This window comes from Mesoplodon densirostris, chromosome 4 (genome assembly GCF_025265405.1).
Source record: "Mesoplodon densirostris isolate mMesDen1 chromosome 4, mMesDen1 primary haplotype, whole genome shotgun sequence".
Taxonomy (NCBI): Eukaryota; Metazoa; Chordata; class Mammalia; order Artiodactyla; family Ziphiidae; genus Mesoplodon; species Mesoplodon densirostris.
The window spans coordinates 83,948,906-84,093,084 of record NC_082664.1 but is presented as its reverse complement, the minus strand read 5'-3'; the positions used below and the strand labels follow the sequence as shown (position 1 = coordinate 84,093,084).

Genomic DNA, 144,179 nt, shown 5'->3' with positions numbered 1-144,179 from the left:
TCACAAACTGCTGACTCCCCAGCATTGCTTTTCCCACTGCCCCTGATCCCCTCTGCAGACAAAAGCAGACCAGAAACATAACCACCATGGCAAGGAGCCTGTTGTCACTAAATAAGTGGCAGAACGAGCCTCAAGAATCATCTGGTTTCCAGGCCTGATCCAAAGCCCACCTTCATCTGAATCACCAGGAGAACTTATTAGAAATGCAGATGCGTCTTCTCCATCCTAAAGATTGTGAACCAGTGGTGATTTGAGTATGCTTCAGAGTTTGTAATTCATTATATTTCAGTTGAAATAGCAAAAAGAGGGGAGGATGGTGCTTATCCTCTGTGGGCCTTAAACACCAGTCAGGGCAGAATTCAAACTGGGCTCCAGATATCTCGACATGCAGGCTCTCCCCACTGCTCCACTGCCTCTCAGGCACAGTTAAGGTGGATAAATAAAATGGGCTTGATCAAAGTGTTTTTCTCTTCACCATAGGCTTACCATTTTCAAACCATCTGTTCCTTCTCATGAAACTATCTTGGCAATTAAGGCACTAGAGCATGGTGAGTAGAGCTGGATTCTGGACCAGGATTTAAATTCTGACTTTGCCACTTCCTAGCTTTGAAACCCTGGGTAAGTTACTTCATGTCTCAGTGGCTCAGTTTTCTCATCTATAATAGTGGTATCTAGTATTACTGTTGTGAGAGGTATCCTAATTAACACAAGCTGTGACAGTTTAACTAACACAGGTTATATGAATTCAAATTACAATATAAAAAGAACACGTCAATGAATTCAGTAAAGTTGCAGGATACAAAATTAACACAGAGAAATCTGTTGCATTTCTATACACTAACAACAAAAGATCAGAAAGAGAAATTAAAGAAATAATCCCATTTACCATCATATCAAAAAGAATAAAATAACTAGGAATAAACCTACCTAAGGAGACAAAAGACCTGTACTCCGAAAACTATAAGATGCTGATGAAAGAAATCGAAGGTGACACAGAGATGAAAAGATATACCATGTTCTTGGATTGGAAGAATGAATATTGTCAAAATGACTATACTACCCAAGGCAATCTAGAAATTCAGTGCAATCCCCATCAAATTACCAATGTCATTTCTCACAGAACTAGAACAAAAAATCTTGAAATTTGTATGGAGACACAAAATACCCCAAATAGCCAAAGCAATCTTGAGGAAAAAAAACGGAGCTGGAGGAATCAGACTCCCTGACTTCAGACTATACTACAAAGCTACAGTCATCAAAACAGTATGGTACTGGCACAAAGACAGACTTATACACCAATGCAACAGGAAAGAAAGCCCAGAAATGAACCCACATACCTATGGTCAACTAATCTATGACAAAGGAGGCAAGACTATACAATGGAGGAAAGACAGTCTCTTCAGTAAATGGTGCGGGGAAAACTGGACAGCTACATGTAAAAAAATGAAATGTGACCATTCTTTAACACCGTACACAAAAATAAACTCAAAATGGATTAAAGACCTAAATGTAAGACCAGATACTTTAAAACTCTTAGAGGAAAACATAGGCACAACACTCTTTGACATACATCGCAGCAAGATCTTTTCTGAGCCATCTCCTAGAGTAATGGAAATAAAAACAAAAATAAACAAATGGGACCTAATTAAACTCAAAACCTTCTGCACAGAAAAGGAAACCATAAACAAAATGAAAAGACAACCCACAGAATGGAAGAAAATATTTGCAAGCAATGTGACTGACAAGGGATTAGTCTCCAAAATTTACAAACAGTTCATGGGGCTCAATATAAAAAACACAAACAACCCAATCAAAAAATGGGCAGAAGACCTAAACAGACATTTCTGCAAAGAAGAAATACAGATGGCCAAAAAGCACATGAAAAGATGCTCAGCATCACTAATTATCAGAGAAATGCAAATCAAAACTACAATGAGATATTACCTCACACCAGTCAGAATGGCCATCGTTGAAAAATCTATAAGCAACAAATGCTGGAGAGGGTGTGGAGAAAAGGGAACCCTTTTGCACTGTTGGAGGGAATGTAAATCGGTACAGCCACTATGGAGAACAGTATGGAGAGGTTCCTTAAGGAAAAAAATATAGAGCTACCATATGATCCAGCACTTCCACTCCTGAGCATATACCCAGAAAAAAACATGGTTCAGAAGGATACATGCACCCCAATGTTCATTGCAGTGCTGTTTACAATAGCCAAGACATGGAAGCAATCTAAATGTTCATCGACAGATGAATGGATAAAGAAGATGTGGTACAAATATACAATGGAATATTACTCAGCCATTAAAAAGAATGAAATAATGCCATTTGCAGCAACATGGATGGACCTAGAAATTATCATACTAACTGAAGTAAGCCAGACAGAAAAAGACAGATATCATATGATATTGCTTATATGCAGAATCTAAAAAGAAGTGGTACAAATGAACTCATTTACAAAACAGAAACAGACCCACAGACTTAGAGAACAAATTTATGGTTATCAGGGGGAAGGGTCGGGGGGAGAGATAGACTGGGAGTTTGGCATTGACATGTACATGCTGCAGTGTTTAAAATATATAACCAACAAGGACCTACTGTATAGCACAGGGAATGCTGCTCAATATTCTATAATAACCTATATGGGAAAAGAATAGATACATATATATGTATAACTGAATCACTTTGCTGAAACTAACACAACATTGTTAATCAACTATGCTCCAATATAAAATAAATAAATATACATATATATATATATATATATATATATATATATATATATGACTCCCTCCCCAGCACAAGCAGAGAAAAGGCCACATGAGGACCCAGGGAAAAGGTGGCCATCTGCAAGCCAGGAAGAGAGCCTTGTCAGAAACTGGATCTGCTGCCACCTTGAGCTTAGACTCCTGGCCTCCAGTGCTGTGAGAAAATAAATTTCTGTTGTTTAAAAAAAAAATCAATATATGTATAGAGTTTAAAATAGAGCTTGATGTGTGTTAAGTGCTCAGTAAGTATTAACTGTCACCCTTATTACTCTTGGCTTCTCTCCTATGATTATTTCTTCAAGTAGGAGGAGGGTTTAACAATTAATTTAGCTATCACTGGTATAATACTGAGGCAACTTCCCAGCTACAACCTTAGCCCACTGGCCCATAACTCCCTCATTTGGCCCTATCAGTCAAGGTCACTGTCCTTGAAGTTCTGCCCAGGTGCGTGTTCAGTGGGGACTGAGCTTGGTTAGACCTTGGCATGAGGCAGGGACACAAAGGGGAACCCAGTCATTGCCTCTGAGACTATGCAGTATGTCACTGGTAGTTACTTTCCCTTGGTGAGCTTCCCATAGAATTAAAGGTGTATTTTGGTGTTCTATGCCCTGACAAAGATCAGAGGCATCTATTAAGACATGACACAGGCTCCTCAGATAAGAAAAATGTGAGACATCCCCTTCCCACCCCGACTGGCTCTTGTTCTCATATAACCCACCCCAAGCTTTCCTACCAGACCCCCAGTTAGAGGACTCTTAGAGTAGAGATAAACGTCAAGATCAATTCAGCACAATTTGCAGAAGAAAAGGAGAACTAGACATCCTAAGCATTTATAGCATGAATCTTGTCTTTTTAAAAGAAGATGACGTTAAGAAGTGGTAACTACCAAACCAAAGTCTGTCATTTAAATAAAGAGCAAGCATTACTTAGGACAGAGCTGAGTGTGTTGAAGTATGCCCTGGAAATGAGAATCACTTTAGATAATGACTCTTCTTGCTTTTAAGAGAATTCATGAGACTTGCTGTGCGCACTGCATTAGAAAGTCATTAAAACTGCTGAAGCATGTCACATTCAGCACTCCTGGCCACAGAAGTCTTAGAACACCCGCAGGTAAGGGAGGTAGGAGCATCAGGAGTCTCTGAGATGCTACCTACTTATTAAACGACAATTATTTTTTCTGTGATGTTCTGGGCACTGGAGGCTACAGGGGACATAGGACACTGCTCTGCAGGACCACTTGATGTCTGTCTGACTCTGAGTAAATAATGCAAATCCTTTTGAACTTCAGTTTCCTTGTCTGAGACATAGGGAGCAAAATACTTAAGTGTATTAGTTAGGATGCTTTTTCGGGGGTGTAAGTTACAGGAAAAGCATGACTCAAGCGCTTTAACAATAATGGTCAGTCCCACCTCACATATCAGCAAGTGCACAGGTATACCAGGAGTTGGGGCCTGCCTCTGCTTTACTTGGCTCTGGCCTCCTCCATCTATGTTGGCTTCCTTTACATAGAAGTGCCAGGCAAACATCCAGACACCACAAGCTCCAGAGCAGGGAGAAGGGATATCTCTTCCTAAATGCCTCTTTTTCATCAATGAGGGAGCCTTCCCAAACTCCCACCCCCACCATCCAGGCTTCCCTTGTACCTCACTGGCTTGAATGGTTCACATGACCACCTGTGACCCAATCACTGGTGACAGAGGTCACGATTGGTTTAAAGTATTCAGCACTTACCCCTAGGCTGAGGGCACAATCAGCTTCCCCAAAGACAGGATGATAGGAGGACAAAAACCTAAATAATAGCAGGACTTTGTGGATGAGGAAGAAGCAGTAGGTAGCTGATGCAGCAACCAATGATGTTTACTACACCACCCCATGAAATTCTTGTGATGAACAGATGAGATGGTGAATGAAAATGGCTCACGCAGTGCTTGGCACGTGGGAATAATAATAGCTGACATTTTTGAGGACTTATAATGTGCCAGGCACTTTATATGAATTCTCTGATTTAATTAGTGCCCTGTGAGGTAGGTGCCATTATTATGCCCATTTTATGGATGAGAAGACTGGAGCACAGGTCAGTTAAGTAACTTGATCAAGGCAGAGTCTGCATTTAAACTTAGGCACTCTGACTTAAAGTCCTGTTCTCATGCATTTATTCTCTAAGATTTACTGCACTGAAATGGTAGTCAAATTCATTACCCCATCTCTGCCTTAATCTCAAGAAATGTGTAAATTTTGAGTTCAATGAGATTCGCACACATGAAAAATCAGAGAGCAATACAATATAGCAGCTAGTGACAATCTCTGTGGTTTAAGAGAGGAAAGATGTAACCAATGAACATAGGGAAGACAGTAGGGGGTAATGCTGCCAGGAAGGCAACAGGGGATGGGCCTCCATGGAGGTGTGAGTTTGAGAGGCAATGGAGAGCATTCCAGACTGCTGTAGCAGCTTGGAGTTTTCAGGAATAAAAGGCCACTCTTACATGACTTGGGCAAAGAGCAGTGGCTTTGGAATCCACTCTTTGGAGATGGAGAAGCAGAGCAGGGCTCCAGCCACAGTATCTGCTGTAGACTTGGGCTGGACCAAAGGTGGTGCTAGAGTTCAAACTTAAGGTAGTTGGGCACCTATCCTGGCCTCCACAGCCCCTCATCTCCCCAAGGATTAATCCCTGTGCCTGAATTTTGGGTACCCAAGCCTTCTGAGTGACTAGAGATCTACACCCAAACCTCACGTTCTTATGAAGAGTACCCTAAGTTTTCCAGGCAGAGAGGACATTAGAATGTTGATGGAATTCCATCCTCTAGATGGAATTTCCCAGAGGAATCTGACTCGAGGGAGAGGATTTCTCTCTATATCTTACACCACTTCCTGCAGCACCAACCTTCATGCCAAGAAACGCCCCCTCAAGGACATGTTCTGGGCAGGGTTTCAGGCCATGTTCTCCTAAGTCGATGTTTTTGAATCAAATCACTGTGTCTACATCCTATTTAGAGTCTTACCTATTGTCAGTTTCTGGTTTATCACCTTTTACCTTATTTAGTCTTAAAATTACTTCCCAAATTCCTCTGCAATCTGATATTTAGGCAACAGGTACCTTTCTAGGTTAATAAAATAGATCCAAGCTGGGAAAGGTTAGTCTTTGGAGTGAGAGATTGAGCTCAATTCGCAGCATGGTCACTCACCGCTGGGTGCCTCTGGACCCCAGGTCTTTGTGAAGCAAAGACCACACATGCACAACAGTACATTGCCCCATCTCGACGGTGAGCAAAGTATAAGGAAGGCATCTAGATCATTGTCTGGCATATAACTGGTGTTTTAAATGTTAGTTTCTTCCTCCCTTCTGTCCTTTTCCCTTTATAGGGGGTAGGGAGGAATGTTCAAATGTAGTAAAAGCAAAAGAACCTATGTGTAGTTTTTAGGATGCCTGATTATGCCACTAAGTTGCTGTGTGCCCTGGGGTGAGACCTTTACCTTCTCTGGTTCCATTTTCTCATCTACAAAAAGAGGAGGTTAGAGTCAATATTCAAGAGTCACCTGTATGTTTAAGATGATATATTTATTATATACTGTGTACATTCCCCAAGTTCAGAGTCACAGGAATTCCCCTGATTCATCTGTCTCATCTAGGCTCCAGACTCATCTCCCCCAAGTAGGTGTGGCCCAGTTTCTTCCCATTCAGCTTAGCCTGCAGGGTCCTTCCTGCTCATACCTGTTGTGAAATGGCTGTTATCTAAGACTAACAAGGACCTACTGACCACTTAGGGAGCAGGCATGGCGGGCCCCAGCAATAGTGATCTCAGACCCCTCTAGACAGCCAGCAGTTCATTGATAGCAAAGCACTTGATGGTGAGATGTCAGTAGGAGGGAATGTGAGGTCACTTCACCCTGTGGTTTGCAAACTGTGTGCCTCAGGGACCTGGAGGTTCCTCAGAGCCCCTGGCAGCTGAGGGCCGGGGAGGCAGCAACAGATGGGCCCCTTCTCACCAGAGTGGGTTCACCTCTGATTCATTCACTTCCCAGTTTTCAGCAGAGGGTTACCATGTAAGTTTTAGGATTACTTGTTCTGGTTCTGTGAAAAATGTCATGGGTAATTTGATAGGGATCACATTAAATCTATAGATTGCTTTAAGTAGTGTGGCCATTTTAATAATATTAATTCCTCCATCCAAGAGCATGGGATATCTTTCCATTTCTTTCTCAGCATTTAAGTCATTCACCCCCTTGGTGAGGTTTATTCTGAAGTATTTTTTCTGTGTGATTATAAAAGGGATTGTTTTTTTACAATCCCTTTCTGATATTTCATTGTTAGTGTAAAGAAATGCAATTGATTTCTGTGTGTTAATCTTGTATCCTGCTACCTTGCTGAATTCATTTATCAGTTCTAGTAGTTTTTGTGTTGAGTCTTTAGGGTTTTATATATATAGTATCATGTCTTCTTCATTTAATGACAACTTTACCTCTTCCCTACCAATTTGAATACCTCTTATTTCTTTTTCTTGTCTGATTGCTGTGGCTAAGACTTCCCATACTGTGTTGAAGAGAAGTGGTGAGAATGGGCATCCTTGTCTTGTTGCAGATTTTAGCAGGACGGCTTTCAGTTTTTCACCATTGAGTATTATATTGGCTGTGGGTTTGTCATAAATAGCTTTTATTATGTTGAGATATGTTCCCTCTATACCCACCTTGGTATGAGTTTTTATCATGAATGGTTGTTGAATTTTATTGAATGCTTTTTCAGCATCTATTGAGATGATCATATAGTTTTTGTCTTTTCTTTTGTTGATGTGGTGTATCACATTGTTTGATTTGTGTATGTTGAATCATGCTTGTGTCCCTGGGATGAATCCAGCTTGGTCATGGTATATGATCTTTTTTATGTGTTGTTGAATTCTCTTTGCTAATATTTTGTTGAGAATTTTTGCATCTATATTCATCAGAGATACTGGCCTGTAATTTTCTTTTTTGGTAGTGTCTTTGTCTGGTTTGGGTATCCTTTCAGACTTCTGACTTACTGAACAGTGAGGTTATATATTTGTGTTGTGTTAAGTCACTAAATTCAGAGTAATTGTTACAGCAGAACTAGGAAACGAATAGAGGAGGGTGGGAATATTGCTGCTGTGCTCGGAGCAGCTGAACGATCCTATTGTATAATGGTTGGGGGGGGTAAGAATTTTTTTGCTTATCTGTGTTTCTTATCTTTACTAAATTGAACACATATAACTTTTGTCATAAAAATGAGAAGTTATTACTTTCAAGAAGAGAACTCTTCTTGAGTTTTAGGACATTTCATCAAAGTCCTAAAAGGGAGCCAGCTAGGAGTCAGGCATCTGCAGCTTTGTAGAAGGGGAAGGGTCAAGAGGAGTCAACGGGAGATACAGCATGTTGTCTGAAATGTCTCTAATACCCATTAATTTACCCAGGGTGATAATGTCCAGGGTCTCTTGAGGGATCGGTAGAGTAGAACTGAGGAACACCAGGCTTCCCCCAAATTGAACTGAGAGAATGAATTGAGAAGTGAGCAGGCACAAGAAGAAGAAGGGAAGAAAATGAGAAAAAATTCTTTAGGCAAAAAAGGAAAAACCAAAATATTAACACGAAGGGGAAATCCTCAGACACTTTACAAATCTGTATGAAGGAGGCAGACAGAGCAAAGCTCAACAGGCTGGCCCACACTGAGCAGACACATGACAGTGGAGGTTTATAGCAGCCTTCCAGCAGGTTCTTTAGCGTTCCTCCCAGGAAGCAGCCCTTCCTGCGGATTTTTCCTAGCCCCCTTTTTTCCCACCAAAATATACCTGACTCATTCTAAAGATAACTGTCATATACACTTAATTTAGTCAATGTCATGGGGGAAAAAAGGAAGGAGGCTCTTTCTAGAATAGCTCTGTCTGGTAGACAATGCAAGCCACATATGTCATTTTTAATCCTTGAGTGGTCACATTAAAAAAAAACAAAAAGAAACAGATGAAACTAATTTTTATAATATATTTTATTTAATTCAATATAGCCAAAATACTATTTCAACATGTAGTCAATAGTAAAATTACACTAATGAGATATTTTATGCTCTTTATTTCATGCTGAGTCTTCAGAATCTGATGTATATTTTGCACTTAAAGCACATCTCAATTTGGAGTAGCCACACTTCAAGTGCTCAATAGCCACATCTGGCTAGTAGCTATGGCACAGGACAGTGTGGTTCTCTATTAAAAGAAATTAAGTGACCCAATGACCAAAATCAGTGGGTGATTCTAATCTGGAATCTAGTTCTATAAAGGACATTCTTAGGGCAATTGAGAACATTTGAATAGGGACTGGACAAATGGAAAAAAAATTGACTGTGGACTAGTTATTAGATACTATTATAGAACTATTATTAGTTATAAGTGAAATACTATGGGTATGTGAGAGAGTGTCTTTATACTTAGGAGATTTAGGCTGAAGTATTCAAGGATAAAGTGTCATGACGTCTGAAGATTATTCTTGAAAAGAATGTTCCTGAAAGAAAGCAAATATGGCAAACTGTTAATCATTACTGAATGTAGGTTGAAGGCAGATGGATGTCCTATGTACCATTTTTTCAACTTCCCTCTATGTTTGAAATTGATAATAAAAACTTGGGTAAAAGACACACACACACACACACACAGACACACAGACACACACACACACACACACACACACACTCACTCACTCACTCACTCCTGCCCTAGACTCCATTCCAAACAGGGAAAATTTATCTGTTGGAGGCTCTTAATCTGCTGAACTAATTCTGTTAAAATATTTTTTATGGTAGAATATTTTATAGAGGAAGCAACATTGTTAGTAGTAAGAACACAAAATTTGAAGACAAAAGATCAAGGTTCCATTTACTAGTTATGTAACTTGAATAGCCCTGTCTTAGAAAGCTTCAATTTCCTTATTACATATAATTATATAAAATATTTTATATATAAATATTATATCACATATTCATAATATATAATATGTGTAATATATATTTATAATTATATGTATTTTATATAATTATTATTACTATATAATAATATTAAGATAGATAGATAATCAGACAGACTATATAGCCTTAAATTGTTACACAAAGGACATCTAGTATGGCCTTTTAAAAGGAACTAGAATGGTAAAGACTCTAGAGGAATCTCAAGCTTAGGAGCCAGCAAGTGAGGAAGCTGTTTTTGTTGAACGAACCCTGATGATATCATTTTGTTATCTGTCCACCTGGAAAGAGAAAGGTTCTCCAAAGCCTCTGTCCCTGGCCACACACTCCTGAGCTGTGAAGAGGAAGCCTTTGCCCTGTGCAGGTGTCAGCACCACTGCTCCAGAGTTGACAAACAGAACCACCAGCAAGGGACAGATGGGCAGGCTCGGTTGAGTGACAGCTGGAAATGACTTTGAAACTATGAAATCCCAAATAATATCTGGAAGTAGAAAAATCCAAATTATGTGAGAAGGAGTCATCCCCATGGACAAAAAACACTTGACATCCACAAAAATATTTGTTTTGGGGCTTCCCTGGTGGCGTAGTGGTTGAGAGTCCGCCTGCTGATGCAGAGGACACAGGTTCGTGCCCCGGTCTGGGAAGATCCCACATGGCGCGGAGCGGCTGGGCCTGTGAGCCATGGCCGCTGAGCCTGCGCGTCCGGAGCCTGTGCTCCGCAACGGGAGAGACCACAGCAGTGAGAGGCCTGCGTACGGAAAAAAAAAAAAATATATATATATATATATATATATATATATATATATATATATTTGTTTTGGAATCATATCCATGTATCCTTGGAGCACCACAGTCAGTGTAAGATGAAGAGAAAGCGGACATGTGCATTCACATCTGTCATTTTAAACTCGGCCTCAGAGGAATTGGACATTTTGTCTAACTAGCACCAAAGGGCTGAGTTAGGAAGACTCTACTAACTAGAATAAAAGCTCCTGGAGGGGCTTTGCATGCCCGTGTTCTCCTTAAACATTGGTTGAATTGGATTGACTATTTTTTACTCACTGCCAGAGTCAGGAATAGAGTACAGGTCTCTTGTTCTAAGACACAAACCTCAGAACTCGTTTATTATCCCCAAACATAGACACTATGCAAATATACAAGTAACCATCTACCTCAGAAATCCTATTCTGGTGGGTTCCATTTCTTAGTCTGGCAAAGATCTTAATATTTATGATGAAGTTATGCTGACCTCTTGCTTCCCCCTTTGTTTTTTTTTTTTTTTTTTTTTGCGGTATGCGGGCCTCTCACTGTTGTGGCCTCCCCCGTTGCGGAGCACAGGCTCCGGACGCACAGGCTCCGGACGCGCAGGCTCAGCGGCCATGGCTCACGGGCCCAGCCGCTCCGCGGCACATGGGATCCTCCCAGACCGGGGCACGAACCCGTATCCCCTGCATCGGCAGGCGGACTCCCAACCACTTGCGCCACCAGGGAGGCCCCCCCCTTTGTTTTTTATGCTGTGAGGTCTCTCTTCCTTGCTTTTACTGAACTTCAGAGTTCTGAGATGATTTCTTTCCCTTTTCCATATAGGTAACTTCTATTGCCCTGCTCACTTTCACAGGTTTACTTCCTTAAACAATCTCAACACTGAAAATTTACCCTCATAGCACACACACCTGCATGGGTGCACACACTCAGACACATGCAAACACATGCACCTAGACAGACTCACATATTTGAAGACCACACTTAAATCCCAGAGTTCTTAGATTGCCCTCAAAAAGTCCTAGTCCAATCAGTTGCTCCAAACCTTAAAACATTATAACAGCTAGTTATACTTCTCAAGTTTGGACCAACTGATGTGAAAAAGGCCAATGTCTTGTTTTGTTTTTGTTTGTTTGTTTGTGTTTTTTACTTAGGCTTAGTAAACACTTTCTTCATAGACATATTTTTAAAATAGTAAAGTTCATCTCATACCTCTGGAATTACTAACCTCTGAAAGTATGGAGTCTGGGTTAATGATGTTTTACTGTATCACTTATCTAATTGAAGAGTGTGGAATTCAGTCAAAGTAAATTGAGGTGAAAATTATCACAGATACTCCAACTGGAGTACCACTGGGAAAACCAAGATTTCAGAAGTAAGTGACTTGTCTAGTGAGTTAAGCAAAGAAATGAAAAATTGAACTAACACTAATGTTTACTTAAAAGCTGAAGAAAACTCTGCAAAACTCAAAGGCTGATGGCCCCTGATCCCTTTCCAGGCCCCACCCCTTTTGAAACTAGTTCAGGGGCATCCTGGCTGGGCCAGCTCCTGAGAAGGAGAAAAGAGGAGAGTAGGGCTTCCCTGGTGGTGCAGTGGTTGACAGCCTGCCTGCCAATGCAGGGGACACGGGTTCGTGGCCCAGTCCGCGAAGATCCCGCACGCTGCGGAGCGGCTGGGCCCGTGAGCCATGGCCGCTGAGCCTGAGCGTCCGGAGCCTGTGCTCCGCAACGGGAGAGGCCACAACAGTGAGAGGCCCACGTACCGCAAAAAAAAAAAAAAAAAAAAAAAGAGGAGGGTAAACCTCTGAGACCATCTGGCCCCTCCAGAAATTTATCATTTTTCTGACTGACATTCTTAGGAAATTTTTTTTTCTCAGCAAAACAAGCTATGAAATTCAGAAGATTTTTAACATTTATATTCATAGTAAAATATATGCATATTTTCAGTTTACATGTACAAGTCCCTGATTAAAAACCAAAAATGACGGGCTTCCCTGGTGGCACAGTGGTTGAGAGTCTGCCTGCCAATGCAGGGGACATGGGTTCGTGCCCCGGTCCGGGAAGATCCCACATGCCGCAGAGCAGCTGGGCCCATAAGCTATGGCCGCTGAGCCTGCGCGTCCAGAGCCTGTGCTCTTCAACGGGAGAGGCCACAACAGTGAGAGGCCTACGTACTGCAAAAAAAAAAAAAACCCCAAAATGACATTTAAGGTCAAGACTAAAACTGCTTTTAGAGATTGAGCTGAGTACTTGCTTCCGTAAACTACAAGACCAGGTGCAGCACAGAGCAAGTGTCGCAGTGGAGGTGATTTCGGGGACAGAGACAATTTTGACATACCAGTTTATTGTGTTTATTACATAGATTTCTCCCCTTTTTAATGAAACAAAAGAACTCAACAGAGGGGGAGCATATAAAAATCAAATTGTATAATATGAATCAATTATGAAGCTAACCAGACTCTTCAGATAATACGTGCTAGAAACCAGGAAACAGAAATGAGATGAAGAAAGACAAAGACAAATGCCTTACCACCTGTGACATAATCTTTTCTAGAAAGACTCGATGCTGTTTTGGTCAAGAGGCCAAGCTAGACTTTGAAGACATGATGCAATTCTCAATTAGTTAATGGTTCACCTTGTGGCCCAAACCAAGTCACTTACCTCTGTGCCACGGCACAGACTCTTGTGAGCAAAGAACAGGGATGGAAAGTCCTCTGTGAACTAAGAGGAACCATCTGTCTACCAAAATCTCAGGAAAAACTCAGGAAGGTTTGCAGTTCCCCACCCCTCAGCCCTGAAAGTCTAGACATTTTACACAGTCCCCAGTTATGAAGTCTCAGTCTGTCATGTTTCCAGGGGACTCTCACAACCCTAACTCTCCCTCAACAAACAAGTCCATCGTTAAGTGTCCATAAATAGGGTTCTTGCAGGTCTCAGAGTTCTGGGTCCTCCTAGTCATGCCCAGAACAGGATTTGCTTTGTTCGACACCACAATTGATAAGACCTTCCTGAGTCCTCTAGATCAGCACTGGCTGAGATCTGAGTTAAACCTCCTTAGGGAACAACTAGACCTCAGCAGCTTTCAAGAAAAGTGGGGAAAAAAAAAAGAAAAAGAAAAAGACATAGGGAAGAAGGAACCTGGCAAACTGGCAACCATTTCCCTGAGTTCTATTATCTGCTGGAATGATGGTGTTTCCTGTTTGATTCATACCTGTAATGACAGCCATGCCCCTCATGAAATACAAGATGAGAATAAATATCGGTAGGACAGGAAAGGGTTAGCTGTTTCTTCCTCTTCCAGATGAAACTTATGCCAAGCAGTGAACACTTCCTATCTGTAAATGGAGACTGACCTACCAATCAAAGTGTGCTTAGATTCCAGACTGCAGTTTCGTGTGCTTTCTCCCTGCAAAAATGAGCAACCTTGGTTCAGTCAGGGATGAAATCAGGAATACCAGGGACTGAAAGGACTTTTGTTTTAGACAATCTTTTTAAAGCCTAATTTCCTTTAGCTCTGGTCCTATTCCTGTCACTCAACAATGACTTACTGTTCAGAAGGAGCTCCATCTGCCAAAAATATTGGGTCTTGAGAGTCTAAATCAAAAGCCATCCCTGACTCTCAGAAGCCTATCCTAGGTTTGGGATATCCACAACCTTAGTAAAGTTATGGTGCAACAAATATTAAGACTGTTGTCAATCTCAGGCAGCCCAACCCCCTGCCTCCAAGTGACGAGGGCAAAAAACACAAGACTGTTGAAAGGAAAAAAATCTTTCCCAGATGATGAAATAGGATGGGACATAGTTAAGTTCTCAGGAACCTGGACCTATCATGCTTCTCTGTAGCAGAAGCTAGAAAGTAGGCAAGCCTTCCTACTTACTGCATATCCATGTATTTCCTTATCTCTAGCCCCCCATTTTATAGGCATCTTGGCCATCTTACCCTTCCTTCATGTATTCCAGTGTCTGTAAGGACAGGTTTTATCATGCACTCTTGGGGCTGGCAGAGATGCCAGACATCACATTAAACAGAAGATAAAATAAAAAGTGGTCCTCAAATGTCCTGGAAGAGAAAAAGGAAAGGTGAGACACTGATGGAAATAGCAAGAAATGGAAGTTGACGTGTCATCTGTGAGTCTCTTAGAGAGGCTGGGAACCAGGAAGAGAAGCAACACCGCTGAGTCAGGAACTTCCCAGCATGTGATTTGCTCTGTGTTGAGAGCAAGGCAAGCGAGGGACCCTTTTTCTTCAGTGCCCAGATCTGTATCAGAAGCTGTAAGCACGTTGGGTGGGACCACAAGGTAGGGGGATACTGAGAACACTGGGTTTCTGGGATGTTCCAGGAAAGGATGGTCCAAATGGGAAATTGAGGGACTAGGCAAAATAATCTAAACACCAGAAGTCAAAATCAGACTTAACTCCTAATTTGACCAGGTTAGACCAAAAGACTGGACTTATAGTGGCACCTCAGAAAAATATTCACACCTGTTGAGGGTAGATTTTTTTTTTTTTTTTTTTTGCTGTACGCGGGCCTCTCACTGCTGTGGCCTCTCCCGTTGCGGAGCACAGGCTCCGGACACACAGGCTCCGCGGCCATGGCTCGCGGGCCCAGCCGCTCCGCGGCATGTGGGATCCTCCGGGATCGGGGCACGAACCCTAGTCCCCTGCATCGGCAGGCGGACTCTCAACCACTGCGCCACCAGGGAAGCCCTGAGGGTAGATTTTAAGGTTGGAGTACAGTCATGAGAATTTTTTTGAAGTATAATGATGAGCTAAAACTCTCTTCACACAAATGAATAAATACGCAAACAAATCAACACTCCTGGGTTGTAGTAAAGAAGCCCTAAGGAATAATGCTTGAATCACTTGATATAATAATTCCCCATTTTTAAAGAGAAGACCAAAGCCCCTAAAAAAGGAGTCATGGAGAAGAAATTACAGTAGGAACTGCATTTTTAGCCCAATCTGCTAAGGAAACATTCACAGGTGTAGGCACACACACACACGAGAGGTATGGTACATGTTATATGAGAAGTGACATAATAAGGTAACAAGGCCCTGACTAACGTATTAATAGCACATTGACAACAGTTATACTTTCACTTTTCAAATAACTGAAAGTGAAACCTTGGGCCTAAAGAAATCTTAAGTCAGTGGCTCTCCCTCCCCCAACCAATGGCCAAGTCTTTTCAGAGGCAATTCTAGTTTGAGCTGGGCTGACTATCAGGGTAACTAGACCAAAATTCTGACCATATGATGCTCTGGCTGTGGTTGATAAGACAGCTAAAACCTCAGTACTTCATTGAGACCATCAACAATATGGTTAGTGCTGGTTACTGATCCTCTTTACCTCACCCAGAATTTTCTAATAGGCTACAGCCAATGAGATCAACAGTTTTGGGTACAAAATCTAATATATTATGAGTGGGAGGTGTAACAAAATGGTGATAAGCTTGGACTCCAGAATCACACTGAATTGAAACCCAGCTTCACATTTCACTAGCTGTGTGTCCTTGCATGAGTCACTTAACCTTTTTGAGCCTTAAACCCCACCATCTATAAAGAGAAGACAACAAGGGTAAATCATCATAAAGTCTTTTTGTAAGGATGACATGAAATAATGTGTACTTATTTCTTGGCACAGTGCTTGACGTATAGGAAGTGCTCAATATGTCAGCTCATAGAATCATTGTGAGGAATCTAGGGTAAACAGAAAATACAGACAAAAAAGTAAAAAGCATTCTGTTTGATCATAGAATCTAGCTTAGCATAGCTTAACATGTAAGTCAGTCCTTTTCTGTTTGTTTGGTTGGTTGTTTTTGCTGCCTACCAACTGCGCCCAATAATCTAGCCTACTTTTTGCAATAGCCCAGGGGCTGCCAGGTCTTTTCTGGCTAGGCCTCTGGGTACTATAGTTTCAAGTTCAAGTCTGACACAGAAGCAGTAGGTACTTACTCACTCCCTGGCACAGAGCTAGTATTCCTTATTCCCTACACGGACAGCCAGTTGGTCAGTAAGCACTGCTTTCTTAGCTTCTCCAAGCCGGGCCCTCTGGCCTTGAATGACCCTCCAGCGCCCCTAGTTTCATCTCGCCTCCCCAGGCAAACCTCCACTTTTCATGCAATTTCTCACCTCACTGCCCTCCAGGTCACCTTTCATATGCCTCCCTACCGGGTGTTCAAAAGGGACAAAGGGAGCCCCTCCTTGAAACTCACCTTTCCCCTTATATTTATACCAACATTTCTCAATAGCCAGAAGCCAGTACTCTCTCAGAGCCAGAAAAGAGCACTTTGTCTTTCTTGAAGGAACCAGGCTCACTCTGAGGGTGGACTCAGGAGGCATGGGGCCAAGAGCCCACAGTACTTAGAGGGGCCCGCAAAGAGGTTCTAATTTCTTTTTAAAACCAAAGAAAAAGATGAAGGTGATAAGAACGTATGTAAAATCATTGAATCCATTCCAGATTCTATTTATCTTTATGCCAACACAGTCATAAAATATACTTTAAAATATATTTTTATGGAGGAAGGAGCTCACAAATACACTGTGGCCCTGCCACTCCTGCTGAGTTGAGAGTGGTCCTATGTGGGGAGAACCTGAGGCAAACTCACCCACCTGGACCCTGCCTCCTACGTGACCCATTTATATTCTCTGTCTGGTACAGGACAAAAAGTCACAGCGACTCAGATTTTTAAGAGGATTTTTTATATAGCACAGGGAACTGTACTCAGTATTTTGTAATAACTTGTAAGGGAAAAGAATCTGAAAAAATATATATATATATACATATAACCGAATCATATATATGTATAACTGAATCACCTTGCTGTATACCTGAAACTAACACAACATTGTAAATCAACTATACTTCAGTTTTTTAAAAAAGAGGATTTGTGTGTGTGTGTGTGTGTGTGTGTGTGTGTGTGTGTGGTATGTGGGCCTCTCACTGTTGCGGCCTCTCCCATTGTGGAGCACAGGCTCCGGACGCACAGGCTCAGCGGCCATGGCTCACAGGCCCAGCCGCGGATCTTCCCGGACCGGGGCACGAACCTGTGTCCCCTGCATCGGCAGGCAGACTCTCAACCACTGCGCCACCAGGGAAGCCCAAAAAAGAGGATTTTTTAAACAACTGCCAACATTGATTATATAGAACTTGTCTGTTTCCATCATATGTCTAACCCAGACTTCTTCACACCTCCACCCAAATACAAACGATGCCAAAGCACTAACACAGCATCAGGATCATACCTGCATGAGCCAAATTAAGAGCCAGCATGAGGTGACCTTCCTCAGGAAACAAAGCCTCATTTCTGGGGCACTTGAAAATCGTACATAAATAGGCACTGATTGGATTTATCACAACATATGGCGATACTTTTCACTGATTGATTTAACTGAAAAATCAATTAAGCTGAACACTTGGTTGACGGTTGGGTCTCCATCCATACTTATGAAGCCATCATGTAGACTACTCCAGCTGTACACTTTGTTCAGAGGCAAGTTTTCTCAGTTTGATGCAAGGTGCAGAAACAAAACAAAACAAGACAAGACGAAAAAGACAGTTTTCTTTTACAGTAAATTCTGGCTATCCTTTGGATGAATGCCAAGAAATTCCTTCAACCAAAATGTGTTGAGTCTGTTACCAGTTAGACAGGGAGGCAGATCAATCTTGATCAATACTTGCAGCAAATTTAAGCCTTCAGCTTTGTTTTTTAATCAGTGAATTTCTAATTTTCATGATGCTGTCTTGGGTGTGACTATTATTTGTGAAAGACAGTCTCTGTACCAAGGGAACACAGCTACCTACAGGGGTAAGTCGCACCCTTTTTAGTCGGGCTCACTTCCCACCTCCAGATCTGGAGGAACAGACAAGACAGACTATTCCATCCCAATGTATACTTTCCTAAGCCTGCTATCTGCCCATGAGAGTTTTACTCTCTATTCCCACCACAAAGAATCAGACTGAAGAAAAAGATACTTAACATCCCATGTGGGGTGGAAAACTGGGCTTTGGCACAGAGGAGTGGGCTGGGGTGTTAGAACTCCACTGTCAAATCAAGAAGTAAAATGCTTGTGAGTTGTGTGTGAAATGGCCTACTTCAGTATTTCTTAAATATGAGTAAAATATGACCCCTTTTAAAGGGGAAAAAAATTTCTTCTAGACCGTTAAGGATGTGTCTGCTGATGATCCCAGTGTGAGAAGCACCTACCCATATTAATTTACCATGATTTTCTCCATCGCTCACATGCAAGTGTCTTTATTAATACTCAGGAGTTTTCATTTTAATACTATGCTTATCACAGTACTTTTTTGAATGCATATTAAACAGTTTTTGTACTCAGAAAACCACATCCTTTGACTGGTCCAGGCCGCTTGAATCTTTCTATTAACTGGGTTTTTTTCGAGCTTTTACCCGTGTCTTTGTAGGTGTTAAATGATTAAGTAGTATTAGTGCTAGGGTGGTGCTCGGTGCACAATCGGAGTTTTTAAAAATAGTGGTTGCATTACTAAACTAGTTTTAGCTTTTAAATTGTTGCTGTTCTGACTGCAGCACAGCCATTTGAAAAGCTCAGCGTGGTAATTAACTCAGCCCTCTTTCCAGCAGCGCTCAGCTCAAGCACCCAGAGGCTATCTTGGGAAGTGGCGTTAATTGAATCACATCTAAAGTGGAGGGAGGGACTCAAGGTGCTCACGGGGGACCCTTCAAAGTGAGAAGCCTCTCAGATTCTGCAAAGGCAATAAGATTAAGTCAGACTTGAGAACCTTGTTTATGTATTGGCAGGGGGTGGGGAGAATCGAAGTTCCTGTGTGTAGTTCAGCAAAGCACTCTGCCCTGCTGCTTCTTTACCCTGCATCTTCCTCATCTCTGAAACACGGGCCTCGCCTCTCCTCTTCCCTCACTTTTCTTTGGCTAGTGAGCTGTTCATCTCATCCTTTACATCTTAACCCCCACCTCACTTCCTCTGAGAAGTCGGTTCCCCATCAACCAAGACTAGGGCAGGTGTCCCTTGGATGTGATTGCATAGCACTTACTAGGTTACCAAAACATTCACCTCGTGTGCCCACAACCTGGCACTCAAAACATTAATGTGTCCGCAGTGGTTGCTACGTGCTAGGCGTAGACCATGTCATATAATCATTAGCAAAGTTGCATGAGGTAGGCCTTGTTTGTACCCATTTTTACAGACATGGAAACTGAGGCTTAGAAAAGTTAACTTGCTCAGGGTCACATTACTAGGAAGCATGAGGGCTGAAATTCAAAATCAGTCTAACTCCAGAGCTCACACTTTGAACTACTGTGCCATTCTGCCTCCCAAATATTTGAAAAACATATTGTTTGATATTTTTTGATAAACTTGAACAAAGCAGATTCACTGACAACTTAACCTTTTCTGGCCCCAGCTTCTGGTTTTTTTAAGCTATTTGGGCCAGAATCCAAAAGCAAGAAGTTCTATGCCAGAATGATTCAAAATAGGATTCACTGATGGACTAAATTCTTGCACACAATACAAAAATAAAAGTTACAAAAGGGGAAACAATGAAAAGCAAGATTCCCCCTACTCAGAGCCACCTAGTTCCCCTTTTCCAGAGATAACTACTGAGATCTATTATCATCATGAGAGGTAGCCCTAGAGCTGTATTTTGTAAACTATGATCCCAACCTACTAATGGATCGATTTTGAGGGTCCTGACCAGCATTTGTTTTTTAATGCCATTAAAAAAAAAAAGATTTGAAAGTATCATGTTTCACACAGCTTGTGTTTCAGTTTGACATGTAACACAAATGTACATCTGAGTCACAGAGTGTAAAATGTGATGTTACACTTCTCACCACGGAGTAATATTCAAAGCTGTTGGAAAGCCACCAACCGGGCAGACCCAGAAGTTGGACATTATGAAGGCCGCTTCCACAGAGAACCTCCCGCCCTTACTTCCCATGAGTCACTCTGGAACTCAGCAGCCAGACCCTGTAAAGCAGAAGTCAGATCCCCTCCCTCCTCTGTTCAAAGTCTTCCAGGGACCCCCATCTCACTGAGAGCAAAAGCCATGAGACAACATATATTTCTGTTTGTTTGTTAATATCCTAAAACAATTCCAAAATCGAATAAAACATATGGGCTCCATGATGTAAAGAAATATGACCTGTGGTGGGGAGAGGGTCCCTGAGAAGGGGCTTCAACAGAAACGAGCAGCATCCTTCAGCTGAAAACAAGAATGGATATCTTAAAATACCATTTATAGGACATTCATCAAATTCCCTTTAGAGAATCCTGGGGGTACCTTAAGGAGGTAGAACGCTCTCCAGAAGAGCTGGCCCATGGACAGAGAGACTCCCAAAGAGGCATGGGCTGCCTCCATAAGAAGATGCCGAGGACAAAGAAACACGCAGGAGTCCAACCATAAGCGCCCAAACTACAGGCCTGGAGCAAAAGTGGCTTCTTCTCACGTGGGCAATTTCTCTAGCTTTGGTCTAAGGTGAACAGCAGCAGGGATGTACAGTGTTCAGTGTGGGATGGCCAGTCACAATAATAAAATAATGAGGCCAATGCTCCCTGTCTCAGAAACAGGAGCAGCACTCAGCAGGAGAGGAAAGGATGATGCCACATCCCCTCCCTCCTTTTCTCTCTCCATCTCTCTTCACTCTCCCGTGGAGCTGTGTGTCCCTAAATGTGGCAGCTTTGTCCTCATTGGTCCATATGGGTGCCTCAACCGGAATACCCCATGGTGTCCCCATGAGAGCGGGGGTAACCCAACTCTGTGGGGGCAGCTCCTGGAAATCAGGGTATAACATCCTAGCATATTTGGACTTGTCTGTTTATTAGACACGCAAGCTCATGTGAACGAGGCTCTTGTCTGTCAGGTTCTCTGTCAGATTCTTAATGCCAAGGACAACATCTGACACTACGTAGGCACCCAGTGAATGTATCTCAAATGGATGAAAAAATGTTAGACCACAGAGTGGAAGCTGTGGTGGCCAGTAGGTACTCCAAGCATAACTAGTCATCAGGCAGATTCTGCAAGATGGGTTTGTACCCCCTGCCCCTGGAAGGCAGCCCTGCGTGTGCCCTCTGGGGCGACTTGCCAGTCTGCTATGCGTTTGGTATAACTGTGCCTTTGTGATCTAGGTGAAAAGAGATGGCAGGTGGAAGGAAATACACAAGCAAGAGCACTGAGGCTTGTGAGGGCACAGGACACAGCAATTACCAGCAGTGACCAAGTCACGACCTAAGAGGTCAGGTGCCTGGGAGGGCATGGCTGGAGGCCAGGCTGGACAGGTAAGGTTAGTTGTGAAGGTGAGCAACGTTAAGAAGTTTGTAGTTTATTCTGTAGGCAACTGGAGAATTCCTTGGCAGTTTGGAAGCAAAGAAATGACATGATCAGGTAATTCTGAAAACAACATGAAAAAAGGATCAGAGAAGAGGAGGTTCTATAACTAGGGAGGCCCTTATGAGGCTATGACATGTTCAGGTTCAGAGATAACTGGGGCCAAGACATGTGGCTGTGGAGATGGAGAGGAAGCCCTGGGGGACAACTGGGGGAGGCGACCAGTTGGAAATATGGTTTGGGATGTTAGATATCAAGGTTAGATATTCAGACATGGGAGTCATTTGGGTCCTGTTGAAGTCACGGAAGAAATTAAAAAACACCTAATTTGAAAAAAAAAAAAAACCCACCGGATTTGAGTAGTGGATCATTTAGAAAATCTGATGAAAACAGGTGTTTTTAGTTTCCGAGGCTTCACAGATACTCAACAAAAAGCCAAGTAAAAGGTCTGGGGATATCAGTTAAGAGCCCCTGGTTGAAAGAAGAAAGAATAACAGAGAAAGGGTCCCAAGGAATGACCTTACCCAAAGGGTGAGCAGAAGACAACCGTAGTCCCCACCCTTTCTCAACTGTTACAGAGACATTGACGACTGCCTATCCAAGAGTTTGGAGAAGCAGAAAAGAGGATAAGCGAACAGGAGAACAGAAGGAGCACTTTGTTCCTGAGGTCAGAGGTGTCTCAGCACCATGGAGACTAACCACGTGGCAGAAGATGAAGAAAGAGATGGAGGTAACTTCGAAAAGACAACTTGCTCAAGTAGGAACAGCCAGAAAGCCTCTTCAAAGCGTTCAGCTGGGCCCAGAAACCCAATCAGGTGCAAGTGGAATGCAGAGCTCTCAGGAAGCCCGAGCAGAAGAAGCTTCCTAGGTAGAAGCAGGCCTCTTTCTTTAGAAAACTCAGCAAGACTCACAAGACTTGTTTCTCGAATGAACTAATAGCTAATCATTTCTATACTTATTACATAATGAACTGCAGGTGTATAGCTGCATACAGCTGCCTGCAACTGGGTTCAGTATTGTGTGTATACACCCAGTAGCCTATCTATCTAAACACATTTACATATATTTATGCATTTATATAAAGGTACGTGTTTATCCATTTGGCATGTATACATATGCATTACAGTGTAATTCTGGAAGAGTGTCATAATTTAATATTTATTAAATATCCAAATGTTCCTTCTACGTGTATGGCTGTGACTGAGGACTTTGTTCTATTACACAATGTTCGTGAGCATTCTCGAGAAATTTCTTACTGCTCTCAGGATCAAAAGAGTTGATCTTCTCTTGAGCAATGTTTTTTTTTGTCTTGAGTGTGACAGAAATTGAATTTTAGACAAGGCTTCCCTTTGGAACATGACTGCTAGAAATCCAGGAGACAAATCTTTGGTCCCACTTGTAGCAAGTGTTTTGGACTCTATGGGATGCATCAAAAAAAATTCATTTCGGGCTCCATTTTATGTACTTTAATTTTCACTTTTCATTTCATACACTTCTTTTTGTGAGTTACACACCTTTGTAAGCTATCTTGAAGTGTTTGTTTGTTTGTTGTGTTTAGGATAAGGTGGCATATACGTATGAGGCTTTAAGGTCCAGAACACTATGGCTGGGAAGGGACTTATTAATGTGACTAGAGTTAGGGCATGTGACACTGATAATGGGTATGTTATTAGGACGATCCCACAGCGATTACAGGGAGTCAGCCAGATCTCAGCCCAGGTCGTGGTTCTCTCTGCTGTGTACTAGTTGTGTGAATGGGAAGCGTATTATTCTCTAACCCTTCATTTTTTTCATCTTTAAAACAGTGACCTCTTGGTATTTGGGGGAGATGGCGTACATGAGGAATGTACAGAAAGCACTTAGCACAAGGCACTCAGCCAACATTAGCTATTGCTGTCATCACTATCTTTTCGGCAAGCAGGGGTAGGCAGCCATTTCTGACCAGATCTGCCGTCAGAAAGCCCTCCCCAGCCCAGACCCCCTCTCTCCCATATCCACAGACGCCAGGCAGCTGTGTCCCGCCTGACCTGCAGCGCACCTGCACAGTCGCTGCCTCCCCCAGGGTGCCGAGCACGTATCTCCGGACCAGTCTTGTTAATTGCTACCAAGAAGACACCCAAAGGCACAGGCTAAGGCGGACCCACAACCGTGTATTCGTTCTTTACCCCACCCCCGACTCTGCGCTCTGATATATACCAGAGAGGCCTGCGAGGGGACGAGGGGTCTTCGGGAAACTGGACTGAAATTCGGGAAGGTGTGGGCGGGGGAGGGGGCGTTGCCCCGAGAGCCACCAGGTGAAGTCGGTTTCCCCCGGCTCCCAACCCCTCTCCTGGCGCTGGTTTGGTGATATCTAGGGCACCTGGAGCCTCCCCGCCCTTCCAGCTCCGCTTCCGACTTCAGCCTCGGCCCGGGAGAAGTAGCCGCCAGGGGTAAAAGGCGAGATTGGAGGGAGGCGCAGGCCTCCGGGGACTACCGAGTAATGGGGGCAGTTTTCGGGGAAGAGCTGAACAGCGCCACACATTTCCTCGGCGATAACATCAGCGCTTGTCAGGTGGTTGGAGCGGGCGTGTGTGTGTGTGTGTGTGCGCGCGCGCAAGGAGGAGAGCGAGGGGGCGCGCTCACACAAAGTTTGTGCCTGCGGGTTCGCCGCGGTCGGGCGTCCTGGGCGAGGAGGCCGGGGCGGAGGGGCCCCACAGGCGGTGGTGGCGATGCGCCGCACCCCGCCGAGCCTGTCCCGCCGCGCTGGGTGAGGCGGCTCCTGGAGCGCGGCCGCGACCATGGGCACCCTGGGCAAAGCGAGAGAAGCTCCGCGGTGAGTAGGGGCGCCCGTTTCCTTTCTTGGGGCGGGGGCCACAGCGCGCGCGGCCCCAGGACCTCGCCGGGATGGGAAGTGTGTGTGTGGCGGGGGTGGCGGCACGGCGCCGCCTCCTCTGGGAAGTTGCGGGCCCGGGGTGCGGGCGGCGGCGGCCGGTCGGGGTCTCGGCCGAATTCGGGGGAGACGGGCGCGAGGGACGGACGAGCCTGGAGCGCCCTGCGCGTCTCGCCCGATGGACTGGGGAGGGAGCCGGGTTGTGCGGACGTGCGGCCAGAGTTGGCCCGGCGAGCCCCGGAATCGCGCTTAGCGACCTGGTCCCCCGGCGCCGGGCCCCTGGAACTCCCACTCGCGGACTTTCCGCGCCCCCTACACCTGCCGCAGCTCCGACAGCGCCACCTGGCGGCCCGTCTGGCCCTGCGGACGTCGGGCCGGACCCAGAAGGCCAATTGCCTTTTCCAGGAGTGCACAGGGGTCAGTGAGCCACATAACCACCTGGGTGGAAACCTGCACTCCCCTCCACCCACCGTGATCCTAGAGACATGTTTTAGGAGGGTCTTGGGGGTGACAGAAGATGAAGGAAAAGTGACCGTGAGTGAAAAAGCTATTGGCAGGAGAAGGAGGCCTGGAGGAGCCGGGCAATTTTGAGTTTGTCCCCCAAAGGGCCAGAACTGGACAACTGCCTGGGCCTGGGCTCAGCATAGGGCCGGGAAAGCTGTGCTCTTCCCACCTCCATCCACGCAGACTCTGTTGCTCCTGGCCGTGCCCAGTCGAGGCAGGAAGCGTTGCCTGGACCTTATGGATCTAAAAGTTCTTGGTCCTTTATGCCCTCCCCCACTCCTTCCTGTACCGTGAAGGTCCGGCACTTTGCCTTGCACGGGACTGAGAGGAGGAGCTTCAGTACATTCAAATGAGTCTGTATTATGGGAATGGGGAGAGGACAGGACTGGAAGAAATCCTCACTAGAAGCCAGTAAAAGCCATCTTCCACTGCAAAGAAAGTTGTGGAAGCTTCCTTTCTTTCTCCTTGTCCATTTCATTCCTTACTCTTCTGGGCTGAACTTCATGAAAAATTCAACCCGAAATTATGACCTCCACTGAGATACCTGAGGCTGGAGTGGATTGCACCTGAACCACTTCAGAGTTTGGACAGTCTCCTTCAGCAACGGGATGGGGCCTTAGCCAGTTTTAGCCTCAGGAAACACTTTCAAGTTGTTTCTCTAGGGCGCTTTTTTTTTTTCTTTTTTTTTTTTTTTTTCTTTAATACTTGAGGGAGCTGGTAAGGAGACATTTGCCTACTTTCCTTTAAAAATACATATGCCTTTGCAGACTTAGAGGCGAATGCATTCTATGTCTAAAATAAAGCATTTTATAAATCCTTATCTATAGCCATTTCACCAGAAGAGAACGCTTTGAAGGTTTGTCATATAGCAGCCAGTCAAGAGACTTCCACAGCAAAATTGCCCAGTTTCCTAGTTTATGGTGTACATAACCCCCATCTTCCTAACCTCTCAGGATGCCATTTCGGTTTTAGCAGTTTCTCTTCTCCCTGGTTTCTCCTGCCCAAGCCCTCTGAGTCTCAGAGGCCTCCCCATGACTACATCTCACCCTCCCTTCCCCGTCCCTTAAATACTCCCTTCAAGTTCATTCTTTCTGCTTGTATTTTACCAGTCCCTCCTAGTTCTGGTAAAAGCATCTACCTCTGAGAATCACCTCCTGCACCAAAGTGGTTTCCCCTACAGGTGACACTAGGAAACATTGCCAGAATTAGAGCCAGGGCAGTTTTTGGAGTCCTGAATGGTTGATGCTACCAACTGAGGGAGAAAATGGAATTTTCCCTGGATTGGCCCGATGAGAGACAGAGGTAGACACCCACATCCCTGCGCCAGCGGGAAGAGCTGTGTGTGGAGACAGGCTCCAGTTGCCGTGGCCTCTTCTCTTGGGGCTAAGGAGAAATAATATGGGAGGCCTAAGAGAAAAAGAGGGTTCTAACAAGAAGGACTTTGTTTTCATCTTTCCCAAGTCTGCCTTGGGTAGAGGTCTTAATGGTGAAGAGGCAGCAGCTGAGGCCAAAAGCTGACTTATCCCAACACTGGACAACCAGTGCCAGGTTTAGAGAGTCATCACTGCTTCTGCGGAGGGAAGGGAGCATGGCATGGACACAGGAGGCTTGGCTTCTACCTGGCTCTGCACTGGTGCCCAGTCACATTGCCCTTCCGAGCCCAGACCTCCATATGAATGGGTGAAGGGCTTGGAGAATGACCATGGAGGGGCCATCCAGCTCTGGGGTCTGAGGACTTTGGGGGACCTGAAAAAGAAGTAGGACCCAAGATTCAGCCTTTATGTTATCAGCTATGCTTTTGGAGGTTTTTACTTTTGTCTTAAGTTGAATTGACCCTTTCAGTTCCTCTAGCTAATTCTGATGTAGTGAAAGGTGCATAGTCCCAGGCACAGTAAATATTTATTAAACCAAACCAGAGAGGTGCCAAGTACAAATCCCAGATCAAGTACATATGAGTTCTACAACCTTGTCTATGTCATTTAGCCTCTTTTAGACTCAGTTTCCGCATCATGAAATGGAGATAACATCTCTCTGGGCTGTAAACTTTAAAGACCATGTAAATCCCCAGCCCAGAGCCTGCCATATCAAAGGTACTCAATTCAGGGTGGCCATTATTTTCTTTCATTTTCAGATGCTGATCTGTCTTGGGGCTGTCACGGGGCCTGGGTAAAAATCAGTAATGGCCAGAAACTTGATCAAGTTCTGTAACACCAACGTGATCTTTCAGAAATCACTGCCTTGGCTTCGCAGATTCCCAAGAGCCAGTTTCTGATTGGATTTCACTGAGCCCATCCTAGGTTGGAACAGCTGGCAGCAGCCAATGCCAGACCAGCATTCTGGAGCTACTTTGAGAGGGAACTCGAAGGTCAGGGCGTACCCTTCACGAGTCTGGCTTTGTACTAAGTGGTCCCACTGTCTTTTTAACAGAGTGGTTTCCCAAAATCCATGTGTGCCCCAGCATTTTATTTTGATCTGAGTACTTTTTCAGCCCCTTCTGGGTGAGGTTACATCTTGTCGAGAAGCTTTCCTCAACACTCCACCTAGAACTGGTTTTCCCCCCTCTGAGAACATCACACTTCTTGCCCTTGGCACTCACAGGACAGTTATTTAAGATTTATAGAGTTATCTTTTCTTGGTCTGGTTCTGATTCTCCAACTAGATTTTTGTATTAAGGAACTTCCAGATCACCTTCATACTACAACAACTAACATATAATGAGTATGTTTTACAGTTTGCCAAGTACCTTTACAGGCTATCTCACTGGTCCTCTCTGGCCTATCACACATGTGTTGCTCATAGGATAAGTACTTATTGATTAATTAATGCCATTGTATGTTTATCAAATATATAGTGGTTAGTTAAAGCTATGGATCTCCGGTATATTTCTTTTCTTCATCTCCTCTTTGGTAATAAACATGAAATAGCCAAAGCCACAGTAAGGAGAGGAGAATATACTCAAAGGAGTTATCAGCAACAACACCTATCACTAGTAAACCTTCAAAGATGATAGATATGTCTCTGTATGTTATGTTTATTTTTGTAATGGAGGGGAAAATAAAATGCTTAATTAACCTACTGATATCATTTTGCAAACAACTTGACTTATATTGTTGAGGTCATGACCAAAGATAAAGCTAAGTGAAAGTGGAGGAAGGTGACCTGTTGGGCTCTAAAGCCATTTCCAGATTCAGACTTGTCCTTTTGTATTCACTTCTGGAATAAAGCTCTCATAGTCAGTAAGGACTTGATAGAATAATGTTTAATGATAAAAATGACTCAGAATGATTGTCAGTAATGAAAAACAGAATCTTAGAACCAACCAAGATTTGTGAAAAAGACAGGGCTAGCTTAAAATCTAAACACCACCGCCATAACCCTCACCCCCTGCACACGGGTCCTCGGTCTTTGCCTTCTCCCCCAAAATCCTTAAAGATGTTTCTGAGGCCACCTGACTTTCTGCAGTAACTCTGGTGTTGCTCAAGACGAATGAATTTAGCTGAAGATGAGACCAAACTTAAACAATTCTTAAGACCCAAGTCAGTGGTCTCAGGGCTAAAATAAAAATTTATTGCTAGGAGCTAAAAACTGCCAAGAATAGTCTTGCGTCTGCCTTTTCCTTTCAGGAACTGGAGAAAGCAGGCCAAAGCAATCCTAACCCCAGGCTGAGGAGCCCTGTTTGCAACCCTGAAGTCTCACCTTGCTATTAGTGTGAGAGATGTCTCTTTAACAGCTAACCAGTCCGTTTGGTGCCTTTACCAAGTGGGAGGGGTATGTCGTATCAGCCCAACTCCTGGGATTAATTCTTTTATCTCTACTCCTTTCCTCTTCAATCTGCCTGCAGAGCGCGGAGCTGTCAGTTGTCAGTGTGGTCGTCCCCTGGCTGCTCAACTCTACCTGCCTTTTCTCTTTCCCCAGGAAACCTTCTCATGGCTGCAGAGCAGCCCCTAAAGCAAGACTAGAGGGGAAGCCCTCCAGCAGCCCCCTGCCCTCGCATCCCAGCCTGGCCCAGATCACCCAGTTCCGAATGATGGTGTCTCTGGGACATTTAGCCAAAGGAGCCAGCCTGGACGATCTCATCGACAGCTGTGTTCAATCTTTCGGTGAGTTGGCGAACTGCCCACATGCATAAAAATCGCTCTCTTACTTTGTTCTTCCTTAAAAAGTGCGTTATAGAATAGCAACCTAGATTGCATTGGGGGTTTAAAAATATCTCTTGAGCCTTTGAAATGTTGGAGACTGTGCAGTGCCTATGGCACATGACTATGTGGGTGTAATAGGTCGTGATGAGAAGTGCGATTTAAAGCAAGAAAAGTTACCGAGGAGAGTTTGCATTTCCAATTTTCTCAGGGTGGAGGTTTTTCTTGTGATGAAAAATATGATAAAATGCAGTGGTACATCTGGTGCTTTTCTGTCCTTGTGTTCTTGGGGCACACAAAGACTGGGTTACATGAGCAAACACTGTTATCAAATAGAAATTCGAAAGCCTTTGGATCATTTGGACAATAAAGTCTTAATAATTCCCCTCACAATCTTGAGGGTGGTTGTGGAGCAATAGGAAAGGACCAGGCAAAGCCAGATGTCTGTGCCTGAAAGGTACTGGCAAATGAGCAGTGTGATTGAGGGTTGAGGATCTATAAAATGAGCAGACAGACACATGGGCAGGGAGTTATCTAGGCGTGCACTCTGTCATCACCCGTACTCACAGTGAGGGATGAGCAACTTAGTGCAGCTGACAAGCAATTATCAACAAAGTTGCCCTATTTTTTTTTTTAATTTTGTAGGCACTGTCTTTCTTTTGATTGTTATACGTGAAGTAGTGATTGAAAAGTACTAAGTGTTTGTTCCCGTTCCAAAAAAGAAATGATGGAAAATTCCTAGAGTTTCAATATCACCGGTCCCCCTCCTTGCCCCTTTAGAAACCCCTCCATCTCCCACCGGGAAGCAGATAAGCATGTGTTTCTCAGCACAGAAGCGCCAGCCAGCCCTGCCCCGGTGCCTCCCAGGGAGTATTGGGGAGGCTTGATCAGATCCCAGGTAGCACAAGTGCAGGACTGTTAGAAGTCAGAGCTAGGGCTTATTCATTGGCTGGACCTGTTTAGTGCTCAGTCAAACCTTATTTGTAGAATTCAGAAAAAAATGACATTTTGGAGATTCTCATTTAGTACAATCAGCAAAACATTGAATAGTTTGGGTGGGGGATATATGTATATGTATAGCTGATTCACTTTGTTATACAACAGAAATTAACACACCATTGTAAAGCAATGATACTCCAATAAAGATGTTAAAAAAAGAAAAGAATAGTTTTGGTGATTCCACCATTTGGTTTAAAGCAGCGGTTCTCAAATGTTCCTGCAAAATCAAAATCACGTGGAGGTTTTTTGTAAAACAGATTGCTGGGTCCCACTCGCAGGCTGGCTGCTCTAGCAGGTCTGGGGTAGGGCCCAAGAATTTACATTTCTATCATTTTCCCAGGTGCTGCTGCTGCAGCTGATCCAAGAACCTCACTTTGAGAATCACTGCTTTATTGTTTATTATCGATTTTTTAACTTGGAAAAGAGGGAGTATTTTTACTAGTTTAGCATTAGATTTTAATTAAATTTCTATTTAGTCTTTGAGCTGGGATGAATTTGGGAGCAGAATGGATGGTTTTCTATTTCAAAATAATCTCTTTGGAAAATATCCATGCAAGGAGATAAGCTAGAAGATGGGGGGATGGGTGGAAGCATGGCTGTAATGAGCCATTCATCATGCACTTTACTTTCACCTCCTTCCTGACTTGATAAGCTGCAAAGTTCCTACTACAGTCGTGATGGTCTTATTTACTGGTCTTTAGCAGGGCACTGTGACTATTTCATGAATAAGCATTTTTATTCTCTTTCCATTTCACTGTTGAGGAAACAAGGTCCAACAGTATCTTTATCACGCCATCTTTCTTCCTCCCCTGCCAGTCATGCAGCTGCCCGCTCAGTTCAAGGCTGTTGCCCTAACCTTCAAATCATCATGACGTCAACCTGAAAAATACATGACCGATCCTGAGGTCCTGCAAAATAAAAAATGACCAAGCCTGACCCACTCCCCTCAGTGAATCCTAGCAGGGCTAAAGATACTGTTTCCTGGATTATGTTGAACTGAAAAGTACCTTAAAATCCCAAAGCTATTTAAAAAAAAAAAACCCATTGAGTCTAATAGTCTTTTATCCATTATCATGAAGTATCAATAGCCCCTAATTAAGCCCCTAATTGCATCTGACACTCAGCTGGGCATTGCATGAGAGAATTACAGTGACCGAACCCCTATTCCATTATTCAAGCTTAGAATACCTGAGGAATGCACCGTTTGGGGAAAGAAAAAAATGTACCAAAGACGGGGCAATGATAAGGTAAGGTGTGCAGGAAGAATAAATTCTTTAAACCATGTAGACTCTGAGTGAGTTTGCGCTAAGGGTGAGGACATAGACTAGAGAGAGCAGCCACGGTCTGTTCACACCCAGGGCGTGGGAATGCTGCCGGAAGGCAGCAAGGAGCCATCACAAGGCAAGTCTTTGCACCTGAGGTCCTGCAGGGTTTCCTGCCACAGAATTTACATGAAAGAGGCAAAAAAGAAAAGACACCCTATGTCTGGAGGGAATGGGAGATGACACTTTTGTCTGTGAATTGGACTCTGGTTATCAGTGGACGTGTCTAGTGGGGCAGGGGTGTGGAGCTAGAGCTGGGGGCCGGGAAGCCAAAGCCGGATTGTGACAGGCAACCATCCACGGCAGGACATTGCTTGTGCTTCTGGAGGTCTCCTCAGAGGTGATCCGAGAATAGTAACGCGAGGCTGATGTTTCTGTTGAAACTTACCTTACTGGTTATTTTCCCTGGTTAGTATAGAAGAGTTTTTGCTTTAAGAGTAAAACAATCTAGCCTAGTTTTTTATTCATGAGTTTAGAAATCTTCTCATTTGAATACCCATGGAAAGAGAGGGAAATAGCACTACCAAAGTGTGGGGAAAGTTTTTTTTTTATCAGGGGGAGTGGGGCAGGGTGTCACCTCTCCCTTGAGACTCAGGTTTCAGCCACTCCTCCCAACAACTTGAAAAAAAAAGGGGGAGGAAATAAAACCTCTTTTGAACACAAAGACTGACTAATTAGTCCATTTACTTTTTAGTACTTTCTCAACCTCACCTTGGTGCAGATGCTTTGAAGAGGTTTGAACTGTCTACAGCTGTGCTGTCCAGTATGGCAGCCACTACCCACCTGTGGCTATTTATGTAGACATTTTAATTAACTAAAATTAAATCAAATGTAAAATTTAGTTCCTAAGCTTCACCAGCCATAGTTCAAGTGCTCAGTAGCCACAAGGGGTGCCTGCTGCTGGACAGAGTAAATAGAAAATATTCCCTTCTCTGCAGAAAGTCCATTGGATAGCACTGGCCTGGGTAGATGGTTAACTGGAAGGGGAGAAGCAGTGTGGGATTTGCATTTTTCTAGCAGCTCCAGCTAATAGTCTGACTACTGTCTAAGGCATCCTGGGCATTTGGCAGTCTTTACTGATGGCTCTCTCTTTAGTATTATTAACCATTAATTACCACCCACACTCTTCTCAGAGGAAGGACTTATTACAAGGCTGTTAGGGATGGATGGGTGGCCAGCACGTACAAATTAAGGCCTCTAGCAAGCCTCCCGATGTCACATACAGGGTTACAGATCTGTGATTAGAAATTCAGAGCCTTGAGTCATAGTGCGTTGCTTTCACCATGAAACAACCCACTCCCACCTTCTGTTTTGATCAGAGGTCATGCTTTACATTGTCACCATATTATTGCTTATTAATCCACTCTTCCACTGAGCGTAATGAGGCAAATCATCACAACCCTGGTACGTTTATGTCAAATGGATGTGAATCACACTATCTGTTTTAGAGGTAGGAAAGACCTATGAGATCATCTGGGCTGCTGTTTTTTTTTTTTTTTTTTTTTTTAAGGGCTTCAAATGCTTGGCTTTTTATTTATTTTTGGCTGTGTTGGGTCTTCATTTCTGTGCGAGGGCTTTCTGTAGTTGTGGCAAGCGGGGGCCACTCTTCATCGCGGTGTGCGGGCCTCTCACTATCACGGCCTCTCTGTTGCGGAGCACAGGCTCCAGACGCGCAGGCTCAGTAGTTGTGGCTCACGGGCCTAGTTGCTCCACGGCATGTGGGATCTTCCCAGACCAGGGCTCGAACCCGTGTCGCCTGCATTAGCAGGCAGATTCTCAACCACTGTGCCACCAGGGAAGCCCCATCTGGGCTTTTTATAATGTTTTTACTTTGTAAGAGGGCTGCCAGCTTTGAGGGCTGAATGGAAGGCTTCAGATGTCCCAATTCTGTCTCCCATCTGAATGCAGGACAACTTCTGACAGCCTCAGAAAGAAAACTGCAAACATGTCCCAGCAAGGGACCCTCAGCAAGCAGCCCTCCTGCTTCCAGGTCGAGTGTGGGAAGAAACTCAACATCTTTGTCTTACCGGACAGTGAGAAAGGAAACACAGCTTAGCTAGTATCTTATTTATGGTGTGTTGTTTATTTCTTTCTTGGAGGGCTATATGTATTGATTTTCTTTTAAACCCAAAACAACTCTGAAATAAGTCAGGTATTAGTGTCTCTATGGACAGAGGAGACAATAAGTGGAGCCTGTGAGAACTGAAACAACTTGCCTCATGCCCCCAGCCCCCCGGCCCAGTCTAAAGAGAAAACACGCTCCCAGAAGCCTCTTGAAAGCTGAGCTGGGCCATGCTTAGGTCCTTCTCCTAGGGCAAGCTCCCTTCACTCAGGGGAGACCTGCATGCCCCACAGGGCAAGTCTGCACTCTTTGCTCACAGTCTGCAGGCCTGGTGTCGCCCAGATTAGAAATGAAACTCCATTCAATGTAGTAAACATTTATTGGACCCCATCTATATACCAGATATCTGCTTGGAATTCTCTCAAACAAATTCTGAATTAATTAAAATTAGTGTGTGCATTGTATCTCCCAAACGAGAGAAACCTCCAGACTAATAGGTATATTTCCCGTACCACTAATAGATGTCTTTCCTGCAGTTGGATGTTAAATGCATTGTATAGACCTCAGCTTATTAAGGGTAAAACACTACATCTTTTTTTTTTTTTTTTTTTTTTTTTTTTTTTTTTTTTTTTGTGGTACGCGGGCCTCTCACTGCTGTGGCCTCTCCCATTGCGGAGCACAGGCTCCGGACGCGCAGGCTCAGCAAGTATGGCTCACGGGCCCAGCCGCTCCGCGGCATGTGGGATCCTCCTGGACCGGGGCACAAACCCGTGTCCCCTGCATCAGCAGGCGGACTCTCAACCACTTTGCCACCAGGGAAGCCCTACATCTATTTTTAAAGTTAGATCCAAAAAAGGCAAACACACACTTGTTGGGACTATTGTTCCCTCCATGGCAGAGGGAAGATTCAGTGTTCCTCACCACTCTGCAACTTAGTCTGTGCACCAAAGCCAAGAGCCCAGACGCAACAAAAGCACAAGACTAGACGCCAAGGGCCATGATGTTGAAGGGCAGTTGGACCCAGGAACCAGCAACTCCAAGGAACAAAGCCAAGTGTAGGGTCAGGAAGGCTGGCCATTGTGAGGACAGGCCCTTTGGGAAGAAGACCACAGCTGTCCCAGCAGCCTCCTCAGTGGACTCTCCCATCTCTGGGAGTCATGGTTGCAAGATTTCATATGTATAGGATGGTCCTTGGGGCACCCACGTCCTGAGGCTCCTGGGCATCAGAGCAGCTCCCGGGCATGACTGTTCTTAGCCCTCTGGAGTGAATTCGTATTCTATGGTTGGGATGCCGTATATTGTACGGAGCCTCCTTGCTGCATCTTTGATAGGCTGGCATGTCTGCCCTCTCCAGGTGTGAGGTACAGTGACTAGGAATTTCCCATCTCCTCCTTTCTTAGGCCTGGCAGGCTGGGCCTTTACCTGAATTGGCCCCATTCATCTTCACAACAACTCTGTGAGGTGGTTATTATTTTGCTCTTTTAATTAACAGGTAATTGAAGCTCAGGAATGTTAGTAACCTGTGGAAAGTGGCCAAACTCATTAGTGGGACAGCCGCTGAGATCTGAACTCTGACACTCCTGTTCTCTCCACTCTACCAGAGGTTCTCTAGCTTCAGCATGAGCAGTCATCATTGTGGGGTGTGTTCAACTTCCAGGTTCCTGAGGGTCAACTCCAGAGCTTTTCATTCAGTCGTGGTTTTGAAGGAGGTGACCCCACAAACTGATTTTGAGAAATACCATCCTACAGCACACTTGCTTCTTGGACATCCCGGAGCATCTTCTCAGGCTTTCTAGGGAAACACGGAAAACTTGAAGAATACAAATCCTCTGAAAAACGATAGAGCAAATAGGTTTTCAACTATATGAACTAGACAGTCACGAGGCAAAGCCAGTGACCTGGCCATCTCTAAAGCAATCAGTCCAGATCTAACTAGAGAGAGGCCTGCCTTTGAGAAGGTTTGCAACTCTGGGCCCACTTCTGTCAGATTTTCCTGTATTTCTATCCCTTTTCAAATGCAGGAACTCTCTTGAAAACTTCCCGCCTGTCAGTCTTTTGGCCGTGGAAATAAACGGAAAGTGGTGGTCTATTATTACTATGATTTGGTTCCTTGCACTCAAAGGCGGCATTCCCAATGTGCATTTCCACCTTTAAGCCACACTCAGACCCGTTTACTGTGGTGCTGGGGGTCTGGCTCCCTAGTGTATGCCAGTTCCCCATGGGTCAGAGACCCAGAAGTAGTGGCTTAGCTGAGGGAACTGGAGAGGTGCTCCCCTGAGCACTTCTTCAAAAGTGCTGCTTTGGGCCTCCCTGGTGGCGCAAGTGGTTGAGAGTCCGCCTGCCGATGCAGGGGATGCGGGTTCGTGCCCCGGTCTGGGAGGATCCAATATGCCGCGGAGCGGCTGGGCCCGTGAGCCATGGCCACTGGGCCTGCGCATCCGGAGCCTGTGCTCCGCAACGGGAGAGGCCCCAGCAGTGAGAGGCCCACATACCGCAAAAAGAAAAAAAAAAAAAAAAAAAAAAGTGCTGCTTTTGCAGCAGACTTTTTAAGGCCCTCTATTGACATGAAGGTTGTTAAGTCCGTGATGGAAACACATTAGGAAATAATGTGAAAGCAAAAATGGTGTGTTCAGTTGTTGGCTGTGGTTGGCAGTGAGACCACCGGGGAAGGTTATCTGAAGTGCAGACCCACCCCTGGCCCACCTCCTGTTGGTAGGACCTGCCTGCCTCTTCCTGGAGCTGTTACAGCTGCTAGACTTGGTGCCTTGGTCTGCAGGTAGTTTGGGCTACCAGTTGGTTGGGGTTGTCCTAGAGTGGTTACGAGGAAGACAGCAGGGAAAGAGCGAGAGAAGAAGCAGGGTCAGCTACGCGCGTCCTACGCAGATGCACAGGGCACCACACTTGACTGGATGCTGTCACAGTCTTGAGAGCGGTTGTTACGTCATCAGGAGTTTAGCAGGCCAATTGCTAAATACAGGCATCAAGAAAAATTAAATTATATAAACTTACAGTTATATTAAAAATAAAAATAAACCCTCAAAACTCATCATTTCCTAGTGTATTACCACATTTTACTGCCATCCATCTTCTTGAGATGGCCACTGTGTCTGTATGGTACAAATGCTAGATAGTGATATGCTATACATGTATAGCACATACGTATCATACATATACATATAGTGGTGTGGAGATAGCTGTGTCCCAGCTCCATGGTCCGTGAAGTCACGCCAGGAGCTTGACGTTCCCTGTGTTGGGAGTATTTACTCCAGGGAAATGGGCAAACACTACCAATCGGGTTCATCTCGACCCCACCCCTGGAGAGGCCATCATTAAGCATTTACCAGCACCTTCCCCCAGCTACGGAGGATGCTTACACGGCAAAGGGCAAAGGCGGGAAGCTGAAAACTGGAAATTTTACTTTGTGTTGCCTGTTTAGGAGAAAGTATTATTTGCCGTTGTTTTGCTACTTTCATCTAAGTATCTTGTAAAACAACTCTCCATGTGTTCTTCAAAGAAAAGGAACCATATATCTTACAGATAAGGAGTCACATATCAGTGAAGTTGAGAAATTTTTTTGATCTGTGGTCACAAGAGGGGAAGGGGGCTGGGGGGGTGGGTGAAAGGGGTGAAGAGGGTCAATTGTATGGTGACAGATGGTAAGTAGACTTTTGGGGGTGATCACTGTGTAGTGTATATACAAATATTGAATTATAGTGTTGTACACCTGAAACTTACATAACAGTAAAAAGAAAAGAAATGTCACAGTGGAAATTTAAGACTCAGAGATTCTCATTTTGGAGTCGAAGTTATTCTGTGTTTTTGTTTTTTAAATTTACCTCCTCTAAAAATTCTCCATGATTAAACTTTCCCTTATTTCTGATCAACTAAACCTCAGTTTTGTGACTTCTGTTCTTCATTAATACATTAATGCTAGCATTATATGCTGTTTCTCTTCGTTTCTGATTCCATCTGTTTAATCGTTTGCCTTCATTTCTCTCTATCTGGTAACAGGCACTATTGATACATAAAACCAAGCTTTTGTTGAGTGTGTTTTCATAAGTTTGTTCGCTAACTATATTTCTAACTTTGTGAGCTTTCCATATCTTAGCCTATTTATCACTTGTTTAATGTTTTTATTATTAGAGGTTTTGAAAGCTTTTTATGGTTAAAAAAAAAAAGCCTGTTAACTCTTTGATTGGCATTTGCTACAGGCATTTTTTTCCTCATTCTCATTTCAGTTTTTATGTTGTTTTGGGGACATTAATGAAATATTACATTTTTGTGTAGTTAAATTTTTCATGTTTTCTTTATCTTTTCCTTTATTAACTCTGAACTTGAAAAAAATCCCTATTCCAAAGATGTTGTGACTATTCCATTGTCATTTTAATTAAAGTTTTATTAAATCCATTGTATGATATAATTCCATATTCCACTATTGTGGATGATCAGTAAAACTTTGTCAACAGTTTTTGCTGCAAAAAAAAGAAGCCTTCAGTCTTGTTTTTGAGGTTGTCATTAGCTTAAACCCAGAGCACTTGGACTGTCACTTTGTAACTCAGAGCCTCAATTTCCCCTCACTGTCATACTCCTGAAATGATTTCTGAGACTGAAAATGTCTGGGAGAAGGCGTAATGGGGTCTCAATCATGATGTTGACTGTGAACTTGTAAGTCCTTTGGGAATTTGTCTGTTTTTTTTGTTTTTTTTTTTTTTGCTGTATGCAGGCCTCTCACTGCTGTGGCCTCTCCTGTTGTGGAGCACAGGCTCCGGACGCACAGGCCCAGTGGCCATGGCTCACGGGCCCAGCCGCTCCGTGGCATGCGGGATCCTCCCGGACTGGGGCACGAACCCGTGTCCCCTGCATCGGCAGGTGGACTCTCAACCACTGCGCCACCAGGGAAGCCCAATTTGTCTGTTTTTAAAGAAAGTACTTTTGACTATTAGAAGAGCCAGTATCCTTAGGGTGAAGACTTAAAAGACCAACCAAATTTAAATTGATTTTTTCCCTAAATTATTAATATAGACTGAATCTATGTTGTACTTACATAGACTTTTTTATTGTGGTAAAATGTACATAACATAAAATTTACCACGTATGTAGACTTTAAAATTTTTTCTAGTAATAGTTACCTTTTGAGTATTTACTATGAACAACACAGTATTTACATTAATATTTTTATTTACATATTCTCATTTAATTCCCACTACTTTATAAGTTCTTGTATTTACAAAGACCTGACTATAACTCAGCTCACATACTTACTTTTTTTCCAGTTTTTTTTTGAGACATAATTGACATACATCACTGTATAAGTTTAAGGTGTACAGCATAATGGTTTGATTGACATATATTATGAAATGATTACCACAATAAGTTCAGCTAACATCCATCTTCTCATATTTGTATTTACAAAAATCTAACTGTAACTCATCTCTCCTGTTTGACTTTTTAAATTTTAATAACTTTTTTTAAACATCTTTATTGGAGTATAATTGCTAAAATTGTAATAACTTTTTAAATTATGTTCACTATAGAAAGCTTAGAAAATACAGACTAGCAAAAAGAAGAAAATTGCATTCATCCATTCTACCACCAAAAGCAAGATAAGCACTATTGACACAGTTGGGTATATCTTCTAGATTCTCTTCTATGCATGTTTATGTACTGCAATCATATTAACTTTATTTATGGTAGATTGACTACAATTACCTCTTTGCTTTTCATCATTCACATTTTAAACAATTATGATCTTAAAATCAGTATTAGTATTTATAAAGAGGTGTGCTAGCATACAAAGTTGCTATTCCATCCTAAAATTGATTTTAAAAATAATTCTGGCATAATCTCTTCACATATGAGGCATAAAAGTGAAGGTTGCTTGGCAACTAAAATGATTCTAATGAGGACTTAAAGACATTACAAGAAAAGAAAGGTAGTTACTCATTTCTTTCCAATGCTAAATGAGAATTATGATAACCATGACTGATTATAGTTGTAATAAATGAAGGAAACAAAAAATGCTCCCATTAACTTAAAAGTCTAGAGGTGAGCTTTTTTTTTTTTTTCTTTTATGTATAGGGAAAGTCAGCAGGGTTTTGCTGAAGGGAAACAGAAACAGTGGAAAAATCTTGTGTCTTTGTTAACTTTCTAAGAGAATCTTAAGAAGTAGCAACCGGGAAAGATACACAGTAGAAGCACAAAGATGCTACAATTTGGTACGTTTGTGATTCTTCTGCAGAGATGGTGGGCAGTGGTGTGAGGGAGGACATGTTGTCTGCTTTAGTTTTTTCCAAAGAGTGGTCAAGGGCCCTGGGGAGACTGCTGAGGTTCTTACCAAAATCTTCAGGCAGAAGATGCTGCCAGGATGGAGCTTGGATTAGAGGGACACCAGCAATTAATTGAAATGAACAAAGGGAGTAGGGACCAGAGGTGCTGTTCTTGAGGGGGAAGGGGAAGCAGAGATTGGCAGTTTTAGAGTGAAGGAGAGAGTGGAATAACCAGAGTAGTAAGGCAGTCAAGGATGAAGTCACTTGGGAATTTCTGGGGTAGGGGAGCAAAGGTAGCTTTGTCTGGCTTCCCTTCACTGATGTCTGTGAACCGCTGTTCCCCCAGGACTTGTTTTTGTCATCTTGTGAAGAGCCCCATTTAAAGGAGGCACCCAGGACATTTAGGAAGCCAAGAAATGTCCCAGTATTATGATGTATGAGTCTATCTTGTTAGAATGTAGTTACAGCCTACAGAGCATCCTTAAGTCTGGTGAGCAGTTAATCCTTTTGGTTAATTTTGCATTCACTTATTTAATGACAGGTGCATAGGGATGTTTTCATGCTCCCTTCCCCACTTCTTCCTCCCGAGCTCACTTGCATCCTGGGTTCCAGATTTACTCCACCCAAACCTCCTTTGGTGGGTTCACCATTTCCCTCCACTCCCAGGTAGTTCAAGACACACAGTGAGTCACTCAGGCTTCTGATGTGTTGCTTTCCAGAAGACAGCTGTAGTTGCCACACTCCCGGCTGCTGGACTTTGTCTTCCGTTATTGCCAAGGATGAGCTGAGTGCGTGGTGACTGGGGTTCACCTGAATGTTTGGCACTGCTTTAAATAAACCCGGAAGGACCTATTCCCCACAGTTACTGTGCCTGTGGTTCCCCCACCATCTCTGCCCTCAGTGGCTTAGAGTCCTGTTACCTGGTCAGCAACCACCAGCATCTGCCCGAGATGGACTTAGCTTCAGTTAACTGAGAAAGTATGCCCTGAAAATTGCAAGAAATATAGAAGAGGATTCTCTGTACTAAAAGAGATATAAGGGACATTTCAACCAGTCATAACATGTGAACCTTTATTCTAAATGTACACACACACATATTCATAATTATTATATAATTATATGTACTTGGAAATTTGTATGCTGAATGGATATTTAATGATATTAAGGAATTACTATCGATTTTATTTGAGGTGTGTTAATGATGCATTGGGTTTTTTTTTTCTTAGGAGTTCTTATTTTTTAAAATACATACTGAAATAGTTACTGATGAAATATCATGTTTGGGATTTGCTTTTAAATAATATGGGAGGGAAAAGTGAGTGGAGTATAGATGAATTGGCCATGTTCTGATCTTTGTTGAAGCCAGATATGTCCATAGAGGTCCCTTACATTGTTTTTGCCTACTATGGTATATGCTTATAATTTTCCATATTGAGATCTTAAAAAGAAAAGTATTCTCAAACCTAAGAAAAATAGATGATTAAGAATTCCAGAAAATTCAAAGGAATCTAGTCTAATTTCTTGGGGTGATGAAATAGAGTGCTATGTCTGTCTTAAAGAGGGAAGAGGAAAGTCAAGAATAAACATAGGGTACTTTGGTTGCACAGCACTGAAATACCTGATTCGTGTCCTGTACTTGACATCCCACATCACATTCAGCCCACTCCCTGCTTCAGCACTGAGATGTTGAATTCCCGGTATCCAGAAAGAACAAAACAAAACAAAAAAAACTGCAGACTTTAATCTTCAACCCTACTATCAGAGGCAGGACTTGGAGTTAAGTGACTGAGAGAATGTAATGCTGTCCTCCCCACCCCACCTCACACACACACACACGCGCGTGCGCACGCGCACACACACACACACACACACAGTTTTGATTAGGGAAATGCCATGGTCGTGGTAGAGCCTGATCCCAAGAAGGCAGTGAGCAGATTACAGAGGAGGCCATGGGAGGCCACACAGCATGGTAGTCTTTGGAATTCACTCCTGACTCTGCCATTTACCAAATGTTGGCCTTAGGCAAGTTATTTTACTGCAGTTTTCTCATCTGCAAAACAGATAATAATGGTGAAAGGTTTTAAAGGTCATTTTAGTTTGGGTGAAAATTAAATGTTTGTTTTAGGTAGGTTTCCTCAGAAGCAGATCCTGAGACAAGGATTTGAATACAAATAGTTTACTTTGGAAAATGGTCCTAGGAAAAAACTGGGAAGGTGGCTTATAAAGGGTGCATTGTCAAGTGGGTTACTACTCTAGAATCAAGGTAGAAGACTTCAGAACTATCCTACCGAAGGCAAAGGAGCTGGGGTATTTATATGGCAAGTACCTCCAGTCATTGGTTAAGGGCTGCTTCTAGGTGTTAATTCTCCAGCATGTCTGGGCTGCTGTGCGCACAGGTGGGGATGGGAAGGACCTCCAAAGGAAGCCCTTAGGCAGGTTGAAGTTGGGTGGGCATACACTATAATGGGAGGGCCTGAGAGTATGTGGGTGGGGTACTGATGGCTCTGCTACAAAGTAAATGCTCAGTAAATGTTGGATGGGCAAATATAGGCTACATATAGATCCAAATAGGTTCAGAGCTTGTTAATAATCGTACTCAAAGTATATACATACAGACATGGGTATGGATGGATGTCATTCTGCAGGTGTAAACACTTATAAGTGGCTCTGGACATTTTCATCAGACTTAAACACAGTCTCTGTTTTTGTTAGACATACTGATGGAAATAAGTACATTAGATGAAAATCAAAGTTCAGGAAGATCAATAAGGAAGAGCAAAGAACTTGGACAGCACTTCAATAGGAATAAATGTCTCACACTGAGATGTAATAATATTGCTTTATATATATTCTGGATGGAGAAAAACTAGGGTAATTGTCACCTTATGAAAAATACCAAAGGATATTAGTAGATTTTAAATTCAATATGAGCCTATAGTTCCATGTGACTTCTCAAAAAGTAACCTGGGATTGCCTTAATAGAAATAGACTTTCCAGGTTAAGGGACTAATACCCTGATTGAATTATAAGGTCTAGTCCTAATGCTAGAACTTTTTGCCCTTAGCGAGTTTCTTAACATTTCTGAGACTCAGTTTCTATCAACATGAAAGTTAATACATATCCTCTATATTCTTGTGAAGTGGAATCTTAGTAGAAAGAAATCATTTATGTAAAATTTTATCAAAATACCATTATAGTAGATAATCAAAAATAGATAAATCAAAAATAGTAGATAATCAGAATGTTAGGGTTAGGATTTAGGGTTTAGGGTTAGGTTATAGACTTGAATGTTAGTGTATCATCCTCCCAGATTAATAATGCAAACTGTCAAAGGGTGCATAATTGCATCTTGGAGATATAAGATGGAGATATCTGGTTGAAATGGCTGTGTCAAAAAAATTACCGGATGTTGTCATAATAGACACAGGCAGGTATGAACCTAGTATGTAGTACTATAATTTTAAATTTTACATGAATATGAGCTATATTAATAGTTTAGTGAATAAGACCCCAAAACATAATTCCCTCGTTTTTCAAAATATTAGGACAATGACAGAAATCCAACATGAACTATCTTACAGAATTTATTGAAGAAATACAGGTATTTCATATAACTGAAGCACAGAAGGAGTACAAGATACCTGTAGGCCTTGGAAACATCTGAAATTAGGGACTAGAACACCATCAGGAGATACCAGCATGTATTTCTGTCTCTGTCTCTTTCTTCTTTCTCTGACTTGCTTCTCTGCTTGTCAGCTAATCATTTTCTTTCACTGAAGATTTGTTTCCTCCCTGGACAGGGAATATGGCACTAACAACTGCAAATCCTGTATCTCTAACCATTAGAGATTTAATATTTTTTTCCTCAAGTTCAGTGAAAACACTGCCAGGGAAGAACTTTGGTTGGTTCAAATTGGAGTAGATGGCTGCTGCTTGAACCAATCAACTATGGCCACAGGGGTGGAGTAATTTAAGAATGGAGCATTTCTCTCTAGACCCACATGACTGAATTTGGGGGCGAAAGTTTTTCCCAAAGGAATGCTGATGTTCTGGGCACATTAAAACAACAATGTCCCAGAGAAGACATACAGATGCCCAAGAGGCACATGAAAAGCTGCTCAACATCATTATTAGAGAAATGCAAATCAAAACCACAATGAGGTATCACCTCACACCAGTTAGAATGGGCATCATCAGAAAATCTACAAACAACAAATGCTGGAGAGGGTGTGGAGAAAAGTGAACCCTCTTGCACTGTTGGTAGGAATGTAAATTGATACAGCCACTATGGAAAACAGTATGGAGGTTCCTTAAAAAGCTAAAAATAGAATTACCATATGACCCAGCAATCCCACTACTGGGCATATACCCAGAGAAAACCATAATTCAAGAAGATACATGCACCCCAATGTTCATTGCAGCACTATTTACAATAGCCAGGTCATGGAAGCAGTGTAAATGCCCATCGACAGACGAATGGATAAAGAAAATGTGGTACATTTATACAATGGAATATTACTCAGCCATAACATGGAATGAAATTGGATCATTTGTAGAGACGTGGATGGACCTAGAGACTGTCATACAGAGTGAAGTAAGTCAGAAAGAGAAAAACAAATATCATATATTAACGCATATATGTGGGATCTAGAAAAATGGTACAGATGAACTGGTTTGCAAGGCAGAAATAGAGACACAGATGTAGAGAACAAACGTATGGACACCAGGGCGGGGAAAGCAGGGGTGGGAGGTGGTGGTGGTGTGATGAAAGAAAAAAAAAAAAACAACGTCTGTCTTACACCAAGATCAGACCGAGCACTAGAGTGCAGGGCATTACTAAATTTAGGTTTAGTCTCTGGGTTTTAAGACAGGAAAAGAAGTCTAGAAAGAGTACAGAGGAGGTAAACAGTTAAGGAATGATATAGAAATAAAATCTATGAGGATATAAGATGGCAGCACCTGAAAAGATGACAAATTAGTGGTTTTTTCTTTCTTCTTAGTCTTAACAGTGTTAAGCATATGTACGTCTTGATAATGTTATGCATAGAAGAGTTAGTATGTATATGTCCTCCCAGAGGACAGATACAGAGTAAATGGACTTCCCATTTATACACATATTAAATATCAAAACACGAACTCCCAGTTCTGGCCATGATAGATTATTGGGTATTGGAATTATTTTTCTGCTGTAAACAACTATAAAACTGGACATAACATGTGAAGCAACTATTTTTTTTAACATGCATTTTTAAACATCTATTTATTTATTTATTTTGGTTGAGCCAGGCTTAGTTGCGGCCTGTGGGATCTTTAGTTGGGGCATGCAGACTTCTTAGTTGCAGCTTGTGGATTTCTTAGTTGCGGCACATGGACTCTTAGTTGTGGCATGTGGACTTCTTAGTTTCAGCATGCATGTGGGATCTCGTCCCCCCACCAGGGATCGAACCTGGACCCCCTGCATTGGGAGTGCAGAGTCTTACCCAGTGGACCACCAGGGAAGTCTGAAGCAACTATTTTTAGGTATTAGAAAACAGGACAGACTTGTGATTATGGATAAAATGAAAAGATATAAGGTAACCTCAAAACTTATCTTGGTTTTCTCCTGGCACTATACAAATTGTTGTAAAGAGGACTAGAACTCAGAGAGCAGCATCTTGCCTGGCAGAGGAAACAGAGTTTGTGTTCAGGGCTTCTGGGATGGCTGGAATTTGTGGAGTAGGGTGTTGGAAAGAAGAGATCTCTTGTCTTTGGCCAAATGCTAAACTGTGTACAAATATGGTAAGACTCCATGCCACCAAATTGTTACTGGGGGTCTGTGAGTCAGAGGAAGTCTTATAGTCTGGGAAATACTGCAGTTTGGAACCAGCCAGAATGGAAAGATATAACACCTGAGGCATTCAGCTGAGACATGAAAAAGACCACACCACAGGAATAGGAGTACTAGAGCCCTAGAATAAGAGCTACTCTTGAGCCACCCTAACAAAGCCTAAATCCAGGCCTTGACAGGATGTTTAAAGCTCCAGTAAATTAAATGTGTCTATAAATTAACATGATCCAAATTCTAAACATTGTATCCACAATGCCCAGCGTGTAATATAAAATTACAAGACATTTTTAAAAGCAGGAAAATGTGACCCATAACCAGAAGGAAAAAAAGTTAAGAGAAATAGACTCAGAGTTGACACAGATGTTGGAATTAGTAACTAGGGAATTTAAAACAGCTATTATAAATATGTTGAAGGACTCAGAGTAAGGTAAACAGAAGAGTAACTCAACAGATAAATGGAAACAATAAAATCAGAAGACTGACAGCACCAGCTGTTGGTGAGAATGTGGAGCATCTCGAACTCTTAAACATTATGAATGGGATTGTAAAATGATATAATCACTTTGGAAAACTGTTTAGCAGTTTCTTATACACCTACCCTATGACCCATCAATTGTACTCCTAGGCACTTATACAAGAGGAAGGAAAACATGCCCATGATATGACTTATACAAGAATGTCCATAGTGGCTTTTGCCATACAAATCCAAAACTGGAAACAACCCAGATATCACTCAACATCAGAAAGAATAAACAATAGTCTATGTATACAATGGAATACCTATTCATCAATAAAAAGGAATGCACTGCTGATGTAGTCAACATTGGTTAATCTCAAAAATGTTTTGCTTCATGAAAGCAGCATTACACACAAAAATACATACTGTATGATTCCAATATATGAAGTTCTAAAATAGGTAAAACTAATTTATGATTTAAAAAAAATAAGAAAAATGGCTTTATGGTGGGCTGAGTTGGAGGAACTGACTGGGAAGATAAGGGAACTTACTGGGTCATAGAAATATGCTAAATCTTGAGAGGGTTTGGGTTATAAGGATGTATGTATTTGTCAGAAGACATCAAACTATATGTTAAAATTTGTGCTTTCCACTGTACCTCAGTAAGATAGAAAAATTTTTTTCAAAAAACAAACACCAAAACTGGCTAGCAGAAAACTGGTAGAAATTTCTTCTGTAGGAACTTTCAGTGAGAGAACATCTTTTCACAATCTATTCCCATGTGGTAGAGCTTGCTAGAAGGTAAAGCCAAGACTTTCAAGGCCTACCAGATAGCAAGTGAAGATGACTAACTTTTGTTTCATCTCTGGTTTAATCCTTTGGGTTCCTCTGTGATTGTGTGTGGTCAAATATGTGAGGGCCAAGATCTGAGGGACAAATGTCTAGTGACTCAGAAACCAGAGCCCCCTTCTGATGATCACTGGGCAGGGGTGGGGAGATAAATAAAACCCTGCCAAGAACATCCTTATTTAATCAGTTGACCTGCTGCTAGTGAAATACTCTTTGTAACACCCCACGAACTACAGAGGTGAAATGGCAGTCTACTTGAAAGTTAATTCATGAGACCATGCCAGTGTAGAAGAGGGGTTCATTGAAATTTACCAAGAACCCACACATTTCATTTTAATCATACTTGTGAGTCTGTTCCAATTGTTTTACCAGAGTTGCTGAGATATTATAAAATGACTAATGTTCAATCCCCTTATGGTTCCTCTCTCTGGCAGAAATATTGTGAGTGGTAAAAGGCCCAAGAGTTGGATGGTGGGAAAGGGAAAATGATATGTTTTCATGTCCTGGATAAAATGCCCCTGGCCAGACAAAGTACAGCAGGGTCATCCCTGGGATTGAGCTTTCGGTGCCCCTTCATTAATGCCTGGAAAGTGATAGACCCCAGTGGACACTTCCCAGGGTTCCAGGGAAGAGGTGAGAGAGAAGACTGCCCAGACACCACAGGCAAAGACCCTTAATCAGCAGAGCCTGTGAAGGCCCCAGGAGAACTGACATCTTTATGTTGGAGAGTGTGAAGGACCCTGGTCTCCAGCTTCAGGGATAAAATATCCCCTCAGAATAGCTTTACTCCCCTCTGTACAATGGGAAACTCCCTGTGGCCCAGATCAGTTACTTTTGATCATGGTCCTCTGGCTCACCCCACATTGATTTCTGATGTGCTTCTGATTGTGCTTCATGAGTCCCCACCCAGGAGTCTGTAACATTGGCACCAACTCACCTATTTGTTAAGTACTTCCCTTGTGTCTATCCCTGAAAATGACTGAAAGACCTCACCACTGATTTCTGAAATTGGAAATGTCTTCATGAGGTCATTTAGTAGCTTATTGACCTACCCCAGGGCAAGGAATAAACTAAGTGGTCTAAAGCAGTCTAATCAAACTTGACTGACCATCATATCATTGGAGAGATTTTTAAAAATACAAATTCTGTGTCCATCCTTGAATATTTTGATGCAATAGGTATGAGATAAAGCCTTGGGATCTATTTGGGGGGAAGTTGTTTGGTTTATTTTTTGTCTTGTCTTTTTTTTTTTTTTTTTTTTCTTTTTGCGGTATGTGGGCCTCTCACTGTTGTGGCCTCTCCCGTTGCGGAGCACAGGCTCCGGACGCGCAGGCCCAGCGGCCATGGCTCACGGGCCCAGCCGCTCCGCGGCATATGGGATCCTCCCAGACCGGGGCACGAACCCGTATCCCCTGCATCGGCAGGCGGACTCTCAACCACTGCGCCACCAGGGAGGCCCTGTCTTGTCTTATTTTTAAGCTAACCAGGAGGTCTTGAAAAGTCAGGTTTAATATATTCATTTACTTCTGGGTAAGCCTGAACATATGCACCCTAGGATAGAAAACCTTTGATTTTTTTCTCCTGAAGCTCTCCATTAAATTAAGACCACCTCACTAGAAAAAGAAAAATAAATCACCCACTAAAGCCCCCACATTTACCAATTGTGAATTTTTTTTCATTATGTAATCTCCTCTCAGAGTGACAATTATTATACAGATATGACCAGAGGAATACTGAAGTCTCCAACACCTTAACACAAGAAGATCTTTCCTATGGTTTCCACAGATAACCAGGTGTGTGGAAAGGTGAGAGGTAAAGGGGGAAAACACACCAAGTGGGGAAAGTATTGAAGTGCTTCCTACTACACAGCCTGTTCTATACCTATTCAGACTGGCTACAGCATCCTCATTTTACCTAAATCACTAGCATGGATCAGGGACACATGTGCCAGCTGGTGCACATGAGAGGCGAAAGATGAAATAATGATATTGATCCACTGTGACCAAACTCTGAGCAAGCAGCTGAAGCCAAAGCCTTGCCAGCGTTCAGCCCCATCCTTGCTGACTTCTTGTACATTTTGGGGTCTGAATTTTTTTGCAAGTGGATGATCCAGCATCCCTGTGACAGATCGGGGAAGCCCTAGAGTCACTGCTCTCTTGTAATCATAGATGGCCATCTGTATGGTTCCTTGGCTTTTAAAGCAGTCGGGAAGAATGTTGACAGGGAAGGAAATTGAGAGTTAAGATACTAATGCTGACCAAGTGTGGGAGGAAAAATAATCAATTCAAGTAACTGAACTTCCTGAATAACAGCAAAACTAGTCATGTTAGGCAAAAACCAACCTTTATTTCATGCTCTGATATGATCTCAGTGTAGCAGTAAGTGTACACACATGCCCACATACACACACACACTCACGCACTCTGTAACCTTCCCTTAGTAGCTATGCAGTTAGGGAAAAGATGCAAGTAGAAATTAAAATAAGGTACTAGGTTCTTTAGAAATGATCCACCTTGAAAAGAGCCTTTAGGGCTCGGGTTGTAAGGTATAACCAGTTTTAAAAGATTGCTAGGTGAGAGGGTGCTGCTTTCCTCTTTCTGTAGACAGACCATCTGCTTTTGCAGAATTTTAAAGTAAAGATCAGAGTAAGGGCAACTCCCTAGTTTGGTATATGTGGTCGCCAACACTGCGACCCTTATCCGCATTTTCATACTTCCTGTCTACAAATGCTTTCTAATTAAACCAAACTGGACTTCGCATCCTTTTCTGAATATACTTTTAACTCTCTGATCTCCAAGAGTAGAAACCATTTCTTCCCTCACCCAGAATGTCTTTACCTCCATCTTAGTCTGTCAATACGTGACCCCTCCTTCAAGACCCACCTCATGCCACCTCTTCATAAAGGTTGAGCCATTTCTTCTAGTCAAATCTAGCCTTCTCCTTTCCCCACACTGCCTTAGTGTTTTGTTTGTACCTTCCTCCAGGCCCTTCTGTGTTCTGTACCATATTATAGCCGGCAGCTTCTGGACAGTTGCTGGCACAGGACCCTGGTTATCTCTGCATTCCCCACACTACTAGGCACAGATCTCTTAGAACAAAGACCCTGGACTTGGTATGAGAACATCCAAGCCTGGAACACCATCCCTGCCACTGGTGGTGGTATTATCCATGGGCCAGTGGTTCATCCAGGGTGATATTCAAAATACTTAGTAACTGGTACGGCACAGGCCCCATCAGTCCACACAGATGCCACTTGGACAGATTGAACCTGTTTTTGTGCCTTTCTCATCTGCAAAGTGACTGTGTCCCTACCCACCTCACAAGGTGGATGTGATGGTCAAATGAGACCAAGCATGTGGAAGTACTGTGTAAGGTGAAAAGTGCTGTGCTCAGGCGTGTCCAGCTGTTTAGTGTTATTTTCAGTGCCATGTGGGGTTGGTGGCCCTGCCCTCGGCATCCCCTCCTACTCTGCTCAGAGCAGGCTCCAGAGCTGACCAAGGACTTGCTGATCAGTTGAGGACACAAGTCGAAGAAATCTTGGCATCAACCTATTAGATCCCACAGAGACTCAGGATATCAGCTTCTTCAGGCATCTCCCTTTACCCGTTCAGTCCTGAAAATGTCAGTTTTTCAGTGGATATATTTTGGCAATTCTTATCTAGATCACAAGCCCAGGAAGGCTTTTTGAGCCGTAGTCTAAGCTTTTCTCACTTGAGGAGAATTGTTCTGTTGCACAATGACGTTAAATTTCAGGACCCTTAAAGATATCTGGAAATCTCTGATGGTCACCGTGTCAAGGGGATGCTCTGTCTAGATCTGTAAATGGAATTAAATGCCAGTGGCATTAACACAGATGGAAAGAAGAGCCTGAACGTTAGGTCCTGCTTTTTGTCCTTATAGTTTCTTGATTCGTCTTTTTACCCTTTCTTCTTAAAAACTGTGATTATTCCTTTACCATCACCTCCTTGCATCCCCTCACATCTCAGGCATAAAAATCCTTTCTACATGCATCTGTCTTCCAAAGACATTTAACTCTTTCAGTAAGTGCACAGCTACTGTTTTGTGTTTATCATTGGCTACTAGTCAGTGTCTGTTCTTACACAGAGCAATCTCCCCTTATCTGAGGCTTTGCTTTCTGAAGTTTGTTACCCGTGGTCAACTGCAGTCTGAAAATATTAAATGGAAAATTCCAGAAGTAAATAATTCATAGGTTTTATTTTCTTATTTTTTATGGGATATTTTTAAATTTCTGTTTTTTTATTTTTTTATTGAAGTAGAGTTGATTTACAATATCATGTTAGTTTCAGGTGTACAGCAAAGTGATTCAGATATATATATATATATATATATGTGTGTGTGTGTGTGTATATATATATATATATATTCTTTTTCAGATTCTTTTCCCTTATAGGTTATTACAAAATATTCAGTACAGTTCCCTGTGCTATACAGTAAATCCTCATTGTTTATCTATTTTATGTATAGTCGTGTGTATCTGTTAATCCCAAATTCCTAATTTATCCCTCCTCCCCTTTCCCCTTTGGTAACCATAAGTTTGTTTTCTCTATCTGTAAGACTATTTCTGTTTTGTAAGTAAGTTCTTTTTTACTATTTTTTAGATTCCACGTATAAGTGATACCGTAGGATATTTGTCTTTGTCTGGCTTACTTCACTTAGTATGATAATCTCCAGGTCCATCCATGTTGCTGCAAATGGCATTATTTCATTCTTTTTATGGCCAAGTAATATTCCATTTTTGTGTGTGTGTGTGTGTATACACACACACACACCACCCCACATCTTCTTTATCCATTCATCTGTCAATGGACATCTAGGTTGCTTCCATGTCTTGGCTATCGTAAATAGTGCTGCTATGGACAATGAGGTGCATGTATCTTTTCGAATTAGAGTTTTCTCTAGATATATGTAGTGGGATTGCAGGATCATATGGTAACTCTATTTTTAGTTTTTTAATTGCACGGCATTCCGAGTATGATGATGAAATCTCACACGGTCCTGCTTCATCCTGCCCAGGACATGACTCATCCCTTTGTCCGGCAGATCCACACTGTAGACTCTACCCACTCGTTGGTATAGGAAAACACATACATGGTGTAGATAGTATAGGGTTCGGTCCTATCTTGGGTTGCAGGCATCCACTGGGGGTGTTGGAATGTACCCCCCACCGTGGATAAGGGGGGACTACTGTCCTGTGATTTGGGTGAAAGAAATGGCCCCATTGTAATGTGCACAGCAGGGGACTGGAGACTGCAGGGAACTGACAGAAGTCAGCAAACTCTTGTCCTTATCCTCGGAGGATCCCCATTTAGAAGGCAGTGCAGGGCTGCCAGAGACTACAGCCCTGGACTCAGAGTGAGAAAATAACCAGCACGATAATTTGTAGTCCCTTCCTGCCACTTCCCAGCTGTGGGACTACAAATGAGTGATCAGGATGAGTAACCTTACCTCCCTTGAGTCTGTTTCTTCATGTGTGAAACAGCAACGTCTACCCTGCAGAGCTGTGGTGAAAATTAGAATGCCTATAGCAGGGCTCTTTTGTGCCCATCTCAAAAGGAGATGATTCTTATTATGATTACAAGACACTCTTCAGCAATAACCATCAGGAAACTTTGAAAAAATAAAAGTTTATTGCTTACAAGACCTGGAAATTACACAGCATACCTAGGGCCCCACAGCAAGGTTGGGGTGGGGGGAGGGAGAGAGAAGAGAAAGAAAGAGAAAGGGCACGCGGGCCAGGGGTTCTGAATGTATTGGGGTCGAGGGTGGGTCTAATGTTTGATGGGCTGTCTTTATTGGTGAATTTAAAACATAAGGGCAGGAGTTTATAAAGTATGAGGAGAGGAAAAAACAAGTAGCCCAATGGTCAGTTATTGAAATCAACCACAATGTCTAAAACCAGAGAGCCTCAGTGCGGGGAGGTGGCCTGGCTCTTTATCTAGTCTTGCGGCTGGCAGTGTGTTTATTTGAGAGATAGCCGTCTTTGAAGGATGCCTCTTTGAAATGGATGCCTCAGCAATCAAAGCCATGGTCAGGCACTTGCGCTACAAAACAGAAAAAACAAATACAACTATCACCACAATAGCCTAGCCCACCCAAGCACCAGGGATGCTCAGTACCTTCCCAGGTAGGCTGGCACCAGAAACCCCCCAAAGCTGAGATGTAAAAGGATGTGCCTTTAATCTTCTCAACCCAGAATGAGCATCAGTGGGATACAGTGGACAGGGCCGGACTTGAGTTGAAAGACCTGGACTCAGGTCAGGCACTCTCCACGCGTGTGACTTTAAGCAGGTCACTTCACCTTACTCCGTTTCCTCGTCTGTAAAATAATAAAAATAATACCCATCCTGCAGAGTTGGTGTGAGGTTCAAACAAGCTAACGTGCGAGGAGAGAAGGCCCTAATAAATGCATGTTGTTAGTACTTCAGCAGTGGCGCGAGGTTTCGTGTGCTACGTGACTACTGTACTGTCAGGCAGCCTGGATATTTGGGACCCACCAGTCAAGCAGTTATCACAGTGGTCTGGACTTAGTGCAGGACCTTGCTCTCCCCAAAAGATATCAAAGTGCTTTCCTTATCTTGACTGATCTCCTGATTATCTCTCTGCTGGGAGGGATGGAGGCAAGATATTGTCAAGCTTTTATTCTGCAAATGAGCACGGAAATGACAGAGCTATCCCAGGGCTCGGTAGCCTGGGTTCAGATCCCAGGACTGCCATTTACTAGCTAAACTTGGGCACGTTGCCTTCCCCCCCCCCTTTTTTTTTCTTTGCGGTACACAGGCCTCTCACTGTTGTGGCCTCTCCCGTTGCGGAGCACAGGCTCCAGACGCGCAGGCTCAGCTGCCATGGCTCACGGGCCCAGCCGCTCCGTGGCATGTGGGATCTTCCCGGACCGGGGCACGAACCTGTGTCCCCTGCATCGGCAGGCGGACCCCCAACCACTGCGCCACCAGGGAAGCCCTGCCTTACCCCCTTTTTAACCTCGGTTTCTTCATGTATCATGACAATACCACCTACCTCGTAGAGTTAATACATGTGAAGACCCTCTTGGAACAGGGCCTGGTACTGCACTCCATGTATGTTTAACAGCAGGAGAGCAACAGAGACTGCCAGTGGGAGAGGGAGAGAAAGTCAGGCTGGACTTTGAATGTAGTTCACTTGTTCCGGTCAGATGCTCTATTTCCTCCGGCAGAACACCAAAATAGTGCTCCCAGCCTTCCCATCTTCCGATTGGTATCCACTTTGTGAGTTTCAGTTGCATTTTGGCTATTTCTGTAAGATGGTGACACAGCACCAGTTCATGACTTGAGCCGTTTTGAAGCCCCTTCTTATTTGGCTCTCGGCTCCTGAGTAGAGGGCAGTTTTTTCTTTCCTTCAGTTAATAAGAGATTCCTCACCCACCTGTGAAGTTCTCTCTTTCAGAGTCATTCCTGGGTCCTCATGCAGATTTCTCTCTAGCACCTCAGTAAACCCTAAGAAATCCTTCTGTCTTGAGGGCCCGAGGGGTGCGTTGCACTTAGAACCTAGAACTGGAAAGAAGTTTGGAAGGCCCCTACTGACTCTGCCGTGGATTGGAACCACGCTTGCAGGAAACCACATCTGGTCTCACTGGCATGGGCAGTGTGACAGACCAGCGTGGACAGCCCCTCTTTGAGTTGTGGTTTTAATGAAGTATTTCATGAAAAACCATTGTTCCACTCTGGAATAACCAAAGCCTAGCAGGAGCAAAATAGTGTTCCAAATCCAGCAAGAGAAATAAGAACAGTTCACCACTGTGACAGTGCTTCCCAGTTTACTAAGCGTTTCTCTGTATTTAATCAAAGGTAATCTAATCCTAGCTACAACCAAAGAAGGGGCGAGGAGGCTTTCAGAATAACTTCTGTCTGATTACAAAAGATTTTACTTGGTCCTTTTACCATACATGATGGTGTGATGATGTTTTTTGTCCAGGCCTGTTCATTGCAGAGAATTATGAACCAAGGACAGTTTGTATGGTGAAAGCACAGTTTGTGGTGAGACAGTGTTGGGGGCAGTGCCATTTTATGGCAACGTACACCAATTGCTTCAGCCCTATTGTGCACCGGAACGAGATTATCTAGGCGTCTAGGTCTGTTAGGATCAAATCAATATTGAGAAAAACTTTCTGAAGAAGGCTGAGTTCGTGGCTAACCAGTAAGTCTCAGACAGGCCTCGTGTTATTTCACTAGGTCAGTGTTTGGAAAGTTCCCTGAGCTGCTCTTAATACCTATCCAGCCTGTCAACAAATACACAAAAAAAGGCCCAGGATTTAACAGACAAGATTGAAGCGATAGGAACGCGCTCCAGCAAGCAAGGAGAGAGCAGAGGGAGGGCTGCCCCAGATTCCCTTCCCTGTTGTGTTGTGTCTTTGTCTTGGGTCCGCTGGCCTCCCTCCAGCCACCTGCGGGCAGCTCTCTATGTCCTCGGGAAGCTGAGCCGCGGCCCCCGCTGCCTGTCCGCCCCACGCTGGGCACATTCTTGTGGTGCTGTGCAGGGGATGGTCACTGTGTGAGCCAAGTAGGCTGCATTGACAGCAGCTCACCAAGGACTCAAATCACAGCTTCTCTACCCAGCTGGACAATTCGATTGTTCCCAGGGACTTAGATGGGCCCCGGAGAAGCGGCCACCTGCCCAGTGTGTTCAGTTGGTGCCGCCTTCCAACAACGGCTCTTAGAATTTGAGGTCATGGCTTCGTCCCAGAGTCCATCACCGGGTCGCAGAGTCCGTCACCGGGTCACAGAGTCCGTCACCGGGTCGCGGAGTCCGTCACTGGGTCGCAGACTCCATCACCGGGCCTACCCCACACCTGTCACGCCTCCTCCCGCCCCTTGTCTTTTAGTGCCGGCCCAGCCCCATGACCTCCACACTCAGGACTGTGTCCAATTTGCAGAACTGAAGAGGACAGCTTCCCTCACGACTTCTCAGACCTCTGATTCTTGAGACGTGACAGGTCCGGATGGAGGCTGCGGTCCCCAAGGAAGGCCACGGCCTTGCTCAGCAGAGGCGGCAGAGCTGAGAGCTCGTTTTCACTTTAAGCAATTCGTGTGCATGACTAGACATTTATAGATTGCAGTCGCTCATCCAAAAAATCCAGGTCATCCTTTACATAGAGCTTCATGCTTCGGAAGCAAAGCCGTGCACGGGGAGGACCGTCCCCATTGCCGTCTGGTTTGGCTGAGGGAGTGGAGATTCTGTTGCAGGAAGAGGGGGAGGTGGGCCACTCAGGGGGCTGTGAGCTCTCAGGGCACTGGTGTTTTCACTCACGTGGCCACAGGCTCTCTGGGGTCTAGTCGTCCTAGCTAAATGGTGCCAGTAACAGCCTTTGTGTTGATGTCATGAGAAGTGGTGGGTTTAAGGGTTCGGGTCTCCAGGAAGATTTTTAGTCTGTACCGTGACTGCAGTGAGAAGGGCAGGGTTGGTATGTGGGTGTAGGGCTTTTTGGGGAGAAAAAGAGATACGGGTGTAAGAGGTTGAGCCTTGTAGCATGCACGGCTGGAAGTCAGAGCTCTTCCCAGTATACCTAGGCCTTACCCCGCTCACCTCCCAGCAATCCCCCGAGGAGAGGTAGATGCCAAGGAAGGAGCCCTGGGCTGGGGGCCAGAGGGCCAATCCTGTCCAGGACCTTCCACTCACCAGCCCTAGACCATGGCCAATGCACACACCTCAGTGTCCTCCTCTTTAAAATTGTGCCCACGGTGCCAGCTGCTAGCAGAGCTGTACAACTCGGGTGCTCAGCCCAGGTCATTCTGTCCGTTGAGCCTCAGTGCTGTGAAAACAAAGTCTTGCTCCCAGGTGTTCCCGTCCAGGGAGAGCAGTGGCTCTCCAGCTGCTGGGGCTTCAAGGACAGCTGTGTGTGCACGCGCACATTTTGTGCGCATGCACGCTTGTGTGTATCTAGATGCCGGGCAACTTGAATGCCTGCCCCACCTCCCACCCCACCACACTGGCCCAGCAGGATGGTGAATAAATCCAATAGCACAACGGGAGCAAATGCAGTTCCTTTCCTTCACTAAGTGCCTCCAGGTCAGCCTCTCTGGGACAGGAGTTGAGAGAAGCCTGATTAGACCAAATCCCCTTTATGTAGGGGTCGATTTTTCTATTCTCTGTGTCCCTGGCTTTGGCTGTCAGCACCCTCAGAGAGAAGAGGTGAGTCTGCCCAGCCCTAACCCACTTGGGTAAGACGCTGCTTAAAGGCCTGTTGCAGAAGTTTGAAATTGCAGCTCACGGTTAAACTGAGACTGCATGTTGTCCAGGTCATGGTGTCCCCCAGCCAGTGCAAATAAGTAATTAAAAGCTAATTGTAACCAAGATATTCAGAGCTTCTGGACAGTGTGCCGTGCCAAGGAACAGAATACTCCAACTAGACCTCCATTTTCTCACTCACGTGGCAGGCCCCCCGCCATGGGTCTGGGTATGATATACCAGGTTATCCCAGAGGGAACCAGAGCGGGGCTTAGATTTATGAGGGCTGGGAGCTTCCCTTCTCCCGAATTCTCACCCTACGTTAAAATGTTCTTCCTTGGGGCTTCCCTGGTGGCGCAGTGGTTGAGAGTCCGCCTGCCGATGCAGGTGACGTGGGTTCGTGCCCCGGTCAGGGAGGTTCCCATGTGCCGCGGAGCGGCTGGGCCCGTGAGCCATGGCCGCTGAGCCTGCGCGTCCAGAGCCTGTGCTCCGCAACGGGAGAGGCCACAACAGTGAGAGGCCCGCGTACCACACACACAAAAAAAAAAAAATGTTCTTCCTTGGGTTAGAGCACCAAGTACTCCAAGAAGTGGCTGTTGCTATGCATACATCTGTGAGGATCCACCCATGCGTCCTCCCCTCCTCCCTGAGGAGTGTGCTCATCAGGGTTAACTGGTCAGCAGTCACCAGGCAAGGCCCAGAGGGCATGAGAGCAGGAGTGAGGTGAGGAGGAAAGTGGGTCTGGGAGCACCTGGGAACGAGGTGCCAGGTGGGACGGAAGCTGAGCAGGCACCGCCCTTCCGACCCCGGGTCCGTGGATGAGAGCGGCAGCGTGGTGCTGAGAGCTGACTGCAAGCATCTCCTCCCATCTCCACCGTCTGACTTCATATTGGTGGCTTGGAATCGGCCACAGTGGGAGTATTAATACCACAGAAATCTGCATACACCACTGCTGAGGTGTTGTGAGAATTAGAAATAACATCAAAGTGCTGAGCATAGCCCCTGGTATTGAGTAGGACTTCAGTAAATAATAGGTGCAGTGCCAATTACAATAATTGAATTAAGTGTCCCTCCCCAGCCTCCTCTTGAATACAGAGGTCTGTGATGCAAATGCTTCCGTTGTTGGGCAGGCTTAATGGTTAGAATTTTATGCCACGTGTTGTGCCCAGTTCTCTTTCCCATAACTTTTTCTATTCATCCTCTCTGGTTCTGCCATTTGTGGCCCCACAGAACAAGTCTAAACATTCTCCCACAGTTAACATTACAAATATTTGAAGATAATTTTAATATCTCTACTGAGTCTTCTCCATGGTAAACCTATTTGGGTCCTTGAATCTTTCTATATGTGACTTGGTTTTCATCTCACCCAGGATACTGCTAAGCCCCTTTCCCTAATATATGAGCATCCATGGAAGGATGCTAGCCAGCCACAAAGAACAATTGAGATAGCACGTCTTAGATTCTATTCATACTGAAAAAGTCTGCGACTGTGTCCATAACTCCAGGAACATTCTAATGCATACCCTACAAATATATTTCAGTTTCTCCTGCTTTGTACCATAATGTACAGGAATAGGAGCACTACTATATAATTCTGTGAGGAAAGGTGCATTATAAAAACTATATTGTCGGATGCTGACTTGAAAACTTACATCCGTATAATTGTGGTAGATTTGATTGCGTTATTGCCCCCTTGCCCAATTTTACCTTCTCTGTGTCAGTGATCTTTTCCATATGACTTTGAGGTTCCTGCCCTTTGACTTGAGATTCAGCAGTGACTTTCTTTGGCCAACAGAATAAAGCAGAAGTGACAGCATGCCAGTTCTAAGCCTAGGCCTAAGAGGCCTTGGATATTTCCAGCTGCCCTACAGCACCCTGCCGTCACCATGAGAAGAGCATACACTGGCTAGCCCACTGGTCCAGGGAAGTTGCGGGGGGGCATGTAGGATAGGAGCCCTAGCAAAGCCCAACCTATATCAGCCAACCCCTAGCCAACTTAAGACTCTTGAGGAAAAAAAAAAGAGATTACTGTTTTCAGTCACTGAACTTTGGGGTGTTCTGTTCTGCAGAATTTTTGTGGCAGGAGATAAATATTACAGAAATTATGTGGGCCAGGAAACAGATAGCAGTACTAACCCCACCTCACCAGAGTGTAAGCTTAGAATAAGTAATGAAAGATTTATAAAACTATAACAGGCTAGATGAATACTTCTTAAAAATGATGTATCGGGCTTCCCTGGTGGCGCAGTGGTTGAGAGTCCGCCTGCCGAGGCAGGGGACACGGGTTCGTGCCCCGATCCAGGAAGATCCCACATGCCGCGGAGCGGCTGGGCCCGTGAGCCATGGCCGCTGAGCCTGTGCGTTTGGAGCCTGTGCTCTGCAACGGGAGAGGCCACAACAGTGAGAGGCCCGCGTACCGCAAAAAAAAAAAAAAAATGATGTATCAAATTGTAACTTTGTTTCTTTTATAAACTGTGGCCAAAAAGAAAATGTGTGTATATTATATATCATTAATGAAATAGCTAATGAAAAAAGCAAACTCAATATCCAAAGATACATGAAAAGTTAAGGGGTCTCCTAATTGGTGTAGTTCACTCATTTACTCAAGAAGTGTTTAATGAGTAACTGTCATGTATCAGCACTGTTCTAGACCCTGGAGATATGGTTGTGGAAAAAACAGACAAGGTCAGGTCTCATGAAGCTTATATTCTAGCAGAGACTCAGAAAATAAAAATCAAATAAAAAAAGATAACTTCAGATCACTGGTAAGTGTTGTGAAGAAACTCAGGCAGGATCATGGCTACCTTAAGTAGTTTAAGGAAGACCTTTCTGAGGATGTGATGCTGAAACTGAGACATAAATGACATGAATGGGCCAAGGGAAGAAAGGCCACACTGACGAAAATAACAAATGCAAAGTAGCAATAAGCTTGGAGGGTTCGAGATAAACAGTGGTATAGAGAGGAGTAATATGGTATGAAATGAAGTGGGAGACTAACGGGCCAGAACATGTAGAGCTCTGTTGGCTGTAGCAAGGAGTCCATGTTTTATTACAAGTATAATGAAACCCATTGAAGCGTATTAAGCACATGACCTGATTTATGGGTTTTAGGAGCTCACTCCTGGCTGCTGTGTGAAGAGCAGTTTGTGGGTGAGTGGATAAGAGTGAAAACAGGGAGGTCAATTAGGTCATCGTGGTAATGGCTACAACTAGCATGATGGCAAGGATGGGGAAACAGGGAGAGGTTTGAGGCATATTTTGAAACTAGAATCAAGACTTGCTAATGTATTGGATGCGAGGAAAAGTGAGAAATGAAGGATGACCCCTAGGTTTTTTGTTTGGGTAACTGAGAGGGTGGCTGGTGGTACCATTTCCTGAGATGAGGAAAAATGGAGGAGAAGTGAATTAGGGGATGGAGAGGTCATGAATTTTGTTTGGATGAGTTAAGTCAGAAATTACACATCTACGTGGATTCGCCAAGTAGGATGTGGGACATACGAATTTGGTACTCGGGGCTGAAGATGTCTGTTGGGCAGTTGTGAGCATATCAGTGGTATTTTCGCCAAAGGACTAGATGAATTCCCCTACCTAGAAGAAAGAAATTAAATTTTTTAAATTTAAAACTTAAAAAGTTTTAGACTTTAAAAATTGTTAGAAAAAAAAAGAAGTGGGAGGACTAAGCCACAGAGCACAGTAACATTTAAAAGCTCAGCAAAGGAAGAGGAGACAGAACAAGAGCTGGAGAGGGAAGCTGAGAGAGTGTGATGTTGTGGAAGCCAAGCGAAGAAAGTGCTCCAGGAAGGAGGAGAGAGTTGTCAGCTTGGGTTGGGTTAGGTTGAATGCAACTCAAGTCATAAAGTAAGATGAGGACAGAGGCATGAACCCTTGGATTTGGCAATGTGGACCTTGAAAATAAAAGATTGGAGACCTTGAAAATAAAAGATTTTGTGGAATAAGAGAGGTAGGAGTCAAAAATGGTATGGATGAAAGGGAATGGGAGATGAGAAATTGATGACTGAGGTTTTGCTGAAAAGGGGAACAGAATGGAGAGGTGCCTAGAGTTTCAGGTTTTGTTTTATTTCGTTTCATTTTGAATAGGAGATTTTGGGGTGTGCTTAAATGCCAGTGGAAGTAAACCAGGAGAGAGAAAGAGGAAAGTTGATACTGGAGGAGAGAACTTGGACAAAGACAGTGTCAGTGTCCTTGAGAAAAAGGAGACCCAGAGCTCAGTGGAAGCATTGACCTGTGAAGTGCCTTCCATGGTAATAGAGGAAGGCAGGCAGTAAGAGTAATAGAATGCGGGTAAATTGATGGATTTGGCGGTGGGAAGGTGAGTGATCTTGTCACGTTTGCTTATATTTTCTCAATGAACTATGACTTTAACTCATTATTTGCGAGTGAGCCAGAACTTCTGAATCCTGAGCCCAAATGCACTATGTCCTTCATTTACCATTTGGTATACTTGGAAGGAATGAAAATGATAACCCCTTTTGTATAATGTGCTTTAAAGAGCTAGCAAATGATAAAAGAATTCATGTATATTATTTCATTTGTTATTTTCCCCTGAATCATTCAAGTTCCCAGTAGGGAACAGAATTCACATGGTTTGTTTAAATGAAGACACTTTAATGATGGCGGACTACTTACAGAGATGAGAGTAGAATTAAGAGATACTGCACCCAGGGCTTCCCTGGTGGCACAGTGGTTGAGAGTCCGCCTGCCGATGCAGGGGACGTGGGTTCGTGCCCCGGTCCGGGAGGATCCCACATGCCACGGAGCAGCTGGGCCCGTGAGCCATGGCCGCTGAGCCTGCGCATCCGGAGCCTGTGCTCCGCAACGGGAGAGGCCACAACAGTGAGAGGCCCACGTACCGCAAAAAAAAAAGAGATGCTGCACCCAGAGACTATCAACAGCCAGAAGTCATTACCACCCTCAGGAGCAAAGGGTCAAGGGAGATTAGTATATAGTATTAGATCCCAGTGAGAGCTAGAGCCCTCAAAGATGAACCAAGCAGCGTGATCACTCATTGAAGAGACCTGTAGCTACAGGGAAGTAGTGCCAAGCAGAGAGGGAAGGAGAAAGAAATACCTACTTCTCTCTCCTCCCATCTCTTGCCAATGCATCCCAATGGCTGAACCCAACTGGAAGCTGGCTAGCAAGGAGCCTGGTGATGCAGTCCATGGTGAAGGACAGAGACTAGATCTGCAGTGAATAACCAACACAGCCCCTAACACTTCATGCCGTAAATGTTAAAAGATTTTGAAAAGCACTCCAGGGGGAATCTTTGCACCCAATGCCATTGTATGGAATGCATCTTGTTATGTGGTACCAGCAGGATTTGGAAAACCCAAGTAAGGAGCTAACCATGATCTTTGATACAAATCATCATGGGTACTTGTAACCCACCCATAATCTCCAAAAGTCATGTTTGCCCATAGTCTTCCTCCTTTATTGCCATCCAGAGCACATTGCCTGTAAAACTAGGGAAGCTTACATTTCAGGGCCCCTCGTTTGCATGAGCCCCCTTCCAAGGCCATGGGGCAGCCCTAGAAATGTATTCATATGGTTATATGTTTTTGTAAAACTTGCAAGAATAAGGTATTTTAACTGTCATCTGTTAAGACTATAACTTTTTTCCCTCTGACCCCAGAAAGGACTTCCTCCCTCCCCCGTTATATGCCTTTCAAGCATCACAAAACCTGGATCTGCTTCTGCTTTCAACAGAGACTCACATGTACCAGTGCAAATGTTATCCTTTCCCCACGATTCTACCACCTTTCCGGCAACGTGGTTAATGAGCCTCAGAATGGACACTTGGGGGTGGGGAGGTTGCAGCCGGAGGATAAAGAGAAGCAAAGAAAGAGAAGCAAAGAACGGAGGGATGGATGTGTGGTGCCAGAGTCAGTGGGGGCGGGGCGCTGGGCCTGCAGAGCCCGCACTCTGATCTTCCACTGGGAGTGATGGGGGGCTGGCAGGTGTCCCACCAGGTAACTGATTCCTCTCTGGGGCCTCACTCAGAAGCTGCTCTTTATGTTTTCAGATGCAGACGGAAACCTGTGTCGAAGTAACCAACTGTTGCAAGTCATGCTGACCATGCACCGAATTCTCATTTCCTCTGCTGAACTGCTCCAAAAAATTATCACTCTATATCCTTTAGCACAGTGCCTGGTGGTCCCCAAATGGGATTCATTCAGCAATATCTTGAAATTTGAAGGATGCTTTCACTTTGGTTGGTTTGGCATAACCCTGAGTGGTTAATGGGTTCATACGTCCTTTCAGGAACTGGTGTGCGTGTCTGTGTGCATGTGTGTGTGTACACATGTATGTACGCATATGTATGTATGTGTATCTTTTGTTGGGCGAGGCAATGTTATTGATGCTGATTGCTCTGGGAAGAGGCCAAAGAAATCAACATGCAAACACAGTCTTCTTTGTTAGTTCTTGCTAGTGAAAAATACTTTTCCTGTAGATTAATCAAAATTCATATTCATCCCGTGCAAAATGACAAGGGTGCAAGCGTGACTCAAGTGATAAACTGCATTCTGGCTTTCCTGTCCATTTCTTCAGCCTTCCCCAGGTTCTGAAGAGAGCTTCCTGGTGCCAGAGCATCTGGAGAGTCTGCTGGTGCCTTTTTGCTTCACGCAGAGGCACTGGCTACGTGCCAAGCAAACTCTGCTGGATTCTAACCTTCTTTTGGGGGTGTGAATGGAGTTGGGTGGAGAAAACGGCTGCCTACTCCCTCTCCCTGATGACTGATGACGCTGTGGGCTGTAGGTGGGCTGAGACTGTTTAGCACCTCGAAGCCCAGGTCCCTGGCACTGAGTCATGCTTTGTAGCTGTTCTAATCCTTTACCACTCTCCTCAGCCATCCCTTTTCATCTCATGGCACACAGAAAAAAACATAAAAGCCGTAAAGACTGAATCTCTTCTCTAAAGTGACTCAGAAACCTTTACCTCTCATCTCAGAGGAGGTGTTTTCAGTGGCATTCCAAGGGTGCAACCTTGGGAGGGGTCCACCTGATGAGAGGTGCAGGTAGTAATTGGATGTCTGGTCTGCAGAGAATTTTAAAACCATAGTCAGACAGACTCAGAGTTGGTCTACTTTTTATTAACTCCACGTACCAGCAATTCTAAACAATGTCAGTGATTAAATACTCCTCGCCGAAAAAATTTTGTTGCTCTAAGGACTGAGCTGTACCTGGGGTGCCCGTCTTGGTGCCCCGCCGGGTACCTGCCCCCACGGTGGAACCAGAGCCCTCTTCCTCCCCGCGCCCCCCCACTCTCACAGAATCTTTCTCTATGGGTTATCTCCCCTCTCTCCTGTCCTTTTAAACCCTGCCTCTTCGGGGGCACCTGCCCCTCAGCCTAAAGCCCATTCAAGTCTCCTCAACCTCAAAATGAACTCTCAGCCCTGCCTCCCCTCCATTCCATCGATAGGGTTAGAGATGTGATGCACAGACTTCTTAAAATAGTCCGCACTCACTCTCTCCCATCGCTCGACTCCCACTCGGTCCTTAACCTGACTGTGGCCTCCACCCCTGTACTCAGACTTTGCTCTGATGTCACCAGTGACCTCCTAGGTGCCAAGCCTGGTGGCTTTTGTTTCCACCCTTGTTTACAGCGATGTCCGTGTAGAGGCCTTGTTGACACCCCCTGCCTCTCCAGGGCCCCGGGAACTGCACCTTCCCGGCTCTCCCTCCTCCTGGGCTGCCCTCCTCCACCTCTCCATCTAGCCTCTTCTTTGCGTACCCCCTCGAGATGGGGATAACATCCTGGTTTCTTCTCACTGCATTTCCCCTGGGTGAGTTCCCACCAGGATTTCCACCACCATTCCTCTGAGGTCTTTCAAGTCCATATTTCTCTAACCCAAACCTTTTTTTTTTTTTTTTTTAACGTTTGGACCACTTAGTCCTGCAGACACTGCAATCTTAATATGCTTAAGACTTAACTCATTAACTCACCACCTCAGCTACTACTACTATGCGTTCTGCTTTGACACCTGTATTTTCAGTTTCAGTTCATGGAATTGCTGCCCATCTGATGGTCTTAAAGCAGCAACATCAAAGCACTCATAGTCCTCCCTGCCTTTCACCTCCTACAGAGTCTGTCACCCAATCTCGGGGTTCCTGCGTCAGAAGTGACTCTTTTCTCTTCTCTCCATTCCCATGCCTCTGCCTTCGTGTGGGCCCTCACAGTCTCTCTCCCCAGCCTCCGTCCCATCCTGGGCTTCTCATCTGCACAGCCACCCTCTCCCTCGTTTATCCACCTCTGCAGTTACTTTCCTGAGAAGCGAATCAGGCAGGCCATGCTCCAGAGCCTCTGCAAATAGAGGGTAACGGCAGATCCTCGGTTGCCAGGAAATGGCCCTCCACAGGCTGCCCAGTGTGCCCCTCCTGCTCTATCCTCAGCTCTCTCAGAAACCCTTTCCCCTCCACGGTGAGCGTCTCAACATACCAGACTGGAGTGGCTCCCTTTACCTGTCAGTTAAAGAAGCTCGGATGGCTTCCTTTTGTCTCCTGTTTTTCCATTGTTAAAAAAGAGAGAGAGAAAAAAAATTTAACAACATGCTTTGAATAGTTCAGATGCCTGAGAAGTACAGCCAGAACTGTCCTGGTACTTCATGGCCACAGCACTGCCTATGACGATGTGGAGCCTGAAGCTTCCAGCAAACAATGACGATTACCCCAGGTCAGCAGATGCCTGAGCCCCTGATGACTGGCCTGCGTGTGCTGCTGTTTGCTTCATCTCCTCACGTGAGAAAGCAGTGCCTGCCTTGCTGTGGCACAAGGGCTCTGCGACCTTGGGAGGCTCTGCCCTCCTGGATGGCATCTGGCACTGTGCACTGGGGAACAGACATGTGAAGAGAAGGGTAGGGAGCAAACAGAAGGAAGATAAACTCCACGATGAAAGGCACCATGTTGATTCTTATGTCCACCCAGTTGTTTTAAAAGAAAAGTGGGGTTTTGTGTGTGTGTGCGCCTTCCTCATTAATAAGGAAGAAGTTAAAAATTTCAACAACTAGATCAGATAATAAAAATATAGACTCTAAGACGTATTTATCTAGAATGTACCTTACGCTTGAATCTCTTTGCACCAAAGGGATGCATTTTCTTACCCATGTGGTATAAAGAAATGTAAAGTCGTATCATTCTCACTCCTCCCTTTTATGTCCAAAGGCAGGCATTGGAACCATTCAGTTCATGAAATTTGCCAGTTGCCTGGGCTTATTTTTTGGATTGATTACCTTTGTTCTTGTTGTGTGTGTGTGTGGTTTTGTGTTTTGTGTTTCTGTTCGATTTTGGTGCTCTCAGGGACAGATTTTATAACAGTAAATCTATCAAAATTTTGGTTTTTTAAGTTAAAGTCATTTTATGAAACGTACAAATTTCACAGCCATAGTTTTTCTTTAGGGGTTCAAGTTTAGCTTGCAAATCTTACTGTTCTTCTTATAAGTCTAGAATGTCCCACCAAGCACTTTTAAGGAACCTTGAAAAATGTTTGGTTAATTGGAATAATGGTTTTAAACTATAATTATGAATTTTATTTCTTCTTCCAGTTTTATTGAGATATAACCGACATAAAATACTGTGTAAGTTTAAGGTTTGAAGCGTGATTCATGATAAGTTTTGTGAACATCTATCATCTCATATAGATACAAAATTAAAGAAATTTAAATTTCTTTTCTTGTGATGAGAACTTAGAATTCTCCCTCTTAGCAACTTTCATGTATAACGTCAAGCAGTGTTAATTATATTTTTATCATGTTGTACATTACACCCCTAGTACTTATTGATCTTATAAGTTTGTATCTTTTGACTGCCTTCATACAGTCCCCCTTTTTCCCATCCCCTGTCTCTGGTAACCACAAATCTGATCTATTTTTCTATGTTTGTTGTTTCTTTGTCCGTTTTTGAAGTATAATTGACCTACAACACTATGTTAGTTTCTGTTACATAACAGTGATTTGATATGTCTATACATGTCAAACTGGTCACCACAATAAGTCTAGTTACGGATATGTCACCCTACAAAGATATTACACAGTTATTAACTGTATTCCCCATACGGTGCATTTCTTACCCATGTCTCATTTATTTTGCAAATGGAAGTTTGTACCTCTTAATCTTCCTCACTTACTTCTTTCTTCCCCCTACTTCCCTCCCCTCTGGCAAACACCTGTTTGTTCTCTATACCTATAACTCTGTTTTGTTATGTTTGTGCATTTGTTTTTTTACATTCCACATATAAATAAAATCATACAGTATTTGTCTTTCTCTGTCTTACTTATTTCACTTAGCATGTACCCTCTGGGTCTATCCATGTTGTCTCAAATGGCAAGATTTCATTCTCTTTTATGGCTGAGTAATATTCCTGTGTGTGTGTGTGTGTGTGTGTGTGTGTGTGTGTGTGTGTATGTACCACATCTTCTTTATACTTTCGTCTCTTGATGGACACTTAGGTTGCTTCCACATCTTAGCTATTGTGAATAATGCTGCATTGAACATGTGGCTGCATATATCTCTTCTAATTAGTGTTTTTGTTTTCTTCAGATACATACACAGGAGTGGAAATTCTGGACCATATGGTAGTTCTATTTTTAATTTTTTGAGGAACCTCCATACTGCTTTCCATAGCGGCTGCACCAATTTATGTTCCCAGCAACGGTGTGCAAGGGTTCTGTTTTCTCCACATCTTCACCAACACTTGCCATTTGTTGTCTTTTTGATAACAGCCATTCTAACAAGTGTGAGGTGATATCTCGTTGTGGTTTTAATTTGCATTTTCCTGATGATTAGTAATGTTGAGCATCTTCTCATGTGGCTTTTGGCCATTTGTCTTCCTTGGGGAAAATGTATATGCAGATCCTCTGCCAGTTTTTTAATCAGGTTAGTTTTCTTGATGTTGAGTTGTATGAGTTCTTTGTATGTTTTGGATATTAACCCCTTATTGGATATATCATCTGCAAATATCTTCACCATTTAGTAGGTGGCCTTTTCATTTTGTTGGTGGTTTCTTTTCCTTCACTGTGCAAAAGCTTTAGTTTGATATAGTCCCATTTGTTTTTTTTTAATAAATTTATTTAGTTATTTATTTTTGGCTGTGCACAGGCTTTCTCTAGTTGCGGCAAGCGGGGGCTACTCTTCATTGCGGTGTGCAGGCTTCTTATTACAGTGGCTTCTCTTGTTGCGGAGCATGGGCTCTAGGTGCGCAGACTTCAGTAGTTGTGGTATGCGGACTCAGTAGTTGTGGCTCATGGGCTCTAGAGTGCAGGCTCAGTAGTTGTGGCGCACAGGCTTAGTTGCTCTGCAGCATGTGGGATCTCCCCAGCCCAGGGCTCGAACCTGTGACCCTGCACTGGCAGGCGAATTCTTAACCACTGTGCCATCAGGGAAGCTCTAGTCCCATTTGTTTATTTTCGCTTTTGTTTCCCTTGCCTGAGGAGACATATCCAAAAACAATGTTATGAAGACTGATGTCAAAGATCATATAGCTATGTTTTCTTCTATAAGTTTTGTGATTTCAGGTCTTACATTTAAGTTCGTAATCAGTTTTGAATTCATTTTTGTGCATAGTGTCCAGTTTGCATAGTGTCCAGCATAGTCCAGTTTGATTCTTTTGCATGTAACTGTCCAGTTTCCACAATACCATTTATTTAAGAGACTGTCTTTTCTCCATTGTATATTCTTGCCTCCTTTGTTTTAGATTAATTAACCATAAGCTTGTGGGTTAATTTCTGGGCTCTTTATTCTGTTCCATTGATCTACTTGTTTGTTTTTGTGCCGGTACCATACAGTTTTGATGACTGTAGCTTTGTAGTATAGTCTGAAGTCTGGGAGTGTGATACCTCCAGCTCTGTTCTTCTTTCTCAAGATTGTTTTGCTATTTGGGGACTTTTCTTTCCATAGAATTTTAGAATTATTTGTTTTAGTTCTGTGAAAAATGCCATTGGTGTTCTGATAGGATTGCATTGAATCTGTAGGTTGCCTTGGGTAGTATGGTCATTTTAACAATATTCTTCTAATCCATGAATATGGTATATCTTTCCATCTGTTCTGTCATCTTCAAATTTTTTCATCAGTGTCTTAAAGTTTTCTGACTGTGGGTCTTTTACTTACATAGTTGGATTTATTCCTGGATATTCTATCCTTTTCAGTGTGATTTAAATGGGATTGTTTTCTTAATTTCTCTTTCTGATAGTTCCTTGTTAGTATATAGAAATGCAACAGATTTTTATATATTAATTTTGTACTCTGCAACTTTACTGAATTTTGATGAACTCTGGTAGTATTTTGGTGGTATATTTAGGATTTTCTATGTATAGTATCATGTCATCTTCAAACAGTAACAGTTTTACTTCTTCCTTTCCAATTTGGATTCATTTCTTTTTCTTGTCTGGTTGCTCTGGCTAGGAATAAAAGTGGTGAGAGTGGGCATCCTTGTCTTGTTCCTGATCGTAGAAGAAATTCTTTCAGTTTTCACCATTGAGTATGATGTTAGCTGTGCGCTTATAATATATGGCCTTTACTATGTTGAGGTATGTTCCCTCTATACATCTTCATGGAAAGTTTTTTTTAATCATAAATTGTTGAATTTTCTCAAATCCTTTTTCTGTATCTATTGAGATGATCATATGGTTTTTATTCTTTATTTATATATTATATTCTTCAATTTGTCAATGAGGTATATGCCACTGACTGATTTGTGGATATTGAACTACCCTTGCATTCATTGGATAAATTCCACTTGATCATGGTGTATAATTCTTTTAATATATTGTTGTATTTGGTTTGCTAATATTTTGTTGAGAATTTTTGAATCTATGTTCATCATATTTTTATCACTGATATTAGCCTGTAATTTTCTTTTTTTGTGATATCTTTGACTGGTTTTAGTATCAGGGTGATGCTGGCCTCGTAGAATGAGTTAGGAAGTGTTCCTTCTTCTGCAGTTTTTTAAAATAGTTTGATAGCTGTTTACTCTTCTAAATGTTTGGTAAAATTCACCTGTGAAGCCATCTGGTCCTGGACTTCTGTTTGCTGCGAGTTTTTTTTTTTTTAATTACTGATTCAATTTTGTTATTGGTAATTGATCTGCTCATATCTTCTATTTCTTCCCAGCTCAGTCTTGGAAGATTGTACATGTCTAGGAATTTGTACCTTTCTTCTAGGTTGTCCATTTTATTGGCATGTAACTGGTTGTAGTCATCTCTTACGTTCTTTTGTATTTCTGTGGTATTGATTGTAACTTCTTTTTTATTTCTGATTTTATTGATTTGGGCCCTCTCCTATTTTTTTTTCTTGAAGAGTCTTAACTGTTTAGATCTGAAGTGCATCTCTTGTAGGCAGCATACATATGGATCTTGGTTTTGTATCCATTCAGCCACTCCATGTCTTTTGATTGAAGCATTTCATCCATTTACATATAAAGTAATTATTGATAGGTATGTACTTGTAATTTTAAATCTTATATTTTAGATTTTTTAAATACTTCAGAGGCTTTTCTGAATTTTAAATAGTTTTTATAACTTCAGTAAATTAAAATTATAAGCAGTAAAACTAACATTACCTTAGATGTTCCAAAGCTATGCATAAACTTAGTAAGATTTGAATTTAAAATCACAAGTGTAAAGCCCTTAATTGTATATTCCAGATTGAAGTTTCAAGACTCTCATTCTAATATGCTCTTAAACATTACAGGTATATAAGATTTAAAAGGCATAGATCCCTTCCTAATAAAAAAATCAGTAATATGATTTGGACTGTTTTTTACTTTGCTATATTTAAGTCTGAGTTTTCCAAGGGTTAAAATATGCATAGCTACTGAAAGAAGACTGCACAGCCCCAGTTAATTGAGACATCTGCTGGCTGCTCAGTGGATTCCTCTCAGGGGCCCTGCTGAAATTCACGGAGCCCTGGATTGTGGTTAATTTGACATGGTTTTTAGAGGAGAAAGAGGGCAGTGTCTTGCGGGGCACACAGCTCACATAGCCTGATTCCTCAGTATGTTGATGGAAGAGGGTAGGACCACCCAGGTTCCTTACTGGATTGGATTTTGCATTTCTATGACCTTTACAGTAAACACTTATTCTTTCCATATGTCTTTAGAGATGCGTGAACTTGGTGGAACTTTGCTCTTCTTTCTTGTTCTTAGAATGGCATCATTCTCGTGGAATATTTCAAATGATATTGATCCTTAGTGTGCTCTCCAGTTGTATTTGGATCATTCACATGGCTTTTTCTGACTTGCTATTACAACCTGTAAGATCAATCTACTGACATTTTCTAGGCATATATTATCATTTTCCTATTATTGCCTTGATTATCATTACAATATATCTGAATATTTATTCCTTCCCTTTCTTCTAATTCAGTGCACAGATTTTTTGTCAGTTGCTGAAAAGATAAGAACAAGCTCTTCTTTTTAGCTTGTCTCCAGCATACTCCTAGTCTTGGACATGGGCAGAGGTCACTTGCCCCTTCTTTACTTCTTACAGGTCACCTGTGTGGGGGCATTGCTGTGCTGTTGACTTCCTACTTCTGTGGCCTTCTTCTATAAGCGACTTCAGCATGGGCTAAAGTCACCATCTTTGCCCTTCATAAGCATACAGCTGCACAGATTGAGTTGGTTTTATCCTATGGCTAGGGAGAGAAGAAACATTAAAAGAAACTATTTGCGAGGCTGGAGGAGGGTAGTTTTAGCAATACTTCCAAAGATGAAAAGTTGTTTGGTTTCTATAACAGAGGCTTCCATTTCCCTTAACCACAGCCATACCTATAAGGATGCCTTGGCAAAGAATTCACCAGGACTTTGCCTGAAGATCTGCTATTTTGTAAGGTAACATTTCTGCATGTATTGGGGACTTTGTGGAGTGGGGTGAAATGAAAGAGCCAGAAACTCTAGCTCTTTCCTTGTCCTCCCTGCCTTTCCCTTCCTGACCATCTGTACAACACCTCTGGACAGACCAGAAAGGGCAATTGTTAGTACTGGAAATTCCTCAAAGAGCATAGTCAGTTTTTTCTGATGTGCCTGAGCTTAATATTTTATACCAATGTTTTTGTCAACCGTACAGCATTTTGGTATCAAGTGACATAAGGGAAAGGTTATTTTGTTTGTTTTTATTCCCAAGTATAAAAGTAATGTAGCTCATGTTAGAGCACTTTGAAAATATGGAGAAGAATATAACTATAGTAATAATCACTTATATCCAACTACCTATTTTGGTATATTTCCCTTGTCTCTTTCCAAGTAGGTTTTTTAACATAGTAGAGATCAAAATACATACAAAGTTGTGTATCCTATACTTTTCACTTAACTTTAAATCATAGGAATCTTCTCTAGTCATTAAAAACTTTTTGTAAACATTATTTTTAATGGCCATATAATATCCTGAGGTATAACAAAGTGTAATTTACAGATGCATTGTCCAATCTTTGGACGTTTGGTTTGTCTGCCATTGTTTTATTTATCATTCTCTCTGATACACATGGCTGTGCCTAAATCTTTGCAGTGGCTTCTTTCATTATGATTCACCTCATCATAGCATAGCACTTAATATGTGGAGCGCAGAGTATTGTCAGTGGGTGGTTTTCTTCTCTTCCCCCCACCCCCACTCCAGCTCCTTATATTCTGTACAGAGAATATAGATTCTATATTCCCAGGAATATAGAACAAACCAGCCCCTGTCTTTTTCTGACTCCTTTTTGCGGGAAGAACCCACCACAGTGTGAGTCCTTGGCTTCAGTTTTGGCTTTTGTGTTTTTTAAATCCCACCGTGTAGGTATTGGATAACAGAATTCTGGATCATGTTTAAAATGGATGCCAGCTTGGCAAGCACTATGGAAGAGTTTCAGGAACTGGTGAAAGCTAACGGCGAGGAGCTGCACTGCCGCCTGATTGACACAACTCAAATGTGAGTGTTGTGGTTTTGACGCCTTTTTCGAAACCACCTCCCTCCTGTAATACAGCCCAGGCCGCTCAGCAAGGCTCTGCGTCCCGCTGTGACGTCTGCTCTACCCACCCCAAGAAGCCCTCAGGCAGGTTCAGATGGCCTCATGAAAGAGAAAAGCTTGACATGTAGCATCAAAGCAGAGAAGCCCCCTGGTGATAACGCTGTACGTGACTCATATCCAAGAGTAGGAAAAAAGAAGCCTCAGTGAAAAATCAGGTAGCCAGATATTGACTAAAATCTATATAAATTCCAAGAAACTGAAAGTGTGGTGACTAAATTGGTGCCTCTTCAGCAGCTAATGCCTGGAGGGCCCCTGCACTTATAAATGGGGAAGGGACTGCTGGAAAATGGATCGAGCAAAGGGTTTATAACATATTCGGTAGGCCAGAAAGTTCTACAAGAGACACTTAGACCTATGCAGAGATGGAAAGGATCTCAGGAATACTACATATTATTCCTTGGATTTCTTATTTATGAGATGGTCCCACTCTGGAAAAATGAATGCCTGTCCTAATCTGGGGAGAGGAGAGTACACTCATCATATGCTAAGGTTTTCACAATGTGGCCCCTTTGTTTTAGAATAATACAGATCCCTAGGACATAGAATTCTAGGACTGAAACATATTTTCAAGATGATTTTATCCAACGTCCTGGGAAACTGAGGCTCAGCAAGCCTTGCTTGTCTGGGGTCACACAGCTAGCTGAGTTAATGGCAGAGCAGAATCTGGACTGTGAGAGCCCTCAGTGCTCTGTGCCGTGGCCGTGTGGAAATGATTTCCAAATCACATGTCAGAGTCCCAGTTAAATCTACATAGCAGGTTGGACTCTCTGTACTTCTTTGCTTAGAATTATAATAACTTGAGAGGTAAAAGAAGGTTTTGCAGTAACAGTGTCTTCGTTTTTTAAATGCAGCACACAGGGCCCAGGGCAGTTCTCAAACCCTCATTTCCTTATCCCAATACTCCCCTAGCTGACCTTTCCTACCAATATTTTCCATGGTATATTCTTTAGGAATTAGTCAGTGGGATATTGCCTGACCAGTTATACTTGAGAAATAGAGAGTTGAACTTCCTTTTTGCAATGCATCTCAGAGTCTGTAATATGCTCTTTGGCTAAGGGGGCTGCAGAATTTGTAGCATTTCCCAAACTCATTTGACCACAGAACCCTTCTGTCAAGAGACAAGGTTCTCAGGAATACAGGTTTGGGAAACACAGATCTGCAACCTGCTACCTTTCTCTTTGCTTCCTTAGTGTAGGAAATTGAAACTGAATAAGAAACACATGGATTGATTACAAGAAAATGTGGGGGGCGGCTAACCCTAGGGTTAGCTAGGCTTCCTTGGTCATTTCAGTGGCTGAGGCCATTTGAGGAAAATGCCACAAGTCTGCCCAGAGTGACCACCTGTTCCTACACATGATTCCCCAGCATGGCATCTCCTCTCTGTGGTTCTCTGTGCTTTTCTGGCATGAAAACTGCCCCACTACCTTGAGATCTCCAACCACAGAGAGTCCCCATCACCCTCATGAGATGAGATGAGACACACAGAAGGCATGGAGAGAGCAGACCTGCCAGGGCTACACAGAGGAGCCAGGACACTGTGAACAATGCCCGAGACTCTGTCCTTCCCACAGACTTAAGACAAATGCATTTTACCCAGTTCCCATGGCACGTTCAGAAGGCTCAAGGAAAACCATCAAAGCTTCCTAGTCTCCCCCATAGGAAAAACTGATGTGGGGAAACTGTTAATGCATTGCTTTGACCAAGGAAAGTTAGGTAATGGTGCTTTGCTTAGTCTTGTGGGAAGCGTTGATGGATTTATTTGCATGTTAACACATATATATGGAATTTAAGAAAAAAAATGTCATGAAGAGCCTAGGGGTAAGACAGGAATAAAGAAACAGACCTACTAGAGAATGGACTTGAGGATATGGGGAGGGGGAAGGGTAAGCTGTGACAAAATGAGAGAGAGGCATGGACATATATACACTACCAAACGTAAAATAGATAGCTAGTGGGAAGCAGCCGCATGGCACAGGGAGATCAGCTCGGTGCTTTGTGACAACCTAGAGGGGTGGGATAGGGAGGGTGCGAGGGAGGGAGACACAAGAGGGAAGAGAGATGGGAACATATGTATATGTATAACTGATTCACTTTGTTATAAAGCAGAAACTAGCACACCATTGTAAAGCAATTATACTCCAGTAAAGATGTAAAAAAAAAAAAAGCAATTTTGATTTATTCTTTTTCCCTGTCTTCTCCCTTTCATTTTCACCCACAAAAGCAATGCCCGTGACTGGTCCAGGAAACTGACTCAAAGGATAAAATCGAACACCAGCAAGAAACGGAAAGTCTCCCTGCTCTTTGACCATCTGGAACCAGAAGAGCTCTCCGAGCACCTTACCTACCTGGAGTTCAAGTCCTTCCGGAGGATATCTGTATGTACCCAAGGGGCCGGAGAAAAGCTTCCCTGGGATATCTCTGAAAATAAGCAGAGGAATTCAATAGGCCATCCACCTCCTAACCCTAGAGGGCCCCTCAGCGCTGGTAGGCTTTCTCATCAGACTCTGTGTAGTTGGGGAAATCAGGGCACGCTGCCTTATTTTGTTGCTCCTGCTCTGCTGCACGCTCCCATCCTCCAAGCCCACCTCCCCCAGCCCACCACTCGCTCAAGTGGCAATACTGTGGGCACACATGGTACCCTGCACACGTGAGTGTACACACAGCATGCATGCACATACACACACATTTTTTTACTTCTGATAATCATTAGGCTTCCAGAAGTTTTTTTTTTAATTTTCCTCCAAAAAAATGAGGCTAAGTCCTGTAAGAGGACTTGAATTCATTCTAGAATAGGCTTTGGATGGCTGTGGGAAATCTCAAAATAAATCAGATGCTACTGGTCTAGCCCAGAATTTACCTAAACCCTTGATGTGGTGCTGACATGGCCCAGCAGTCACCCCTGATTCTAGAGAGAAACTGTGCTGACCCAAACCTTGCTCACTGAAACTCCATATGTGATACCAGAGAACACCAGTCCATACAATAGAACCTGCCAACAGACCATCACTGGCCGATACGATTTCCTGAGAAATGACTCCACTCAGCCCCCACCGCTATGGAAAGATACAGTTTTGAGCTTTGCTCTAAAAGTAGAGACTACCGAGTTGCTGGATGCATTTCTTAGATGCACCTGTTCCCTGCTGAGGTGATGGAGGCCCAGGGGTGGCTTGGACCAGGTCACATAGTTTATTAGAGTCAGAGCTGAGACCAGGATCACAAGCCTCTCTCTCAGTCACTCAGCACCAATTTATTGAGGCTGCTTGTGTTTGAAAGGAGAGCTGCAAACCAGGTTACAGGGGTTATTATAGCTTTTCTCCCATAACGTTGACAGCTTCCCTGTTTTCACACAGCTATTTTGCCAATCAGCCAGGAACCTCCCCGCCCCCTCCAGCCCAATTTGGAAATACGTCTCCAAGCATTCATCTGCACGGGGACCTCCAGTCTCCTCACTGGCTCCCCTCAGACAGAACCACAGGCCCCAGTTGGAATGCTCCCCCTGGGGGATTTCCATTGGGTGGTGCCTCTCCTGTCACGGGGGAAGGACACTGAAAAGAGCCATTTATCACAATGGAAATCTGAGCTGTACTGGGGCCCAGTTGGTAGGACTGCTCTGTCAGGCCTGTGGGATGTCTGCTCCCTGCCAGGGCTCGGATCAGTGGAGGTGGAAGGGAAGAGTCTGCAGAACAAGTCCTCTGCGCCAGTGCTCCCCCAGTGTCGGTGCAGGGTTCTAGCTGCAAATGAAGACATCAGCTTGAACCTTCATTTCTTTTGAATGTCACACCCGCCTCGTAGAAGAAGACTTTTGGGGGATCTTTGTGTTTTACCTACACAGTTCTAAACAGTTTTCCCCACGTAGGGTGGGAGGGAAATTTATCTCTGCTATGAATTGAGTGACATTTGGTATTTTCTGCTTATTATTATAATACTTTGGAAGGAGGAAGAATTATACTGAGATGATTCTTTTAAAAAACAAGTGGATTCAATATGTTACATTTAGAATGGGAGGGGTATATAAATGTATTCACTGGAATGAATCAGGGGAACTTTTTCTTAGAACCAGTAAGATTTGTGCTGTATATGTCTCTCTTAAGGAGTAGGTTTGGTCTACTCATATTTTTCCACCCATCAGCAAACACAGCACAGAAAAATGGGGCTCAGTTAATTTGCATTCATTTTATTCAGGTTATGAGATCTTCTCATCAGTGTATTACTAGTCAGGCAGGACTAAGGTATGTACACTGATAACAACCCCCTCAACCGTTCCCACCCAATCTCAGTGGCCTAACAAAGCAAAAGTTTATTTTTCACTCCTGCTACACGTCTGACCAGGGGCCTCTGCTGACCACAGGTGCTCAGAGCCTGGGTGTGGGAGCCTTCATCTTGACATGGATCTCCACGATCTCTGCAGCCTGGAAAGGCAACATAGCCAATCATTCACTGGCTCTTCTATCTCAAAAGTCGTCATGTCTATCAGCAACTCCTAAATATCTAAACATCTTTAGGGTATGAAATGATAGTGTGCTCAGCTTCCTAAAAGAATTTCCCTGAAAAGCATTCATTCCAATACAGTCCCAGCGAGAGGATTTTTCTTTATTTCTGGGATGTGCCTATTACTAATATAAACATCATTATTAAAACAGTTTCCTGGTTTCTGCAAAAAAAAAAAAAAAAAAAAAAAAAAGTCATCACATCACTTCCACTGACATTCTCCTGGCTAAAGTGTGTCATGTGGTCACACCTGATCTCAAAGGGCAGAGTTGAGAAGTGGAGAGCTGGAAAGAGCTGGGGAACAGCACTGAAAACTGCCATGGGAGCATTGGAGCACAGCAAGCTCTCCTCCCTCTGTTATACTATTTGAGCAGAAGGATTGTTTGTGACAGGGACACAGTAGCTACAGTCATGACCTATACAGTGATCTTCTGGGACATTTCCAGCTTCACATCTGCTGTTTGTTTCATTGTCAGCCATAGTGAATGCCATTGCCTAGGTGAATGGGAAGCTGTGGTCCCCAAATAATAGCTAACCAGTGTCATGTACCCCACTCGCTTCGCCCCTGCTCGAGTTGGCGAATAGAGGGAAATCCAAACAGGTCTGTTTGATCATGAGGTTAATTCTATCCTGTTAGCACCACCTCACACTTAAGTAGCACTTTGAAAAGTTAAAGTGCTTTCACAGGTTATCATGTTTGATCTTAGTAACAATTCCGTGTCCTAAATAGGACAGATGTTACCCCATTTTTTTTATCCCATTTTTAAGTTAAGAAAACAGCTAGGAGAGAGAGAAAAAGAGAGTGTGACAGTAGATTTTGTGAGATGATCTTTTTTTTTTCCCTTACCTTCAGCAACAGAGCTGGAACTAGTACTGAGGTTTTTCTTGTATACTGTATTCTTCAGAATTTAGAAAGGACACTGTCCCTATCTACTCAACATAATATTGGGTTAACTTGATTGTGTACACATCCATTTAGGCCTAATGGCGTTTGATGTAGAGGGACCATGCTGTGGGTAGAATAAGAAAGATGTCCTTCCTACCATCCTTGTCTGCAGGAGAGGAAAGCCAAGAGCTCCTCTGTCCCTTAGCAGATTCTAGCCATCAACTCAGCAGAGGTAATATGCCCCTCGGGTCTCCCAGAATACCGGAGTGGCAGTCCTGATGAGTTTCTTTTTCCCCAGTTCTCCGATTATCAGAATTACCTCGTGAATAGCTGCGTGAAGGAGAACCCTACCATGGAGCGGTCCATTGCCCTGTGTAACGGCATCTCCCAGTGGGTACAACTGATGGTTCTCAGCCGGCCCACCCCCCAGCTCCGAGCTGAAGTCTTCATCAAGTTCATCCAGGTGGCCCAGGTGAGTGACTGGATTAAGACTAGGCCTGGGCTAAGAGGTAAATTATCCCCTCTTCCCCCAGCCTAGTCTATCCATTAGAGCTGCTTTCTCATCATGAACGTCCTGGTGGGGTTTGTGCACCTTTACCTGTCCCCAGATCTAGATATGGTGACTCTTCTACATCCCACACAAGGGCAGTATGGAGAGGGCCCTACAGGTCATCTTCAAGGTCAGGATATGGTTAGATCTGTTTAGATCTTTAACATTTTTCAGAAGATGCTTACCAGCCTATATTGTTTTACCAAATATGGCCCACATGGCAAAGGAAAGGCCAATTTCAGGTTTTAGTGGAGCTGGACCAGCCTGATTTAGGTCTGTGAGCCCATGTTGTGTTGAATGGCTGGGTTTAGTGTTTGAGGGGCAGAGTTTAGGCATCTGATAAGAGAAAAGCAGATACTGTGAACACATATTTGAAATTTCACAGAGATTCTAGCATCTCTGTCCCAGTTACTGTCCTATATAGGCACTGGCGTTGCCCTCAGAAATAAAAGTCTGGTTACTTTGGAGTGAAGGATGTAAAGGATTATGCTGAACGATATATTTTTTTAGCTCTAGATGTTCTAGACCAGGTGTGGTACATGGACCACCTGCTCTGATGTTAGCTAAAGGTACATTAAAAGCACAGATCCCTAAGCTCAACCCCAGATCCGGAGAATCAGAACATCTGCACTTGGGTCCAGAAATCTTTGTGTTAAACAAGTACTTTGGGTGTTAGAAGCCACTGCTGTAGAGGGTGGTCCACAGACCAGCTGAAACTAAAGGAGGAAGACATGACGCTTTGCTAGATTTGGGACCTCCTGGTCTGGAATTAAGCCTTAGGAAAGAAATGGACAGAAAATTGCAATACCTGATGGCTAGCCTTTGGCCAGAATTAGGAAGACTCATAACACAGAGATGAGAGGCAGAATCTAAGCTCCCATGTAACTGACATGTACAGTGACTCTATTTTCTGTGTCACAGAAGCTCCACCAACTACAGAACTTCAATACGTTGATGGCTGTGATAGGAGGGCTCTGTCACAGCTCAATCTCCAGGCTCAAGGAGACAAGTTCACATGTCCCGCATGAAATCAATAAGGTCAGTGTTCCTGTCTCCTCCCGGGCCCCTTAGCAGCATTCCTAGGACCAGTCAGCGTTTCCTCCTTGAGGGGCAGCCCAGAGAGCATTTCCGAACCACACCATCCCTTTTCAACCAGGCAAAATACCAAGGAAGCAACCCCTAAGAAAACCCACAGGACAGGAATGGGGATGTCACAGATTTGAGGGTGACTGTGACTCAGTGTGGCCGCAGTGTTACTGCACCCATTCCCGCTGGTGATTTGAAACAATGTGTGTGTCTTTCCCATGTTCGTATGCCACTGAGTATCCGGAGTCACCATCTTTAGTAAGAACTCACTTGCTCTAGCAAGGAAGAGTGGTTCAGTGACCATAGTTCAGTCTGCATGTCAAGTGAGGTTATTTAGTGACACATCAGAAACCTAGCTAGCTGGAACCCTTGGAGAGTGACATTATGGAGAGCTGAATTTTCCCAGATAGTTGGAAATGAGCTTTTCAGGTACCATTTTTTAATTGATGGTATTTTATTGAGGAACATTTTTCTTAAGTGTCCTATGCACTTTCCTACGTTATTAATTAGATTTTATAGAAAGGACTTTAATCCTTTATACCTACGGCTGTTATCACACGTGTAAACCATGTGTGATATAGTACAGATATAAATGCAGCTACTTATGGTATGGGTTTGATAACAGCTGCTCTGGGTATTTCATCTCATTTGGCCTCCCTTACTAAACTCAAACCCCGGTCCCCCCATGAGCTCTCTTCTTAGGGAGAGATGTCTGAGCCTTGTTGCCACATCCGTTTTCCCAGGTGTTCAGCCTCCTTTCGGAAGGCGTCTTACTAATCATCCTTGCTCTGACAATGCTGGAGTCTGGGGACACCGCTGCACCCCCACCTCCCAGTGGTCTGGTCACCTTCTAATTCCCTGATAGTGCTGACTGGGAGAAGGCAGAACAACTGAAGCTGCCTGTGTCTCAGAGGGAGAGAATCACAGAATTTAAAGTGCCTTCGTGTCATTTCGTTTACAAGATGTAGCTTGCAGCTCTGCAGCTTGGGGTCCCCCCCATAGCAGTGCTTCCTGTCTGTAGCTGCTTGACCTTCAGGGTGGTCTGCATAGTGAATTCCTAAGTCCAGAATTAAAGCTAGTGTCCTGCAGTAGTTTATGTCACCTTCCAAGGGGAACAAAAATACCTCTGTCATCTTTGCTGCTAGTCTCTCATCGTGTGAGCATTTCCCACACTCCACACTCACGCGCCCTGTTTCCTAGAGGTGTGTGAGGAGGCTCTCTTGGCAGCCATGTGGCTGCTGGGGACTGACTCCCAGACCTCAAGCTCTTCATCGGGAGAAAGGATACTTCTTTAGGCCACGATTTTATTGCAGGAATTTCCGGCACAGTGTTTAAAATGGTTGTTTTGTGTTGTGACGTGACTGGCAGGCAGTCTCTCCTTCCTGTCTTTGCTTCTGAGAAGGCTGGTCACCACACGTGGGGGTGGGGCTCTGTGAACTGCGTGCTGACTTAAAGCAGGCGCGCTGGAAGAACAGCAGACCTGGCTGTGCCCTTGTTGTGCTGGGAGTGGCCACGCACCCTCTGGCCGCGGCAGAGCACAGGCTCTAATGCAGAGCCCCCCACGGCCTCTGCCTCGTCTCTCAGGTCCGTTTCTGGGAATTGGTCTAGTCTGTTCAGTCTCCCTATCCAGGGTTTCGGTCCGTGAGTGGAATGTCACCTGCTTCCTAGGCATAGGCCCGTCTTGAGACTCACCGAGCCAAGGCCCACAGAGCGCAGCATAAGGAATAACAACACGCGACAGGTGACCGAAGCACCACGCTGGAAACACATGCTTCCCCGTGCCAGCTGCGTGGGCAGCACACTTGAAGTGTTATGCGGTGCAGTGTCTTTGGAATCATTCAGAAGACACTAGGGAAGGGGACTGCGTGGCTTGGGGTGGAGGACAGAGAGACACTTACTATGCACTGTATACTCTTGTACTTTTTAAATCTTTTTTATCATGTGCTTATTTATTTTTTTAAAGAACAATTTTAGCATAAAAATGGTAAATAAAACCTCATCTAGAATTTTCCAGTTATGTAGTAAAGCACACCTTGCGTTTTCTAAATCTATTCTGCGATGTTTGACATCAGCTGGAGTTTTAACTGGGGAGTCAGAATCTACACCTTTAGATGGACCACCCCCTGCCTGACAAATCAGGGACGGGGTGAAATTACGGTAGGAGCTGAGAGTAAAAGGCGGCCGCTGCAAAAATGCAGCCTGCCTGGATGGTACCTGTGACTGGCTCTCTTCCTCTGCTTTGTAGGTTCTGGGTGAGATGACCGAGCTGCTGTCCTCCTGCAGAAACTATGACAACTACCGGCGTGCCTACGGGGAGTGCACCCACTTCAAGATCCCCATCCTGGGGGTACACCTCAAGGACCTCATCTCCCTGTATGAAGCCATGCCCGACTATCTGGAGGAGGGGAAGGTGAATGTCCACAAGCTGCTGGCCCTTTACAATCATATCAACGAACTGGTCCAGCTCCAAGAGGTGGCTCCACCCCTGGAGGCCAACAAGGACCTGGTGCATCTGCTGACGGTGAGGCTCCATAGGAGACAAATCACTGAGTGCTACCGTATCAAAGATCAGCTCAGTTAAGCCTCACAAGAACTCTGTGACGTGGATACTATCATTACCTCCATTTTATGGATGGGGATTCTGAGGCACAAAGACGTAACTTGCCAGAAGCCACACATTATTAAGCAGCGGATCCTGGGCTCAGACCTGGGTGGTGGGACTCCAGGGCTGTGCTCTTAAGCACCATGCCCTTTGGACCTCTAGGAGTGTTCCCCTCCCCCTACAAAAGCCAGTCCTAAGCTCTCTGGGAGGAGCTGATAGCAAATCAGGATACAAGGCTTGGTAAGAGATTGGAGACAGTGGGTTTTCATTTAAAAAAAGGACAAGGCATTGAGTTAAAAAAAAAAAAAATAGGTTCATTATTTGGGTCCTGCTACCACTGGCTTGGATCCCAGAGACATTTAAGCCAAGGGCAGGCGAACACTTGTAGTGATGCGGGAGACCAGGATTTGCACTTTGGGTGCGGGGTGAGATCAGATGAACTCCGTTCCAGACCTGTGATTCTATAGTTCACCAGCTGTGTGACTGACTGTGGGCACATAACTCTAACTCTCTGTTTCCTTCTCTGTAAAATCAGAGGGATTTATCTCTGCGATGACTTCTCCCTTCTCTTTCAGTTCTAAAATTAGACAATTTTTAATCTGCTTTTTTTGCAGAATGGAATAATCACTGTAGCCTCTTCCTACCTCACAGGATTATTCTGATAGTGCCTCAGGCTTTGCATCCAGCTGGTGTCTAATCCCAGCCCTTTTGCTAATTGTCCAGGTGACCTTGGCTAGTTTCAGCCTTAGACAGCAACATCTGAGGGAAGAGGCACTGAATCTTAACTTTATTGGTTCACAAATTCTGTGAGGAAAACTGTAAGCATTTCCCTCCCAAAATATACGTAAGCCATATATACTCAAAAATATGGATGTTTTTGAGTTCTGAACCCCCTGAAGCCCATCCGTAGAATCCAGATTAAGAACAAGCTTATTTCTAAGACCTCTCTCCTCTAAAATTTTATAGTTCTAAGATATATGAAACTCTTAATATTGTTTTGATATTAACTGTTATCATTTAAACTGGGTTCTGTTGCTGGAATCAAATTTTAATGGTATCAGGTCATGCAAACTGTCCTTTCAGATCATCCGTCTGCTTTGGGAGAGAACACGTGAGGTGTGGACCATCTGACTAGATAGGGCCTTTGGCCTAAGCTCTGCCTAGAAGCTTAGCTATTAAACCATAGTTTAAAAGTGGGCATCTTGAGACTTCTCCAAAGTTTAAAAATATTTTAACAAGAACTAACGCTTGCCCTACTGCAATAGTAGATGTTATACCCCAAAAATTTTGTGAATTTTTAAAAACAAATGACTTACAGCCTAAACGGGTAAACCACTAGAGACAAAGAACCAGGAAAGAAACACATCGGCCCTGGGAAAGGCAAACAGCATCCTAGCAATTAACTCTGTTCTCCTTTGATCTGCAGTTATCCCTAGATCTCTACTACACTGAAGATGAAATCTACGAGCTTTCTTATGCCCGGGAACCCAGGAACCACAAAGCCCCAGTGAGTTTTTCATATTAAGACTCCCATGTGTAACAGGTGCTTTACAAGCCTCTCATCAAGGTCATCCATCTTGGAATGGACTTTAGTTCAGTTTAAAAAGCATATTATGTTTTTACTATGTGCCCAACATTGTGCTAGGAATAAGGAAAGCTTCAGCATATGTATTAGGAATAGTTCCTGACCATAAAGAGTTTGTACACAACTCGAGGGGATAAGACTAATATGTGAACAGTAAATAACTACATGCCATGAGTGTCAGAAGGAGTGGGGGAATCGGCCAGTAGTTTACTAGTTAGAGAAGGGATATAGCATGGTGGGCTGGAGTGACCTCTCCCTCCTATTAATTATGAAGTGTCCTCAAGGCAGTTGTTTCTCTTCATGATTTGTTGATGATAATGATATGTATATTAATCAGATGCTCAGATTCAGAGGACTTTCAACTTGGTAGATAGAAAAGCCCCCACATCTGGTATTCACGTGGGTCAGAAAGAGCAGTCTGCTGGGTCTTTTGACCTCTTATGATGAGAAGTCCTCAAAATTGTGCACAGTCCTGGCTGCACAGTAGGGACTTCACAGGTTATCTGGCCCTGGCTTCCTACAGGCAGATGAAATAATTTCAGTCTTCTTTCTGAAGAACCAATAATTCCCACAGTCTTCTGGGCAGCTCCCCAGCTCCAAAGCAAGTGGTACTCAAGGGTAGAGAGTTGCCCGTACATGAGAAATTCAGCTTATCTGTTCAGATGGCTAAATTTCATTGTTTCTATACAGAAAGATCAAGTTCTAGCATACTATTGTAACCAAAGATGTTTACTGAACATATTCAGCAGGTTTCGGGGTGTTAGAGGGCATTCCAACAAAAAGGGGGCCTTCTTTCGTTTTTTGAAGAGATTTTAATTTGGGCCAAGTCTCAGATACTTAGGAATGGATTCCATCTCAGTTTGTCTAGGCCTCACTTCTTGTTTTTTTTTCTTGCGTGTCTTCCTGCCTTTTAGCTATTTTTCTCCTCATCCTTGTCTCTACTAAACAGTAAGTAGAGAACAGAGAGGAAAAATTTTTTTTAATGTTATTGGAGTGTACCTGCTGTTCAGGTGTACAGCAAAGTGATTCAGTTATATGTATACATATATTCATTCTTTTTCAGATTCTTTTCTCATATAGGTTATCACAGAATATTGAGTAGAGTTTCCTGTGCTATACAGTAGGTCCTTGTTGGTTATCTGTTTTATATATAGTAGTGTGTGTATGTTAATCCCAAATTCCTGATTTATCCCTCCCCCCAACATTTCCCCTTTGGTAACCAGAAGTTTGTTTTTGATATCTGTACGTCTGTTTCTGTTTTGTAAATAAGTTCATTTGTATCATTTTTTAAATTAGATACCACATATGAGTGATATCATATGATATTTGTCTGACTTACTTAGTATGATAATCTCTAGGTCTATCCATGTTGTTGCAAAGGGCATTATTTCATTCTTTTTTATGGCGTAGTAATATTCCACCATATATATGTACATCTTCTTTATCCTTTCTTCTGTCGATGGACATTTAGGTTGCTTCCATGTCCTGGCTATTGTAAATAGTGCTGCAGTGAACACTGGGGTACACGTATCTTTTGAATTATGGTCTTCTCCAGATATATGCCCAGGAGTAGGATTGCTGGATCATATGGTAGCTCTATTTTTAGCTTTTAAGTGTTCTCCATAGTGGTTGTACCAGTTTACATTCCCACCAACAGTGTAGGAGGGTTCCCTTTTCTCCACACCCTCTCCAGCATTTATTGTTTGTAGACATTTTGATGATGGCCATTCTGACCAGTGTGAGGTGATACCTCATGGTGGTTTTGATTTGCATTTCTCTGATAATTAGTGATGCTGACCATCTTTTCATTTGAATTCTGGCCATCTGTATGTCTTCTTTGGAGAAATGTCTATTTAGATCTTCTGCCCATTTTTTGATTGGGTCGTTTGTGGGTTTTTTTGATATAGAGCTGCATGAGTTGTTTATTTTGGAGATTAATCCTTTGTCGGCCACTTCATTTGCAAATATTTTCTCCCATTCTGTGGGTTTTCTTTTTGTTTCCTGTTTTTTATGGTTTCCTTTGCTGTGCAAAAGGCTTTAAGTTTAATTAGGTCCCAGTTGTTTATTTTTATTTTCATTACTCTAGGAGGTGGATCAAAAAAGATCTTGCTGTGATTTATGTCAAAGAGTGTTCTGCCTATGTTTCCTTCTAAGAGTTTTATAGTGTCCAGCCTTACATTTAGGTCTTGATCTGTTTTGAGTTTATTTTTGTATATGGTGTTAGAGAATGTTCTAATTTCATTCTCTTACACATAGCTGTCCAGTTTTCCCAGCACCACTTATTGAAGAGACTGTCTTTCCTCCACTGTATATTCTTGTCTCCTTTATCATAGATTTGAACCTAGGTGTGTAGGTTTATTTCTGGGTTTTCTATCCTGTTCCATTGATCTATATTTCTGTTTTTGTACCAATACCATATTGTTTTGATTACTGTAGCTTTGTAGTATAGTCTGAAGTCAGGGGGCCTGATTCCTCCAGCTCCATTTTTCTTTATCAGGATTGCTTTGGCTATTTGGGGTCTTTTGTGTTTCCATACCAATTTTAAAATTTTTTGTTCTAGTTCTGTGAAAAATGCCATTGGTAATTTGATGGGGATTACATTGAATCTGTAGATTACTTTGGGTAATATAGTCATTTTGACAATATTTATTCTTCCAATCCAAGAACATGGTATATCTTTCCATCTGTTTGTGTCATCCTCAGTTGCTTTCACTAGTGTCTTATAGTTTTCGGAGTACAGGTGTTTTGTCTCCTTAGGTAGGTTTATCCCTAGGTATTCTTTTGATGCGATGGTAAATTAGGTTGTTTCCTTTATTTCTCATTCTGATCTCTCATTGTTAGTGTGTAGGAATGCAAGAGATTTCTGTGTATTAATTTTGTATCCCGAAACTACCAAATGCACTGATGAGATCTAGTAGTTTTCTGGTAGAATCTTTAGGATGTTCTGTGTATAGTACCATGTCATCTGCAAACAGTGATAGTTTTACTTCTTTTCCAATTTGGATTCCTTTTATTTGTTTTTCTTCTCTGAGTCCCATGGCTAGAACTTCCAAAACTATGTTGAATAAAACTGGAGACAGTGGACATCCTTGTCTTGTTCCTGATCTTAGAGGGAATGCTTTCAGCTTTTCACCATTGAGAGTGATATTAGCTGTGGGTTTGTCAGCTTTTCACCATTGAGAGTGATGTTAGCTGTGGGTTTGTCATATATGGCCTTTATTATGTTGAGGTAGGTCCCCTCTATGCCCACTTTCTGGAGAGTTTTTATCATAAATGGGTGTTGAATTTTTTCAAAAGCTTTTAACTGCATCTATTGAAATGATCATATGATTTTTACTCTTTAGTTTGTTAATGTGGTGTATCACACTGATTGATTTGCAGATATTGAAAAATCCTTGTATCCCTGGATAAATCCTATTTGATCATGGTGTATGGTCCTTTTAATGTATTGTTAGATTCGGCTTGCTAGTATTGATATTTTGTTGAGTATTTTTGCATCTATGTTCATTGGTGATACTGGCCTGTAATTTCTTTCTTTTTTGGGGGGGGGGGGCAGTATCTTTGTCCGGTTTTGGTATCAGGGTGATGGTGGCCTCCTAGAATGAGCTTGGGAGTGTTCCTTCCACTGCAATATTTTGGAAGAGTTTGAGAAGGACAGGTGTTAACTCTTCTCTAAATGTTTGATAGAATTCACCTGTGAAGCCTTCGGTCCTGGACTTTGTTGGAAGTTTTTAAATCACTGTTTCAATTTCAGTACTTGTGATTGGTCTGTTCATATTTTCTATTTCTTCCTGGTTCAGTCTTGGAAGCTTGTATCTTTCTGAGAATTTGTCCATTTCTTCTAGGTTGTCCATTTTATTGGCACAGAGTTGTTTGTAGTAGTTTGTATTTCTGTGGTGTCAGTTGCAACTTCTCCTTTTTCATTTCTAATTTTATTGATTTGAGCCCTCTCCCTCTTTTTCTTGGTAAGTCTGGCTAAAGGTTTATCAATTTTGTTTATGTTTTCAAAGAACCAGCTTTTAGTTTCATTGATCTTTGCTATTGTTTTCTTCATCTCTATTTCATTTATTTCTGCTCTGATCTTTATGATTTCTTTCCTTCTACTAACTTTGGGTTTTGTTTGTTCTTCTTTCTGTAGTTGCTTTAGAGAGAGAAAATTTAAATGATCTACTTTACTCTTTGTCGATAGCTTCAACAAAAGGTTTAATAGAGAGGGAACTGAAACTCCAGGCATATTGAGAATTTTAAATTATCTTAGATGGAGACAATGTATGTGAGGAGCTCTTTGTAAACTGTAAAGCACAACACTTGTGTTAGCCAAGGTTACTGTTCTAGATTTCAATTACGTGCGGGCCCTCTGCTCCTTGCCACTGCACATAGTTGAGGGTTGTCCACAGATGCAGCTACCAGGTAATGGGAAAGGAAGGAGCTTAAGGTTATAGCATTGCATTATAGTCATAGGGATTTCTCTGAATATTTCATTTTAGCCACTAACACCTTCAAAGCCACCAGTAGTAGTGGACTGGGCCTCTGGAGTATCTCCGAAACCTGATCCAAAGACCATAAGCAAACATGTCCAGAGGATGGTAGATGTAAGTACAGCTGTGTTTCCACAGATGAAAAGCAAGGCACTGCCTGGCTTAGTGTTGTGTGTGGGGAGAGGGGAGCACAGTGGTAGAAACACAAAGGTAAGAAACTTAAAACTCGTTCCTATGTGAGCAAAGGGAACCAGTTACTTCTCATATTGTGGCTGCAGAACAGTGCAGAAGTTACATTTTGCCAACACACTTTGGCCTCATATGGGGGGAGGTGTACTTCTTAAAGGCCTAGCAAGAGAGCGTATATTTAAAGGTTGTCAGTTGATTTGGGGGCGAAGAGAGGTTGGAAAAGATTTGAGTGTACGTAAGGGTGATAAGGAGAATCTGAAACTGAGCAGTGTGGCATTGCTTGATTCAATTCACTGTGCTAAATGCTGAGAAGGGGTACATACCTTCATATTTCTACATTTATCCTATGGACTATTCCAGTGTAACAAGAAAAGAATGAGCCAGCAAGTGACAGAACAATTGGTAGAAGATTAAGAGGGCGTAGGGAGCACTTCCGACTGGGCTGTTAGTAGAAGCTACACAGAGAAGTGGCAATCTGAGCTGTGCAGTGAAGAAAGGGCAGTGAAGGGGGAACATCCCTCAGTGCAGTGAGCTAGGAGTACAGAGCAGCTGGGGTGAGGGCACACTGACATGCTAATGGAATTGAAAGCATCTGGCCACCCTCCAGATACTGGTACCTGCAGAGACCTGGGATGTGACCCACTGAATCTCAGCAGCAGCTTAAGGAGCAGGTTTCCTTGTTCCTCTCACTCAGACTGAGGTGTTCTGGCCCCTTTGTCATTTGGCTATGATTGGTTTCTCTTTGGTAATCACCAAAGAAACTCCTTTTTCACAGTCTGTATTCAAGAACTATGATCATGACCAGGATGGATACATTTCCCAGGAAGAATTTGAAAAGATTGCTGCGAGTTTTCCATTTTCCTTCTGTGTTATGGACAAAGACAGGTGAGGGTTTGTGTACGGGAATATGTGGCTATGAACCTGTTGGTAAGAATGCTTTATGGGTGTGTCACTAGAAGAATTTGTAAACTCAGATGTGTTGCTGATGTGGTCACTTAATGAATCTCGGTGCTAAGAGAGCCATTATCAAGCAGATGCCTGTCCAGCTTCGGTTTGGACCACAACAGACCATGAAAAAAGCATGTTTTAAATATCTCAGAGTTGAAGGCTCCATAATTCTGCCACTTTAGGAATAGTCAACTGTAAGTAAGAAAAAGTTTAGTCTTCCTTCTTGCTTTGTCCTTACAGATTATGAGGAACAACTAATATTTACTAATATTTTGCATATTTACTTTTCTCAAGAAGTTGGTTCTCTGTGTGAAACGAAATGTTTGGTTGGTGGGTTACAGTTATATAGTAGGTGATGTCTAAAGTCAGAAACCTCAGCATAAGATATTTCCCTATACCCACATTTCCATCACTTCTTTTTCAAGTCTTGTGGATAGTGGTTAAGTTAGTTAAAAAAAAACCTGGTTTAGCCAAAGAGTGACTCTGTGGAAATGAGTAATGCCATCTCACCTCCTTACACATGCTACCCAGACATCCTTATTAAAAGGAGGGCTCATGGGCCTCCCTGGTGGCGCAGTGGTTAAGAGTCCGCCTGCCGATGCAGGGGATACGGGTTCGTGCCCCGGTCTGGGAGGATCCCATATGCCGCGGAGCGGCTGGGCCCGTGAGCCATGGCCGCTGGGCCTGCGCGTCCGGAGCCTGTGCTCCGCAACGGGAGAGGCCACAACAGTGAGAGGCCCGCATACCGCAAAAAAAAAAAAAAAAAAAAAAAAAAAAAAAAAAAAAAAAAGGAGGGCTCATGGAAGTAAGTGTCAGGTAATACATACTGTGCTATCCCTCAAGGATACAAAGAAAGTGAGTTTCTAAGGCTAGAAGCTGCCTTGCTACCCAGCCCCGCTCACATCCTTCTCTCTCATTTGCGGGCAGGGAAGGTCTCATCAGCAGAGAAGAGATCACTGCCTACTTCATGAGGGCCAGCTCCATCTACTCCAAGCTGGGCCTGGGCTTTCCTCACAACTTCCAAGAGACAACCTACCTGAAGCCCACTTTCTGTGACAACTGTGCTGGATTTGTGAGTTGTTCTCAGAGTGCTTCGGGGTTGAACGTGGGGAGGGGTATGAGACAGTTTAAGTGATTAAGCCAGGTACAGACCTCCTGCACCTTTATCAACTCTTCCTGCCTAGAGCCTAAGCAAACACCTACAATAACCTTGTCCTCAAATGCATGGGTTTTACTTGCACTCATCTTTTCCCGTTTCTTCCCGAATTATTTTCTCCTCTGGTAGAAGGGCCTGGGATAAATGGTGAGGAAATGTTGAATTTGGGATATACTTTTAAAGTATTATATCCATATGCTGTTTCAGATGTTAGAAAAGAGAAATAGGAGACATCCTCACCCTTCAAAAGGAACTGCCTTTTAAGAAGTCACTTGGGCTCTGCCCCTCCTCTGTCCCACCCTGACCAACAGTTTCCTCCTAAACTCAGTCCATGACCCCAGGATTCTGTATACTTGCTCTTTAGTTTGGAGTCTCAAGAAGCTTATTTGTCCTGTGATTCATCTGCTTCAGGCCTGGGTCATAAATCCACTGTAGTTAAGCTTCTTGAGAACATTTACCTCTGATCAGCACAAACTTTTCCTGTTTTCAGTTTAAGGCCAGGAGGGATTAAGACACATGAGAGATAAATGAGGTTTCCTTCCCACTTGAGGTAGAGTAGAATGAGGGAAAATAAAGAATGAATGTCAATGTCTAGCCTCCTACCAGGTAGATGAAAGACCTGTGGTGCATTCTAACTGTCTCTTCTTTGTCTCACAGCTCTGGGGAGTGATCAAACAAGGGTATCGGTGTAAAGGTAAGGCCCAGCTTTGTCCAGTGTGTTGTCTTCCCTGGTCTGAGAGGCTTTCCTGTAAAGCATGTTCTACCCATAGTAGTTGTCCATTCAGTCCACAGCTCCTCAGTACACCTCACAACCTCATCTTCAAACTGGCTTCCCTAGAGCGCCCCCTGAGAGTGACTGCCACCACAAAGAAGAGAGGAATCTGGGTGACTAGTTATGCGGTTTATTACAAGAGCCTCACTTTGCCTTGTTTGCCCTGGAACTAGGGATGACTGGTAGATTATGCTCTCATATTGTCATGGGTCCCCAAAGACAGACAGGCACAGAATCACTTCTGAAACAAAAGGTAAGTGATTACCAAAGGCCCCTGTCAGCTTTCCTTTTATCAGTAGATATCCCAGGATAATTGTCCTTCCTTATGACTAGAAAAGTTCAGGAGTAAAGGAGAAAAGACCTTTTACTGCAAGGAAGAAAGAATAAGACCTAACAGCTGGGAGCCTCCAGAGGGTCTCCGTAGAGTGGGCAGTATGTGCAGGATGACAAGAAAAACACCACTTCTGTCTGGGAGAGCAGGATGCCACTTCTGATTGCCAGACTCATAAGGGCTGTGACAAGGTTGTGAGATCCAGGGCTGACCCAGTGAGAAGAATGTTAAGTTCAATAGAGGTGTTAAGTGTCCTAGCTCCAGAAGACAGGACAGGCATGTATGACGAGAGTGCTGCATGCATGTGGTTTTGAGACCCTGGAGGAGAAAGTGAAAGACTTCCTGATCAGGGTGTCTTGTCCACAGACTGCGGGATGAACTGCCACAAACAATGCAAAGACCTGGTTGTGTTCGAGTGCAAGAAGCGAGCCAAGAACTCAACAGCTCCCACAGAGAACAGCACTTCTGTGGGGCCAACGTCCAACCTTTGCTCGTTGGGAGCCAAAGATCTGCTCCATGGTAAGCAAGCCGACTTTCTTGGGAGAAAAGTGGCAGAGAGCAGCATGAAGGTCTGCGGCCTCAGAGTGAAGCCTGGAAAGGGGCTGCACCTAGAGGTTTCTCTTCTCCAGACCATCTCTCCCCAGTCCCCAGAGCTTTGCCCAATAGTGACAAGAGGAGGACTTCTGAGGCTTTCCTAGAACTGCCAGGAAGTAGATTAATAGGTAGGTTAAACATAGGTGTGTCATGGGCAACAAATGAAAATTGCTGTGGAAGTGCTATTTGGCAAGGTCTGCTTGTAGTAAAAAAAAAAAAAAACCCGACTACTGGTTATCACTGTTATCTATTAAATGGTAAATATAAACCCTAGACATACAGAAAGCTTGGGATGCAATCTTAGGCACACTACCTTTGGGGGAGCAAAAGAAAGCAAGCAAATAGAAAAAAGCAACAGAAAAGGAGCCTTTAAGGATGGCCTTTCCTCGGGGTGGATGCAGCCTGACACCAGTGGCCATAGCTTGGCCAGCAAGGCCCCTGGATTTCAGCCCCCTAAACTGCCTGCTTGAAAATGAGTCCACTGTGGGCCTATGGAACTCCTGTAACAATAAGAAAAGTCTCATTTGAAACTAATGTGTCAATATTGAGTCTCTGCTTTTCTGAGCCAAAGTACTAACATGTCACGTACCTTCCCACAGCACCAGAGGAAGGACCTTTCACATTCCCTAATGGGGAGGCTCTGGAACACAATGAGGAAAGTAAGGATCGGACCATCATGCTCATGGGAGTGTCCTCACAGAAGATTTCTGTTCGGCTGAAGAGGACTGTTGCCCACAAGGCCACCCAGACCGAAGCACTGTCTTGGCTTGGCAGTGAGGGCCCTTCCAGTCACTTTGTGCTATCTTCCCCAAGGAAGACGGCCCAGGATACTCTGTATGTACTTCCCAGCACTACATCTCCATGCCCCAGCCCAGTCTTGGTCAGAAAGCGGGCTTTCGTCAAGTGGGAGAATAAAGAATCCCTCATAAAATCAAAGGAGGAGCTCCGTCACCTCAGACTCCCAACCTACCAAGAGCTGGAACAGGTACCACCTTTTCCTTTTTTTCAGACTCTGAGAAACGTGGGGCTAAACCAGGGAAGAACATGTAAACTGAAGATTCAGACCAGGTTGATTATTAGAAAGATAAAGGGGGAAAAAATGGATTCTGCTTTGTCTCAAAGAAACCAGTGGGGGCCCTGGTTCACATTACGTAACTAGGACAGGATAGACAGGGCTCCTATTGCCATAAAGGTACAATCTCCAAATGTTGGTACCAGGGCCCAAAGCTCTGTTCACAGTAGGCTCCTTGAGAAAAACCACTTTCTATTGATCAGCTTTACTGTAGTGACACCACACCCTTTTTCTAGACTTAAAAGCAAGTTGCCTAAATCCTCCCTCCCTAGAGGTCTTTGGGGGGCCTTCATGGTTGCCTGGACATCTTCCTAAAAGGAGGTGATCACCATGCTATCCAAAAAAGGAAGGGAGTATTTAGCTCACTGCAGAAAAAGCCTCCTTCTTAATACAGAATGAGGGAACTCTTCTCTAAGACATCAGGGGATGTGCTGATTTTACATACACACACACAGCTAAATCAACAGTAGTTGGAAAATGCACCATTGATTATAATCTATAGCAATTAACAGTTGTGGTAGCAGTGTTGCTTTTTTTCTGTTAGGCTCACAATGTCCTAATTGTAAGTTATCTAATGGAGGTATTAGAAAAGACAAAATAAGGTTTACCAAGAAGAATATGATGCCAAGGTTTGATAAGAAGGGAGACTATAAGGTTAAAAATAGAAGAAAAGAAAGGAAAGTAGGAGCTAGGACAACTGGGGACAACAGGCAGTTGTCCAAATACTCAACTCCACAGGGTCATCACTAATTACTTCCTTTTGTTTAGACAGACCTCTTGTCAGTCATAGGACAGTAGTTTCTTACCGAAGACAGGGTAAGGCCTGTCTGCCTTTTTTCCCTGAAACATCAAGGCTGGCAATGTGTTTTTGGAGGCCTATCAATCACTACAAACACAAAACCAACATCTAACTGGCTAGACCTTACATAATTCTACACACTACATAGTAAAACTGCCCAAGAGGTTCTCAGGATTCCCTACCTGGTCCTCAGTGTTGCACCTTCCCTGTCAGACCCCCAGGAATTGAATTGAAGAAACAAGTTAGATAATGTATGTGAAACTCTTGGTTTGGTGCCTAGAACAAAAATATAATATTAGGAGGAACACTTGAGAAAAGAACAGATCTTTCTGGATGAAAAGTACTCACTCAGAATATTTTAAGACATGCTTTAAGAGTCAATCAGAACATCTTCCGATGCAGGTGACACAAAGCCCTCTCTAGGGGTAGAAGCAGCCAGAATCAACGTTCAAGAACAATGAAATAAACCTTGAAAAGTGAACTTGATAGAGTAGAAAGAACTTCAGTCTTGGGGACAAAGATCTGTGCTTCTAGTCCCAGATATTTCTTACTTACTCCTGCTGGTAAACTCTGTGACCTGTTTGGTCCTCTGTAAAATACAGTCCGGGCGCTCTACAGCTTGCTTCAGATCCTGACATTTTACATGCTGTGTAAAAGAAGCAATGTAGTTGTTGGCAACAACGACTTCTTGCTTCAAGAAGTGGGTGGCAGAAAGATTTCAGGTGAGTGAGTTAGTTAGTTAGCTCCAGTATTCATTGCTACCCAGTAATACCAGAGCTGGTAAACCCTCTTTACTTTTTATCCTTGTCATTGGGACCTAAGGACCAGAATTCACTACGCATGTTTTAGAGTATTTAAAATATGTAATATTCATATTATAATTAATAAATATTATACATTATTTTAAGTATGTGTATACCTCTAAGCCAGCACAGGACAAAAGAAAATGCAAAGCGTCTTAGGTTCAAATCCCCAGTCTGATACTATATCCACCTCTATTAATCATGTAACACAGTACCTGGCTCATAGCAAATACTCAGTGTTACACAGTAGCTAAATAGACAGCTATCTAGGTAATTTATGTTGAGAAACAACTCATGTATCCCAAATTACCCCCCCCATATTTTGGGGGGTAATCAGTATGGTAATAAGTAAGGTAAAAACATGAGATTCAAAGTCTTGAAGACCAGCAACATCAGCATCACGGTGGCATGTGTTGCTCCTTTTTTTTCTCTCCCCTTTTATTTACAGCTAAACTGGTCATTCATAAACAAACAAAAGTGACTCTACACCAGACCACCCAGTAGATTTCTACCCACCTGTGCTTCAGAGAATAGCTTCATAGGACCGCAGAGAGGGCTGTGAAGCCAAGGGAGTTGGTGAGGCTGCCCCACAGCAACTTGCTGCTATCAGGAGGAAAAAGATCAGACTGGAAATAAATAGAGACCAGAAGAAATAGAAAGGATCAACAAAAAAGATAAACAAAATCGACTGTGAACAATCATTTAATAGTAACTGCCCTTAAAACAGCCAGTTGCGCCACAGTAAACCAAAGCTTCATGTACACTGACAAAAGATAGATGAACAAAATGGACAAACCTTTATTCACACTAAGAAAAAAGAGGGACTTCCCTGGTGGTCCATTGGTAAAGGACACAGGTTCAATCCCTGGTCAGGGAACTAAGATTCCCACATGCTCTGGAGCCCATGTGCTGCAATGAAAGGTCCTGCGTGTTGCAACTAAGACCTGACACAGCCAGAGAGGGAGAGAAAGAAAGGGAGGGAGGGAGAAGGCTCAAATATGTAAAATTAAAATGACAAAAGGAGACATTACAACTGTTACTACATAAATACATAGGACCATAAGAGACTATTATGAGTAATTATATGCCAACAAACTAGATAACCTAGAAGAAATGAATAAATTTACAGAAATACACAACCAAACAAGACTGAATCAAGAAAAAAACAAAATCTGAACAGACCAATAACAAAGACATTGAATCAGTAATCAAAATCCTCCCATCACAGAAAACCCCAGGATCAGACGGCTTCACTGGCAAATTCTACCCAATACTCAAAGAATTAACACCAGTCCTTCTTAAAACCTTCCAAAAAATAGAGGGAATATTTGCAAACTCATTCTGTGAGGGCAGTTTTACCCTGATACCAAAGCCAGATAAGGAAACTACAAGAAAACCAAACTACAGACCAGTATCACTGATGACTATACATGCAAAAATTCTCAACAAAATATTAGCAAACTGAACTCAAGAACACATCAAAAAGATTTTTATACACCATGAAAAGTGGGGTTTATCCCTAGCATGCAAAGACAGTTCAACATAGGCAAATCAATAAATGTAATCATCACATTAGTAAAATGAAAGATAAAAATCATGTGGTCATCTCAACAGATGCAGAAAAACATCTAACAAAATACAACATCCTTTCATGATAAAAACCGTGCTCAGACTGGATAAAAGGAATATACCTCAACATAATAAGGGCCATATACGACAAACCCACAGCTAACATACTCAATGGAGAAAATTTCAAAGCTTTTCCACCAAGATCAAGAACAAGACAAGGATGCCCACTCTCACCACTAAGTGCCCATCAATAGATGAATGGATAAAGATATGGTATGGATTTAGTGGTATATATATACAATGCAATACTACTCAGCCATAAAAAAGAATGAAATAATGCCACTTGCAGCAACATGAATGGACCTAGGGATTATCATACTAAGTGAAGTCAGTCAGAAAAATACCATATTATATCACTTACATGTGGAATCTAAAATATGACCTAAAGTACTGACAGTCTCAGCTAGAGCGATTAGGCAAGACAAGAAAGTAAAACATCCAAATCAGGAAAGAAGTAGCAAAACTGTCACTGTTTGCAGATGATGAGTCTGTACATAGAAAAACCTAAAGATTAAGCAAAAAAAACTGTTGAAACTAATAAACATTTTCTGTTAAACTGCAGTATACACAGTCAACTTATAGAATCAGTTGCATTTCTATATACACTAAGGACAAAACATCTAAAAAAGAAATCTTTCCCATTCACAATAGCATCAGAAACAATAAAATAGGAATAAATTTAATCAAGGAAATGAAAGATTTCTACAATGAAAGCTACAAGACTTTGCAGAAAGAAATCGAAGACACAAATGGAAAGACATCCTGTGTTCATGGATCAGAAGAATTAAGATTGCTAAAATGTCTGGCTAGAAGACCTGAATTCTTTCCTTCCAAAGGAGACATACAGATGGGCAAAAGGCTCATGAAAAGATGCTCATCATCACTAATTATTAGAGAAATGAAAATCAATGAGGTACCACCTCACACTGGTCAGAACGGCCATCATTAAAAAGTCTACAAATAATAAACGCTGGAGAGGGTGTGGAGAAAAGGGAACCCTCCTACACTGTTGGTGGGAATGTAAATTGGTGCAGCCACTACGGAAAACAGTATAGAGGTTCCTTAAAAAACTAAAAGTAGAACTACCATGTGATCCAGCAATCCCATTCCTGGGCATATATCTGGACAAAACTGTAATTCAAAAAGATACATGAACCCTGCTGTTCACAGCAGCACTATTTACAACAGCCAAGACACAGAATCAACCTAAGTGCCCATCAATAGATGAACGGATAAAGATATGATATGGATTTAGTGGTATATATATATACAATGCACTACTACTCAGCCATAAAAAAGAATGAAATAATGCCACTTGCAGCAACATGGATGGACCTAGGAATTATCATACTAAGTGAAGTCAGTCAGAAAAATACCATTTGATATCACTTACATGTGGAATCTAAAATATGACCTAAATGAACTTATCCGTGAAACAGAAACAGACTCACAGACACAGACAACATACTTGTGGTTGCCAAGGGGGGAGGGGGGTGGGGGAGGGGTGCGTTGGGAATTTGGGATTAGCATATGCAAACTATTAACATACAGAATGGATAAACAACAAGGTCCTACTGTATAGCACAGAGAACTATATTCAATATCCTGTGATAAACCATAATGGAAAAGAATATGTATATGTGTATAACTGAATTACTTTGCTGTACAGCAGAAACACAACATTGTAAATCAACTAGACTTCAATAAAATAAATTTTTTTAAAAGACTTAAAATATCCATACTATCCAAAGCAATCTATAGCTTCAATGCAATCCTCATCAAAATACCAATGGAATTCTTTACAGAAATAGAAAAAAAACAGTCCTAAAATTTGTATGGAACCATGAAAGATCCTGAATAACCAAAGTAATCGTGATGAAAGAGCACAAAGCTGGAGGTACCACACTTAATTTCAAATTATACTACAAAGCTACAGTAATAAAAACAGTATGGTACTGGCACAAAAACAGACACATAAACCAATGGAACAGAAAAGAGCCCAGAATTAAACGCCTGCATATACAGTCAACTAATATATTCAACAAGGGAGCCCAGAGCACCCAAGCAGAAAGGAAAGTCTCTTCACAAATGTTGGGAAAAGTGGATAAGCACATGCAGAGCAATGAAATTCGACCCCCATCTTACACCACTGATAAAAATTCACTCATAATGGATCAAAGAGGTAAACATGAGGCCTGATACTATGAAACTCCTAGAAAAAAACGAAAGAAGCAGCTCCTTGTCACTGGTCTTTGGCAATGAATTTTTGGACATGACACCAAAAGCAAAAAATCAGCAAATGGGACTATATTAACTAAAAAGCTTTTGCACAACAAGGAAACCATCAATAAACTGAAAAGGCAATCAACTGAATGGGGGAAGATATTTGCAAATGATATGTATCTGGAAAGGAGTTCTTTTTTTTTTTTTGCGGTACACAGGCCTCTCACTGTTGTGGCCTCTCCCGTTGCGGAGCACAGGCTCCGGACGCGCAGGCTCAGCGGCCACGGCTCACGGGCCCAGCCGCTCCACGGCACGTGGGATCCTCCCGGACCGGGGCACGAACCCGCGTCCCCTGCATCGGCAGGCGGACTCTCAACCACTGCACCACCAGGGAAGCCCGGAAAGGAGTTCTTTAAAATATGTAAAGAACTCATACAACTCAATAACAACAAAATCTGATTACAAAACAGAAGAACTATATAGACTTTTTTCCCAAAGAAAACATACAAATGGCCGACAGGTACACGAAAAGATGCTCCACATCACTAATCATCAGAGAAGTGCAATTCAAAACCACAATGAGATATCATCTCACACCTATTAGGATGGCTATCATCAAGAACACAAGATAACAAGTTGCTCATGAGGATGTTCAGAAAAGGAAACCCTCGTGCACTGCTGGGGGGAATGAAGATTGGTGCAGCCAATATGGAAAACACTATGGAGATTTCTCAAAAGACTGAAAAAAAACTACTATATGATCCAGCAATTCCACTCCTGCGTATATATCCAAAGAAAATGAAAACACTAATTCAAAAAGATACACACACCCCAATGTTCTTACCATTATTTACAATAGCCAAGATATAGAAGCAACTTAAGTGTCTATCAACAGATGAACTGATAAAGAAGATGTATGTATATATATACACATATACATACATGCAATGAAATATTACTCAGCCATAAACAAAGAATGAAATTCTGCCATTTGCAACACTGGAAATCAACAGCTGCCTCTATAACTAAATCACTGCAAATTAAATAAATCTCAGTTTAAGGGGATGGGATAAAATTCTTATCTTTCTCAAGAGTCTGTTAGTTTTCAGTGATTTGGAGGAGAAAATATGTAGTATGATTATATATGTAATATCTCATGTGAACTATAATATCACATATTATAGAATTCCAAGTCACTGCTTTCATACCTCAGACCTAACCAAGACTATTTCTGCCAAGTTTAGGTCTGCTACACAATATTCAAAGATTTTCTCATTATTCATCTATTGCCCAGGAATGGTTTATTCTGCCTGCTAGCCACTCACATCTTTGATGTAACAAAACTAATTGTTGTTTACACATGCTCATTTGATATTTAATGTGTTATTTTTTATTCAGGGCAAAATGCATGCCTTGAAAACACTTTTTAATTCTCAGCCACAGTGAACAGATGCCAATCAAGTATAGTACTCCCAATACTGTAACTGATTTGCCATTCATTGCTGCTTTATTAACATACCTCATTCTTTTTTTTTTAAGGAAATAAATACCCTGAAAGCAGATAATAATGCTCTAAAGATCCAACTGAAATATGCACAGAAGAAGATAGAAACCCTCCAGCTTGCAAGAAGCAATCATGTCTTGGCTCAGATGGAGCAGGGTGACTGTTCTTAGCCCAGAAACTCAAGCAGCACAAACTGCAGAGTATATCAGAGATCTCATTTCCTAAACCTCTTAACACAAAGACCTGGGAAACCTTAGACTGACTGGCTTTCAAAAGGGTACTTTAAAGAAGGAAAGCTAGCTACTCTTTTGTTACTTAAAAGATTCCAACTGTGCGGTATGGTTTTTTCTTCCAGCCAGTTGAATCAAAGGGAGGAAAGCTGAAGAATGCAAAATATTTGCCATTCATACCAGAAAATTTTTTTCCCCTGGGACTAATATCAAAAGCATGATAAAAAACGTGACTATAGTTTTCTGACAAGATAGCTTCTTCTATGTGGCCTGCCCAGCTGCTTCTTCCTTAGAACTAAAATCCCTGGAAAATGCATTTGTTTCCTTCCCGTTTTTTCCTGAGGCATTTATTTTGTTCCATCCAAAGCTTGCTTATAATGGAAAAATACTCACATTCCAAAAGTAGAATCGCTTCCTCTATATTTCAGCATTCTTTACAAATCTGGTTCCCACTTCACTACCTCAGATCTAATCAATTTGCCTTTTCCCCTTCTTCCTCACTACATTCTTAACACACATGAGGATATCTACCTAGAAGAGAACTTCTAGAGATGTAGCCATAAATTTGGGGAGAGCAGGAAGGGGCTATTAAACAACATGACATCATCTAATTACAGGTCAACTCATAAGTTTTAGTCTGAGTCATAAAAGAAGTAGCCAAGTTAAGTACATGGAAATGTGGCTATTAGCACCTTACACATGGCTGGCTAATTAGCTAAAACAAACATAACGCAAACATGATGTTTGTCCCTCATATAATCTACACTGGATAGAATGAAGAATTTATGGCTTTTTAAAAATGTTTAACGCTCATATGCCATCCTATTTTTTTTTCTTGAAGTTTCTGAACTGAATTTGTGCTTGTACTGTCTTCACTATTAATACTATTTAGAAATAAGCTAATTGGATCAGAGGCTTCAATAATAGCTGACAGCATGTACATATGTACATATTATGTATATACAACATCAGTCATGCACGTGGCTTGGAATTCTGTTTCTTCCTTAGTAAAATGTGTGAGTTAAACAACTTTTGGTCATGTACACAAATTCACGAAGTTCAGTTTGTTACAAGATAAAGAAATTGCTCAGAATGTAAATTGTATTGTTTGGCAAAATCACAAGAGTCCTGTGAGTCTTCTGTTAATGAAGGTTAATGATAAGTGGGCTCATTTAATTATCTGGGCAACTATTCACAAACTTCTTTGTCAGACTCTTTATTTCTCTAAAAAAAAAATTCATATGATCATTTTCTTTTGTGGGGGAGAAATTACCTTCCATGCTTGGAAAGCCTGACACCAAGCTGACTTAAAATTCATACACAAGTTGACCCACTGCCAAGCATATAATCTCAACAGCCAAAAGTTCCAAACCTAAAGCCAACAACACCAAGTCTTAATCAGAAACAAATTATATATATAGTATAAGCTTCCTTGGAGAACTCAGATCATTTAAGAAGTTTCTCTGATGAAAGACCAGTTCCTATTTGCATACCTCCTTGTACTGAACTGAGCTTTAGTGAAAAAGCTAGTGACTAGCTTTCAGTTAGTGTTTTAAAGAATCACTTTACACACAAATCTACCTTTTTCTAAATCCAAACTCAGAAATCCCCATGGCAGGGCTGCTTAGGTCCACCACTTGGTATACAATCCTATAAGAAGTATTTTGCTACTTACTTACCTTATGTGGAACAAACATGAGTTTATAATCATCCTTAAAATTCATATTCTTCACCTATTCTTTTCCTCTGACCAAAGACGGTACAATTCAATTTCTTTAAGCATAGTTACGAAACACAAATTTTTTTCATTCTTCTTACCCAGGATCCAAAATACAGAGCCCAGGTTAGTTTCTATGTAAATAATTTGTGATCTAGAGGAATTCAAAAGGTCACAGTCTCCTTAATTAGTCAAATTAACATGGCTAGAAAGTCTCAAGCATTCCAGAATTTATCACTGAAATGGATAGGAAGCAGTAGTTTCACCACAAGTCTTTACAGTCCAGCAAGGGCCAAATAAGTATAGTGTATAAATTAATATTATTTGCTATGAACTACATGGGATTAATGGAATCTACAGAAATAATATGGAACAAATTTTTTGTTCATCAAGCCTAGGATACAAATTTGTGTGTCTTGTATCAACTTGAAATAAGTTTGGGCATATATTTATCTGCTGAAACCAGGACAGATCTTGTTAACAACAATGTCACTTCTTATTTTCTTTGGTAATTGATTTGCTGTTTTACTGGCCAAATGTGAATTTCTGTTTAAAGATGTATAATGTAAAAGAACTGCAAGGAAAAAAATGTACAGATTGTAAAGGTGGATTTTTTTTGATACTTAATGTTAAGTGTTCTTTGTGTAATATTTGTATGATAAAAGACATTAGGATCCCTACGGCATAGATGTCCTGTGTTTCTTCTAGTTCATGAACATATAGAAGCCTCACCTGAATTTTTACTATAATCGACAGCTGAGACCACTCCCTACTTCTGTTAACCAAACTGAGTGTTCCTGAAAGGAAAAGCAAAGCAACTAATTATTCAGTATACATTTTTCTAAATCTTTCTATAACATGAAGTAGTAACATCCAGAAATATTCAACCTTTCCCCATCTTATTGCATAATGACTTACAGTGATCCCCAAATATTAAGTCTACAAATACTTAACACTGAAGGAGACAAATCTGAGGTTGTCATTCCTGTGGCTTTCAGCTTTAATTCCACAGTTCTATCTAAGAAAACTAGCAAGTAAAGAAGAGAAACTTTGAAGCTGTGGATGGAATTGGTAGAGGATGGTTCAATCTAGTGGACAGATCACCCAGAGCAATTCATTTGTGCTCATGATTATTTAGAGTGATTAGAGATAGTTGTGATTTTTCCTTAATCATCAGCCAACTTTTGTTTAACTAGACCAATGAAGGGGGGTGGCGGGGGCGGAGAACAGGGACAGATTCCAATCACTCAAATTCCATGGTGGAATGTATTCTGGTACACTTGGATGTGGTATATTTATCATTTTGGCATTTCATAGTCCTTCATACAAAACAATGAAGTCACACTGACAACTTGGCCCTAGAAGAGAGATTAAACTACCTCCCCTCCTCCACCCACAGTTCCCACTCCAAATACCTCTACCCTGTGCCCCTTACAAGGTATAGATAGTATCATTGCTCGGAACATTCTCCATCACAAATATTTTGGGAGTTATCATACCTTCTTTTGACACACATAAAGGTAATTAAATGTTTTTTGGTTTAAAATGTTTTTTCCTGTTTAGTGAGGCAAGATTCCCCTGATCTGCAGAACACAAGGGAACAGGTTAAAAGGAAATACTTCATCTCTTCTTTTACCGAGAGCTTATGTGTAATGTTGTGGTAATTATGTATGGATGGACAAATCCAGGTAAGAGGTCAGTTACTTCTTTAATCCAGAAACTCCCAGTAAGATCATGTCTATAGGTGCTATTAGATACCACAGGATAGACCAAGGCAGGGAGAAGAAAAAAGGGGAGGGAAAATGAGGTAGTAGGAAAAAATAAAATTAAGAACTAGGCAAAAGAGAATGAAGAGGTGGCACAGAAGAAGGTGTTAGATTTTAGGAAGCAGTGAAGTGCCATTCATCATACTCTGCATTTGTATTGGACTCAATTTATAAAAGCATTTTCACATTATGGCCTTTCACATTAAGGCCCCAAATTGCCTTATTGCTATTCTAGATATTGCTTAGCAAACTTTTCTATGAAAGAAATTTTTACTGAAAGAAGATTTTCATGAAAATCCTACCTCACAGGAAAGAATAAGATATTAGGTTCTAGACCACTCAGCTTTTCATTCAAGTGAAGGTTATAGGAATGTGTAAATAAGAGTGGTTCCGGCTCTAACAAGATTCCAGGAGCAAGTGCTGAACTTGGATAAGATTTACAGTGAGTGGCAGATAACCCAACAGCACTCCTATGAAGGTACAAAGAAATCTTACAGAAATTAATAAACTAATGTTTCTACCATTATTCGCCATAAACCTTTAGTAATAAAAGAAGCTGAAAGTAGTTGTAAACCCATCCTGTATCAGCAACTAAAGCTCCTGAAAAGAAATGAAGCAGAAATGTAAAGGTTTTAAATGAACAGTTTAAGTAATAAGTTTTTTGAAATATTTTACTCCAGTGGTCTTTGCGAATATATTTTTAAAAATTATTTATTTTTCAGAGTTCATAGCTACTGATAAAAGTGTTTCCTTATATGGAAAGCCTTTTCTTCAACTATCACAAGTGAAATTAAGTCTCTTCATTACATATAAAATTTTTTAAAAATCTAAGCTTAAGAATAACCAAAAAAATTTATTTTCCTATCCTGAACAAATTTCCTCGAAGCGTTAGCTTGAAAAATACATGGCCAAGACTGTGGTGTATACAATATGTGAAGGTTTAACATTACTTTAGATTTCCCCACAGGGTTTACTGTAAAACAAAACAACAACAAGAATAACACTGCCAAATATCAAATACCATTTGTCCACAGGTACTCAACCTTCTATCTGTTGAGTTGGTTAGACCACAGAAAGTTGTTATGCACAAGAGTTGACCAGGAGCCTACAGATTTTAAAGTGGGATTGAAAAAATTTATGTTACTGTATCTTTTTCTCTCTCTACACTAAGAGAAAAATGCATTACTTGGGCCACCTCTTAAACCATTCACAACAGGCCTTTATAAATTCTCAACAAATTGGACTTGTACTTAGGTCTTTATAAAACAACCTGAGAAGGCACAAGTATCACATTCCTTATTTGACAAATGAGGACAAATTAATCCTTGAGAGCTATGGCCATTTCAACCCATAGCACCCCTGGACTAGTGCCATGATTTGAATTCACAACTCCTGATTCCCAAGCCTTCGACTGCTCCAACCACCAAACCACATTTAATCATTCCCCAACCCTTTGTTTCCCAAATCTAGCTGAGAATCAGAATTACCACGGGATACCCTGGCCCTACCTCTGATCTACTGAAACTGGATATGAGTGTCCTAATCCTGTGTAGCACAGTGCAGCCTGCCTTTTAATATTCAGAGACCTAAAGTGATGGCACAAATGGTGAAGAAACCAATTTACAGAAATATTTTTCACACCATCATGTAAAATTAGTATGTCTTTGTCCCTTTAGAGTAATTCTGACCTCAGTCTTTAATTCTGCTGTCAAACAAAATCATACAGATTTCAAATCCAGTTGGAAAATAAATCAAATATGCATAGCAAAAACCAGACTTCAGCTTCAATTAATGGAATTTTAACACAAACCTGGCCAGAGGAATTGCTCATATAAAAGAAAGAAAAAGTCAAGAAACCTTCCTCTTGAACACACCTATCAATCAGTCCCTTTCCCTGTTTTGTAAAGTAGGATTAACAAACACAAAACACAGCCACAGGAATACAGATGAGGCAATAGTCTATATTCCTTTCCACTACAAGTGGGGTCATTTATGTGTTTCAGACCTGAATAAAATACAGGTAACAATCTAAATTCAATCATGACAATAAAATACTTTCTATTTTCCAAGTTTGATGGTAATAATATATTTACACTTTTAAAAATAATTTTTGCTCGTTTTTTTTTGTTTTTTAAAAAGACATAACATGCTCCAGAGTACACAGAATATGGAAAAAATCATCACTTTGTCTAAGAGATCAAATAGTAGTATAAAACAATGCTCTTTACATACTAAACCCAATTCAAGAATGATATCATCAGGGAATCTAACATGGTGTTTACTTCAAAGATGACATTCAAGTAGTTATTTAGAATACTATGACTAATGTATCTATTAAGAAGTAAGCCTGCTACCTAAATGCTGTAGCTTTTAATATCTTCTATATCCACCACCACCTCCTCCATATGGATCTCCATAACCTCTTCCTCCATAGCCCCCTCTTCCTCCATAGCCCCCTCTTCCACCATAATCTCCCCTGCCTTGGAAACCTCCTCCTCTACCACCCCCTCCTCCCCCTCCACCCCACCCCCCTCCACCTCCACCCCCACCTCCCCACCCGCCTCCCCCTCCCCAACCGCCTCTTCCACTCCCACCACCTCCTCTACCTCCACCTCCACCACCCCAACCACCCCTTCCACCGCCTTCTTGTCTCTTTTGCCAAGGGGGCATTTCAGGGGGTGGTGGTTCAATTTCATTTGGTCGTCCTCCCCTGTCAGGCACCCTTCCCATCAGCACCTGTGTAAAGAAATATTTTCTTTCAGTTTCCAATATTTTAGAAGTTAAAATTTACGTAAAAGGATACAAGCAATATTGAAGTTACTGTTCTAATAAAGAAACAGAAGTCAAGTATTTAAGGACATGAAAGTATCAGACACGGCAGTATGAATTAATATTGAAAATACAAATGTGATGTGTGACAAATTCCTCACAATGTGCTGTTATTTTTAAGCAACGTGGGGGAATATTTCTGAAACTTAAGGACTTGTTTAAATTTGTTTAGCAAATTTTATAACAAATGTAGTACCCATCACACTAAGAAATTTTTTTAGCAAAATATTTACAATATACATAAAATACATACCTTACATTAATTGACTTCATATCCATTTATGCAACAACTCTGGACATTCTATTGCCATTGGTTTGGTAATAGATTATCCAATAAAAGACTATTTCTGAGCACATTTTATTTCAACAGAGTATGAAGTATATATAACATGTGGGTATAATGCAGTCAGAGATGAACATAATGGCTATAATCCAAGGTTATCATTGTAAAGAGATACAAGATTTTCAATGAACTATTCCTTTTTTATGAGAAATTAAGCTCACTAACTTTCAATGATGATACTAGTTACTATATTATAGAGAAAAGAGAGACTTGATACACTTCCTTAACCATGCTTTATAATGCTTTGAAGGATAAACCAAGGAAGAGTTTGCTTTAAGTCCCCAACTTTCTATAGAAAGGAGCCACTTTATACGCCTGTGTACAGAGACCAACAGGAAGCAAATAGCTTCCTGCTAGTCTCTTTCAGGAAAGAAGGTAAACCAGAAGTGCCTCAACCAAAATGGTCTATGAATCAGTTGTGTTCTACTTCCTTTGATTCTCTAATCAAAATCATGTTTTACTACTTTATGTCATAAATGAAAGACAAAAAGTACAACATCCTCACTGTGGGACAAAGTTCAAAGAAGCAAACATTCTTTTAAAAGTCAGCAATAACATCCTAATTACCAAATCCAAAAAATATCAGTAGCTTTTTTCTTGGTTGTTATCTTCATTGGTCTCTCCACCAAACATGCTATGTGGGTGGATATACAGGGATGCTGTTCCAAGAACTCATAATAAGACTGCCCTCAAATAATTAGACTATAAATTAAAAACTCAGAAAAGAGATGGGCAATGTCACTTAAAGAAATAGAACTCCTGATCCATCAAGACTAGCTTATTACCTGATGCAAGACATTAAGTAACATATTTAAAGACAGAACACTTTAAGAAGAGAGGAGGTTGGTCTAAAATGGAAGCAGGAAGGCCCAAACACTGGTGCCTAACTTAGCAATAATTAGCAAACTGACTTTACATACAGCCATCCCTTGTTACAGGATACCTTTCTCACTGCATTGAGTAAGAAACGATGTTTTAAAATTACCCAAATCCCTTACTTCTGATTTCTTGCTCTTTTGTAGTAGTTTGTCATAGAGTGATCTATCTAAATGAAGAGTAAGTATATGCTAATCAAGCTGATATAAACATTCTAAATTAGTTTATTGTTAATGCTGCTGTCGTAAAGTAAAAAATTCAGACTCTGAGCTTATTTAAGACTACTGGCAGAGCAATGGATCTATACTCTGAATCAGGAAATGGAACCTCCAAGAGATTCCGCAACTTGCCCAAGGTGACTGCTCTAAGTAAATGATAGAGCTAGGATGTGAACCCAAAGCATGGACTCCTCCCTTTACACCAAGGATCTAAGGAATATGTGAGTACTCGAAATGACTCCTACAGATCTTTACTGACAAAAAATGATTACATTATTGGAAAGAGGCAAATAATTCTTGCTAATGCTATTCATAAAAATAATTCTTAATTCTTCTAATTCAGATAAAACTGTGGTTTAATTTATGAATACAGAAATTCAAACAAACATGCACACAGAAAACATTACTATGCCTAAATTGACTGAAGCCCCTCCACCACTCTCTTTTCTAGGAGTTCACTAGGATTAAAAGAAAAATGGATTAAATCTGTAAAAACATCAAACAAGGATATTATAAATTCATTATCCACTGTTACTGAAAGAAAAACCAACCTTATTAATGGCACATGCTGTCTTCTCCCGGCTGGAGCCACTACTTGTCCTGATGATCTTGGATAGATCTTCACGGGCAGCAAGTAGATGTGCCAAGGTTATTGTTGTCTTGGGTGACAAAGCATAACGCTTAGGCTGGTAAATTCTTGCTATGTCATCTGTTTTTATCTAAATGACAAAATTCAGGGAAAAAAGGAACCAAAGAACATTTCAATGAAAGAGCAATGGTGGGACTTCCCTGGTGGTCCAGTGGTTAAGACTCCACCGTCCAATGCAGGGGACATGGGTTCGATCCCTGGTCAGGGAACTAAGATCCCACATGCCATGGGGCAACTCAGCCTGCGTGCCCCAACTACTAAGCCCACGTGCTCTAGAGCCTGTGCGCCGCAACTGAGAAGCCCGCCTGCAATAACAAAAGATCCTGCATGCCACAACTAAAGATCCTGCATGCCACAACTAAAGATCCCACGTACTACAACGAAGATCCCGCATGCCGCAACTAAAGACCCTGCATGCTGCAAAGATCCCGCGTGCCACAACTAAGACCCAACGCAGCCAAATTAATTAATTAATTTTTAAAAAGGGCGATGGCAATCATAATCTTCAGAAAGATAAAAAGGAGACAATAACACAAGCAAAGAAACAGAGAAGAGCAAAACATTCAAATATCTGATAATCTGGAGGTAGAATGAGAAAAAAATAAAGCCCAACAGATGCTAAAAGACCACATAACTACCAGTAACAACTCATTTAAAAAGTAACCAAAAAAAATCCCATTCATATTAACAAAAAGCAAAATACCTAAAAATAGCTGTACCGAAAACACACACAGAACCTTTAAGAAGAAAACATTAGTAAATCTAAAAAAACAAAAGTAAAACTTGAATAAACAGAAATACCAAGTTTCTGGAATGGGGACATTGAGTATTGTCGGTTTCCCTCAAAATTAACTTATAGATTTACTGCAGTCCTACTGGAATATTTTTGGGGGGGGAGTGGTGGGCAGGGAGGTAGGGGATATCTAAATCATCATTGCCTTAACAGTTAACATTCATTGACTACTTGTTAAATGAGCTAAGCTACTCTTCATCTAATATCATATCTTTAATCTTCAAAACATCCTTTTAGAGTGGTTGTATAGATAACACTATACTATCCTACCTCAGTCTAATTAAATGGAACTGGTGGGGGGAATAGATTGATGAAACAAAAGAGGCAATTGAGATTCAGGGCCTCATAAATGCATGAATGCAATAAACGATAGAGGAGGCATCAAAGATCAGTGAGACAAAAAGGCATGAAGGAAACTTAAATGTCTATTATTAAATGAAAGAAGCTAATCTGAAAATAATAATCTGTATGACTTCAACTATATGACATTCTGGAAAAAGCAAAACTATAGAGATAGTAAAAAGATTAAATGGGTTGCCAGGGGTTGTGCGGAGGGAGGGAAGAACAGGCAAAGCAGAGAAAATTTTTCGGGCAGTGAAAATATTCTGTACTATACTATAATGGTGGATACATGTCTTTGTGTATTTTTTCAAAACCATAGAATGTGCAGCACCAAGAGTGAAACCTAATATAAACTATGGGACTCTGGATAATAATGATGTATCAATGTAGGTTCATCAGCTGCAAAAATTTACTACTCTCATGGGGGATGATGATGGGGGGTTATGTGTGTGAGGTGTCAGGAGGTAAATGGAAATCTCAAAACCTTCTGTTCAATATTGCTATGAACCTTTAACTGCTCTGAAAATAAAGAATATTAAAACATTAAAAAAAAGAGCAATGAGGGCTTCCCTGGTGGCGAAGTGGTTGAGAGTCTGCCTGCTGATGCAGGGGACACGGGTTCGTGCCCCGGTCTGGGAAGATCCCACATGCCGCGGAGCGGCTGGGCCCGTGAGCCATGGCCGCTGAGCCTGCGCGTCCGGAGCCTGTGCTCCACAACGGGAGAGGCCACAACCGTGAGAGGCCCGCATACCGCAAAAAAAAAAAAAAAAAAAAAAGAGAGCAATGAGAAAAGAAATAGATTTTTTAAATGCTGCTGCAACGAACTGTTGTCTATTTTTAAAATAATAATAATAATAATAATAATCAACATATAACTAAGAGGATTCCAAATATAATAAAGAGTTCATTGTTTAACTACAAGCAACTGTATGCCAATAAAATGGACAACCTAGAAGAAATGGACAAATTCTCAGAAAGATACAAGTTTCCAAGACTGAGCCAGGAAGAAACAGAAAATATGAACAGATCAATCACAAGTACTGAAATTAAAAGTGATTTTAAAACTTCCAACAAACAAAAGTCCAGGACCAGATGGCTTCCACAGGCGAATTCTGTCAAACATTTAGAGAAGGGTTAACACCTATCCTTCTCAAACTTGCAGAGAAAGTAACAACCCCCAAGCTCATTCTACAAGGCCACCATCACCCTGATACCAAAACCAGACAAAAATATCACAAAAAAAGAAAATTACAGGCCAATATCACTGATGAATATAGATGCAAAAATCCTCAACAAAATACTAGTAAATTAAATGCAACACCACATTAAAATGATCATACACCATGATCAAGTGGGATTTATCCCAGGGATATAAGGATTCTTCAACATACATAAATCAATCAATGTGATACACGACATTAACAAACTGAAGAATAAAAACCATATGATCATCTCAATAGATGCAGAAAAAGCTTCTGACAAAAATCAACACCCATCTATGATACAAACTCTCCAGAAAGTGGACACAGAGGAAGCATATCTCAACATAGTACAGCAAACATCATTCTCAATGGTGAAAATCTGAAAGCATTTCCTCTAAGATCAAGAACAAGACAAGGATGTCCACTGTCTCCACTTTTATTCAACGTAGATTTGAGAGTCCTAGCCATGGCAATCAGAGAAGAAAAAGAAATAAAAGGAATCCAAATAGGAAAAGAAGTAAAACTATCACTGTTTGCAAATGACATGATACTATACATAGAAAATCCTAAAGATGCTACCAGAAAACTACTAGAGCTCATCAATGAATTTGGTAAAGTTGTAGGATATAAAATTAATACACAGATATTTCTTGCATTCCTATATATTAACAACAAAAGATCAGAAAGAGAAATTAAGGAAACAATCCCATCTACCATCGCATCAAAAGAATAAAATACCTGTATTCAGGAGGCAAAAGACCTGTACTCAGAAAACTATAAGATACTGATGAAAGAAATCAAAGATGACACAAAAAGATGGAAAGATATACCATGTTCTTGGATTGGAAGAATCAATACTGTCAAAAAGACTATACTACCCAAAGTAATCCACAGATTTGATGCAATCCCTATCAAATTATCAATAGCATTTTTCACAGAATTAGAACAAAAAAATGTTACAATTTGTATGGAGACACAAAAGACCGTGAATAGCCAAGGCAATCTTGAGAAAGAAAAACGGAGCTGGAGGAATCAGGCTCCCTGACTTCAGACTATACTACAAAGCTACAGTAATCAAAACAGTATGGTACTGGCACAAAGACAGAAATATAGATTAATGGAATAGTATAGAAAGCCCAGAGATAAACCCACACACCCATGGTCACCTAATCTATGACAAAGGAGGCAAGACTATATACTGGAGAAAAGACAGTCTCTTCAATAAGTGGTGCTGGGGAAACTGGACAGCTACATGTAAAAGAATGAAATTAGCACATTCCCTAACACCATACACAAAAATAAACTCAAAATGGATTAAAGACCTAAATGTAAGACCAGATACTATAAAACTCTTAGAGGAAAACATAGGCAGAACACTGACATAAACTGCAGCAAGATCTTTTTTGATCCTCCTCCGAGAGTAATGAAAATAAAAACAAATGGGACCTAATGGAACTTAAAAGCTTTTGCACGGCAAAGGAAATCATCAACAAAACTAAAAACCCACAGAATGGAAGAAAATATTTGCAAACAAAGTGACTGACAAGGGCTTAATCTCTAAAATATACAAACCGCTCATGCAGCCTAATATCAAAAAAACAAACAACCCAATCAAAAAATGGGCAGAAGATCTAAATAGACATTTCTCCAAAGAAGACATACAGATGGCTAACAAGCACATGAAAAGATGCTCAATATCACTAATTATTAGAGAATGCAAATCAAAACTACAATGAGGTATCACCTCACACTTGTTAGAATGGCCATCATCAAAAAATCTACATACAACAAATGCTGGAGAGGGTGTGGAGAAAAGGGAACACTTTTGCACTGTTGGTGGGAATGTAAATTGATACAGCCACTATGGAGAACAGTATGGAGGTTCCTCAAAAAACTAAAAATAGAATTACCATATGACCCAGCAATCCCACTACTGGGCATATACACAGAGAAAACCATAATTCAAAAAGACACATGCACCCCAATGTTCATTGCAGCACTATTTACAATAGCCAGGTCATGGAAGCAACCTAAATGCCCATCGACAGACGTATGGATAAAGAAGATGTGGTACATATATACAATGAAATATTACTCAGCCATAAAAAGGAACGAAATTGGGTCATTTGTTGAAACATGGATGGATCTAGAGACTGTCATACAGAGTGAAGTCAGAAAAACAAATATCGTATATTAACGCATATATGTGGAACCTAGAAAATGGTACAGATGAACCAGTTTGCTGAGCAGAAATTGAGACAGAGAAGTAGAGAAAAAACATATGGACACCAAGGGGGGAAAGTGGCGGGGGGCAGGGGTGGTGTGATAAATTGGGAGATTGGGATTGACATGTATACACTATGTGTATAAAAGGGATGACTAATAAGAAAAATATATATATTTGACGGTGGAATGGACTTGGAATCTCTGATCACCTAAGACACTTCTTTGAACTTTGTAGGTGTCTAAAATAATATTCAGTAATTCTTTGCCAACTGCTGATCTTAATGAACTAAATAAGGCTTTTGTTGTAGCTTTCTTAATAAGTTATAACACAGAGAAAAGTGCATAAGTCATAAGTTTAACTATAAACTTATGACTTATGTGAGTTATCTGAACTCCCACTAGTATAACCACTACTCAGATCAAGAAACAGAACTTTCCCAGCACCTCGGAAGCCTTCCTTATACAATTTCCTGGTCATGACCCCTGCTTTCTGCCCCCATAATAACTACTACCTTCACCATAAATTTGTTTTGTCCAGTTTTGAATTTTTTAAAAAGAAACCATACAATGTATGTCATTTTATGTCTGCCTTGTTTTGATGAATATTGCTCATGAGTTTTATTTCTGTTGTTGCTTATAGCAATACTCACTTATTTTTATTGTCTTCTATATTTTATTATATAAATGCAAAATATAGTCTAATGTTGATGAACAACAACAAAAAAAAGAAATCCTGGGCATGGATTGACTTTGTGTTAAGAAACTCATTACAGGCAGGGAAAAAAAATGACACAATGAATATACAAGGTCAAGAATTTGTATACAAAAAAAAAAAAAAAAGAAAAAAAGCACATGAAAAGACGCTCAATATCACTAATTATTAGAGAAATGCAAATCAAAACTACAATGAGGTATCACTTCACACTTGTTAGAATGGCCATCATCAAAAAATCTACAAACAATAAATGTTGGAGAGGGAGTGGAGAAAAGGGAACCCTCCTACACTGTTGGTGGGAATGTAAATTGGTACAGCCACTATGGAGAACAGTATGGAGGTTCCTTAAAAAACTAAAAGTAGAACTACCATATGATCTAGCAATCCCACTAATAGGCATGTATCTGGAGAGAACCATAATTAGAAAGGGTACATGCACCCCAATGTTCACTGCAGCACTATTTACAACAGCCAGGACATGGAAGCAACCTAAACGTCCATCGAAAGAGGAATGGATAACAAAGATGTGGTACATACATACAGTGAAATATTACTCAGCCATAAAAAAGAATGAAATAATGCCATCTGCAACAACATGGATGGACCTAGAGTTTATCATAGTAAGTAAGTCAGACAGAGAAAGACAAGTATCATATGATATCGCTTATATGTGGAATCCAAAAAAATCGTACAAAAGAACCTATTTACAAAACAGAAATTGAGTCACAGATGTAGAAAACAAACTTATGGTTACCAAGGGGGAAAGGGAGGGGGGAGGGATAAATTGGGAGATTCGGACTGACATATACACGCTACTATATATAAAATAGATAACTAATAAGAACCTACTTTATAGCACAGGGAACTCTATTCAATACTCTGTAATGACCTATATAGGAATAGAATCTAAAAAAGAGTGGATATAGGTATATGTAGAACTGACTCACTTTGCTGTACAGCAGAAACTCACACAACATTGTAAATCAACTATACTCCAATAAAAAAATTAATTATAAATTTTTAGAAAGAGTTCACTGTTTAAAGTTTTATTTTAAACTGAAAAACTTAACCATATTAGAGACTAAAATTTCTGTACATCAAAAGACATAAAACAAAAGACCACTGGGGAAAATATTTTCAACAAATAAAGCAACTAGCTAACTTCCTTAATATATAAAAAGCTCAATCAGAAGGAAAACAGGAAGACCTTAAGGGGAAAAAAAGACAAGACACAAACAGAAATTTCAAAAAAGAGGAAATTCAAATGACTAATAAGCTTATGAAAAAAAGTTCAACTGTACCACTAATAAAAAATCTACAAATTAAAACAATTTAGTCTTTTTTAACCATCAAGGTAGCCATAAAATTGATAATATTCTAAATATTAAAGAAGCTAAAGTGAAGGCAAAATTTCATTTACCCTACTTGTAGGAGCTTAAATTCATACAAACTTTTAAAAAAACAATTTGGTGATGTGAATCAAGAGCTTTAGAGTCATAACCTTTCACACAGTAAATTTCCATTTAGGAATCCCTAGGAACCCATGGGTTTCACATCTGCGGACATGGAGGGCTGATTGTGCAGTTACATAGGACAACATGGATGAACCTTGAAAGCATTATGCTAAGAAGCCAGACATAAAAAGCCACGTATTGTATGACTCCTTATATATATGAAATATCCAGAACAGGCAAATCCAAAGAGACAGAAAGTAAGTTATAGTAGTGAGTGTCAGAGAAGGAAGGTGAAGGTACTGCAAATGACCACTAATAGGTGCATGTTTCTTTTGGCAGTGAGGGAAAAGTTGTGGAATTAGATAATGGCACAGAATACAGTGAATATACTAAAAACCACTGAACTGTACACTTTAAGATGGTGAATTATAACTCAAAAAATAAATTAATTAAAAATTAATTTAAAAAGGACACTGAAATAGAACTTTTAGAGATATGGGACAATGATCACAATATATTCAGTAAAAAAAAAAAAAAAGCAAACTATAAAAGTATACTCAGTCCTATTTCAATACCAGCAAAGTAACAGAGAAATCAGATTAACCATACTAATAAACATGTATAATCTTTTTGAAGGGCAACTCTAGAGTGTGCATCAAAAGCATTATAATGCATATTCTTTGATCAAGAAATTCCACTTTTAGGAATATATCATGGACATGAACAAAAATTTAGCTGCCAAAAATTTCATTACAGGGTCAAAGAAGACAAAATTAAAGGAAAACTCAATGTCAATCAATAGAGTATATCTGTATGCAAAAGATTTTAAATGCTGTAGAACAATATTTGATGAGTCATTCAACAACATCAGACACATGAAATAGGGAGAATAAGATAAAGATATATTAAATTTAACAAGAAAAGAAAACTCAGGGTATAAATGTATATACTCATATAATCAATTGAAAAGGATGGCATGAAAGGCCAAAATTTGACCTATACTCTGAGAAAAAAAATATTTAAAAAATCTTCCAGACTAAGGAAAAAACAACAAAAACACAACCTCCTTGTCCTAAAACATGATGAAAAATGACCAAGATGAGAAGATAAAATATCAAGATATTTCCTAAAGGTATCTTCTCAAACACACTAAATTATTAAAAATAAAAAAAATACATATATACTATAATAAAGAGAATGGAAAAAGGGGATACAGGTAAGAAGGGAACCAACATCACAGAAAATGAAACTGGGAGCCAAAAATAGGGGTTAACTGTCTATTTGTGGAATAGTCTATTCTTCCAATCCCTGGTGCCATGTTGCCACTCCTCCTCCTCTGGCCACTCCTCCTCCTCTGGCCAAAGAAGAAGAATGTATAGAAAAAAATGAGGCTTGGGGCTTCCCTAGTGGCGCAGTGGTTGAGAGTCCGCCTGCCTACAACTACAACGACTACAGTTCCCAATCAGTTTTTCAGTGTCTTCTCTTAAATATGGACAACAAAGGACCATCATGATTTGAAGAAAGCCACCACGAGAGAGAAACCAAGAAAAACAAACCAAAAATTGCCCTGGAAGAGACAGAAATAATTAAAGGGGGAAAAAAAAAACCTTTTTTAAGAAAAAATTTTCATTCCCATTAAAGAAGATAGCACGTTCATAAAACAAGAAAAAAAAAACATGAAAAAGGAAAACTCAAGAAGCAAAAAGAATTCCTGGAAATGAAAAAATGATGGCAGAAACAAAAATTTAGTGTCAAGCACAAAATAAAATTGAGGACATTTCCAAGAAAGTCAATCAAAAAGGAAGAGACAGAAAATGAGAAAAAAAATAAAGCAACTCAAGTGGATCTATCCAGGGGGTCTAATATCTGAATAACAAGAATTTCAGAAAGAGAAAACAAAAAGGAAGAAATTAAAAGAGAAATATAAAAGCTAAGAGTCTACAGATTGAAATGCCCACCTAATGTTTAGCACAATGAATTCAGGAAGACCCAGACTGACATATGCTGTGAAATTTCAGAACTCCGAGGATAAAGAAGAGAGTCCAACCACCAGGGAAGTCCCAGTTTTTCTTTAATTAACAAGGATCTTTTTTTCTTTTTTTTTTTTTTAACAATGATCTTTTGATGTTCCTACTACCTGGTTTCTTGCAAAAACTCCTATATATCCTGGCTCCTCCCTTACCTCTTCAGAGCAGTCCCTCAGAGTCATCTGAGAGGCTGTCTTCCAGGCTTAAGTCCTCAGCAAGTCTGTCAAATAAAATGTAATTCTCAAAAAAAAAAAAGAAGAGGGTCCAAAAGCTCCCAGTGAAAAATAAAAGGTCATCCAAAAGGACAGGCAATGGCACTGGGTTTCTCAACAGCAGCACTATATGCTAGAAAACAATGAAGCAATGCCTTCAATATTCTTTTTTTTTTTTTTTGCCTTCAATATTCTTAGAGAAAAATGTTTTCCACCTAGAATTTTATATTTACCCAAACTATCAATCAAATGTGGCAGCAGAATAAACATATTTTCAGAATTCAAGGGTTCAGAAAAATCCCTCCTATGCACCCTTTGTTAGGAAGTTATTTGTGGATTTACTATGGCAGATTGAGGGAATAAACAATGAAAGAGAAGGCCATGGGATCCAGGAAATAGTGGAGTAGCCAAGGATAGGCACACAAACAGCCCAAACTGCAGTAGAAGGATACAAGCTTTTAGGAGGGAAAGTATAGAAAAGAGGACTCATTAGAATACTTGATTTTTAAAAGTATGTTTAAAAAAGAGAAAAAGAAAAGAAAAGAAAAGAAAAAAGCAGCAGCCGCATATGATAACAAAATACAATGCAGGAAAAAAATAAACTCCAATTAGAAGACACCTGGTAAACAGAATGGTTCCCCCGAGATCTCCACATCCTAATCCCTGGAACCTGTGAATATGTCACCTTGAAGATACAGATGCGAGTTAAGTTAGGGATCTTGAGATGGATTATCTGGGTAAACCCAGAGTAATCACAAGGCTCCTGATAAGAGAGAGACAGCAGAAGGCATGTGACAATGGAAGCAGAAGGAGAAAGACTGGAAGATCCTATACTATTGATTTTGAAGTACACAGGTGGTATCTGGAAGCTAGTAAATGCAAGGAAACAGATTCTCCCCTGAAGTGTCCGGGAGGAATGAAACCCTGCCAATACCTTCATTTTAGGACTTCTGATCTCTAGATCTGTAAGAAAATAAATGTGTATTATGTAAACCACAAAGTTTGTGCTAATTTATTACAGCAGCCATAGGAAACCAATGTGGGGCACCACATGGAGAGAGAGACCACCTAAGAGCCAAGATGACAAGTGAAGCACCCCAAGAAACAGTTAGCAAAACCCAGACATGTGAGGCAACCGTCTTGGATGTTCCAGCCCAACCCAGCCCAGGTATCAGTTGAATGAAGCTGCATAAATGACCCCAGTTGATACAATATGGGGGCAGGACAACTGCCCAGTTAATCCAAAGAACGTAATAATAATATCTGAGAGGGCCTCCCTGGTGGCGCAGTGGTTGGGAGTCCGCCTGCCAATGCAGGGGACACGGGTTCATGCCCTGGTCTGGGAAGATCCCACATGCTGCAGAGCGGCTGGGCCCGTGAGCCATGGCCGCTGAGCCTGCGCGTCCGGAGCCTGTGCTCCACAACGGGAGAGGCCACAACAGTGAGAGGCCCGCGTAACGCAAAAAAATAATAATAATAATAATATCTGAGAGTAACAGGCACAGATTTACCCTCCTACCTGAAACAACTATAAAACTGGACAACCCATGTGAACCAGTGATTTTCAGACACTGGACATCAAGGAGCACAGGACACAATGGTCCTCCAAACAGGGGAAGCAAATGTTTTCCTATAATTGTCCCAGCTTACAGTCTGGAGTGGAGGATCCCAGACGACGCCTGGGTACAGATTACAGGCATAAGATGGGAATGATAGGTGACAGCTCTCTAGAAAACTACCTGAAGAGATTCATATTTGGGAATGCCCCCACCCTCCAACCCCCTCTTCATGCCCCCACCCTCCAACCCCCTCTTCAACTGGAACACACTCCACAGCCTTAAGCCACCTTTAATAAGGTTTGTTCAGGCATCAGTGCTACCTGATTCATTCCTAAATCCTTCTTTCTTTTTTTTTTTTCTAAAGAAAAAAATCAGTATTTTACTTTTTCGACAGTTGAATAAAAGGATTTAGACATATATCAAATGGGAAAAAAGGGTTTTAATCCCTCTGTGGAATAGGAAGAGAGACATACTATACTGGAAAGACTGCACAGACCATGAGGAGAGAAACCAGAGAATACGGGGCCTCAGTCCCATCATTTCAGAACACAGTAGCAGCTTGTCTGTTAATTTCTTTCCTCTCAGCCTGGGTGACCTCTCACAAGCTTAACAGTAACAGGGAGTCTAAAACTGCTTCTGAGCAGGTGCTTTCTTTAGACAGGTGCTATTTATCAGAGAAGATTTAGACAGGATAACATTGAGGAGTGATGTGTTACTTTAACCAGATTGCAAAACTGAAAAAAGAATAATGAACCTCACATTAGTTAAATAAACAAAGCAGCAGTAAGCACAATAAGCAGACAGGCGTGATGCTTACAGAAGAATCACCTCTTCTTGTGTACAGTGTGCCACATTGCACTTGCTGTTTGAATATATGTTTTAATAAATATCCTTTAATGTGTACATGAAATAGAGTAGGCATTCAACTATTTGTTGAATGAAAATAACAATATATTATGTATAAAGAAAAATCTGATCTCATATCATCAGAAACAGATTTTGTCAACCACTACTTTTGACCTTTGGACCAGACAGATCTTGTTGTGAAGGGCTATCCTGTGTACTGTAGGGTGTTTAGCAGTAAATCCTTCTTTCTTGACCGGTTGCTCACTATATCTATCTCACTATCACATATGATGCCTTCTTTTATGTATATCCTTGCATAAATCACAACATCTATGAGTTTTAAATAAACGTGAAAGATATGGGGAGAAATTAAGATATTTGCAAACAGGGACTTATACAAGACCAGGATCATTATTTAAGACCAGCAGTTGGCCTGGGCAGGAGCTTCAGACAGAGTGATAAAGTACAAATGTGGCATCGTTACCTAACAGACAAGAGAGGCTGAAGAGCTGTCACAGGGTACCACCTACAGGACACAAATGGAAAAACAGCCATACCTTTGCTCTATCAGACCATCCAAAGGACTGCACTGTTACATCTAATCGTTTCATCAACATCCGCCGACGGCACTCATATTCACAGGAAAGGGCATCGTTGATTCTTTCCAGTTGTTCCTAAAGAATTTGGAAACAAAAATCATAACCTTTAGACTCATTATGCACGAAAAGAAATTTCAGAATCGTGGTCAATACTTCCTATTAATTCAAAAGGTGGTACTTAATGGTCATTTTCTGATCCTATGAGACTTTACAGTAAATTATTTAAATAATAAAGATATTTGATAGAACATTTAAAATATTTGGAAGATATTAAACATACAGATTAAACTCTACAATTGGTACAGTTTACCTGATCTTCAATCAAACATGTTAATTTAAGTAAAACGTCTACCTGCAAAGTAGTCTGGACCAATAAGGAAAGAAAATACCAACAACTTCCCATCTTGTTGGCGTTGAGCTACTACACTTTTCAAATTACAACTATGCTAACATATTAGGCACTATGAATACTTTTGGCCAGGTTTTTTTTTTTAAATTAATAATCTGAGTGAAGAAATGTTAGGACCTACTGTTCTAGAATATCATTCCATTTTAATTCTCCAATATAAAAAATGCATGCTACACACTGTAAAATCTAGATGTCCATCTATAAAATTAAGTCATATTCACTACTTTAATTACATAAAGCTAATAAAAGGTGGGGGGTGACTTACCGCCTGTTCCAGATTTAAATCAATTTTCAGCAGTGGTTTTCCCACGTGATTTTTCTGGACTTGTGAGAGAATATCTTTCACCTAAAATTAAACATAAAAGATTGTGAAAATGTATATCCCAATTTAAAACAATCTTATTCTTGCTTAAAACGCTTTGAATGCTAGAAAATTAATAAAATGTTAAAGAGAAATAGTTAAAATATACCTTCACATACTAGGAAAGAATATCACTACAATGCAGAGTATCTTTCTCAAAGAAGCATTAGTTACATTAATTCAAGCTATAGCACACCTTTTCCAGAGTAAGAGATAATGTACATGGACAACTAAAGAAGTAGCTACTAAAAGGTTTTATTATGAGAATCTATAATGTTTTATGTGAAATAAATTCAGTTTCTTCTTAAGATGGCACGCTCTTACATGCTGACAAATTCTCAAAAGGGATACTAAAACCTTTGCTGAGTATGTTGGTTTTACTCAATTAAATATTTTGTACACATTCCATTGTTCAGCAAGACAACACAGGAGAGCAAGCCCTCTCAATTAGTCGCCACATACACATTTCATTACTTTTGCAAAGCCACTGATTTGAATTACTTGAAACATTTTTATTTTGGTGAACAAGATTTAGACATTTGCTTTTGCTTTAGCAGTATCAGAGGTCATTCAAACAGAATGAAATATTTACAGTTGCTTAGTTATAAAGTAACTAGAGAAAATAATCAGGAAGAGTTCACATTTTGAGGAGTATGAACCTTATTTAATGTTGGGGACCTCTTTTAAAAAGAATTAAAAATTATGAACACAAAATTAGCTTGGAAACTGGTGGTGGTAATGGGAAGTGACTCTAAATGGGCACATGGTTTCTTCTGAGAATGATGGAAATGTTCTAAAATTAGATTTTGATGATATTGTACTCTGTAAATATACTAAAATTCATTGAGTTGTACACTTTAAATGGGCGAATTTTATAGCACTTAAATTATATCTTGAGAAAGCTATTTTTGAAAAATGAGCTTAGAAAGAACTTGTGCAAATTAGGGGGTCCCAAAGCTTAAGCTTTACATCACAGTAAATCTACCACTACAACAGTGATTACTGACACTACTCTTACACATTGAAAAGAATTATTATTTTCTTAAAACATACCATTTCTGTAGGTTCCTCACTATTGTAAATACCTTCGATTTCGATATTTTATATACTATTAAAAGTTTTAGTCATAACCCCTTACTCAAGAGGGACTCTGAATGCATGCCTAAGTTTCTCACATATAATCACATTTCCTGTATTTCAACATTAGATAACAGTTTTTAATAACTTTGAGAACTACTTGTGATCAAGAGAGAGTTAAGAGCAGACTCTGAGGTTGACCACCTGGGTTTGAAACTCCAGTCTACCACTACTACTACTTAGAAACTTGCTTGTCTAAATTATTAAATCTTTCAGTACCTCAATTTTCTCAAATGGCTGTTGTAAATAATAATATTACTACTTCATTATAGGTGATGTAAGAATGCAATGAGTTATTACATATAAACACTTAGCACAGTAAATGCTGTATGTGCACTGTTAATATTACTATAATTACTTTAGATTTACATTTGAACAGCTTCGAGCTAAAAACTAATGATAAATTTCCTCCCCAATGGTGACAAAGTGTCTTCTGGACACATCATACATAGAAGAAAATATGGAAAGTTTTGCTTTTGATAGGAACTGAATGGAGAAGTAAGTCATTATAGGTAAATATTTAGCCATGATGGCCATAGTAACTACTACCTTATAATTAGCCTGCCAGCACTTGAACACAGGCATTACAGCCTGCTTTAAGTAGGGAAAAGAGGTTTGAGGGTATTTTTAAATTCTAACTGAAACTCATAAAAGGAAAAAACCTCTCTGGGATCAATATGTGTAAGCACTGGGAGATTAGGAAGAGTCTAGAAATCTGTCTCAATTTGAAATAGCCCCAGATATTTTAGCCAACCCCAGATCATTCTTAATGCAGAGAAACAAATTCTGAAGAGCAATTTATTAACTCTACACAATGTTTCTGAGCTGGGATTCATAGGCTTATTCTTTGGTTTACAAGTTCTAGGGGAAAAAAAGAAGTTTTTATACTGTGTTTTCACCTTAATGATACTAAAATTCTCTGACATTCAGTAAGACAAATCTTTTTTATTTTTCAGTTCATAAATTATCAATGCAAAGAGTACTTTATTCAAGAATTTAGTTTAAAACAGCATGTCTAAAAACAGAGTTTTAGTACCTATTCTTGAGGGTGAGAATTTTCTTTTCCTTAAAAATGAATCTGGTATTATTCCCCTAGAGGACTCCTACAAAACCTAGGAATTAAGCCAGAATTTGGTCTGTGAGAGCATCATTCTCTCTAATCGATGGCTTGACTGGGAACAAGGATAGTTTAATAACTGAAAAAAAAAAAGCTAGAAGTACACAGGTTTTAGTTGTTTTTAACTACTCCATCAGGGTACTCATTCATTTATTCACTATACAACAAACATTTACTAAACACTTATTCACCAGAAATTGCGCATTTCTTTGCTCACTGCCAAAGACAACCACACTGCAATTCTATTAACAACATCCATTAAAAAGAAATTTAGTTTGCCTTTGACTTCATAGGATAACTCTACTTCTTTCATTATACTGTAATACAACCTTGTTTAGGAAAGGGACCCTTAAATTTGTAAAAGGATTTCTATCAGGGCAAACCTTCACAAAGCCTAGCACTGACTCATTAAGATCTGATTCCTGAATATTACTTATAGTCAAATTAGGTCACGTGCATATTAACTCCAAATCCAAAATTTAGTTTACACGAAGATAAACGTTTCTTTAAATAGAATGTGTATCTTGTACTTAAAGGAAATACAGTTGACCCTTGAACAACATGGGTTTGAACTGTGCTGGTCCACTTATATGTGACTTTTTTTCACTAAATAAAATTACAGTACTATCCGATCCACAGGTGGTTGAATTTACAAATGCGAACCGCAGATACAGAGGGACAACAGTGAAGTTGTATGTTAATTATCGACTCTGCAGAGGGTCAGCACCCCTAAGTCCCACATTGTTCAAGGGTCAACTGTATTTTCATTTTTCATTCAACATTTACATATCAGCATTTAATTGAATTTGGGGGAAATGAAAAATAAAAAAAATACAATACCTTTGATTCCACTTGGTTCAGCATAAGTGGAATGTCAGAAGTTGTTGATTTGGGAATACCAAGGGTATCGCAGATAGCTTGAACTTCCTGATAAGTTTCACTATTTTTATCTAATTGAGAATTTTTACGTTTCTTGTTCTGTAATATCTGTAAAGCTTGAAGCTCTGTACTTAAAAATACTATAATAAGAAAAGGGAAAAACAAATAATGTTAAAATGTGCAAGAATGCTTTAAAGATCCCACTTCTGGGTATACATGCAAAGGAGCGAAAATGAGGATCTCAAAAGAGATCTTCACTACCATATTCACTACTGTATTGTTCATAACAGCCAAGATTTGGAAACAACCTAGGTGTCCTTCAACAGATGAATGGATAAAGAAAATGTGGTATAGGTATACAACGGAATTATTATCCAGCTTTAAAAAAGAAGGAAATCCAGCCATTTGTGACAACATGGATGAACCTGGAGGACACTGTGCAAAGTGAAATAAGCCAGACGCAGAAAGACAAATACTAACGATATCACTTTTATGAGGAATCTAAAACAGTCAAACTCCTAAAGTAGAAAGTAGAATGGTGATTGCCAGGCCAGGGAAGGAGGAAACAAGGAGTTTAGTTAAATATAAATTTTATATTCGTTAAATATAAATTTCTGAAGAACTGGTGATCTGTTTTATTGAAATTTTAAAATCAGAGGGACCGGGACTTCCCTGGTGGCGCAGTGGTTAAGAATCTGCCTGCCAATGCAGGGGACACAGGTTCAATCCCTGGTCTGGGAAGATCCCACATGCGGCGAAGCAACTAAGCCCGTACGCCACAACTACTGAGCCTGAGCTCTAGAGCCCGCAAGCCACAACTACCGAAACCCATGCGCCTAGAGTCTGTCCTCCACAACAAGAGAACCCACAGCAATGAGAAGCCCGCGCACCACAACAAAGAGTAGCCCCCGCTCGTCGCAACTAGAGAAAGCCCGCGTGCAGTAACTAAGACCCAACAGAGCCAAAGTTAAAAAATCAGAGGGACCTTGGCATAGTCCTCATAAGCAAAGTTTGATACATACTGGTTATATAAGATGAGTAAATCCTAGAGATCTACTTTACAGCATAGTGCCTATAGTTAACAATACTATATTGTACACTTAAAAATTTGCTAAGATGGTAAATCTTACATTAAATATTCTTATTATAAAAAGAAATAATAATAAAGAGGGCAGAAGGAATCTTTTTTCTAAATAGTGCCTACTTGCAAAGAGTTTAAAGCCTAGTAGGAGAGACCCACCTGTACTTCAACAATTTTAAAATGCTTAAGAATGTGTAAGACTAATAAAATATTCTCTCTCTGATATGCACAGCTCAAGCCAGGGGAGAATGTATAGCTTTAACTGATCTATTAAGCAGACAGAGCAATTTGAAAAACTGCCTTTAAGACAGACCACCCCAGGCTGTTCACAAGTCCTTTCACTGTCACCATTTTATTTCATCCTTTCAACAGCCATATTTTTAAAAATCATTCAAAAATCTTAGATGGAAAAAACAAAACAACACAAAATGGAAACAGACTCATATACACAGAGAACAAATGGGTAGTTGCCAGAGAGAAGGGGTGTGGGGGTGGGGTAGAACAGGTGAAGGGGCTTAAGAGGTACGAACCTCCAGATAGAAAAGGAATCAGCCACGGGGGTGTAACACACAATATAAAATACGGTCAATAATACTGTAATAACTTCGTATGGGGACAGATGGTTACTAGATTTACCATGGTGACCATTTCATAATGTATGCAGATGTCAAATCACTATGTGGTACACCTGAAACTAACAATATTTTATGTGAACTCTATTTCAATTTTTTTTTTTTTTTTTTTTTTTTTTTTTGCTGTACGCGGGCCTCTCACTGCTGTGGCCTCTCCCGTTGCGGAGCACAGGCTCCGGACACACAGGCTCCGCGGCCATGGCTCGCGGGCCCAGCCGCTCCGCGGCATGTGGGATCTTCCGGGATCGGGGCACGAACCCGTGTCCCCTGCATCGGCAGGCGGACTCTCAACCACTGCGCCACCAGGGAAGCCCTGTATTTCAATTTTTAAAAAGCCTAAAAAATATCATTTTGGAAAGCAAAAAATTATCTTAAATCATTAGTCTTTTTTAAAATTAACTTTTACAACAGTACAGTTAAGATATTGGGGTTTGTTTTTGTTTAGTTAAAGTTATACACACACACACAATTTAATACAACAGTTTCGACTTCAGCTGAGCAGAAAAAATATCTGAGAAATTGTTTAAAAGTACAAGTAGCAGGGTCCCACCCTCAGAGATTCTGAACCAGTAGGTCTGAAGTAGGATCTGGGAATCTGTGTGGTTTTAGACCCAAGGTGACTCTCATGGGCAGGCAGGATTGAGAGCCACTAATTTAAGATTTTTCCATGTAATCTATACACAATAGTGTAAAGAACCCACAAAAAGTTAAGACCAACATCTATCAAACTTTGCATATGAGGACTATGCCAAGGTCCCTCTGATTTTTTAACTTCATTAAGCAGATCACCAGTTCTTCAAAAATTTATATTTTGTGCAGAACCATGGTTGAAGCCTGTCTTTGTTCTATGGAAACATGCTGTATGTAACAGTACAAACAAGAGTTCAGTCTAGTATTTAAAATGCTAATCCTCACAGATGGAAAATAATACAGTGAAAAGTCTTCTTCCCACCACAGATCCTCAGATTCCCCCTCCCCAGAGGCAATCACCAGTGTTAGTTTCTTGGGCATATTTTTAGGCGCACGCGTGTGTGTGTGTGTGTGTGTGTGTGTGTGTGTGTGTGTGTGTGTATTTAGTATATGTCTCTACCATCTATGCACTTTTATTTCTTTTATAGAAACAAGAGCATATGATACATGTTCTGTATATTTTTTATTTACCAATATATCTTAGAGATCATTCCATATTTACACATTTTATCTACTCTCATTCTAACGGCTATAGAATGGTATCACTGCAAAGATGTACCATTTCTATTTAACTACTACAAACAATGCCATAATGAACATTCTTTTCATATATCTTTGTACAGTTAATATGAACTCCTAGTCATTGAATTGCCAAGTCAAAAGAGAGGTGAATTTTAATTGTGTTATTGAAAATTTGCCTTTCCAAAAGATTGTACCAATTACTCTCCCACCACACTCCAATGCCTGTAGTATATGAGAATGCTTACTCCCCCCAGACTTGTATTATGACTTTTTTTTTCTGGTATTTGCTAGCCTGGTAAGTGAAAAATCGTATCCTTTTTTTTGTTTGTTTTTTGTAACTCTTTAACTCTGGGGGATAACTGTGCATCTTTTCATGTTTAGAAGCAATTTTTTAAAAACTTTTTTCTGTAGAATGCCTTTTCATGCCTTATGTACTTTACATATTTTTCCAGTGAGTTTTTATCTCTATAAAAGCTCTCTACATAGTAAGGAATGTGGCCCTTTTCATTTTACACAAGTTGCAAACAATTCTAAAAGAACATGAAGAAGCTTATTATATCAATATGTTTTAAAGGTAGTCAAACTAAAGATAAAGGTGAAATAGATGCTGGTAAAATTGTGAATTGGTATAACCTTTCTGGAGCAAATTATGGCAATATATCTAGACCAGAGAATTTTTTTAAATGTTCATGATATTTGTCTAAGTAACCAAAAATATGAACAAAGAAATTAATTTAAAATCGAAAAATCGGGACTTCCCTGGTGGCGCAGTGGTTAAGAATCTGCCTGCCAACTCAGGGGACATGGGTTCAAACCCTGGTCCGGGAAGATCTGACATGCGGTGAAGCAACTAAGCCTGTGCGCCACAACTACTGAGCCTGCGCTCTAGAGCCTGCGAGCCACAACTACTGAGCCCACGCGCCTAGAGCCCATGCTCTGCAACAACAGAAGCCACCATAATAAGAAGCCCACGCACCGCGCAACAAAGAGTAGCCCCCGCTCACCGCAACTAGAGAAAGCCTGCACGCAACAAAGACCCAACATAGCCATAAAAAGATAGATGAATAAATAAATTAGAAAAATCCAAATACCCCCAAATTTGAAATATATTAAATAAAAATGTCCGTAGCATAGAATGTTATGTAGCCAATTTAAATTATTTTTTCAAAAAATACTAAGTGATGGGAAAATGCTCACAATACATTAAATGAAGAAGAGGAAGAGCAGGAACTACATCTGTAACAGATCTCAATCTTATTTAAATATGTGTGTACAAAGGAAAAAGAGAAGGAAAAGGAAATACACTGAAAAGTTATTCATGATCCTCTCTGGGGAGTGAAATTATAAATTATTTTCTTCTTTTCATATTTATCTACTTTGTAAGATTTCTATGATGAGCATGTATTTTTTCAACATGTAACATAAAATTTACCATTCTAACTATTTTTAAGTGTACAGTGGCATTAAGTACATTCACACGGTTGTATAACCATCACCACCATCCATCCATCCATCCATCTCCAGAATATTTTCACCTTCCTCAACTGAAATTTTGTACTCATTTAACAATTCCCCATTTCACCCCACCTCCTGAGCATGTATTTTTATAATCAGAAAAAACTATACCAACCTCTCTTAGATCTCCTCTTTACTTTTACTTGGACCAGAAACTTATATTACCGTTATTGCTGAGCTTCTTAGAAGCAAAGGCAAAAAGGGAAACATGATGGTTTACACAGTTCTCACTGACTAACATAAAGAATTACAGATTACCTATATCTAAGGTAAGGATAAGGTAATCTAAGGATTACCTATATCTATATGCAAGTTCCTCATGGCCAGTGCTTCTTACCTTCCTTTTTGTCCCAATACACCTAAGGGTTACTGTGACCTCCCATTAATAACAATGGTTCATTAAATCAGTGACTTACACTGAATGGGAGGAAGACAAGGAAATAGTGTAAGAAATGGGGGAAGGGCACATAATTTTTATCCTCCCCAAAACAAACAAGATAATTCAAACGTCAACACTTCCAACACCACCGCTAGTTAAACACATAAACATGATTTCTGCTCTAATGAAACACATAAACATGATTTCTGCTCTAATGAAACTAACATTTTAACACTAGAACATAGAGGAATATATCACATGCATCTTTTTATAAATGGTACAACCTAAAATAATAGAAATCTTCAATAATAGAAGATGTTAGAAAAATTCTTTCAAATAGTCACCGCTTATAGAACTTTCAAAATAGCATGAAATTAAACTAACCGAATTTTAAAAAATTTTAAGGGAGCCAAAATAAATAAATGGATGTTATTCATAGTAATTGTTTAGATATAGGTAATCTGTACTCCAAATTCACCCTTGATGAAAATAGGCCACACTCACTAAAATTCAAGTGGCACAAGGGCACAATTTTTTTTTTAAACTGATATATCCCTAATGCTTAGAGCAGTTTCTGGTACAGTAGAAAGTGATCAATAAATATTTTTGAACCATCATTCAGTGCCTATCATCTAATAATCTGCTTAGCAGCCTAGTTTCAGAGAGCTTTAAGATTAAATAGGAGTTTGGAGATCACCACTTAAGCCAATTAGTCATAAATGTAAAGAGATGAATTAGGTGAAGGAAAAATTACTGAAGTACCATACAAGTCACAAACACTGGGCATTCTATATTGGCCAAATAAATCATAAGTGTTAGAAATCTTAAAGAGTACATTAGTAGAATTTATACTACATTTATATAAAAATCTCTGAGTCAGCTTCATATTTTAAGCCAAGTATTAAAAACTTTCTAATACACAAAATATCTAATGCTTCACTAATTAAAGTTCATAAATCTTCACTTGAAAATAACACAAACCAGATTAAACACATGCATTTAAATTGTTCAAAGAAACATAACTTACATAGAAGTTTCAAACAGTCATCCTTCTTTTTTAAACGGTCTTTAATATCTCCTGATATGAGTACAGAATATGGACATGCCATTTCTTTTAAAAAGCCACTTATCTCAAGCTGGAAGCTTTCTAGATCATCTTTCCCTTTAAACAAGAAAAGGTATAAAACATTTACTAAATATTTACTATTTACCATGTAATCTGATACTATCAAATCTACCACTAGTTGATTTTAAATTTATATTCAATTCCAAATTTTCACTTTGACATTAAATCCTTAAATGTGTGACCCCAAAAGCTTAGGTCAAAGTAACCAAAACATATTTCTACATATGGAAAGCAACACTTAAATTCAAGAACATTAAGTATCTAATCATGAAATTATAAATATTTTTATATTTAAATCTCTATATCTTCCAATGGGCTTTCCATAAAGGCAGATAAAATGGAAATATTTTATGTTAGTAACTGAAATATTAAAAGCATTATTATGGCTATAATTCTTAATTGGCTTCAGAGCAAATGATACATTTCTATTGTATTTCTATGGATTTGGATAATAAATGCTATCATCGAATTAAGCCTCAGCACTTATCTTTCTTTCATCATCTAATTATGTGGGAACTTGTGTCATAAGTTCTGAATTCAGCTTATTTTACTTAGCTTCAAGTGAATTCTATTAGATTTGGCATGGAAAAAAACAATCTAAAAGTAAGGACAGCATCAGAAGGGAAGGCTACTGGTCTCCTAGCAAATGCCCCCCCAAATTTTATTTTTCATTTTATTACACTGTCTGAAATTCTACCAAAGACCCACAAGAACTCCAGCTACCAATACAGTAGTGAATTAAATAAACCTTGTGAGCTAGTACAGGAGTTTTTTTATAAATGTATTCCTATGTGAATCCATGTCCTGAGTTATAGGTTTGGTAATACAACTTAAATTAGGGATTACATATATGTATACTTTAGGGAAAAAAACACCTTAATTCAAAATAAGCACTATTCAAAAATTAAACTTTTTAAATAACCAAATTCAGACTCTTCTTTTTCTAAAGAACAATACTAAGTTCAAGACAGCAGATAAACAATAATTATTTATAATCTTGCATAAATTTAAGAACCAATTTTGGATTAATCAATATAAAATTTAATCCAAAGATATTTAAATCACGTATTGAAGTTCTTTGTAGTAATGACACTTCTTTGTACAGTAAGCACATTATAGATAAAACTGTAAATCATAACCTATCATTTCATTTTATTAGTAAACAGAAAAGTAAATAAAACTCAATAGCAATACCAGCTGAAGTGATACTTTCTTCCAAGTTGCACAATGATTTTATTTGAGAGCCTAACCAAACACAGAGTTCTGAAAATTCAGGTGAAGATAGTCCACCCTCTGCTGCCTTTATAAGGGCTTGCTCTTCTAACAGTGGTCCCTTATACCTAGAAAGGAAGATATAAAAGGTTAAAACAAACAAACAAACAAAACCCTAATACACCTAATACTTTTAAATCAACATCTGCTGCCTGTCTTTGTAAATAAAATATTATTGGAACACAGCCAACAACTGTACCCATTTACAAACTCTCTCTGGCTGTTTTCCTGTATTTGTGACAGGGACAGTGTGGCCAGTAAAGCCTAAAATTTTTACTATCTGGTCTGTTACAGAAATAGTTTGCTGATTTCTGCTCTATATAATTAACATTTGACTTTGTTTTAAAATTTTTTAGTAAAATTATCAACCAATTTTAAGATAAATATTACATATAACAAAGTCAAATAGAATAGAGTCTAATAACTATACTAGTTACAAGAATAAGAAAAAGGTAATATAGTGAAAAAAGAACAGATGCAAATTTAAATTAAAAAAATTAAAACTGAGGACATATGAGATTATTTTAACCTTAACCATTTCTTTTATAATTTTATACTTGTAAACACTGCTACTAAGTGTATTTGAATAGAACCTTAAATTTTCAAACCATTTTTACGTATTATCTTAATTGAATTTGATACCAGTTTTCTACTTTTACTGTTCTTTCTGTAACTGAGCTTTTTTTCCCCCACATTATTAAACTTATAAGTTTTAGCACAGTTGATGGGTTTTAATCCATTGTATTTATTTTTCTTTTGATACTCAAATTGTCCTATCTCTGATTAGTGGGAGCGCATTCATGTTACTCAATGAGTCCTTGGACTTGTCCCCATTATTCTTTGAATATTTTCCTTGCTTTCTATGACAATATGTTCCTCCCCTATATCTGTAATCAGCCATTTCTCCAAGAAGCCCTGATTCTCTTCAATGGTATTTAGAATACCCAATCTGGTCGTAAAGGTTAGTCACTGTATCTGTATCTTTTTAAAAGAAATTATATCAGGAGTTCACACTGCTATTTCCAGTTCAAATTTAGAATTATAGGGTTTTTACCTATTTTGTTATATATATATATATATATATATATATATATATTTTTTTTTTTTTTTTTTTTTTTTTTTTTTTTTTTGGTGGTATGTGAGCCTCTCACTGCTGTGGCCTCTCCCGTTGCGGAGCACAGGCTCCGGACGCGCAGGCTCAACGGCCATGGCTCACAGGCCCAGCCGCTCTGCGGCACGTGGGATCTTCCCGGACCGGGGCACAAACCCGTGTCCCCTGCACCGGGAGGCGGACTCTCAACCACTGCGCCACCAGGGAAGCCCCCTGTTTTATATTTTTATCTATTTTTCTCTTACAATGAAAATGCTGGTTTTTTATGACATTTACAGAATCCTAGTAAATATAAAAATAACATAAATTACATAGTTTCAGAATAGAAAAAAACAGCATTATTACTAAAAATAAAATTAATGAAAACAATTTATATTTTTATCTTTAGAATATATTCCAGTAAGGATGTATAGAAAAACAATTCCTTTCCATGTGATTAAACCTCCTACTCAATACACTGATAGATATTTTTTTCATTTTGCTTTTAATTTTTAGGGATTTGTCTCTCTTTTTTTGTTCTGATTTCATTTTAATTTTGCTTTCATTTTAATTTTGCTTTACAATTATGTAAAACATTTATACGGTTTCAAAGTCTAAAACAAAAACAAGGTACATTCAGACAATTCTAGCTTGCAATCTTAATACTGTTCCATCTAGTACTCTGTTTCCTCCCTTCCTCAGGAAACCGTATTTATTAGTTTGGGGTTGTCAAACCATAATGTTTTAAAATATAAACATATATATACACAAAAAAAAAATATATATATATATATATAAATGTATCTTTTTTAGATAAAAGGCAGCCTACTATCTACTGTTCTATTCCTTTTTTTAAACACACACACATGCACAGACACATATTTATATATACTAGAGATCTGTAGAGATACTATTCAAACATTTTTATAGTTGTATCCACTGTCTGGATATACCATATTTTATTTGCTATGCCCCCGCTGAAGGACATTTTGGTTTTTTGTAGTGCTTTGCTATTAAAAAAATTGGGCAAATTTTTGTCAGTGTATATCTGGGATAGATTTCTAGAGGTGGGATCACTGGATCAAAGGGTAAATGGCTATCCAACTTTGCTGGATAATGTTAAATTTGCCTATACAGGGGTTGTACCATTAAAGTAGAAGAGTATCCATTACCCATAACTTACCAAACATTTGACTCATGTCAAACATTTGGATTTTTGACCATCTGGTATCTCAGTATAGTTTTAATTTACATTTCTCTTATGGCACGACTGTACATCTTTTGATATGTTTAAAGGCCATTTGCGTTTCTTTTTCTCTAAATTCTCTGGTCATATTTCACGAAGGGTGAGTATTTTCAAAGCCCCGTTGTGCAGATAAGAAATCAAGGCTCAACAAGGTTAGTATACCTGTCTTAAGTAGCAGGCCAGATGAATATTCCAATTCATCTACTCTTTACAGCAATGATTTGAAGTTATTATTATCCTAATTCTGTAGGACCAGAAGATAATATCAGAAGATAAATGATGACACTCTGATTTAAATCCAGATTTGACCCCAAATGCTCCATGTGAACTCAAACTTCTGTCTACACTAATAAGGAAACAAAGTAAATAACCTGGCCAGGTAATGCAGCCAGGTAAAGACAGCTGGGACTACATCAGTCTCTGCTCCTCCAACCAAGACTGGTTCCCCTGTATTACCTTTCTACCATGTCTTACAGCACCTCACATTGAGACTTAATAGTAAATATCTTATTTCCCCCTACTTGTTTTCACTTCTGCAATAAAGCAATAATCATAAGCTCCTGAAAAAATTTAACTAATTCATATTATTGGTAAGTTATTTTTACTGAAATGCCAATTTTAAAATTCAGCAAAAATTTACTAAATCACCAAAAATACTAAATCCTGAATACACAAGCTTTAATGCCTCAGTTCATCAAAATAGGTAAAAAAGAAAAAAGAAATGCATTTAACAAACCTGAATATCTAATAACAATCATAATCATATAGTAACTAACATTTATAAACTAATCTTAGGCCAGTGCTATGTGCTGTATGTATATTACCTTATTTAATTGTCACAATATCCTATAAGATAGGTATTATTATCATGCTTAGTTTGTTCTATAAATTCTTATTTAATTAGGAAAGTGCTACTCTTATTCCAAAGAGTAACTCCAAAGAGTAATAACTTAGTAGTAACTGGGGACACCTCCCCTAGGCCTAGACTCCCCCAGGGCCATGCACACTTGAACCACAGTTGCCGATCTGACACTGCTCTAAGCTGGGTGAACCAAACCTTCAGTCCAGTAGGGCCATTGGTAAACCTTAACGAAGACACAGCCAGGGTCTAATTTAGTTTCTGCTTTCTATTTTCATTGGACAACATATAAAATATTAGACCCTTTCTTTCCCCCTGTCATTTACCCACCCTACTGGCTTGCCTCTGATCCAGCTCTCCACTTCTTCCTGCTTCTCAAACTCTTCCATATGTTCCATCCATAAACAACAACTCTCCTATTCTGTCAATGTCTTCTCAGAAAGATTTATCCCTACTACCTCTAGCTTTGGGTATTTTACTCTTAAGTGCCTGACGGTCAAATGGTGGGGATTTTGTCCTCCTTGCTTCCCAATACAGCATCCATATCACTGCTCCCCCATTATCTTTTTTTAATTGAAATATAGTTGATTTACAATGTTGTGTTAGTTTCAGATGCACAGCAAAGTGATTCAGTTATATGTACATATATATCTATTTTTTTTCAGACTGTTTTCCCTTATAGGTTATTACAAAATACTGAGTATAGTTCCCTGAGCTATACAGTAGGTCCTTGTTTACCTATTTTATATACAGTAGCATGTATATGTTAATCCCAAACTCTTAATTTACCCCTCCCCACCCATACCCTTTTCCCTTTGGTAACCATTAAGTTTGTTTTCTATGTCCTGTGGGTCTATTTCTGTTTCGTATATAAGTTCATTTTTGTATCATTCTTTTTTTAGATTCCACATATAAGTGATATTATATGATATTTGTCTTTCTCTGGCTTACTTCATTTAGTATGATAATCTCTAAGTCCATCCATGTTACTGCAAATGGCATTATTTCATTCTTTTTTATAACTAATATTCCATTGTATAAATACACCACATCTTCTTTATCCATTCCTCTGTCGATGGACATTTAGGTTGCTTCCATGTCTTGGCTATAATAAATAGTGCTGCAATGAACACTGGAGTGCATGTATTTTTTCAAATTATGGTTTTCTCCAGATGTATGCCCAGGAGTGGGACTGCAGGCTCATATGGTAGTTCTACTTTTAGTTTTTTAAGGAACCTCCATACTGTTCTCCATAGTGACTGCACAAATTTACATTCCCACCAACAGTATAGGAGGGTTCCCTTTTCTCCACACCCTCTCCAGCATTTATTATTGTTTGTAGACTTTTTGAAGATGGTCATTCTGACCAGTGTGAGGTGATGGTAGTTTTGATTTGCATTTCTCTAATAATTAGAGATGTTGAGCATCTTTTCATGTGCTTTTTGGCCATCTGTATGTCTTCTTTGGAGAAATGTCTATTTAGATCTTCTGCCCATTTTTTGATCGACTCCCTCATTATCTTATAAATATCTCCTGCTCTCTCCAGGCTCAGGCCAGTTAGATTTGCCACCCTCTTTCTCTCGTGGTTTTCACCTATCAATCTCTTGGACACTCTTCAACATTCCCTGTGCTCAGTTTTTCCTCCCCATTCCTATTTTTTTCAATTATATTGAGTTTCTTCAAAGTCCACATGTATACCCTTTCCAATACCCTGAGCTCTCAATTCCCTAACCTCCTCTTTTCCAACCTTTGCCACTGCACATAAGTAAGCCACGCCCAAATCATGCCATCACCTGGAACTACGTCACTTCCGAAATCACTAATTTGAACGTCACTCCCTGACAATAGCCTACTATCTATCCTTCCAGCTTGCTCTTTTGACCACACTTAATATCATCTCTACTTCAGTTCCTATGGTCCCTCCACATTCTCTGTATATCCTAGCTCCCCCGGCTGTCTTCACTTTCTTCCCTGTCCAATTGAGATTCCAAAGTGTATCACTTTATTTTGTTGCTCAATAAATACCTGTTGAAGAAATGAATCCTTTGTACTGTCATCTCCTTCAGCTCTAATAGCCAATCAAATCACTAAGACCAGTAATATACTTCTTTCTATATCCACTGCCACTAAGCAACCATCACTTCTTGCCTAGACTACTAACTAATTCTCCAATCTATTTTCCACCTTGCTGACAGAGGTAACTTTTCAAACTAGACATCTAATCCAGCGGTCCCCAACCTTTTTGGCACCAGGGACCAGTTTTGTGGAAGACAATTTTTCCACAGAGTGGGGCGGAGCGGGGGGAGTAGGGGAGTTGGTTCCGGCGGTAATGTGAGCCATGGGGAGCAGCAGATGAAGCTTCGCTCGCTCCACGCTCACCCACTGCTCACCTCCTGCTGTGCAGCCTGGTTCCTAACAGGCCTCAGACCAGTACTGGCCCATGGCCCGGGGGTTGGGGACCCCTGATCTAATTACTCCCTTTTTTATTTAAAATTCTTCAATCATGTCGCATTGCTGTCATGACAAAGAACAAAATCCTCAACATGGCCTAAAAGGTGCTGCATGCCCTGTTCCTTGCTGATCCAATCTTCTAACACTGGTCCTTGCTCTCTGCCCTCCAGCTACATCAGCCTCCTACCAGTTCTCCTAATGTGGCAGATCCTTTCCACTTTAAGGTCTTTCATATTTTGTTCTCACTGTAAAGACACCTTTGCCCTCCTTTCCCAGCCAACGTCACCTAGTTAACTCCTACTCACCCTTCCTATTTCAACTCAAATGTCACTTCCTCAGTATTCTGTCACTAACCCCTAAGACTACATAGGTCCTCCTGCCACATTATGTCACCCTGTTCTTTTCCTTTGAAACACTTATTTTAGTTTATAAATATTTGTGTGATCATGTCTTTTTCTCCACCAGACTGTAAGCTCCATTGGGACAGGAACCAAGTCTGTTTTGCTCACCAATGACTTCTCAGAACAGCGTCCAATATACAGCTGTGCTCAGTAAATATGTGAAATAAATTTCCCTCCACAATGATGGTTCTAAACCTAGGCTGTGAAGCTTTTTAAAAATATGCATGCCTATATCGCACCCCTGAAGATCATGCTTCACTCAGCTGGTGATATATACCAGACTGAAACATTTTTTTACAAGCTCTAAACATGATTTTGATGTATAACCAGGGTTGAGATACACTGTTCTACAAAATCATAGATTGTCAGAACTGAAAGAGACTTCCGAAATCTGATCCAGCGTGCTCCTTTCACAGATTAGGAAACTAAGTTATTACTACCCTGTTTTCGTTTATAATGTACTACATCTCTAAACTGTTCTTTCATATAGATTTTCCCTTTTAATTGCTCCCTTTAATTTCCTATTTTATCTGATAAACTGAAGTACCTTCACTGATATCCTAAATGTTTTAATCACAACAGAAAATGCATTATTCACAATCTACATGGAGATTTTGAAACGCATGTTCAATTACAACACATATTGTAAATAAACAATTACTCTTTTTTCACTTTTCATTATTATAGGAAAATTCAAACTTCAAAATCTTGTCCTTAATTATTCCAGGAAAAATCAGTTCTAAAGTGTGTAAACTGTTTTACTTTCTATAGTGAATAATCTGAAATAATTTTCCTTGATAAAAGCCAAGTTTATACCAAACTTCATTTTTCAAAACACCTATAATATAAACAAATTCAAAGAATGAAAGAAATTTTTAAAAAGCACTGACTTTCCATTTTTCAAAAACTATTTATAGAATCCCACTAGTCTTATCTGGAATACTTGGGAGCTCAAAACGTTTGGGTCCGAAACACTTTAATTATTTTAACTTTTTGTGTTGGTTACTTCCTTAACCAAGTTACGTGAAAATTTCCACGGGATTTCACAGAAGTAAAAATGCCCCCTAAATAATCACTGGCTCTGTTCTTTCACTTGACAAATATTTATTCAGGATATTTAGGCTCTGTAACAATGAGTCGCTGCAAAGTAGGTACTATCAGGGTCCCAAAGAAGCAATTGATAGAGAAGCAAGTGCAGTTTTAAGAAAAATAAAGGGGGGCGAGAGGGTGGTTCGAGCTTCACGATAGCACTGCAAAGGCACAGCCTATCCTATCCAAGAAACTCCAGATGTGGCAGGGCACACAATTGCACAGATGGCTCCAATGTCTTTAATTAATGTGTATTTTTTTGACTTGCAACTATCTGGCCCTATGCTTACCTCTGTGCAGTCTCTGCTTTGAACTTTTCTTCATTCATTTACCCATTCATCCAACCACTATTTATTGTAGCAGATCTGGTTGTAGGATGTTTTGGGGAACAAGACAGGTAAGGTACCTGTTCTCCTGGAGCTGACTTTTGTGTATTAGGGGGTGGAGGGTGGGGAGGGTGGATGTTCAAGAGACAATAAATAAATGTTCAGGACAAGATAATTCGGGATAGGGACCCCAGGGCTGTGAAGAAAAACAGGATGAGGCTGAAGGAGAGACTATTTTGCATGTATTGATACCCATGCTTGCAAGTATTAACATCATTCCAGGAGCTCTCATAGCACTTAACCACCCTGAATTGCAAACACCAGTAGACTCTTTATAGTCCCCGACTAGGTAATCTACTCGTAATCTGAAAACTGTCTTCTTCCTCGGCCTAGCACACAAATACGCATTAATGAATACAGATTAACACCAAATTAATATGTTGTTAATGAATGGAAGGAACGGTGAAATGAATGGACTTGCACTGAACTAAAACCCCTTTCTCGGGTCAAGGAAGCAGGAGATTCGCTCCCGCGCCCTAATTAATCCACAGGTTGTACAAGGTAGGAGACAACAGTCGACAGCTGCACTCCGGCTTCCAGCGCCTCTCCCCCGGAGCGTCAACAATAATACCACCTGCGGGGCAGCAACTAATTCCCCAAAGGAGTGCTGCCAGCCGGGGCCCTCCGCGCCTTCGCCGCGGGTCCCAGCTGCGGAGTTCCGAGGCAAGGAGTTCGGAAGAGGGGGCCAAGCGCCCCAGCTCTCCGGGCCTGCTCCACCCCCGAAGCGGATTTCTCTCCCGCCTCTCTCTTAACTCTGTCTGCGCCGGAGGCAGCGAGGCAGGGACGGAGGCCTGCACCGAGCGGCAAGAGCTCAGCGAAGGCCCACGGGGAGGAGACTGAGGCAGCCAAGCGGAGGGACAGCTTACGTTTTCGGGGAAAGGCGGTCCCAGGACTACTCACCCCAGCGCTTCTAGAGTGTCAAGCACGTCCCCCTCCATCGTAGCTTCGGGACCCGGTTCCGGCCCTCTCATGGTCCTTCGGCCCAAAGCTGTTCCGCGCTCTAAGGAGCCCGCCGGAAACTGGCGTCGCGGCGCCAAGGTTCCGACCGGCTCTCAACCTGGACTGCCTAGGAGTGCCTCTGGCACTGGGGGACAAAACGTTCCCGGCCCGGAGGCAATTGGCTCTCCTGCCTAAAACCAATTTATGCAACAATGCTAACTTTAAAAAATAATAATAACAATAAATAGTAGAAATAAAAAGACTTCTTTGAGTTGTCTTAGCAAACATTGTGATTCTACCAAGTTCTCAACGATCAGATTCCGGCTTTCCCTTTTTATAACAAAAATCCCTAAATGAAATATTAATTATCTTGAGCTAAAGTTGTACATAATATCATGTACCTAAACAAATAATTTTTAAATGAATATACACAACAAAGCTCCAACTTTAAAGAAAAAATAGAGAGAAGGAAATTTATAACAAAATATTGTTTCATTATGAAATGTAAAAGATCAATGAAGTGATCAGATGGTTGCATCTATCTATAGAATCCTCTTCAACACACATACAGAGTATGTGTTGCACTGCTGACAAAATATAGGCGAGTTGTATAAAAAACAAAAATTCCATGGGCAGAATAGGGTAGTTGATGTGCTTTTCCAAAATTGTGACTGACTCTCCATAAAACTCCAAACAAACAAAACACAGTAGTCCCTCTGTGTACTATTTATGGAGAATTCAGTGTCTATCTAAAGAATACAAAAAATATTTTAGGGTTCATATGTAATAGAGTCAGCATAGAGCATAAAATCATTAACAGTTATATCACCCAAATGAATAACCAAATGAACTATTGAAAGTTGTGCAAAACAGTAACTATTGGTCCTTGTAAAGGACTGTCCCATGCCTCACAGAATACATAACATCCCTGGCCCTAATGCACTAAAGACACTAATGTTCTCACCTCCCAAATCACTGTTAAAAATAAAAAGCTTACCGATAAATTTGCAAAATCCCCTGAGGGAAGCTTACACATAAATTTGAACAAATATCAATAATTACTCCTCTACCATATACCCAGGCTTAAGTATAAAATTATTTGCAGCTTAATGTATTTGAATTCATCTCTAAACCAAAGACAGAGAATGTATGTTCTAAGTGGTTATTGCCTCTCTCAAAGAGTTGAAGTCATAGAAAGTACTATTCTTAGTAACCTTAGGAGACATCAATAAGGACATTTCATAATGATAAATGTGTCAAGACAACACAATGCTATAACAACCCTAAATGTTTACTTGCTTAATAACCAGCCTCAAAATATATAAATAAAAAACTTAACATACTTGAAGGAGAAATAGGCAAATCCACAATCACAAAGGAAGATTTTAAACACATTAACTGATGTAATAAGCAATTTAAAAAAAGAAAAAGAAAAAATCAATAGACATACACAAGACTTGGAAAACATGATTTACAAATGTGATATAAGAATGACTGCTCCCCGGGCTTCCCTGGTGGCACAGTGGTTGAGAGTCCGCCTGCCGATGCAGGGGACACGGGTTCGTTCCCCAGTCCGAGAAGATCCCACATGCCATGGAGCGGCTGGGCCCGTGAGCCATGGCCACTGAGCCTGCACGTCCGGAGCCTAGGCTCCACAACGGGAGAGGCCACAGCAGTGAGAGGCCCACGTACCACAAAAAAAAAAAAAAAAAAAAAAAGAATCACTGCTCCCCAAACCTTCAGAATATGAATTTTTTCAAGTTCATATATGTAATTTATAAAATTGACTTTATACTGTATTTCAAAGACTGAAATCATAAAAAGTATGTTCTCTGACCACATTACAATTAAACAAGGAAATCAATAAGAAAAAAAGAAAACTAAAGAAGTCCCCAAATATTTGATGTTTGGAATTTAAGCAATGCACTTCTAAATAATCAGATTAAACTAGAATTAAACTAAGGATTAAACTAAACAACAAATGGATATAAGAAAATATTTTTGAACTGAATGGTGATAAAAAATACCACATCAACATGTGAAGGATGCAGGTAGACCCATTCTTAAAAGAAAATATATAGCATTAAATGCAAATATTAGAAATGATAAAAGATTGAAAATTAATTATCTAAGTATCAATCTCAAGAAGCCAAAAAGCAAATCAATTAAATTCAAAGAAACAAAAAGATAGAAATAATAGAGTAGACAACAATGAAATGAGGGAAAATACAATAAAGAAATTAAGCCAGGGCTTCCCTGGTGGCGCAGTGGTTGAGAGTCCGCCTGCCGATGCAGGGGACACGGGTTCGTGCCCCGATCCCGGAGGATCCCACATGCCGCGGAGCGGCTGGGCCCGCGGGCCATGGCCGCGGAGCCTGTGTGTCCGGAGCCTGTGCTCCGCAACGGGAGAGGCCACAGCGGTGAGAGGCCCGCATACAGAAAAAAAAAAAAAAAAGAAATTAAGCCAAATTTGAGTCTTTTTGCAAGGACTAAATAGTATTGACAAACCTTTATCCAAACTGATCAAGAAAAAATAAGTACAAAAGAAGAAGCAAATAACCAATATGAGGAATGAAAAGGGGGACATTGGTACTGGTCATCAGATATTAGACAGTAAGAGGATGTTATGAATAATTTTATGCCAATAAATTTGAAAATTTAGATGAAATTGATAAAGTCCTTGAGAAACACAATTTAACAAAAATGATACAAGGAAAATTTAAAATATGAAAAGTTCTACATCTATTAAAGAAATTGAATGACAAATTAGAAATCACCCACAAAGAATACTCCAAGCCCAAAGTGTTTTCCTGATGAATTTCCCCAAACCCTTAAGAAAGAAATAACACCAATCTTATACAAACATTTCCAGAAACTAGAAAAACATGTGGTAGTTTGCAATGCTTTTTAAGAGGACAGTACCTTAAAACGAACATCAATAAGGACATTATTAAAAAGAATTTATTGACCAATTCC

The 144,179-nt window shown here is 41.0% G+C and overlaps 2 protein-coding genes across 2 annotated transcripts; one reads left to right on the top strand and one right to left on the bottom strand.

Moving 5' to 3' along the window:
• Positions 1-24,528: 24,528 nt before the first annotated feature.
• RASGRP1 (RAS guanyl releasing protein 1) lies at positions 24,529-103,638 on the top strand. Its single transcript, XM_060098287.1, has 17 exons — positions 24,529-24,617; positions 29,094-29,278; positions 63,355-63,460; positions 72,087-72,149; positions 73,093-73,224; positions 75,546-75,699; positions 78,997-79,170; positions 80,170-80,286; positions 82,580-82,855; positions 84,363-84,443; positions 89,009-89,113; positions 89,964-90,073; positions 91,064-91,208; positions 91,950-91,986; positions 92,762-92,914; positions 93,589-93,974; positions 101,055-103,638. The coding sequence occupies exons 1-17, from the start codon at positions 24,583-24,585 to the stop codon at positions 101,187-101,189; spliced, it is 2,394 nt and encodes a 797-aa protein (XP_059954270.1). The 5' UTR covers positions 24,529-24,582; the 3' UTR covers positions 101,190-103,638.
• A 1,837-nt stretch (positions 103,639-105,475) lies between these two features.
• Positions 105,476-141,272, bottom strand: FAM98B (family with sequence similarity 98 member B). The gene is made up of 8 exons (XM_060098286.1): positions 141,165-141,272; positions 132,665-132,810; positions 131,372-131,506; positions 125,487-125,665; positions 122,297-122,377; positions 121,581-121,697; positions 109,550-109,717; positions 105,476-107,468 (listed from the first exon to the last, which is right to left on the bottom strand). Exons 1-8 carry the CDS (start codon positions 141,233-141,235, stop codon positions 107,103-107,105), a joined length of 1,263 nt encoding a protein of 420 aa, XP_059954269.1. The 5' UTR covers positions 141,236-141,272; the 3' UTR covers positions 105,476-107,102.
• Between the last annotated feature and the right edge of the window lie 2,907 nt (positions 141,273-144,179).

Coding starts and splice junctions, on each gene's coding strand:
- RASGRP1 (XM_060098287.1), top strand. CDS start 24,583: ATGGGCACCCTGGGCAAAGCGAGAGAAGCTCCGCG. Junction 79,171..80,169: donor AGTTCATCCAGGTGGCCCAG/GTGAGTGACTGG, acceptor TCTGTGTCACAG/AAGCTCCACCAACTACAGAA. Junction 93,975..101,054: donor CCTACCAAGAGCTGGAACAG/GTACCACCTTTT, acceptor TTTTTTTTTAAG/GAAATAAATACCCTGAAAGC.
- FAM98B (XM_060098286.1), bottom strand. CDS start 141,235: ATGAGAGGGCCGGAACCGGGTCCCGAAGCTACGATGGAGGGGGACGTG. Junction 132,811..141,164: donor GACACTCTAGAAGCGCTGGG/GTGAGTAGTCCT, acceptor CTTCCTTTCTAG/GTATAAGGGACCACTGTTAG. Junction 125,666..131,371: donor TGACTGTTTGAAACTTCTAT/GTAAGTTATGTT, acceptor TTCTTATTATAG/TATTTTTAAGTACAGAGCTT.